This window comes from Podarcis raffonei, chromosome 7, assembly GCF_027172205.1.
Source record: "Podarcis raffonei isolate rPodRaf1 chromosome 7, rPodRaf1.pri, whole genome shotgun sequence".
Classification (NCBI taxonomy): Eukaryota; Metazoa; Chordata; class Lepidosauria; order Squamata; family Lacertidae; genus Podarcis; species Podarcis raffonei.
The window spans coordinates 23,224,992-23,346,887 of NC_070608.1; the positions used below are offsets into that span (position 1 = coordinate 23,224,992).

The following is a 121,896-nucleotide window of genomic DNA, read 5'->3' on the forward strand; positions in this document are numbered from 1 at the left end:
CTCTGTGTCCTCTGCCCAATAAGTATAAAAGGTAAAGGTACCCCTGCCCGTACAGGCCAGTCTTGCCAGACTCTAGGGTTGTGCGCCCATCTCACTCTATAGGCCGGGCGGCCAGCGCTGTCCGCAGACACTTCCGGGTCACGTGGCCAGCGTGACAAGCTGCATCTGGCGAGCCAGCGCAGCACACGGAACGCCGTTTACCTTCCCGCTAGTAAGCGGTCCCTATTTATCTACTTGCACCCGGGGGTGCTTTCGAACTGCTAGGTTGGCAGGCGCTGGGACCGAGCAACGGGAGCGCACCCCGCCACGGGGATTCGAACCGCCGACCTTTCGATCGGCAAGTCCTAGGCGCTGAGGCTTTAACCCACAGCGCCACCCGCGTCCTTCCAATAAGTATACTCTAGTGTTAAAGTAGATTTTGCAAGGTGGAATTGTAGAATTGAAGTTCTTAGCAGTAGTGAAAAAATTCAGCATTAATAGTTTACTCAAAGTGTGTCAGAACAGTTGGCATCTAATATTTCATGGTGTTAGGAGGGTGGGGTCTGGTGAGAAGACAGGATATGAGGCAAGTTGGTCAGAAGAGTCAGAGAGGTACAACACAGAGAAGGGAAAGACCGAATGTTGAGGAGCTGGAATGAACAAAGCTAGATCACTGTCATCAGTGCAGGGAGGAAGCTATAACTGAGAATGGCTGGAAATAGAAAGAAGAGCATATCAGAAGATTCTGGCAGAAGGCCAAATTAGAGGATAATAGGTAAATATTTAAGCCCTGCTTGGGACCCTGTGGTTGGAAGCTGGAGCAAGATACAACACTGGGGTTCATGGGGGAACTGCCCCATATGGAAGGAATACTCCAGTGCATTGAGGTGGCAGGTGAGGATTCCAGACTCGGCCAAGTTAGTTTTTTTAAAAAAAAGCCTCTTACAAAACCCTTAACTGAATGGGAGCAGAGGTCACTTCCCCTTTGGGTACCAAGCAAAGGAGCTCCCTGCCATAAGCCAGAATCTAAGCAAGTGCACACAAATACATCCGAGTCATGGGTGTAATAAACCATTGGTGATTTCACAGTGTCTCCATTTCTGCAGGGATGAAACGTTGCAAGTTTGAGGTGCCACTCTTGGCTCAGCCAATAGCACATGCTTAGAAAGTAAAGAATAGCCTATGCAACACCTTTTTTAAAAACCATTTTTAAATTCTTGTTTATGGTGTGACAAAAAGTGTACAGTGGTACCTTGGTTTAAGAACAGCTTAGTTTATGAACAACAGATAAAGAACGCTGCAAACCCAGAAGTAGCTGTTTTGGTTTGTGAACTTTGCCTTGGAATAAGAACATGTTTCACTTCCTGTTGAGTGTGTTCCATTTGTAATTTGAGTCCCTCTCATGCCTTGGTTTAAGAACGCTTTGGTTTAAGAACGGACTTGCAGAATGGATTAAGTTCGTCAACCAAGGTACCACTGTACTCTAACACTAGGTAATTTTCCTTTAAAATACAAATCTGGACTGTTGCTATATTTTTCTGATATCTTTTATGGCATAATGTTCAGGCATTTCTAGATTTCCACAAGTAATGTTGTTATTCAAATTTTGAATTTTGAAAACCAATATTCTCTACATGCTGCATGTAAAAGTGAGAGACTTTTGATTCCAGTCTTAATGTATTGAAGTTTTAACTAGTCAATCCCTTGCCCAATGACAGAATTCCTTATACCTAAAACATCCCTGACAGGTTGCCAATCAAATCCTCTCCTAAAAACCTCAAAAATTCTGAAACTTCTAGGCAGCTTGTTTACTAAGCTACCATAATAGATGTATGGGAAGCTTTCAAACTATCCTTTATTTCCCTGTAGCTTTTTAAAAATTTGAAGACTGGATCATCACTCCTCAGTTCTAGTTGTCTTCCATCAGCTCTAGTTGTCTTCCATTTAGGATAAAAGCACCCTTTGTATCCTCACTACAGCTGGTTTCTGAATCTCTTCAAGTTTTGTAAAATGTGGAGTTGAAAAGTAGGTACTTCAAAGCAAACCAGTCTAGTACAGTCTATGTTCCCTGCAAAGGTGTTCGGAAGCTTTTACTTCCTTTTTGATTAACCACAGCTTGCACTGTCAATTGAACCCAGACAAACTTTGTAACTTAATGCTTGTAATGTTCACTCCCTTATTCTAGTCACTCATTAAAAAAACTCCACTGGATGCTTCATTACAGCAGTGGCCTCTGTAGTAATAAACAGATTTAGCTAATGTGTAAAAACCTGGAGTAGTTTCTAATGGCTTTTTATCTAGCTATCGGCTAAACTTGCTCTTGTATCAGAAAACAGGTAGTCTGGTGGATTATAGAGCAGTGATAACTTTGTAGTACAGGCAAAAACCATTTTTGCCGCATCTAGTTGACGTGTGATCACTGATGTGTGGGTTCTTTTGGACCCGGGAGAGGGCGGGGCGGGGGGGCACTTATACAAGCTCTGCTGATACACACATGGGGGGCAGAAATAGAACCACCATGTGAAATGGTTGCTGTCTGTATTCATTTTTTTTCTGGGTCAGGGATGGCCAACTCCCAAGAGACTGCAATCTACTCACAGACTTAAAAACTGGCAGTGATCTACCCCCTTTTTAGGGGTTCAGGACAAAGTTGTTGAGCTTTTTCTAGGGAGGAAAGCCCCGTTTTAAGGGTTCAGGGCGATGTTGACCTTTGGGGGGGGAGCTTGTGATCTACCACAGGTGTCCAGCGATCTACCTGTTGGACGTGATATATGATAGCCATGTTCAAATATATAAAAGGATGTCACATAGAGGAGGGAGAAAGGTTGTTTTCTGCTGCTCCGGAGAAGCGGACACGGAGCAATGGTTCCAAACTACAAGAAAGAAGATTCCACTTAAACATTAGGAAGAACTTCCTGACAGTAAGAGCTGTTCAACAGTGGAATTTGCTGCCAAGGAGTGTGGTGGAGTCTCCTTCTTTGGAGGTCTTTAAGCAGAGGCTTGACAACCATATGTCAGGAATGCTCTGATGGTGTTTCCTGCTTGGCAGGGGGTTGGACTCGATGGCCCTTGTGGTCTCTTCCAACTCTATGATTCTATGATTCTACGTGCCTGTTCTAGGTGGTTGCACTGCATATTTGTAACAGTCAGTTTCCCATAAAAAACCTGCAAATCTCTAGCTCATAGAATCAATCCAGGCTGCTTATTTCCTCCCTCACTGTCTCATAGACTCTCAGTCCTATGCTCCAGCTAAGATAGTTATTGCTACACCTATTACATGAGCATAAGGAGCTGGGATCCTGGGTCAAAAGCACAATTGCAGTGGAGAAAAGAAGCAGCATTGCAACAGTGCCAGTGGCTCCCACAGAGTGCCTAATAACTGCCATTCACCAATCCCAGTGATTGCCTCCACAGTTTTTTAGTATTTAATTATGTAGAATACTTACCCTACTTTATAGCTCCAAGAAACTCTCAAAACAGCTTACAAAAAATCACATTCAAATAATGTTTGGTGTAAAGAACAGAAATTAAATGATGTCTCTATGGTGCCATGATCATGCCAGGAGTCTTTTCTGGCCTCTGCCTTGCTACCCTTTGCTGTTTCCCTCTGTGAGCCTGGCAAAAAGCTTACTGTTTGGACTGTCAAGAGAACTGAACTGAGCAGACCCCTGAAGTCGACTGATTCCAGATACAGGGTGTTGCCCTCTTAATTACTGAGCTATGGAATTAGTTTTGCTGGAGATTATTTTCCAGGCTTTGTGCTTATGCCATGTATGGGAGGAGTATGTAAGATAAGCCAGTGATTTTAGATTAAATGATTTGATTATGTCTCTGTGCCAAACAGTACAGTACAGTATTGTCCATGCATGAGTTGTCTCAATCATAGGTTGAGCAAATTCCAGCTACTTAGCCCCTTTTCTTTGCCTCGGAGGTCCTCAGCAGGCTCTGCTGGCTACTATGGCAGAGGTCAAAGGGTAGAAATGAAATCTTTTGCTTTCAGGACAGCACACTGCTATCCTTTAGACAGAGCTGCATATGGCTCCATTTGTAGTCCATTGGTTCCAGTGCATATCTTCTGGCTCTTTTTTTGCCTGGAATAATATGTCTTAGTTCTCATTGAAGTGGTAAGCTTCTTCCAGGCTGTGCCATGGTGGAATATTTCTCAGTCCAACAAATAGGAAACTAACATTCTAACATGTGAAAAAGGGAAGGGTCTAGCACGTAGGCATGTCCAAAGTCCATTTCGGGGCCTAATCTGGCCCGCCAATCGGTTTAATCCGGCTCCTGTGGCAGTTTATTTCCTGGGGTAAAAGCCTAAAAAACCCTCAACAACTTCAATCCTAAAAGAAGCTCAACAATTCCAACCCTTAAAAAAGCTCAACAACTTTGGTTGGCCCCCACGGCCCTTCACTTCATCAAATCTGGCCCTCTTTCAAAAAACCGCTTTTCTCTGACTTAATATTTTTTTATGTCTAGACATCCTTTTATTCACAAGGAGTACTCAAAAACAAACAAAAAAGTGCTCTGTTGCCAATTATGTGCCCCATTCTTTCTAAAACAGGGCAAAGAAATGTAGTTACTTATATTTGGGGTCTCTGTTTCCTTGCCGGGGCTTATATACTCCTGGTATTGTGTCCTGATTTGGTTACAGAGTAAGTTGGCATCTCATTCTCTTTCGTGGCAAATGTGGCGGGGCAGCTGTCATGGGCTCTACACTGACTCCTTTGAGGGAATTGACCACTTTGCTGCTGCCAAGACATGTAGGAGATCCAAATAGACTGGGCACGTGTATGGTTACCTCCCAACACTGTCCACTCTCTTATACTTTCATAGCTAAATCTAGTGTCGTAGATGCACTAAACAGCTTACAATGATATAATGTCAGGTTATGCTGACTAAAGGGGATTGAGGGCAATCTTATGCTCCAACTAAGCATAATTCAAGGGTAGAGTTTCCAAAAAAAATATTCTAATGCCTCTGTGTACGGATGTTCCTCCTTCAGAAATGCTGTTACATGCTTTCACTGCTGATGTTTTCATCATAATTCATAAGATCTCCAAAAAGGGATAGCTTAGTTGCTCTTCTTTGTACCTGTTCCACTTCTAAGTCCTCTGAATTGGTGGCAGGAAAGTCTGCACAGTATTTGAATTGACCTCAGTGCTTTTATACAGCATACCAATTATTTCTGCCACTTCTGGAAACACCTCACTGTATTTCCCCAAAGTAAACTTGCCCTTTTTGAAAAAGGAGTCATGAATGAAACGGTAATACTAATTGCAAGATTATGCATTTAGAATTCTCTGTAGTTAAGGCATTCAACTTTTTGCAAAACGACTATTACTCTAGTTCATGAGGTCGGTCTGTCATTCCCAAATTAAACTTTGCTGAGCGCTCTCTTTATTTCTGCTAGTATCAGTTGGGGTTTGTGCGCTTTCAGGAAATGAAAGAAAATACCCATCATTCTGGTTTTTGTTCTGAATATTGCAGGTTTTTGTAATGCTATGAGTGGTTCTCCCAATGCTTTTGGTTTCTTTGCTTTAAATGATAAGGGCAGGTTTGGAGATTAGTGCTGGGTGTAGGCAGGAAGGGAAATATCACTTCTGTGAGCAGCAAACAGAGTGACTGTTCTGAAAGTTTGCAATATTAGTATTTTAATTAATAGCATTGGTAATAGCATCTTAGTCCCTCTTAAAGAAAGGTGGTTGGATATATAGGTAGTCCATTCCAACCATGCCCAGGATCAATTGTAGATAAATATGCAGTAAATGTGGCACATTTTTAGTGTCTAGCCAACATACATCTTCTGTTGCCTATGGCAGAAGGCTATTCCTGCTTTAGTTTTCTGTATAGACAAAGAGAGTTTCACTTTTTAAAATTTATCCTTTGTTTCCCCACCATTATGCCATCCTCTGAAATACTGAATTACTATTGCCAGCTCTCTCTGACTTTAGGCTAGATATGCCTGTTTTGAAAAGGGGTGTTTAAACTCCTTACTAACCTTGCTGCAGGTTACCCAAACACATTCTCATATCAGTGGGCATCTTTCTTTAGCTAATGGGCAGAAGCATTAACACTTCTTGTGGTTTGGATGCTATCTTCCTCTTGATGAATTACAGTATAGTCTTCCACTTCTTTGCAGTAGCGTGGTTGTCATTCAAATCATCTTCAACAGTACTGTTGCCGGCCAATTTACCTTTATGTACTTCAGTGTTACAGGTCACATTTGTCTTAAATTTTGTAAACTGAATGCAATGCTTACCATTATCCATGTTGCTTAAAAACATTGCTGTTGTGAGGACAAGAACCAGCCGCTAGGAGATCTTTTACTAGTCAGAATTTGTGGGAGAGTGGGATTTTTAGCATTCTGCAGTTTGACTAGCATTGTTGTTACTCTTTGAAAGCTTCTCATCAGTCAGTTGGATAGCTAGCATAGCTCTTTCTGGCCAAGATTTGAACCTGAAAACTGTGATATGCTAGAAATCTTAATTAAATCTAGAGTGTATGGAAAGACAAAACCCCATCAAATTGGCCTTTAATTTGTTTGTATAACAGAGTGCAATCCTGGGAGTAAAACACACTGAATTCAGTGGGATTTACTTCTGAGTATTCATGGCTAGGACTGAGTAGACATGGTTAGGATTGAGTATAAGGTTTTATAGAACAGGGTCTCCTGGATTCAGTACACATGGGCATATACTTCCTTATTTCTAATTATTGTTTATAGATGTAATTAACAGCTTCAAAAATTATACTTTCTGAAACTGTGTACAATTCTTGTCCTATATATTAAGGCATCTAGTCTATATTTGTTTTAACATACTCCAAAGTGCAATTGCTAACTTTGTGTTTACTTCTTTGGTTTTAAAGGGATAGTGGAGCAGTCGCAACAGGCATATCAGGAAGCTTTCGAAATCAGCAAAAAAGAGATGCAGCCAACACATCCTATCAGATTAGGTCTGGCTCTAAACTTCTCCGTGTTCTATTATGAGATCCTGAATTCTCCGGAGAAAGCCTGTTCCCTTGCAAAGACTGTGAGTTAATAGTCTAATTACTGCACTAAATATAATATTTTTGCCAGTGTTGCATGTACAAATGTACTTTTTTCCTTTCTTACATAGGCTTTTGATGAAGCCATTGCTGAACTTGATACGTTAAGCGAAGAATCATACAAAGACAGCACACTAATAATGCAGTTACTGAGAGACAATTTGACAGTAAGTACTTGTACAGCTTTTATTAAGCCAAGTTATGTACAAACAAGCAGAAAACAGTCTTGTGGGTCTCCTAAATCACCAGGTAGCCAAGGGTTAAATAAAAAAAAATCTAATTATGGAATGAAATACATAATACGAATGCTTTGCTCAGTTGTGCGGCTCTTGGAAAGAGTGCCTTTTTAAAGATGAGGAATAGCTTTCTTGGAGATTATCCTGATGAGTGCTTTCTTATTCACACTACTGATGCTTTAATCGGTAACACATGACTGCATTTTTCTTAAACAGTTGTGGACATCGGATACCCAAGGAGATGAAGCTGAAGCAGGAGAAGGAGGGGAGAATTAACCAGCCTTCCAATTTTTGTCTGCCTCATTCTAAAATTTACACAGTAGACCATTTGTCATCCATGCTGTCCCACAAATAGTTTTTGTTTACGATTTATGACAGGTTTATGTTACTTCTATTTGGATTTCTATATTTCCCATGTGGTTTTATGTTTAATATTAGGGGAATAGAGCCAGTTAACATTTGGGGAATTTTTGTTCATCCAAGGTGGCCAATATAGGGATGTGGAATTTTTATAAAAGTTTTACATGTTTGGCATAGTACTCTTGGTACTTTGTGGCTTCCCACAAAAGCCAATGTTAAACAGCTTCCTATGTTGAGCAAAGAAAAAACTGCTTGCATATTGGTCTGTCACAGTGGTAAAAAAGGGATGATTGGTTGCAACCACGCAGGTGTAGAGAATGTGGGTACTTCAAAGGTGGAACACATAGCCGAGGAAAATTAATGTCCCATGGATATTACATGTCAATCATGTGAATCTGTGGAATCTACAGTCCAAGTATACATCTCTGATTGCATCTGAAAAGTGTTCCTTAAGGTGGTTTGCTAACCCAATGAACTTTCTCTAGGGAAGGGCAGAAACGGTTCACATTCCATTACTTGTAAAGTTACCTGCTGTTGCTTTCATTATTTTTGCTACACAATTTATTTGTATTTAAATGGTTTAGGCAACCTAAGAACAAATGTACAAGTAAAGATGCAGTAAAAATGAAATGCTTGATATCCATAATTACACTGTATATCGAGCACAGCAGTAAAACAAAAACCCATGTATTTAACTTTTTTAGGGTTTTGCTTTTGTGATTTTTTTTTTGATACTTTGCCTAACATGCATGTGCTGTAAAAATAGTTAACAGGGAAATAACTTGAGATGATGGCTAGCTTTGTTTAATGTCTCCTGAAAATTTTCATGAACAATCTAAGCATAACTGTTAAGAACATGTGTATTAAGTTGATGTAAGTGGAATAAAAGTTTTATGAATGGACTTTTCAACTACCTTCTCTGTAGCTTTCCTGTACATCTGGACTCCTTTTCAAAATATTTTGCTGTATTAGAATCAATAGTGTAAGATGATTTCTGAAGTTGTCTGTATCCAGTGTCTCCCCCCTCCAAAAAAAAAATAACGTCTCACATGCCTGAGAGGCTGCTGCCTTCTAAATTGTTTTGCTGGCACGTGGCACATGTTGAGGGAGATAGAGAGAGAAAGTTAAATACAGTGTTTGTAGAATGTGCAACTTTTCATTGCTACACACATGCACTGTGCTTTGTATGCATTAGCCACCATGCTAAATGTAGATCTGTTTGCATGCCTTAGCAACCCACATGCCTTACACTGGGGAAAGGAGCACAGATTGCCACATTTATGAGGCTTGGAAGTAAATGAGTCAAGAGTGAATCCAAGCATACAGAAGCAAGCAACAACCAGACAAACTGGCCCATGCACATTCCTTCCATTGGGTGTGCATTTTTCTGGGCAATCGCTGATTAGCATAATTCTTAAAATAGTTCCTTTTTAGCGACTACAATTATTTGAACAATAAACTCATAAGAAGTATAGAGTACTGACCTGAAATGCAATAGGATTTAATAGGTATTAAATAGATGAAACAGCTGTCCACTTCCCCTATAGTGACCTCTCATTCCCCCTTGGGTGGTTTCCTGTGAGATGAGAAGAGCAAAATGCATGTGCAAAGCCTATCTATTTGCCAAATTAGCAATAGTGATAAGTGTCGTTCCCCCCACCCCCCGGAATGGTCATTTTTCTTTGTAATTAGAAATTGCTCTGGCACTGAATATTATAGAATGTGAGAGGCGCTAAATGTGTCACCTTTGTCAACATTTTTTGAATTTTGCGCATCTGATTGTGATTGGAGATGCCATTAAACCCCTAGGCAATATGTTCTGCACCTCCGCTGTTAGAATGCCTAACCTCTAACCCAAATACTTCCAGCTGCAATTTGAGCCTGTTCACATTTAAACTGTAAGAGAGCAAGCAGCAAAGGTTAATTCTGGACGGAAGCCGCTCAAGGGTCAAAGATTTGATAACCTGGCTGGAGGTGAACTCTCCAGAGTTGCCAGTTCTGACACTGCTTTTGGAGAGAGAATGGGATCTATTGTACTTCCTCTTCTCTTCTTTTCTTCTCTTCTTTTTTGCCTGCAAGCCTTAAAAGAAGTAACTCCCCCACCCCTTTGCTTTTTACCTCTTCTCACCCATGTCATCCTTCCTAGTGATACTAGATGGGAAAGCGATAAGTTGGAGGATTTTACCTCAAGGCCCATCGGCCACCTTGGTCCTTGATACCTATTTATAGTCTTTCAGGTGTAAGGCCCAATAATGTTGCTGTCTGTTTTCTCCTTGGTACAAATCCCTCCTATGAGCTCACATCAGATGCAGTGAAGGAAGGGTGTAGTACTCATTCTTTTGCCACTTCTGAAGCCAAGAGTTTAATCCACAACTTCCTAGTTAGTGGTAGGGCCATTGGGCTAGCTGTTCAAGATGTGCCTCCAGAGGTCTGGGAGAATCAGGTCACACTTAAGGCTCAAGGATTCACTGTTTCTAGCCTGAGCAAATGAGATTTTGCTTTCTATCGCCTAGTCAAGTGGACTGGCTTAGCTGCTTAAAAGTTAAGATTAAGGAGAGTAGGCTTTCCACTCTGAAGTTTTCAACATGATTGTGAACAGACTCTTCATGATTATGGGAGTGTTTGGTCACTGACCTTGTGCATCTTTGAACACCAGCATCAAGAACCAGAGACCAGCAGTGCTTTTTTTTCTGGGGGGACGCATACCCCTAAACATTTTGTGAATCTTTGTACTTTTGTCCATTTACTGTATTTATTTTTCCCAATTTGAACTATAAAATGGTGATTTTCTTGATTTCTTGAATCAAAATTGAGAGTACCCCTAAATATTTTTTTTTGGGGGGGGAGCACTGTAGACCAGCAACCAATTCCACCAGTTCAATGGTAAAAAAATGTTCTTTCTCCTCTGGGTCTTGTGCAAGGTGAGGTAATTTGAGATGGAGATGATTGTAACGGCTTGATGCTAGCCACAGAGATAGTACTTCCCCAGTTTTACAGAGCTTGGTGTCAACAAATGCTGGCCGCCTCTTCCCGGAGTTGACCTGTTACTCATCCAAATCCATCATAGCTACAGCTGCATGCCTGGAAATTGAACAGCAACTGGTGGAAACAGGCTTGTTTCTCTGCAGTGCTCCAGATCGTTTTGACCCTCTGTCATGCCTCCACAAACAGGATTTATGAGACCATGCGGAAAGATTTCCCACAATGGAACAAAAGAAATGTGTCTCCTTCCTTGGTCTCAAAGGTTCCGACACACTGCTCTTGGCTCAGCCCTGAGCAACATCCTGAAGGATACTTCCAAAAAGTCTTTGGGCTGTATTCAACTTAAGTTCTACTCAGACCCTTTGATGAACCTAAGTTAGTCATAACCATTAATATAAATGGGTCTACTCTTGAGTAGAGCTAACATTGTATGCATCTAATCTGAATTTTCACATTTATCCCTTCCTCCTCACTGGCAAATATAGTATGTTTATGCAAAGGAATCTGTTGGCATAAAGTCTCAGGCACCACCTTTAAGGAACCTGAAGTGTCTCAAATACTTTGTAGAGAGAAAATGACATGTAGACACAGGGCTTGCTATGCACTTTAAAAGGGGAAATAATTACATACTTTAAAAGTGTAAAAGTGTGCTTCAAGAAGGAGGGGTAAGCAAGACACACTTGCAGGCCACTTGTAAAATCAGCCGAACAAAGGCCAAAAGGTGTTCTGGTATACTTTTGGAGTTGGGAGAGGGTGGTGATGGGGAATGGTGTGGTGAGCATTATATGGTTGGCTTAAGGGAAGGCTTACCTTTGAGTGTATCTCAAACATTTTTGTAAACAGTGATACTTCATTTGTAGCAGAGCCTACAAGCTCAAGAAAAATCTGATCAAATGTACAAGTGTCTGTCAAAGAAAAAACACATTACTTCCAACTTAAGACATCAGCCTCCATCTAGGTTAAATAGTCTCAAGGGAGTGAAAATCACATGGATGCACATCTTGGATGTGGGTAAGTATACATTTTAAGAAGGGTGATGGCATATTTTTTTAACCCAGTTAGAACAGTACAGCTACCTTTCAAGCAAAGTGTCCTGTACAGTAAGCCCATGATTTACGCACATTTAATTCAGCTTTACGTACTTGGCAGAAAAAAAATATAAAAAGAGCAGAAAGGGAATGAGCATCGGGGGGGGGGGGAATACTTGGGCAATCCCACCTGCCGTTGCACCAAGTGGGTTTTTAACTAAATGCAATTTTGGCTTTTAGGCACGATCCCTGGAACTTAACCCTGCATAAGTTGCAGTCTTGCTGTATAAAAGACAATGGGATAGGTCCTGCACGTTAAGTAGCCTCTGCGGCCAAGAAAAGTTCCCATGATAGGTTTGACTATGTGGCATTTACTCTGTGCTCTTGGCCAGAAGAGCTGATAAAAGGCAGGTTGTGTCCTGTGGGGGCGCTATGTTTGCTTAGTCCCTTCTGTAGGAATGGGTTTGCATGTAAATCCAGATTAGCAGTAGCAGACAGCTGATCATGGCGCTGCCGCTTACTGAGAGTAGAGGGGGAGGGACTAGGCAAAATAAGGTCAACGCAGTGCAAATGCATTTGTGAAGCCAATACAACATTCCCATTGGTGCATTTGCATAGCGCCAACCTGTCCCCTCTCCCATCTACCCATAAGCAGCAGCAATGCAACCAGCCAGAGGTCAGCTGAGTGCTGCCACCCCCACAACACCACCCGCTGCTGATCTGATGCTATTTTGTACAGGACTCCTGTTCTTAGGGACTTTCAAAGCTGCGTTTCGTTACGCAGCAGTTGTCCAGTTTCAGTAATTTCTCTTTAATGAGAGCTCTAAATGCCATTTGCGATGGATGGTAACATCTCAAGTCGTGGGGAAATAACAGTTTTTCCGGGCAAGCAGCAATAGTTTTACAACTGCAGAAATACATTTGCTTGCCAGATGCATTATCCACTGCAGTGGCCTCCTATTTAGGCACCTATGACTTGGCAAGTGTTGAGTGATACAATCTGCCCACCATACTGTTTATAATCATTTACATTTCATAAACTTTACAAAAAAGACTGCTACCTTGTACCAACGTCCTTGCAATCCATTTATACCATTTTCTGCCCCCCCCCCCCAGCAGTGAAACAGCCATTTGCTGCCAGCAAGGCACGTTTCCAACTCCCTTACACGGGAGGAATATAAAATGCTAACAAAATGTGAAATCTCCAAGCCAATTACTCATAATTTTCCCCTTGGTTTTGCACTCTGGTTTGATCATCGTAAGGGGATGGGGGACGAAAATATGGTGACCTAATTGGCCTTGTTAAGAGGCTAATAAAAGATGTAAGGAAACAGGATGGAGTCGAGCGGGGTTAGTGCAGTTACACCAAAGCTAGTGTCCAAGGAAGGGGAATCATCTGAAAAGTCTTTACACCTGCTCTTGGCTCCCCTGTTGCATCTTCTTTCATCCCTACGCAACGGTGGGAGAAGCTTCACGTGCCAAGTTTTCTCTACCAAACATAGAAAATCACACCTGTCCTGGCACCAAGGGTGGCTCGATTGTGAAGTAGGCTTCAGATTCCAGCTGTGGCAATTAATTTGTAGCTCATTTAAAGAAGCAGCAGTTTTTGGACAAGCCTGGGCTGCCAGCAACATTCATACTATCTAGATTGATGTGAATTTCCCGTGTTGTTGTCTGAAAGTCATTTAGGACAACACAATGGTGTGACTCTGAAGGCAGACTGCTGGACTTCTAGGGCCACAGGCCTGATTCAGGTGGATGGAAGTCTACTTGTGGCTTTTTCCTTGCACATATCTCATCTTTGATATACATGCAATTTATCTTTGCCGTTACATTGTCAGATCTGGATGCCACAGTCACTGCCGTGTCTTTAAAAGAGATGAGGCAACCCTACTCTTACGTCAGTTCACATAACCACTCTGAATGTCTGCTTCTCCATCTGCCCCCAGTCCAGATTACTTCATTAATGTGACAAACCATCTGCAAATGTCCAGGGAATTACTTTAATGTGGGGGCAAGGGCTATTAAAATGTGCAATAACCTATCTATAGTCTGCTGTAGAGAAAGGACAGTATCATCTACTCTTGCATTTCTGAAGTGGTTCTAAGCATTCTTCACAAGTAATGCTTTGAAAATGGGGAGGTTGAGATGTAGTTTAATTTTCGTGTTCTTAATATAATGTTAAGGGGCATTTTAAATCTGTTGTTAGCTGTCTCAGGAGGGTTGAAAACATAAATCTCTAACTTCAGTTTCCATCCCCCATGCAGCTTCATACAACTCAGTTTACCCTTACAGCTTTCACAGACCATTGGATGAAAAAAATGATACTGTATTTGCAACAAGTCCTGCTTGGAGCTAATGTTTAGGGAAAACTAAGGCTGCAGTTCTACCAGAGAGTGAGCCCCAATTAAAATGAGACTTCTTAGTAGACATGTACAGGATTGCATTTTTACTCCACTAAAAGTCTACATAATTGTTTGGTTCAAAAGGCAAATATTCACTTCTATATTCATACTGAAAATAGTAGCTGGTGTTCAGTTCCTTCCAGCAATTAAGAGTTACATAATTGTTCCTCAATAGCTCTGAGCAATACTATGTTTTGTTATTTCCATCAAGCCTCACAAATGTTTCATTAGGTAATTTGACAAGGCTTGTACAGTCCTTATATGCATGTTGGAAACTATTAGCCATAAGTGAAGCTGGATTCGAGAGGGAAGGAGTGGAAGAAATCTGCTTTTGCGTGGTTAGGTTATTGTGAATTCCATGGCATCCATTAATCTTCTGACGGCAGATTCTGAGAATTTGAAGTGGGTACCTCCACCCTAAGAGCTAGTCTATATAAACAGTAGCTCACACAGGAAAAGCTATTCCTGGTCTGTACGACTTTAGACTGCTGGGGGAATCACATGATTGAATGCTCCCTCCCTATTAAAAGCATACCTGCACATGGAAAGTTTGTGTGTCAGGCAATAAGAATTCTACTACAGTCTTCTTTTTGACATGCTGGTTGTCTGAGCGTAGGGAGATTTTGAGAGGAGCATTCAAGTGAGCGAAATAAAACTCCCTCCTGGAATGATATAATCTCGGAACAATTTAGGGCACCTACTGGGTGGGGAAAGGCTTTGTCCCATTCAACAGTATGTCCACTCTTTTGCTGAAAGAAATGAAATTGCTCGCCTCCTGCAGTCCAAAGTGGTGAGGTCTATTCTACCTCCAGGAAGCCAGGGAAATAATAAACAAACCACGGCTGATACTTGCAGGTCATGGTGATCCAGGAGCCCCTCATTCAGCCCAAACCATGAACAATGATCTCATGAGAAGAGAATAAACCAATTCTCCATCTGAATCCAGATCAAGGCTCCCACAGCTTGAAATGAGAATTTAAATACATTTTCTGCTTTGACCCTACAATCCAGATAGGAACAGTTTTCTCTCTGCCTGTGTCCATCAATTTAAAATTCCAGATTTGCTTTGTGCATGCATTCACATGCACACATCCAGCAGCACTCTACTGGTCTGAGACACCCCACTCGGCAAAACTCTGCCACAACTATTAAGGAACATTGGCAGCCTTTTGCCAAAAGGCTCAGACTACTCATCCACAACATCGCACCAGCAAAATTCCTGACAGTGGTTGGTCATATACAGGACCATTGAAATCAATGAACACAATAAGTCTGACTTAACTCAATCGTTTCAGTTGACCTTGAGTATGACTTGGATACCACTCAGCAGGCAAGACAGGCAGTATCCACCTAGAGTGGCAAAGCAGCGTGAAAAGTTCAGTACAAATTCTTGCATCCTTGGTGTGTGGAGTGCCCCAGGGTGCGATACTCTCCCTGATGCTTTTTAACATCTTTATGCGCCCCCTCGCCCAGCTTGTCTGGAGTTTTGGGCTGGGCTGCCATCAGTATGCTGATGACACCCAACTCTTATCTGTTGATGGATGGCCATCCTGACTCGGCCCCAGACACACTGATCAGATGCTTGGAAGCTGTGGCTGGATGGTTACGTGGGAGCCGGTTGAAGTTAAATCCTTTGAAGACAGAGGTCCTCTGGCTGGGACAGGACGATATGGGATTGAGGGGGCAACTCCCATCTCTTGTGGGGGTGCAATTAGTGCCAGCACCGTCCGTTAAGAGTTTGGGTGTAATCTTCGATACCATGGAGGCACAGATTGCAGCTATAACAAAGGCGGCATTTTTTCATCTCCGCCAAGCTAAGCAGTTGGCTCCTTACCTCTCTCGCCCTGACCTAGCCACTGTGATCCACGCGACGGTCACCTCCAGACTGGATTATTGTAACTCGCTCTACGTGGGGCTGCCCTTGAGACTGACCCAGAAACTCCAGCGGGTGCAGAATGCTGCAGCGAGACTCCTTACGGGGTCTTCGCTGCGAGATCACATTCATCCGGTGCTATACCAGCTGCACTGGCTCCCGGTGGAGTACAGGATGCTGGTTAAGGTGCTGGTTTTAACCTTCAAAGCCCTATACGGCCTAGGACCCTCGTACCTACGGGACCGCCTCTCCTGGTATGCCCCACAGAGGAACTTACGGTCTTCAAATAAAAACATCTTGAAGGTCCCAGGCCACCGAGAGGTTATAGGCTGGCCTCAACTGGAGCCAGGGCTTTTTCGGCTGCGGCTCCAACCTGGTGGAATGCTCTGTCACAAGAGACAAGGGCCCTGCAGGACTTGACATCTTTCCGCAGGGCCTGCAAGACAGAGCTGTTCCACCAGGCCTTTGGCCAGGGCGCAGCCTGACTCCCTCCTTTGGCAATCTTTACAAAACTTTAGTTTATGGTTGCCATCAATTTTGATTTTAATTAATTTTTATAATGTTTTTATAATGTTGCACTGTTTTAGTGTTGTTAGCCGCCCTGAGCCCGGCTTCGGCTGGGGAGGGCGGGATATAAATAAAATGTATTATTATTATTATTATTATTATTATTATTATTATTATTATTATTGTTGTTGCATAAATATGGGAAGGTTGGTGCAAAGTAAGTGGTGTCAAAAGTACATGTACCTCTTTGCCTTCTGCACAGAACATGCTTGGTGAGAAGATACCCTGGAATTGGCAACCAAGCCCTGCTGGACCAGACCAAAGACCTATCTAGGCCAATATCCTGTTTCCCAGAGTGGTCCACCTGATGCCTAAGGAATGCCCACAAGAGCCTACACTAGTTCAAAAGCATTCTCAGCATCTGGTTAACTGTAAAGCTCTCTCAGGCTTAAAGCTCTTAATTATTTCTTCCTCCTCCCAGCCACATGGGTTTCTGCATAAAATCCCACACATAGCCACACACCCAAAGTGATTTGCCCTCAAATCTATGAGGGGGCAGGCTTACGCTGCCTTTCATAGATAGCATATTTGCTTTTTGCTGTGCTCTACATGGATATGTGTGAGTAAGCAGATATTACAAAGGTCTCTTATCTCAAGGAAACGGGTCATCTGATTGTGTAGCTCAAATCCACTTGGCCAAGTGGAAACTGGACTGGTTCTTGTGAGAAAGGAGGTTTTGTAACAGAAGTCGCAAGAACCCTGAGCACTTAATAATAATAATAATTTATTATTTATACCCCGCCCATCTGGCTGAGTTTCCCCAGCCACTCTGGGCGGCTCCCAATCAAGTGTTAAAAACAGTACAGCGTTAAATATTAAAAACTTCCCTGAAGTTCCCTGAAGGGCTGCCTTCAGATGTCTTTTAAAGATAGGATAGCTGCTTATTTCTATGATTCTATGATTCTATGATCTGAAGGGAGGGTGTTCCACAGGGTAGGCGCCACTACCGAGAAGGCCCTCTGTCTGGTTCCCTGTAACCTCACTTCTCGCAATGAGGGAACCTCCAGAAGGCCCTCAGTGCTGGATCTCAGTGTCCGGGCTGAACAATGGGGGTGGAGACGCTCCTTCAGGTATACAGGACCGAGGCCGTTTAGAGCTTTAAAGGTCAGCACCAAGACTTTGAATTGTGCTCGGAAACGTACTGGGAGCCAATGTAGGTCTTTTAAGACCGGTGTTATGTGGTCTCGGTGGCTGCTCCCAGTCACCAGTCTAGCTGCCGCTAGAAAAACAACAAATCCTTGGTGTTCTTCAGACGCCTTCTCCAGAGTGACCCTAGGAGCCATTCCTCATTGGCTGACTCATTACCTTTTACTCCTTTGATTGGCTCCAATCATCACAAAGATTTCTCGGAAGCGGTGTTATGTGGTCCCGGCAGCCACTCCCAGTCACCAGTCTAGCTGCCGCATTCTGGATTAATTGCAGTTTCTGAGTCACCTTCAAAGGTAGCCCCACGTAGAGCACGCTGCAGTAGTCCAAGCGGGAGATAACTTCAGGAGGCAAAACAATGGCATAAAGTGGATTGTGAATGGTAAGGATGAAAATATAAGCAAAGTATTTATTTAGTAGGTGTGTCCCACAAGCACCCACCACACACATACAATGTCACCCCTCCCCTTTTTATCCCAACTCCTAGCGTAGAGATCAGGGCTATTTTTCTAGAAAAAGAGGTGCTGGAATTCACCATGAATACCTCCCTTGTTCTCTTATAATGGCAATGGCGTCCACTTGAGAGGTGCCAGAACTGAGTTCCGGCGAGTTCCAGCTGGGGAAAAAGTCCTGGTTGGTGTGCAATTGCACCCATCCCTTTTCAGACTTCCTAAATAAAAAGGCCTCCATGAGTCATGTTTGAACTAAATCCAGCATGCTACTGCTAACACTTTTATGTAAGTTACCTCCTTTGAAAGAAGCAAGAGAGGGACCTGATATGTCCTTGACAGTTGCAGCTAATTGTTAGAACAATTTCACCCAAAATTGTGGCTAACACCCAAGAGCTATTACAATTACCATTGCTTAGCCTGTTCCTGATACTAAGAGAGCTTTCAGATTTGGGAAGCAAATTGCTGTCTATTCATTTATTCTGCAGCCTTTACACCTTTTTGCAGCTTCCCGCACATAATTTTAAGAAAGTTAGGAAAACAAACCTTCCAGATTTATTGAACATGTTTTCTGTACCCCCCTCCCCCTGACAAAAAAGGAAAAGCTGCTTTGGGGGGGGGGCTTTGCATGTCACACCCAAACTCCAGTGCTAAATTACAGCTGTTAGAAAGGAATCTTTGTTATTCAGCTTTGCCCCCATACTGTGCCTGAACTATTAGCATTTCCATTTCTGTACCCTGACGTGTGCCATGCCGCAGTCTGCAGCCTCCCCACTCCCAAATTTTCAAAGGCACCGCACAGCTTTGGGCTCATGGCTTCCATTAAAGAAAATCAGCAGGAGACAGAAAAATAAAATTCCAGGCTCCTCCGCCCCTCGCTGCCTACAAGAAGCCCACAGGGAAATAACAGGAAATTCTCCTGTTAGAGATGCCCTGGCACTCTTTCGCTGCTGAGTCAGATACTTGATTCCCTTTCCACTAAGATGCTCCCATCTTCTGCCATGACCACCAGAAAAGGGACATAATACAAGGAAGGGCCCAAATGACTCTCAGAGGGTTGTAGCTGATGCCGGTCCTTCTCAGAGCAGACCCACTAATGATGACCTTGGGTTCATTCATTTCAATGAGTCTACTCTGAGTAGGACCAGCATTGGCTAGTCCCAACTCTAGGCCACATACACACCACACGTTTAAAGCATGCGCGCAAACCCTAAAAAAAATAAATCCTGGGAACTGTAGCTTATCCCTCAGAGCTACAATTCCCAGCACTGTTAGCAAACTAAAGCTCCCGGGGTTTTTTTATTTGGGAGGGCTGCTTTAAATGTACGGTGTGTACAGCCCTTGTCTCGTCCTTCCCCCCGGCAATCAAGTTAGGACCCCAAATCTGTTTTTTAGCGGAGGGTTTCCTTGTCCTTTACTTGCACCTTATCTGTCCCCCACCCTGGTCCCTTTATGCTGAGGTCTAGTCTGAGGTCACACAACACTGAAGGTTGGTTTGAGTGGACTCTACGACTTCAGACTGCAGGTGTGTGTGAGGTTATATTTTTGAACGCTTCCCCATATATAAGCTCTCTCAACAAGCAGAAATCTGCCACATCAAGGAGGAAGTCTCTGGCCCAGCCCTCTCCTCAGGGTGCTGGTTGTTGTTTAAACTGACAGGAAGTTGTTAGGTTTTTTTAAGAGAGCCCTCAGAAATTGCATTTGCGGCCCCACCCACCATCTGAAGTGGTGCAGTTAGAGCCTTAGGAACCTGCTGTGTGTGTTTGCCCCACATGAGCAAGCAATCTGGCTCCACCACTGCCTTTTCTTTTTATTTCATTTCATTTTTAACTTCTCCAATCACTCAATTCTGAGACCCTGGCTCGCCAAGCCAAGTGATAGTTTAGTTGCACTCGATTGCACCCACTCATTTTACCACCACCGTCTGGAGCAGAGTGCCAGCACACATTTTAGTGGTGGAGAAGAACGAATACCACCATGTGTTAACATGCTTTAAAAATTTCAGAACCCTTTTTTTAGGAGAGGACTGTGTTCTCAGAATGCGGTCAATGGAGGTGGGGACAATACTCACATTTTTCAAAAGGAGACAGCCACCATTAGGGCAGCTCTCCACTGAGGAAAATAAACAAGAGGACCCAAAACCACCCAGACCCTCCAAGTATTAAATAATACACCCCTATTTTCATCAGAGAAATATTGGAGGGTATGCATGACAAGGCTGGCTGAACATATTTTGAAGGGACATAATGCAATTACCATCTGAAGCAGGGGCAGGGAGATCTTACACCATTAATTCCAGAGTCTGAAGAAGGTAGGGGGAAGCTCTGGCCCTCCAGTTGCTGCTGAACTGTTGGGTCCCATCAGCCCCAGCAATTGCAGCTGGTGGCTAGAATGGATGGGAGTTGGAGGAACAACCTGGTCCACACCCGGTCTAAAGTTACCTCGCTGGACAACCAACCCAACATTGACATCTGCACGGAAAGCTTAATTCCAGAAATGTGTTGGCAAAAGCTTCCCTTCCTCACTGATGAGAGGAAAGCACTCAATGTATGTTCTCACTGGTACTATTTGTATTTGATGGCCATATCTTTAAAAGAAGAGGTGAGGTCATAGAAGGGAGTGATGAAGCTAAATGGCCATGGTCAAAAGTGTGTGTGTGTGTGTGACATTTATTTGTTTGTTTTCACAGACTGAGCAGCCAAAAGCTATGGAAGCAGTGTGCCATAAGGTAAAGAACGAAAGATACAGACACTCAGAATAGCAAAACTACTTGTACAATTACACAGTCAACATTCCATTAAATAACTGGGTCATGCTTCAGGGAAAGCCTGAAGCAAAAACTTATTTAGCAGCTGCCTAAATATCAAGATATGAGGTGCTTGTCTCATTTGTGTTGGCGACTGATTCCAGAGCACTGGAGCCTCTGTTTTTAGAAAGACCAGACAATACCTGCAGGAGATTCCCTCTCCCAACTTTATGCCACGTGCAGCAGTACAGTGGTACCTCGGGTTAAGTACTTAATTCGTTCTGGAGGTCCATTCTTAACCTGAAACTGTTCTTAACCTGAAGCAAGACTTTAGCTAATGGGGCCTCCTGCTGCTGCCGTGCTGCCGGAGCACGATTTCTGTTCTTATACTGAAACAAAGTTCTTAACGTGAAGCACTATTTCTGGGTTAGCAGAGTCTGTAACCTGAAGCGTATGTAACCCGAGGTACCACTGTACTACATTATAGCTTACAGCTAACAGCTATATTTTTTCATGAGCCTATGGGTTAGGGAGCTGATCCTCTCTGGTGCTCCCATTTCATTACTCGCTTGTGCTTCTTTATCCAATCAGCATCTTCTTTTCCTCCCCTCAAGTCATGCATACTCCCACCTGAAGCTGAGTGACCAGCATCTCAGGAAGGATGTGATGGTTGGTGACATCCTGTCAGCTCTATAGCCATGCTTTCGCATCAAAACCAGCAGCAATAATTTTCAGCCTCAGTCACTGTGCATCTATTGCCTTCATCATTCGTATATATGTGTAGACATGTATGCTGGATGGCTTACAAACTTATTTTAAAACTGCAAAATGCAATCCTTTTTTTATATATATAGTATAAATCAAAGCAGCACAAAAGATCCCATTCTAAAAGCCAGAATAAGGACCAGCAGTATACAATCACTATAAAAACCAGCAAGAGGGAAAGAAATTCATGCAAGAATTGATAAAAGCGCACACACAAATATGTTATAAAAAGTGAAAGGGCTGGTGTATACAAAGACACACAACCCAGCAAAAAACCCCAATGGAGCTGCTCTTTAATTCTGAATTAAATGTCAGTCTGACCCTGCTCCAGGGTCACAGTTACAACTTGTGACCCACCAAGCCAAACACGGTCCCACTATGGTACTCTAGGGGTTGGTGTTGTTGCTGTTTTGCCTGCCAGGAATTGCAATAGTGGGGCCCATCAAACATCTAGCAAGCTAGAGTATTTGACTGTCAGGCTGTATTGGGCTTGATGGATCACAAGTTGCTTCAGCACAACTTGCCTGCCTACTAGTTTTTTTGTGAGAGAGTTTTCCCTTTTGGCAGATACATCTGTGGAATGCCTAAACTACTTTAAATTCTCCTAGGTCTATCTGTCTATAACACTCACTTCTTGCATTTCCTCCAAAGGAGGCTCAAAGAGGCCTGGGTGAGGTTTTTGTTTATCTTCACAGCAAACTTGTGAGGCAGGGCGGACTGAGCTACAGGGATGTGCTGAGAACCGCCAAGGAAGTTTCATAGCTGAGTGAAGATTTTGTACCCTCATTTCCTTGAGTCGAAATATGTCCATTACACCCAGAAGAGGTTCAGGAGGTTGTAATGAGAGCTGTTGGAAGAGGATGTTAAGGATGTAGACTACTACTAAGGTATCATTTTTTAAAAGCCAAAAAAGTTCCTACATATCTACTTCAGTCTAAGGCACCGATGCAGAACCTGTGGCCCTGCAGATGTTGTTGGGACTACCAACTCTCCTCATCCCAGGCTACTGAACTGGTTTGCATGTCTCTTCCCTCACTTGCTGGGCACAATATCAAATGAAGGTTTGCATGTGTGAAAATACCACAGGCAGAATTGCTTTTCAGAAGAGTCATTTCAATTCACACATTTGGCTGTGAATAGTCAATTTATGTGAAACTGAATGGTACATATGTACGAATGAACCAGCACTTTGAGTGTCAAGGTGCCCACTGGAATCGCTAAGCACAGGACTGAGCCTGTTGGGTGACAGCCACATAATTGCTGGTTACGATGCAATATACAGTCATACGTCATGTTACGTCCACTTCATGTTATGTTCTTTCAGGTTACATCCTGCTCTGGTCAGACCTCACCTGGAGTACTGTGTCCAGTTCTGGGCACCACAGTTCAAGAAGAGAAGCTCCAGAGAAGCGGACACGGAGCAATGGATCCAAACTACAAGAAAGAAGATTCCACCTAAACATTAGGAAGAACTTCCTGACAGTAAGAGCTGTTCGACAGTGGAATTTGCTGCCAAGGAGTGTGGTGGAGTCTCCTTCTTTGGAGGTCTTTAAGCAGAGGCTTGACAACCATATGTCAGGAGTGCTCTGATGGTGTTTCCTGCTTGGCAGGGGGTTGGACTCGATGGCCCTTGTGGTCTCTTCCAACTCTATGATTCTATGATTCTATGATCCTGCGGCGACCCAGAATTACCGAAAAGGGTTACTTCCGGGTTTCGCTGCTCACGCATGCACAGAAGCACAAAATGACGTCACACACATGTGCAGAAGCGGTGAATCGCAACCCGCATGTGCACAGACACACCACTGTGGGTTGCGCTTGTTTCATGTTGCAAATGGGCCTCCGGAACGGATCCCGTTCACAACCAGAGGTACCACTGTATAGGGACTAGGGATAGAATAATCTGTCAGTTTTGGTTATCTCAGTTTCTCCTTCTTCCAGTCTTAAATTCAGCTCTCCACCTTTCTGCAGCAATTTGCAATTTTTAAAAAATCCAAATTAAATTGATTGGCAATGTATTGAGAATTTCTCCAAGTAAACACATGTGTGTATGCAGTTTTGACCAAAGTACACATTTTTACAAGAAATTTCCCCTAATATAATGTGCTTTTGTATGCTATTTTCACTAAAATACTCGTTTTTACACACACTTTCCGCTAATATGTGCATTTTTGTAAACACTGCTCGGTTGGTGAACTGCATCGCAAAATTCAGATAAGAGCAAAGTTCAAACGATGGCCACATTTCAGCTCTCACATTGTTTCAGAAAGCACATACTTGATAAATTTGCCTTTAAATGTGAACCGAATCAAATTTCTCACCCATCAATTGGGACTAAGAGGGTTGTATCAAATGCTGCCACTGTGCAATTCTGCTTGCTCAATGGGGCTTCCCTTTTCTTCCCCTCCCCAAGTGTTATGGGGGCCTTCTGGAACAGGTGGGGGGCACAGAGAACAGGGGAGGAGAGGGAGGGGATTCCTGTTTTCTGAGCAGAATGCATTGCACTGCATACAACCCAACGTGCAACTGCAGTTGCTCTCTAGTTCACTTAGAAAAATTTCCCACTTAACAACCTAACTCACAATCCTTTCCTAGCCATACCCCCCTTTTGTTATATAACTAAAGTTGTTTTTTTTAAGAAAGAAATGAATACATGTTAATAATTTATTTGTTTTACATTTGCATACTGCCCACAAAACTCCGGTCTCTGGATGGTTTACAGACAGTTAAAAATACAAAACCCAATCCAAAATTTAAGCAATTAAAAAACCCCACTAAAGTCAATTAAATTGGGAAACAATTACCACACAGCAGAAGAGGGGGAGGAGGGATATTAGCTTTGCATAGCCAAACAGCAATGCTATTATCTCATCAGCATAGCACAGGCTGAGGCAGAATTATAAATAGCAGCAGCAGTAATGCTTGGGAGTTGCAACTTGGCAGTGCCGCTGCCGGCCACTTCGCTCTGGCTCTTGTTCAAGGAGCTGTAAAAAGGGGCTGGGATCACACCAGTCAGCCAGCCGGCCGGCCAGCCAGCCAGCCAGCAACGGAAAATATCCATCAGTTCATTGATTCTCTGCTCCTGTCGGGACGGGATGCAGGCTGGCGAGCATCACACCTAAAATGAACAATCCGATTGACTGTGGAACAGTTAATATACTTGTTCTATTGCACTGCTTTCTAAAGAAAGCATAAGGAAGATGGGGACAGGAAACACAAGCTGCAAAGGGCGAGAGCAGGAGTGGCGAACCTGTAGCATTCCAGATGCAGTTGAACTCCAACTCCCATCAGCCCCAGCCAGCAGAGACATTTGTTGTGGGTGATGAGATTCGAAGTCCAAAGACGTCTGAGAGGCCACAGGTCCCCCACCTCTGGGTTAGATAAATCTGTCTGCAGATCCATGAAAGGGCTCCCTGTGCAGAGTGAGACCTTTTACCATCAGCAGGCCTCTCAGTCTATCTGCAGCTCCTATCCTATCCTGGAGGCAAGAGCCAGAAACCAAGGCCAGGTGGCCAATGTTCTTTGTACATGGTACCATTTTGTCTGCACTTTGATTCTTGTAAGCTGGTTTTGAACTGAAAAGGGAGGGGATCGACATAAGAGCCCATGTACCCTAAACAATACATACAAGAGGCGAAAGGTATATCATTGTCAAATAGATTGGTCCCTAAAGCACCATCTCATATGCCCAAAGTTGTCCAACAAAAAAGAAAAATTTTGAGCTTTTTAAAGGAAAATTGCCAAAAAATCAATACTTCCAATATGGGCTTTGCTAAACATTTTAACCAGTTAAAGGAATTTCCGCCCAGACGCTGTTTTCAACGGACAAATCCCAGATATATTTGGGATATTCCAGACGTATGGTAGCCTAGTATGGTTGGACAGTGTTCTTGAAGCTACAAACATGAGCCTGACCAAACTGTGGGAGGTAGTGGAAGACAGGAGTGCCTGGCGTGCTCTGGTCCATGGGGTCACGAAGAGTCGGACACGACTAAATGACTAAACAATAACAACAACAACAACAACAACAACAACAACAACAACAACAACAACAACAAAATGGTAGCCTAGACCATGGGTAGGTAAACTAAGGCCCAGGAGCCGGAGCCAGCCCAATCGCCTTCTAAATCTAACCCGCGGACAGTCCTGGAATCAGCGTGTTTTTACATGAGTAGAATGTGTCCTTTTATTTAAAATGCATCTCTGGGTTATTTGTGGGGCATAGGAATTTGTTCATCTTTTTCTTCTTCTTCAAAATATAGTAGGGCCCCCCACAAGGTCTGAGGGACAGTGGACAGGCCCCCTGCTGAAAAAGTTTGCTGACCCCTGCCCTAGACTCTATTCCTGCGCTGCAGTGTCAGGAATAAGACTGCAGAGATTCCTATTCAGCCATGAAGCTCACTGGGTAACCTTGGGCCGGTCACTTTCTCTCAGTCTAGCCTACCTCACAAGGTTGTTGTAAGAATATAATGTGTGTGTACTGGGGGGGGGGGAGCAGAACCTCAAGCTCTTTCAGTGAACGATACAAATGTAATAAATAAATGTTGGCTTTTTGTAATAGCAGACCCTCCAAGTGTCCCTATTTTTGAGGGACAGTCCCAGATTCACAGACGTCGTCTTAGTTTCTGAGTCAATCCCGGAATGTCCCACTTTTCCTTAGGAAGTTCCTGTTTTCTTCTGTGAAATGTTAGAGGGTATGGAGTTATGCGACCCCCTAGCCAAGGAGATAAGTAACTAAAAAATATTTACAAGACATCTGAAGGCAGCCCTGTATAGGGGAGGTTTTTTAATGTTTCATATTTTATTATGTTTTTAATAGAGAGCTGGACCATAAAGAGGGCTGATCACCGAAGAATTGATGCTTTTGAATTATGGTGCTAGAGGAGACTCTTGAGAGTCCCATGGACTGCAAGAAGATCAAACCTATCCATTCTTAAGGAAATCAGCCCTGAGTGCTCATTGGAAGGACAAATCGTGAAGCTGAGGCTCCAATACTTTGGCCACCTCATGAGAAGAGAAGATTCACTGGAAAAGACTCTGATGTTGGGAAAGACTGAGGAGAAGGGGATGACAGAGGACGAGACAGCTGGACAGTGTTCTCAAAGCTACCAACATGAGTTTGACCAAGCTGCAGGAAGCAGTGGAAGACAGGAGTGCCTGGCGTGCTCTGGTGCATGGGGTCACGAAGAGTCAGACACGACTAAACAACTAAACAACAACAACAACATGTTGGAAGCCGCTCAAAGTGGCTGGGGCAACCCAGTCAGATTGTGTGTGTGTGTGTGTATGTTATTATTATTGAATAGGACACCCCTATTTTCATTGGAGAAATGTTGGAAGGTATGTCATATTTGGTTTATTTCTGTGTATATAATAAAAATGCCAGGATGTCGTCATGTAGCTCCCATTGGAGGATTTGTGATGCCGCATCACAGTCGTGGATTTGCACGAAGCCAGGAGAGAAAAGGCAAAGGCAGGTTAAACAACAGCAGTGGCTAAGGCATTGAATGGAGAAGGAGGAAGCAATGAGAGGGGAAAGTGGTGGTTTAAAACCATGGCAGAGTAAAGCAGGGACAGGGGAAACTGAGAGGAAAATAGCGGCTTTAAACAAGAGCAGAGGTCTAAGTAAAGCAGCACACATATCAGTCTGTTTCCTTAGCTGCAGAGGAAAGGGTGTGTCACTCTCCAAACTTTGAAAGCTCACCCATTCAAATACTCAAGAGAGATCTGCCGACTATTGCCTAACCATTAGCTCCCGTTGAGAAAGCATCTACCAACCAACCTAGACCATTCTTCAGTAGTTTGCAATACGAAATGAATAGTTTGCCAACAGCCATAACAGGATCTAGATGGGCTGGTGCAGAGCCCTATGTGGAAGCGCAGGGAAAGAGGCAGCGCATCAAACAACAAGCGCCACCACTTTTATTGCTAAATTCAGGCTAAGTGATCCTGTGAGGTTAGGCTAACAACAGCTGTCCCCAAGTCACCCTGGGTTTTTCATGGCACTATAGTTCATGAGGGATGTGGGTGGCGCTGTGGGTTAAAACACAGAGCCTAGGGCTTGCCGCTCAGAAGGTCGGTGGTTCGAATCCCCGCGACAGGGTGAGCTCCCATTGCTTGGTCCCTGCTCCTGCCAACAGTTCGAAAGCACGTCAAAGTGCAAGTAGATAAATAGGTACCACTCCGGCGGGAAGGTAAACGGTGTTTCAGTGTGCTGCTCTGGTTCACCAGAAGCAGCTTAGTCATGTTGGCCACATGGCCTGGAAGCTGTATGCCGGCTCCCTTGGCCAATAAAGTGAGATGAGTGCCGCAACCCCAGAGTCGTCCACAACTGGACCTAATGGTCAGGGGTCCCTTTACCTTCACCTTTACCTTTACCTTTTACAGTTCATGAGGGCTAGGACCTTGTGTTTGTCTGCTGCAAATCTTGGGTGTTTCCTGACAGCGCAGGGATTTTAACTCAGAATTCTCTACTCCCAATCGAGCGCTCTGGCTATTCCACACACCGGTTGTCACATGATTCCTTGCTTGATTTAACAGCATGGTCCAGACTAAAAGCTTGTTTTTACTGTCACTTGTAAAAATGTTAAAGATTCCCTGCTGGAAGGGAAAGGGACAACAAGATACAATCTTCAGAATGTCACAGTTAAGATAAGCAGTAGGCAAAAGGTTAAAATCTAAGGTGTTCTTTATGGGAGCCACCTGTATAAATGTATTAAGAAAACAAGCTGTTGTATGTATTTATGATGGACTTTGGCCCCTAGAATGACAGAGCCCTGCTATTGCTTTGATCAGAGGCCTAAATAAATCTGGCTGATATATTTTTTTACAAGGTTTTACAAATTATTTTTCTCTGATAAGCATTTGAGATGTTCACCCAGTCTACTTATTTATTTATTTTTATTTCATAAAAATATTCCACGAGTGTAAAAACCTCAAAGGGAATGAAACAATAAAATTAGCAGTAAAAACAGTTAAAAGCAATGATTTAAAACATTTTTTTAAAAAATCAGCAGTAAACTAAAAACAAATTAAAACACACACCAGCATTCTACGTATCTGGGGAGGATTGTCTAAACAAAAATGTTTTTAGCAGGTACTGAAAACAGTCCAGCAAAGGCGCCTGTTTTCTGTCATTAAGCAGGGAGTTCCAAAGTTTACATGCTGCCACACTAAAAGATTGCTTTGGCTCAAATGCAAAATGGGTATTATGTGGCAACTGTAATGGTCTGTCGTACTCTTGCAAAAATAAAAAATAAAAATGGCATTCTGGAAGATGGTGTCCCAGATTTTGCCTTCAAAATTTTGGCAGGTATGCCCCCGGAGAACTGTTTTTCCTAGGTCACACACATACTCCAAATCTCTGAAAATGATGGAAGTAGGAAGAGGGGCCCCTCTGCTGATATGAAGATTTTGCTTTGTCTCTGCACTGGATGTACATCTTTTTACTTGTAAAAATGTGGAGTCCTGCAATTCAGGGGGTGAGGGGAAAACCCTACACCTATCAAGACATTTTTGAAGAATTGCCCCAGTGCTTTTCTGGTCTGTACGGTGTGCCCTGCAGAAGAAAATTGCACAGGTACAGTATTTCTTCAAGCCAATGCAGAAAAGGCAGCCATCCCAGTGACTTAATGGCTCTAAATAGCCTTTGGCTTGAAATGCAGTAGTTAACTTTGGCAGCTAGTCAAGAAAAACATAGCCCAATAAGAAGAATATTTTAGCAGGCTGCCTAGGGAGAGGGTTTTTCCAAAATGCAAGCGGAACGCTCTGGTTTCATCAACAGGAGAAAAGAGGGCTGGCTGCCTGTCGATATGTACAGAGCAGAGCAGTCGATAAAAAAAAACATGGAGAAGGTTCCTAATCAATTTTTTCAACAAAATAAATTACAGGGGACGCCACACAAAGAGCAGAGCACGATTCTAGAGGCCCGCTCGTCTCTGCACCCAAATGTATGGGAAATGTAATGTTTCTACAGAAGTGCTTAATGTTCACGGCATTATTCGGTGAATTATACAGTCCTCACAGATCCCCCTGTGGGACTGGCAACAAGAGAACAGTCTGAGAATTCGAGGAATGACAACATTTTATTTTGCTGCTTTTCTTCTTTGTGTTCGTCAGCTCTGAACTAGAGGGCTGCTCTCTGGTGGCCAAGTGAGGGATGTGCAACATTAACAGTGGGGCTGTGCATTGGGGAAGGAGGTTTGGTTTTTAACTTCCTCTTAGCCTTTGTAAAAATGTTACATGGAAGAAGAAGAAAAAATACGAGGCACTACACTTCTGTAAAACAAGAAAATCCTTAATAAAAAATATTAAAAAAAAAAGAAGAATGGACCTCCGGGACGAATTAAGTACTTAACCCGAGGTACCACTGTATATAAATAAACCATAACAGGAGGCTAGCTTAAAAGAAAGAAAGAAAGAAAGAAAGAAAGAAAGAAAGAAAGAACGAAAGAAAGAAAGCTAAAGCCCTGCAAGCAGCCAGAGACTGGGTTTGTTACCTCCTATAAAATGCCATCTTTTGCAGATCCTAGCACGGTGCCCCTTTCCGCTCTTAGAATCCTCCTTTCGGCCTCCTCTTTCCTCCACAAACCCTCCATTGTGGAAACAGGTCAGGGCTCCTGCACCTTTCATTGTTTTCTTCATAACTATTAAAGGTGCAGAAGCCCCTGTTCTCTTTATCACTTGACCCCCTACCTGGAAATACACGTGGCTCTGTCATCGTTATCACTATGTTTTAAAAGAAAACCACCTTTATGACATTTCTATTTCAGCCCGAATATTACTAACTGCGGTGCTACAGGTTAATTGGTACCATTCGTTTTCAAGGAGTGTTGTCATGATTAAACGCATCCTGCATTTTTAAACATTCTTTTGGTAAATCTGCAACCCCAATAAAGAAGAAACGCTAGAACAGGGGTCAGCAAGCTTTCAGCCATGGGCCAGTCCACCGTCCCTCAGACCATGCGGTGGGCCGGACTATATTTTGGGGAAATAATGAACGCATTCCTATGCCCCACAAATAATCCAGAGATGCATTTTAAATAAAAGCACACATTCTACTCATGTGAAAACACCAGGCAGGCCAGAGATGCATTTTAAATAAAAGCACACATTCTACTCATGTGAAAACACACTGATTCCCGGACCATCCGCGGGCCAGATTGAGAAGGCAATTGGGCTGTATCTGGCCCCTGCGCTAGAACTTACTTCATCCTCACAGGCCCCTTATATGTTAATTTAACATGCCGGAATAGCACTAATTATTACAGCCTCCTGAATGTGTGGACCGTACAGTGTGAATGCTCGTTCAGTGTCATGTGCAAACAGGTCTTTTATCTCCTCCTTTCTGAGGATCCTGCTATATCTACCCCACTTCTACATGATTCTTCCTACCCAGGGGTGCCAACTTAAATAAAATATTGGGGGGTCTCACCCCACATAATCTCTCACAAAACACACACCTTTTGAATGACTATGTCCATCAACTTGGGGGGTGGCAGCCCCCTCAAATATTTTATTGGGGGTCCCAAAAAGACCTCAGCCCCTAGGAGTTGGCTCCTATGTTCCTACCCCTCTCTTAGGGCTAGCCTTACCACTAGGTAACAAAAGGCAGTTCTCTTAGGGGGCAGGTGGTGAGGGAAGAAGTCTCGAATGACACAGCCCACTCCATATCTCCAAAGCTAGGCTGCTGCTCTGAGGAGGATGCTGTCCTGTTGCCAGGATTTTAAGGAAGGTCCTATCTGCACTATGTGTACATTTAATGCAGTGACATACCAGTCATGGCTTCCCCCAATGAATCCTGGGAACTGTAGTTTGCTAAGGGGTGATGAGAGTTGTTAAGAGACCTCAATTCCCTTTCAGTGAGCTACAATTCCCAGAGTTCCATGGGAAGAGGGATTTATCGTTAAACCACACTGGGAATTGTCGCTGTCCGAGTGAAGCATCATAGGCCAGACACAAAAGGAAAAGGGAATGGGGAGGGATGCAAGCATTCTGGCTATGCACCCAGCATACATTTAAAGCACATTCCTCCTCTTCAAAGCATTCCAAGAAGTGTAGTTTACCCTTCACAGAGCTACAGTTCCCAGCATGCTTAAACTACAGTTCACATGGTAGACTCTGCTTTAAATGTATGGTATAAGCAGCTGACGAGTAAAGTCCTTTGTGCATTAGAGAAGCAAATTCCCTGCAGCGGCTGCTTCTCTGGCCAGCACATTGGACTAGGCTGGTTTTTCCCTTGTCTGCTATGTTCTCGGTGGGAGGCAGTGGGGCAGCTTAAGAGGTGCATGACTCACTTGCCTGCTTAAATTTTCACCATGACACTTTGTCAGCTGAAACTCCCTGGGGGTTCATAGAGTGCATTACAGTAATCCACTCTAGGTGGGTTAACACTGAACTGAAAGTTTCATCTTGAAACCACCCCAACCCCCCACAAAAAGCCCCAGGATGTTGGGGACCAAGGGAGGGGGAAAATGTTGAATATTTCATGGGGAAGAGGTAGAAAAACCTGAGAAACATACAGGGGTGTTATTGAGGCAGCTTTTCTTTTAAAGGGTCGCTTGGTGGCTGCTCCGAGCAGCGACAGCCATACTTATCAGCAGTCAAGCCATGTTCTTCCCCAAAGCCTTGTGTACAGTGACACTCCTCATCCATTTCTGCTTTAAAGGCTGTAAAGTTGTGCGAGCAGAAGGGTTCACTAACTGAGTAATTCCAAGCCAATTCAGCATGATGCTGCAATGCTGTAGTTTCTGTAATGTTGCCTCACTGTAATAAAATTTCAGGTGCTGATGCAACATTGCAAGGCTATACTGTACATGATGCATACATGAAATGTGAACACATGAAGTGCTGTCTCATTCTGTTGGTCCATCTAACCTAGTCCTGCCTGCTCCAGTTGGCTCCGTTGTCCAATTTTCGGGCAGTGGTCCTTCCCAGTCCAGCTTCCTGAAATTCCTTAGCTAGAGATATGACGGACTGAAGTAGAGACCTTCTGAATGCCAAGCATACATTTAAACTGCAGAAGAGCAAAATCTGTTTGCTGATAACCATGAAGATTTTCACAGCAAACCATCAAGCCCTACAGCAAACATCTACATGTTTAAGCCTGGGAATTCTCCCTTCCATATTGAGATTTCCTTCCTTCTTCTGATGAAGCAACAGACATTAGCACACCATCTACACACAAGCAGCCAATAGGCTGCAGCTACAGAGCAAGGCATTTCTTAAATCGGTGGTGGTAGGAAACTCACAGCCCCACAGGCCTGATTAGGCTACACTGGCAGTTCCCCCAGGGTCTGTCCTTCAATTATAAAGGGAAAAAAGTGAAGATAAGATCAGAGGAAGACAAAGTGAGATTTTTGAACTATCACGAGGAAGATCTACAGAAAGAGGCGGAAAAAGAGCCGAAGACATTACGACCAGGAGTCCTGGACATAGGGAACCCACCATCAGGCTTGGAAAAAACAGAGAAAGCAATACCACCCACTGATCAAGAACAACTGACGGGAGCAGTTGGAGGGACTACAGAATAACAACACAATGTCTCTGCAAGCACTAAGTTGGAACATCCGAGGTCTGAACTCCCCTGACAAGAGGAAAAGAATTTTTCATTTGTTGAAAAAAGAAAATTTGGACTTGATTTGCCTGCAAGAAACCCACGTGATTAGAACACATAGGAAAGTATTGATTAACAAAAGATTGGGTCAAGAATTCATTTCATCAGACGAAGTTAAGAAGAGAGGAGTGGTGATCTATGCGAAAGAAAGTTTATCTTCAAAATTTGTCTTTAAAGATGAACAAGGAAGATTTGTGGCAATTGAAATACAGGCCCAAGGAGAGAAATTCTTGATAGTAGGTGTTTATGCACCAAATGAGGGGAAATCAGAATTCTTTAAGAAACTGCATGAGACGTTGTTGGACTTTATGGATTATAACATCATTATGCTTGGAGATATGAATGGAGTGGTATCGACAAACATGGACAAGTCAGACAGACAAATAATAACAAAAGATGGAAGACTACCGAAATCTTTTTTTGAAATGACAGACAATATGGATTTAATTGATACTTGGAGAACTAAGAACCCCCTAAGTAAAGAAGGGACTTTTTTTCTGAAGCCAAAAAGACCTGGACAAGAATTGACCAAATCTGGATAACCAGAGGAATGGCTCCAAAGATTCGAAAGGTGGAAATCTGCCCCAAAACTTGCTCTGACCATAACCCTGTGAAACTGGAAATGAAACTAACACTGACTGGCTCCTTCAGATGGAGGATGAATGACACCTTGTTTAGAGATCCAGAAATTATTAGGAAGGCCCAAAAAATGGTGAAAGACTATTTTGAGATAAATTTGAAGACATCAGTGGAAAAAAGGGTAATCTGGGACGCAAGCAAAGCCATTATGAGAGGATTCTTGATTCAGCAGAATGCAATAAAAAAGAGAACTCAAGAAGAGAAAAAGGGAAAGATCTTGGAAAAAATAAAAGAAGGAGAGAAGAAGCTTAGAGTTAAACCAAAGTCGCAGGAAATCTTGAGAGAGATCAAATTTTACCAAGCACAATATATGAAAATGACAAATCAGGAGATAGAATGGAAAATTAAACAGATGAGACAGAAGACTTTTGAATCTGCTAACAAATGTGGGAAATTGCTAGCATGGCAATTGAAGAAAAGACATAAGTTAAATACCATGACTAACCTTGAAGTGAATGGAAAGAACATACAAAACCCACAGGAGATTAGAAACTGCTTCCAGAGATATTTCAAACAACTTTATACACAAGGGCCACAGACAGAGACTAAAATTGATCAATTTCTGAAAACCAATGGATTACAAAAAATTTCTCAAGAAAATAAATGATTGTTGAACTCTAAAATATCAGAACAAGATGTTGAAGGTGCCATGCAGACTATGCAACTGGGAAAATCTCCAGGGCCTGATGGATTAACCTCCAAATACTACAGAACTTTGAAGGACTATTTGATTCAACCACTAAAGGAGGTTTGCAACGAAATCATGGAGGGGAAAAAGGCGCCGGAGTCGTGGAAAGAAGCCTTCATCACACTTATACCTAAAACTGAGTCTGAGAAGACACAACTCAAGAACTATCACCCCATATCCCTGTTTAATGTGGATTACAAAAATTTTGCTGATATTTTGGCTAAAAGACTTAAAAAAGTTTTAGCAGAAATGATACATAAAGACCAGGCTGGCTTTCTCCCTGGTAGACATTTATCTGATAATATGAGAAATGTAATTAACATTTTGGAAAAGTTACAAGTGAATATTAATACAAAAGCTTGATATTTGATATTTGTAGATGCGGAGAAAGCCTTTGACAACATCTCTTGGATTTTTATGAAGAAAAATCTGCAGGGGATGGGGGTTGGACAAAATTTTGAAAATGGTATAGGTGCGATTTATTCTGAACAAAAGGCTAAACTTAATAGTTAATAACATAGTGACAGAAGAATTAAAAATTGAGAAAGGGACACGACAAGGCTGCCCAATTTCCCCACTGCTCTTTATTTCGGTCCTGGAGGTTTTGCTAAATATGATAAGAAGGGACCAGCTGATTCATGGTATTCAGGTCGGAGCAAAACAATATAAACTTAAAGCCTTTGCAGATGATCTTGTATTGACTTTACAAGAGCCAGTACCTAGTACCAAGAGGGCTTTAGAATTAATCCAGGAGTTTGGTCATGTGGCAGGCTTTAAGTTAAACAAGTTAAAAACTAAGGTTTTGGAGAAAAACCTGACGCCGATGGAGAGAGAGAGGTTTCAGAAAGAGACAGATCTGACATTAGTAAAGAAGGTAAAATACTTGGGGGTGAATATGACTGCTAAGAATGCAAATTTATTTAAAGATAATTATGAGAAATGTTGGTCAGAAGTGAAGAAAGATTTAGAGATTTGGTCGAATTTGAAGCTTTCCTTGCTGGGTCGGATTGCTGTCATTAAGATGAATGTACTGCCGAGAATGCTGTTTTTGTTTCAATCATTACAAATTATTGACAAGATGGACTGTTTCAAGAGGTGGCAAAGAGATATCTCTAGATTTGTCTGGCAGGGCAAAAAGCCCAGAATAAAATTTAAGATACTTACTGATGCTAAAGACAGGGGGGGTTGCCCTGCCGGACTTTAAACTTTATTATGAATCAGCAGCTTTTTGCTGGTTGAAGGAATGGCTACTTCTTGAGAACACTGACATCCTAGATCTTGAAGGTTATGATAATGTATTTGGGTGGCATGCATATTTGTGGTATGGCAAGGTTAAAGCGCATAAAGCATTCAAAAACCATATTGTCAGGAAAGCACTATTTAATGTCTGGACAAGATATAAAGATTTTTTGGAGAACAAAACCCCAAGGTGGTTATCACCTATGGAAGCGAAAGCTATGAAAAAACTTAATATGGAGGCAAAATGGCCAACGTATTGTGAAATTTTGGAACAGGAAGGTGACAAGCTGAAATTGCAGAGTTATGAGAAGCTCAAAGGGAAGGTGCGAGACTGGTTACATTATTTTCAAATAAGAGAGGTTTATAATCAAGATAAAAAAATTGGTTTTCAGGTGGAAAAATCAAAGTTGGAAACAGAATTGTTAGAACCCAATGCTAAGATATTATCAAGAATGTATAATTTGCTGTTGAAATGGAGTACTGAGGAAGAAATGGTAAAATCAGCTATGATTAAATGGGCACAAGATATAGGACACAATATCATGTTTGCTGACTGGGAGCAGTTGTGGACCACTGGGATTAAATTTACGGCATGTAATGCCCTAAGAGAGAATATTATGAAAATGATGTATAGGTGGTACATGACCCCAGTCAAGCTTGCAAAAATATACCACTTGCCCGATAATAAATGTTGGAAATGTAAAGAAATTGAAGGTACATTCTTTCACCTTTGGTGGACGTGCCCGAGGATTAAGGCTTTCTGGGAGATGATTTATAATGAAATAAAAAAGGTACTTAAATACACTTTTGTGAAGAAACCAGAGGCCTTTCTCCTGGGCATAGTTGGCCAATTGGTGCCAAAGAAGGATAGAACTTTCTTTATGTATGCTACAGCAGCAGCAAGAATACTCATCGCAAAGCATTGGAAGAAACAAGAATTACCCACCTTGGAAGAATGGCAGATGCAAGTAATTGACTATATGGAAATGGCTGAGATGACTGGCAGAATCCGACATCAGGGAGAAGAGTTGGTGGAAGAAGATTGGAGGAAATTTAAAATTTATTTACAGAAGTACTGTAAAATGTATGAATGCTGATGACATTGAAATAAAATGAAGGGGTTCTAGTAACAAGAGATAAAAATTATAAATTATAAATTTGGGAGGTAAAATATATAAGGACAAAGTAGTAGGATACGAATTTGCTGAACTAACTGTTAAAAAGGGATATAAAAAAGGGAGGCGTGAGGAAGTCAGGAAAATAAGTTAATCAAAGATGAACAATTAGAATTAGAAAAGAGTGATTTGTGTTTTTTCCTATTCTATTTTTTGTGTGTTGATTGATTTTTTCGCCCTTGTTAGGTTAAATGTTTGTATTTTATGTATTGTGAAAGTGTGTATTGTTGTGTTTTATATTTTCCCTGTGTTTTTACTGTTCTATGTTTGGTTGTATCTTTTTACTGTTAAACTTAATAAAATATTATTATAAAAAAAAAAGATTAGGCTACACTGACTCCCAGTACGTTTCCAAACACAGTTCTAAGTGTTGGTGCTGACCTTTAAAGCCGGTCCAGTATACTTGAAGGAGCATCTCCACCTCCATCGTTCTGCCCGGACACTGAGGTCCAGCGCCAAGGGCCTTCTGGCGGTTCCCTTGCTATGAGAAGCCAAGTTCCAGGGAACCAGGCAAAGGGCCTTCTCGGTAGTGGCACCCGCTCTGTGGAACGCCCTCCCACCAGATGGCAAAGAGAAAAATAACTACCAAACTTTTAGAAGACATCTGAAGGCAGCCCTGTTTAGGGAAGCTTTTAATAGGTTATTGTATTTTAGTGTTCTGTAGGAAGCTGCCCAGAGTGGCTGGGGAAACCCTGCCAGATGGGCGGGATATAAATAAATTATTATTATTATTATTATTATTATTATTATTATTAGGCTTCCCAGGCCTCCTGATTTGGCCCTCAAGACAATTTTGGCGAAGCCACGCCTACCTGCCCTACTTCTGACATCAATATGGTGTCACCTGACATCATATATGCCACCATATACTATCAATGGCAGGGGTGCCAACTTGAATAAAATACTGTATTGTGGAGGCCACATAATCGATCACATGATCCAGTACCCATCAACTTTGTGGGGGTCATCATCTCCTCAGTTCCCCAGTCCTGTCTTAAATTAAGTGTGGAGAAAAAGTTGAAAAGAATACTGAGGTCCTCTTGTAGCTTGTGATTGGTGTGCATCCTTCTTCCCCAGACAGGGACTTCCTTCAGGGGAGCAGTAGCATTTGTTTACCTCAGATCTTTGCCATGACACACCTGTCACTGTTCACCTTCCAAAATTTAATGCTACTTCTGTGATCACAGAGGCAGTGTGTGGGGGTGGGGGTGGGGAACCCACTTTGTTCTAACATAACATGGAAGCTGGCTCTTTTTTTAAAAAAAAAAAAGGACGCCTGGACATGTCAGTGACTGTCGCCGCTTGCCGGCTCACTTTACAAAGACTGGCTTTGAAGTACGGTACTCTCACAAATCAAAAGAGCTATTTCTTTTAAATGAGAAAGTACAAACTGAACCAAAAAAGGAATGATCAAAACCTTTTGTCCTCACAGCCTGCTGGCAGCTTCTAGAGGGATGTGGTGTCAGCCTAGCGCACCCAGCAGAACACTTGTTCGTCGCAGGAGAACTTCATGGAAATATTGTTTGCATCCCGTTGCAAAAGGAGTTTCTTCGATAGAAATGGTTTGCTGGGGTCAGCTCTGAGATAAAACCTCTGGTATGGTGCCCTCTGGTGGGTCCTCTCCTATGGACATGAATGCACACACCACGTGGGCCTTCTTGCCAGCAAGCAGCCACAGTAGCAGCCCCATCAGTACTGTGGCATTTTGGAGTTACCTTTTACATTTCCCACAATGCCCTGGAGTGACGCTACATTGGGGAAAGACTCCAGAGCATTGTAGGAAAGGTAAATGGTGCCGTACTCCTCAGAGTGTCGCAAAAGAAGGGCCCCCATCAGCCATGGGCCTAGGCAGCTGTCCAGAAATGCCAGGTGCTGGTGCAAGTCCCCACTGAAGCCTATTGTGGCTTCTGATCTTGATGTGGAATTACAGGTAGGCGAACTTTCTCTTAATCTAACCTCCAGTCAATGTGGGAAGACAGGAGATCGCCTAACCTGACAAGGCAGTGGATGAGACACTAGCCACCTTAGCACCAGAGCAGAGGGCTAACATTTCGGATTTAAAAGTATAGTGGACAATGAGTAAGAAAAAGTAAAAATGAAACGTTGGTTGCTGTGCCAGCGTTTGCCTCTGCCACCTCCAAATGGGATGTAGATCCTGAAATTTTGCCCAGAAAGGATTGTGACTTTGAGCTGCTGAACATGAGCAAACACGTCAAATGACCAAGCTATTGTTATCAGCTGCGGGCAACAAGGAATTTGGTGACGTACACCTGCTGAAGTATTATTTACTTACTGAGTTTATATCTCGCCTTCCCTCCTTCGAGGAGCCCAGGGAGGCAAATAGATACACAAGTTAAAAAGTTTTGTATCCACGCAGTTAATATCATTGCTAGTTTAGCCTTTCCTTTTGTCCAGACGGGAGATATACTTCATTACTTTCTTACACTTGGTTCCTGTGGAATTATTGCCTTTTCTTTGTTCTATGCTCCATTATAAACCAACTTGTTTGCTTCCAACCTGACTGTTTAGACGTTACGCAAAGTGGGAATTGTCTTATTTGTTGCAAAAGGACTTCCTTGCATCCTTTCCCAGCTCAGCTGAAGAACTGGAAAAATACACACCCATATATTTCATCACAAGGGCAAAGAGTGATTTTCCCACCTCTGAAAAAGAAAGAAAGAATTCACACTATGTCCTTTGTTTCATAATATTCCTTATTTAAAATTTACTTGGAGTTTGTACTGCCAAAGAGTATCACAGAACTATATGTCCAAACTGAGTGAAACATGGAGTGCTATCAAGAGCACACTATATCAGTCTGAAGAAATTGGCACTCCCTTGTGAAAGCTACGTGTTCCTTTCTTATCTTGCTGGTACAGATCTCAGGCTTTTTAGTTTTCACAATGACATTTAAGTACATGTCACAGCCCTGTGGATAGTTTAGAAATAGGGTGGAGAAAACAGGGCAAGAAGGATTCTGATGTACTGGAGTTCAAGAACAAGGCAATTTTGCCACACATGAACACCAGAATTTGCTGTTGCTAAAGTATATCAGTATGTGGACAGAGAATCTACCATACCCAATTCCCAGGACTCCAGGTGGTTTACAACATGCTTAAAAAAAGTTACCATGTTTGTCCACCAACTTACGATACCACCATCCTTTTCATTGGACATACAGCCCTCCCCAGGTACTGACTGCCAGACCCAAACTAAAAAGTCTGGCAATGCTTCCACAAGATGCTCAACTCTGGCAAGCCTCTAAGGTTTCCATAATTGTGGAGTGCTCCCAATAATACTTCTCTGTGTATCCTCAACATTTGGGCAGCTCACGGGTGGCACCGTGAGATGTCTGGGCCACAGGTGAGGAAGCTAGCCATTTTAGCATATTAGGCATTTAATGCTTTATAGAATACCGCCAGCACACTGATCAGACAAAGACAGAGAACAAGAACAGAACAACACAAAACCCATGTGCTTGTAGCAGCCAAACTCTAGGGCCACATTCTGCACTAAAGTTAAAGGTAAAGGCACCCCTGACCATAAGGTCCAGTCATGGCCAACTCTGGGGTTGCGGCACTCATCTCGCTTTATTGGCCGAGGGAGCCGGCGTACAGCTTCCGGGTCATGTGGCCAGCATGACTAAGCCACTTCTGGCAAACCAGAGCAGCGCACGGAAACGCCGTTTACCTTCCCGCCGGAGCGGTACCTATTTATCTACTTGCACTTTGATGTGCTTTTGAACTACTAGGTTGGCAGGAGCAGGGACCAAGCAATGAGAGCTCACCCCGTCGAGGGGATTTGAACCGCCAACCTTCTGATCGGCAAGTCCTAGGCTCTGTGGTTTAATCCACAGCACCACCTGCGTCCCTCACATTCTGCACTAGCTGCAGCTTTTAAACCAGGGGTTGCCAATGTGATACCTGGAGGCAGCAGTGTGCCTGCCGGAACTTTCTATGGTGCCTGCAAATTGTTGCTGGCATCTGCCTCAAGAGACAATGGAGAAGTGCACTTTTGGAGGCAAGATCAATTTGGATAGTTGCAGTGCCTGCTGTGGCTGTAGATACCAATGTGGGAGAGACATGTTTTGTTGCACCTGGGGCAAATGAAGGCAACTGGTTGTGCTGCCGCAGATGCACCATGGCGTTTCTTATCTCTGCTCTCCTCCCAGCGGTCATTTCTCCTCTGCTCACTCCTATGGGTACACGACTTGACTGCCAGTCTCTAGGCATTTCAGTTGTCTGCAAGGGATTCCCACACAGTAGGGTTGATGCTGCCAGCCTTCACGTTATGTTTGCAGACATCTTTGTAGCTTACAGTTGGTCTGCCAATTGACCAGGTACCTGAATCCAGCTCCCCATAGAGCAGGGGTCAGCAGCCTTTTTCAGCCGTGGGCCAGTCCACCCTCCCTCAGACCATATGGTGGGCTGGACTATATTTGGGGGGGGGGAATGAACAACTTCCTATGTCCCACAAATAACCGAGAGATGCATTTTAAATAAAAGTACACATTCTACTCGTGAAAAAACACCAGGCAGGCCCCACAAATAACCCAGAGGTGCATTTTAAATAAAAGGGCACATTCTACTCATGTAAAAACACACTGATTCCCAGACCATCTGCAGGCCAGATTGAGAAGGCGATTGGGCCGCATCTGGCCCCCGGGCCTTAGGTTGCCTTTGGGGATCCTGCCATCTTCCATTCTGTGGACATGACCATGCCAGTGTAGATGTCACAGAGACAGCCCTCAGTAAATCTCCCCTCAAAAATCTGCAGTGAATAAGAGACTGTTTATTCTTGCTGTTCAGCTCCTCTTTGCACTGACTCAGCCTCTCCTACATTGAATATGTCCCCTTAAACATGCCCACATTTCATTGGATGCCAGGATCAGACACTCACCCTTCCACCTGTTCTGAACAGAGTAGAAATGCAAAGAGCTTCTCTCTACGAATGAAAGTGACTAATATAGTTGCTTTTTCCTGCATCAATTGGGGCTGGGGATGCTCACAGCATTTTGTGCTCATCTCTTTTTCTGTTCTTGTAGATATGGCCGCCATTTTGTTCATACCCCATGGCAGCCATTTTGTGTTATGTCATTCCCTCATGGCAGCTGGCATTTTGTGGCTGCCACCCATTATGCCTTCTCAAAAACCCATTTTTGTCCCCTGGTCCAAAGAGGTTTGCCACCTCTTATCTAAACATTCATGAAGGGCAGCCCAATGTAGGAGTTCCCAGGACAGAAGGTAGATAAGCTCTCCATAAATTTCCTAGCTTTTGTCCAGAGTCTCAATGTGGCATTCTTTGCACTATGAACACATAAACTTATTTTAAATCAAAATGATCTGTAATGTTCTTCAGTTAAATTGCTACCCACATAACACAATTATACATTTTGAGAGAAAGAAAGAATAAAATCTAAACTCCTACCCTTTAAATATGCTTCATTTTAGGTGTGAGATAACTAAGCCAAGCAACACTGTCATGCTGCCTGAATGAACTGCACAAAATGTTCAGATCTATTACTTCTTTTCTTCTCCCCCTTCCCAACTAGTGGGATCCTCATGTGCTTGCTGTAGATCTGTGACAAAAGTCTAATAGAAAAGCGAAGATAAAGCCTGGACTTTTCAAGGTGAGACAAAACGACTCATGACCCACATCTTCAGAACCGCAGTTAATGGCGATAATGAACGCTCCGTGGGACAGCAAGCATTTGAAACTGGATCAATTGCTAAGCAAACTGAACAGCCTAGCAAAAGGGAGAGAAAAGTGAGCATAATACTGCAGCCTCTTCAATAGCACAAAAGAAATCCACACGCTTTGACAGCAACCAAACAAGTTTCTGGATAATGAAATTGAACATTTGCAGATCTTATCAGTGCAGAAAATGGATTATTGGGTGCAGTGGGGAGGGGGGCTATTCAGATTTTAATTAACTAAACAATTTGATTTGATTTGAAAAGCTTTATTGAAAATGGACATGAAGGTAGATAATAAAACAAGGTTTCGATATTTATTTGCTAGGTTCAAATAGGCTGTTCGCTATCCTCAGTTTGTTGCAGCCCTGCTACAGACTCTAAGGTCATAAAATTGTAGAGTTGGAAGAGACCCTGAGGGTCATCTTGTTCAACCCTCTGCAATGCTGGACTACACACACACACACATTTGCAAAATGTATACTTTGGATCTAACTGGGAGTGTATGGGAGTGCTACTCTTATTACTAAATGGAACTTATGGGTGAAGGGAAGTAAAACTCATCTCCATTCTGCCTTACCTCCCTGTGCTGCACAGCTTTGATTACCAGAAATGAATTGGTTTTGGGGGTAGAGAGTCTTCAATAAGCAGAGCTATGGGGAGATGTGGGGAGATAAGGCACGGGATCAACAAGCATATGTTTAGCAAACACGAGTCTGTCTGTTTGGGCTCTCAGAAGCAGGGCCAGATGTCCATATATATATATATATATAGAGAGAGAGAGAGAGAGAGAGAGAGAGAGAGAGAGAGAGAGAGAGAGAGACCCTATATATATCTAATTCAAAATTTAAACAATAATAAACCATAAAATAAAAAAATATCTTTCAAAATGAAACAAAACCTACAGCAGGGTGGAAAATAATGTTGATGTTGTATACTTCCACTTTGTATTTCAAAAGCTGAGTTTGCAGTTTCTGCCAAGTTTTACTAAAGATTACTTAATCACTTCACTGATTAGCGGGTTTGCAGCCGTGGTGAGCCACGGATCACAAATCCACTGGACTGTCCACTACTCAGTATTGGCAACCCACTTAGTGCGGTAAGTGCCCTTCTCTATACTATAGTTAGCGTCATAGTTAATTCAGCTCTGGATTAACTATGAAAGTCCCACTGCAAAGGCATGTGCCTAGCGTTCATGACTGGGTCTACTGCATGGTGGTGAAAGCAGCAAAAAGAGCCTGCTTTGCTGCTTCCTTCATGTATTTGAGTAATCACCCAGCAGAGCTCTTCAAGGTGTATAGGCTATTCACACCTGTCTTAGTGGACAAATCTTAGAACATCTCAGAGACCTTCTGTGAGTAGCTTTCTGGACACTTTGAGGACAAAGTTGCTTGTCTCCATAGTGGGCTGGATGCCGCAACTGATGCAGTTCCAACTGAAGACTCCAATGCTCCATCAAGCCATGTTTTGTTGGCATCAGTTGCAGTTTTTGCAACCTGCTGACGATGAGTGGGTGCCCTTCTTGACTGGGTTACCTGGTTGACACCAGAGTGTGGTGAATATGTCTTTGCATGGGGTGATGGGGGCAGGGGCATGTGCCTGCCACTTATAAATACTTCTGCTTACAGACTATTCAAGCAACCACAGAAACCTGCTTATGTTTATTGTTGAAAGTGTCTTGCATTCCAGTGCTAGTTCTTGTTTCTGCTGGACCTTGATTTTCCCTGCTAGACTAGACTTCCTGCTTTGACCTTACTTGCACCCTAGGGTTACAGCTTCCATCTGCAGTTCAGAGTTTGCAAAGACTTCTCCACAGCACCACCTAACTTTGTTCTATTTAAGACCACTGGGGAAAAAAACCTTTCATTTTCCTTCTGTTAATTTTCTGTGGCATGAATTGCTAGTTGCCATGGTAAAGAGTTATCATCATTAGAGGAGAAAGTGTGATCTGCGGTTTGCTAAGATGTTAAAAAAAACAAACCCACCTTGGGAATTCTGCTGCTATATCAGACAGAATCTGGATGAATAAAATCATAAACCATAACTGGTTATTTTGCTTGATGAAGCCAAATGAAAGAGAAATCCTTGCTTTCGGCATGTTACTGTAGAACCTCAGAGACACAAGCCAATTTAATGTGTCATCACTGCATTGCTTCCTCTTGCCACTGACTCCAGATGGAGCCCAAGAGCGGTTGAGGGAAGATACAAGTGGGTGAGGCAGAGCACAAGGAGAGTTAGGGGGAGAATGGGCGTCTCTGGAAAACCTTTCAATTGTTTAGGGGTGAGGAACCTGTGGCCTTTCAAATGTTGGGACTCTCTCCCTTCAGCCACCATGGACAATGGTCAGGGATGGTGAGAGTCGGGAGTCAAAAAACATCTGCTGGGCTCCCAGCTTCAGGCCCGTGGCCTAGTTCCTGCACTTCATGGCAATTAAGCCGAAGTACATGTAATTAAAATCACCACATATTCTTCTCCTGCCTTCTCAGCTTCTATTTCCCCACTCCCTCTCTTGTTTCCCTGTGTCTGTAAGCCCCTCAGGGAAGAGACCTGCCACACCTGTTCTTTGTAAAGTGCCGTGTATAATACTTTATAATAATATACTGGATCAACCCTTTTTGCTTACTATGAAGTACCTACTAACACGCTCCCCACTCCTCCAAGTGGCGAGATGTTCCAGAGGAAGCTAAATATCCTTTGGAAGCAGGGTATGGCACATTTGCAATATTTGGGCTTATTTACAGGAATATAAACTGAGCAGAGGTGGAGATGAACTGCAGAAGGCCCTGCACTCCCCAGAAAAAGTGCAGGATGGCACAATGAGGATGCAATGGAGATAACAAACGATGCCTTCTTTGCACCACAGCTTAAGAAGAATATTGACAAACTGGGATGTGTGCAGAGGAGGGTCTGGAAATCAAGCCTTATGAGGAACTGTTGAAGGAGTTGGGTATGTTTAGCCTGGATAAGAGGCAATTGAGTTATGATAGCCATCTTCAAATATTTAAAGGGCTGTCACATGGAAGATGGATCAAGTTTTCTCCTGCTACAGAGGGTAAGACCCAAACCAATGGCGTTAAGTTACAAGAAAGGAGATTCTGAACTTTCTGAGAGTCAGAGCTGTTTGAGAGTGGAATGGACTCCCTCAAGAGGTTGTGGAGATTTTAAAGAAGAGGTTGGATGGCGGCCTACCATGGATGTTTTAGCTGAGATTCCTGCCTTGCAAGAGGTTGGACTAGGTGATCCTTGGGGTCCCTTCCCAATTTACAGTTCTATGATTTTATGATTCAGTGAGAAGAAGAAACAGAAGTAACTGGCAAAAACAGGACTGATGACTTCAGCAGTTTCTTCAGGATCAATGCTCACTAATTTAAATAGTAACAAGAGGCAGAAGGCAAAGTTCAAGCCAGAGGAGGAAAAGGCGAATGAGGCTTCCTGGTGCAAGAGAAATGACAGAAGAATGAAGGAAAAGCAAGCTCAGAGTATGTGAGTTCGTCACATGATACAGAAATAATGTTTGACAAGTGGGAGGCAACACAAATCTCATTAACACCACAAACACAGGTTCACATTGTTGCATTTATTTATTTAAAACATTTAAATCCCTCCCTTTGGGGAAAAAAATCAAGGCATCTGAAAAAGAAAGGAATATACAAACAGTATAAAAAATACAAAAAGTTACATTTTAAAAATTAAAAAACACCACTGAAAAGTGCCATTGTTGATAAGAAAGAGGTGGAAACCCAGCAGATGAAAACAATGAGAATAGCAGTTTAACACAGCAAGTCTTCAGTGAAGATTCTCAACCATTAAAAGCCAAAAGCCATGCTGGAAAGGAAAGTTTCTGCATTGCCAAAGAAGAACATAAGGAAAGGGGTGAGGTGGACTTTTCTAGGCAGGGTGTTCCTAGCACTGCTTTCTTTGTCCCTCATCCCAGTCAGATGTGAATTTTGGGCTTTCTGTGTTAATACATCTGGAATAACAAAATAACTCCTAGTTCACAGTGACGGAGACTGCAAGTTGAACAGGCTGTCTTGAAAGGCTGGTTGACTCTCACTAAAGGTTTTTAAACAGAGGCTGGACAGTCATCTAGCATGAATATTGGCATAGTGGGCCCCCTGCATTGGCAGGGGGGGTGGAATAAATGATCTCTGAGGTTCCTTCCAACTTGATGATTCTAAATGGGATTTACTGCTTGTGTACTCTGCCAAGCTGCCTTGCAGGTTCTGTTGTTGGGACAGGAAGAGAATAGACGTACAGTATTTTAATAATGAAGGAATTGGGCCTTTAGTGCTGTGGTATCTACCCTTCGGAATTCCCTCCCGTTAAATATTAGACAGGCTGTGGAGCTCTTTCTCAGTCTGCATATGCATAGGAATTGTTTTCAGATGTTTTAATTGTTTTATTGTTTATGTGTTTGCTATCCTGGGCTTTTGTGGGAAGAAAGGTGGGGTACAGACTAATAATAATAATAATAATAATAATAATAATAATAATAATAAATTCAACAAGAATTTAAATGTTTTGTGGCAGCAAACTTGCTTAGGCCCCTCAGCCTGCTCCTAGTTAAAGGGGGAGGTAAAGGGGGAGGTGGGACATGTAAAAAATGCTCATACCTCAAGAATCTTCCCTCTACTTTGGGGGATCTGCTTCTGTTCAATCCCCTCCTGTTTTTGCACCAAGAAACCAGAAGCACCATGCCCACTTTATTCACAAAGGAATGCTAACCTCCACCTTGCCCATAAGCATGCGCTACAAGGGTGGGCAGGAATTCTACTGCTCTTTACAAGAGCCATGCAAATCTGAAAGTTTGTATCTCCCTATATGAGCCTGCCTGGGCTCTGGGATTTTTGGGGCGAGACTCTCTCTCGGTCCAGTCACCTTCACATGCACACTTGTTAAGGATATGGGAAAGGGCCTTCTCAGCTACTGCTCCCAGCTTATGGAACTCCTCTCCACAAGCGGCTAGGCTGCCCCCCGTTTTTCTTTCACTAGCTAACAACTATTTTGTTTAGGACAGGCCTATGGCCACTAACAGGCTATTGTGGCAGAGTATTCTGAGTGTGGGTGATGTATATTTCCTTTTTGGCTTATTTTTAAACGGTTTTAGGTGTTTGACTTCAGTGTTGTTTTAATAGAGAACTTATTTGTGTGTGCTTTTAAATATTTATATTAATTGGTGTGCTTTTAGCTTTAATATGTCCAGTTTATAATTTCACGTTTTTTAAATTCATGTTGTGAGCTATACTGGGTCTTGTCCTAGGAGATAGGCAGGATATGAAATAAATAAATAAATAAGAGGTAACTCATCTATTTTAAGAAACTAGAATTATGCTGAAGCCAAACAGATCAAGGTTTGGTCAGCGGCTAGATGGGAGCTCTCTGTTTACTGTATCATATTGAATTCTTGGGATACAAATGTAATGAATTAACAGGTGTTCATCCAGTGTCTCATCCAGCCATAATGTCACGATTCCATCACAAGCATCTGTTGGTGATGGTAAACTTCAGATACACAGAATTTCCTACTTCAGGGCAGAAAGATTTGGAGCTGATATTGGAGGTGGGGGGCAGAAACAACCACAGACCTGCCCTGTTCAACCCCCTGCAAGGAGGAATTTGCACCTGTCCCATATGGAGACTCAATCTGCAACCTTGGTGCTATTAGCAGCACACTCTAACCAACTGCACTATCCTGGCATCCGTCTGTCTCAGAAGACAATGAAGGAGTGCACCTTTGTGGGGTAGGGCTATCCCAGAAATGGTATTTTCAACATAACAGTCTTTTATTCTGAATTTTAACTGCTGCAAAGTCATTTTGATAGCCAACCTTAGCTGAAAAGGTTAACCATGACAGCAACAAGGACAAATGATCTACATTTTAATGGTGGAAACAATGTCAGAGTCTAAACTATTGAGAGTAAGATCCCCCCCCTTTAGTTTACTTTTTTACCAGCAGCACAGTAAACAACCACCAGTTCTTCCCTCTCCCTACCAACTAAACAATTCTTTCTGTTAAAAAACACACACACCCATCTCTGCGCATGCGTTCATGAAACCTGACTGTCATGCGCCCGTCTGAAGCGTTCTTTACGAAAAAGCTTGCTATTCGTAGACCTGTAATAGCCTGCCACTCCCCTTGCGCATGCGTCTTGTACAAAGGTTAATGGCCTGTTTTTTAACCGCAAGGAAGCCAACAGCGCATGCGCTCCTTCTTTCCTCCTTACCGCTGCCCTCCCCACCACCACAATAGTCCTGCGATCTAGCCGCCTATTCTCTCGTGCGTCTTCCAACTGCCCATGCGCAACCTATTGCCCAACCCCGGGCACCTTTTCGTAAGCCATGGCGTCAGACGCAACCGCCACGCGCTTCTGCTCCGCCCCTTTCCTCCTTCCCTTTTTCTCCCTTTTGTGGAGGCGCGTGCGCGCCGAGCCCTTTCAGTGCGTGGCGAGCTGTATGGTAGAGGCGGCTGGGGGCGGGGCTTCTATATATAGTGCGCGGCCGGGGCGGCGGCCTCCCCCTTGTCCCCCGGCCGCTGAAGGTGCTGTTGTGCGTAGTGTGTGTGCTCCGGCCTTCCCCGGGCACACCAGCTCCGCAGCACCATTTATTACTAAAAGAAAAAAAAACCTTTAAAAATCCAAAAAAAATCTTAAAAGCCCGAAAAAACCATTAAAAAAAACCCCCTCGACTACCACCCGCCCCTATCTGAAACCGGCCGGTTTGGTATAAAATAACCCGGTGAAGCGAAGCGAAGTCCCAGACCCGGCGCAGCCGAGAGGAGACCCGCCCAAGCCACTACCAAGAGCAGCAGGAAGAAGAAAAAGAAGAGCCGTCGCCGCCGCCGCTTCCAGGAGCAGCAGCAGCAACAACCCGCTCCTCCTCCTCCCGCCGGCAGCAACGAGCGCTCGAGCGGCCCGCCAACCGTCGCCAACCGCCTCCGCGGAGCCGTTGAGTTTCGAACCCGGCGGCCTGTCGCGGCCTCCTCGGCGCTCGCGAGTCTGCCCTGCCTCCTCGCCCCCCCTCCCCGTCCCCCCGCCAGCATGAACCCCAGCGCCCCCAGCTACCCGATGGCCTCGCTCTACGTGGGGGACCTGCACCCCGATGTCACCGAGGCCATGCTCTACGAGAAGTTCAGCCCCGCCGGGCCCATCCTCTCCATCCGCGTCTGCAGGGACATGATCACCCGGCGCTCCCTGGGCTACGCCTATGTCAACTTCCAGCAGCCCGCCGACGGTGAGGAATGGGGAGAAGCGCGGGGGACGGGACGGGGAGGGCAGAGAAGCTGCCGTAGCTGGTCGGGCGATTGATTCCCTTCTCTTATTTTACCCCCCACACTTCGAGGAGCGGGCACATGGGGAAGGAGCGGGTGGGACGGGGACACGTGCGGGGAGGGACGGCGGCGAGGCATTTCCAGGGACTTTCCGGGCGGAATTTGTCCGGTGTTGGGGGTGGGGGCTTGGGGGAGGCTGCCCTCCCGGCCTCCGGCTTCCTGTTCCCGGAGCCATATTCTCGCACCCCCACGAGGGCCGCCGCGCATTCCTCCCCTTCCGCTTCTCCCCGCCTCCTCCACGCGAGTCATCCCCGGAGCATCCATTTTACGGATTCAACGCGGCCCCTCGGAGAGTCCTGGGCCTGCCTCGCGGCGGCGCTTCCCCATAAGTCTTTTCTCTCAGAGCCCCCTTCTCCCCGACCCCGCAAGGACTCGCCCTCCTTCACGTGAAATTATCGAACATTTCTGTCCAGAGAGGGAAATAACTGAGGGGGGTGGTGAGAGAAACACTCGTGTGAGGCCAGCTTCTGCCGCCGCTCGACCCCACCGCGTTGTGGAGGAGCCGGGAGACAGGCCTCGTGGCGGGGAGGAGCCCCCGCCGCACCCGAGCGGGAGGGAGAAAAGGAGGCCTCGTCATCGCCTGGGCCTGCTTTTTTTTTTTGCCACGGGGCCTCCTTCCGCGAAAAGGCCTGGGTCGGCATCTCGGAAGCGGCCCTAGTTTCTTGGATCACGAGGCAGGGCCCTTAAGTTGGCGCGGGGGGGGGGGGAGTCAGCGACCAGGGCGGGCCTGTCGCCTCGCTTCCGCCGGCTCAATGAGGAAGTCCGAGATGAGAGGCGCCTTGAAGGAAATGCCTGGATAATTAGGGCCTTAAATGGCGACGGAGGAACGGGCGCAAGTGGGTCGTGTGCCCGCGCGAAGTAAAACTAGGGCAAGCCACGCTTAATCAGAAGTTTCTGAATTGGGCTGCTTGGTGCCCTTTGGTCGCGGGTACTAATTTATCAACCTTACATGTAATGAAAAATCCATTAAATTGGTGTATGGGGCGGGGGGGGGGCGATTGTCCACAGACAGGACAGGAAGTTGCAACACCCATCCCTCTTGCTGGCAAACAGGGTTTTAAGAGGCCAATATTGTTGACCATTGCTGGTTGATGAGGGGAAGGTGAACATTTGCCCAGTCAAGACACCAGAAATGAGAAGGGAGTGGGGTCTTTAAGACGCTCTTTCCAAAGCCCATCTGCTAGTCTTACCTTAAGGCTGACACTTTGAGAGCAGGTGGCCTGCAGTGATGCGTAGAGGTTATTTTTTTTTTAATATGCCTTTGATGACTTGAATCAGTTTAGTTTCTATTAAATGTCAGGCAGTTGTGATAATTTTTTGTGGACACATTGGTCTTACACCATATAGTGTCCGTCTTGACAGCTTATTACCAAGTTGCATTAGAGCTCTTATCTTTAAGTGAGAAAAATGGGAGAGTCTGCGTACTTTGGTCCTAAGTTTATACACTTGACGAGAGTAAGCCAATTCACATACATGCATCTAAACTGACCAGGAGTGAGCTTACCTGTAGGTATTTTTCTCTAAAGTATTTTGCTATTTTTTCCTACCAGCTTCAAAATAATTTGTCGTCCTGCTGGGTGATCCATTCAACCAGAGTTCTAGTAAACTCATTGTAAGAAGTATTCTACTGAGATGGAGTAGCATGGTTTCTCTTTGTGTAGACTCTAGTAAAAAAAAAAGACATTTGTAAATTCTTCAAGTGATGTGAAGAAGCATGTTTTCAATGACCAATATTTCTGAGTTCACAGAAAACTTGTTTAAGCAAAATAAACCTCCTTTGGAGGGGAGAGCTCTTCAACAATTGTCACTTTATTCCAATATAAATGCTAGAATGAACAAGAATAGGACACTGTCTAATAATTTGAATAAGCATTCCAGTGGGGGGGGTTTACACTTTTATATTGACTACACACTTAAAGCAGTGTTGCAAACAGGATCACAAGGAATAGCCACCCATGCTTTGCTCTTTGCTGAATTCTAGCTCCTTATCCCTTCATTACGGGATGTAGGCATTGAAAGGGGCTGTGCTACAGCAGTGCTCTGCTGAGCTGACAGTTCTCACAGTGCAATCTGTGCCTAGAGAGAGGCAAGCAGAGCTGTTGTCTCAGCGCTGCTTTGTACAAAACAGAGATGACAGCCTTGGCTGGCTCCGTGTCCTAAGGTGTACAGAAAGCTTTGCAGAGCCATTACCTTTGCATCCCTCTCTCCACCAGAGGAATAGCCAGCTGTCAGAGATTGGCTATTTTTTCTAGTGGGTTGTTAGCTGGGGCTTGCTATCTGAGTTGAAGATTCTGCCTCTTTACAGAGCAATAAGCTTCTTAGGCAGAAATGCAACTTTTAAATGGGAGTCTCCACTCAAGCTTTTTCAGTCTGCACAGGTATTTGGTGGCACTGCTTGGCTAACTGAATTCACAGCTTGCCATTCAGATGCTTACCTAGAGACAGTTGATTTACAGGATCATATCCAGGAATCATGACATTGGATTTGTGATTTAACTGCTTGCAGTAATTGTGGAAGGTCAGTAAATACAGGGAAAAGGTTGTAACAGCATGGACGTCTACAGATAGCTCCTCTTTACATCTTAGCACATCCAGTTCCTAAGGCTGCCAAAAGTTCCTGGTAATGCTTGAATGAGCTGCTGGGCAGAAAAGCAGCTTGGGAGTATAAGAAATGGTGGGTCTTCTCCAGTTGTTTTATTGCTCTGAGCAGGGACATGGGTGGGTAGGGAAGAAAGGTGTCACTTGGTTCATAGAGCCTAGCCAGACATAGTTTTCCTGTTCCTGACAGTTTGCCCCTTCCTTGCCAGGTTAATTTCTGAGTTTGGGGGCAGGGAGTCAATGCATGCATCTGATATGTAACCCTATTGCTTGTTGGCAACCCTCATGCCATTAACAGACTTGGGAAGCGGCATTATACTGAATAGGACCATAGGGTGGTGCTGTCTACATTGACTAGCAGCAACTCACGCTGGGGCCATTCCCAGTTGTAGCTGGGGCTTGAACTTGGCAACTTCTGTTTTCTATGGCTTTTCACCATGGTACTCTTATCTTAAGAACATTCTCATGGATAAGTCAAAATGTTGAGCTTCCACTCTGAAAAGTGCAGTATCATTTGGGATTGGGAGAAGTAACACACTTGAGGGTTGAGGCTTTCTCTGCTAACATCATTTTGGGACCATGCAACAGAACTGCAGAAAGTCTAGAGGCACAAGAATAGAAAAAGAGGTTTGATGGCTGTGTGTATGGGACTGTGCTAAAATAGTGCTGAAATTCACAGTAGTTTGAAATACATTTAAAAGTGAAAGCTTGCGGGAGAGAGGTTCTATTGTACAACCAAAAATCCTTGCACTAGCAAAACTGCTTAACTGAATATTGCCCATTGTCTTCTCCTTGGAATGCTTACCCTGGGTCCAATTTTTACCCCATTCATTGGAATTGCACTGCCTTTCCTGAACATCACAAATTAGAACAGTGTTTGATTTTGGTGGTGATCCAGAAGCCAAGATATTGTATATTGTAAGTGGGTGCAAAGACATTAACAATTAATTTTCTTAGTGATATCTATGTGATATTTGTGTTGACTTAAAGATTTAAACAATTTAACACTTTCTAACTTCTTTTGTAGCTGAGAGAGCCTTAGATACTATGAATTTCGATGTCATTAAAGGCAAGCCAGTGCGTATCATGTGGTCTCAGCGTGATCCATCTCTACGTAAGAGTGGTGTTGGAAACATCTTCATTAAAAACTTGGATAAGTCAATTGATAATAAAGCTTTGTATGATACATTTTCTGCTTTTGGAAACATCCTCTCTTGTAAGGTGAGTTGAAAGGAAAAAGAACCTAGAACAGTTATTCAGCCTTTAAATTAGCATAATTACATTCCAGTCATCTGACCTATCCTATTAATTTTCATAGGTTGTATGTGATGAAAATGGATCCAAAGGCTATGGGTTTGTACACTTTGAGACACAAGAAGCTGCAGAAAGAGCTATTGAAAAAATGAATGGAATGCTGCTTAATGATCGTAAAGTGTGAGTTTTCTTAACACTTAAAAAAAAATTTAATGCGGAAATGAATTTAGAAGAGAGATTTTATCAATTATTGTTTCTTGCTTCTAGTGTTGGTTCAGTAATTGGAAATATATGTTCAGAAAACAAAAGGGAGGGAATTATTTCATTCATTGCACAGGAACTGTGAGAGCGACAGTATGTCACAATTGGGGGCAGTCATAGCACATTGCCATGTTTTTTCTGGCTGGGGAAGCACAGCAGAGTAGTATGGCTGCCCCATTCTGAACAATCTGTCTTCCATGACAGATAGAGAGGCTGGGAGTAGCTTACTCTGCTGTTTCCCTTACCGGGGGAATATTGCAGTGTGCTATGGCAGCAGCTCGCTTGCCAGGAGCTGACACAGGGTATGGGTAAGCACCAGGCTTTTACTATATAAAGTACCTCCTTAACGGAAAGAAAATAATGCCCTGAATCTTGTCAAAGTTAAGCAACTTTTCACCTTGCTTTTTTAACTAGGTTTGTTGGAAGGTTTAAATCTCGTAAAGAACGTGAAGCAGAGCTTGGAGCTCGTGCCAAGGAGTTCACTAATGTTTACATCAAGAATTTTGGAGAGGACATGGATGATGAGAGACTTAAGGAACTCTTTGGCAAGTTTGGTAATGTCATTTCCTTTCCATGTATTTGAAAATGATTTAGGACCTGGTGTGATCATAGTGCTTGCACCCAACTGCAGCTTGCCTACCTCAGCTCCTGATAATAACCTGCTTTATACAGAGTCGGGCTGTTACGGTATTAACCTTTTAGCTGTAGATGGCAGGAACTGAGACAGGCACCGTCTGCAACCACTTGTTTGTGCCCTTCTGGAGTGCAGATTCCTGCCATTGATTTCAACCTATATGTGTTAGGTTGGCAGCACTATTGATTGCCGTTAGAACCAACCAGAGCTTCCACTTAAGGATTTGAAACCAAGGTTCCAAACTGGCTTCAGATCTTTGGAAATCCGAAGCTCTTGGCAATGTAACATGTAAGCTCTGATAAGGCCAAAAACAATAGTTTGCTCTCAAGAGCAGAAGTATTAAGGGGAATATGTGTGATAACATAGCTGCTTGTTTGTTGTCATCTTAACAATTGGTAAGTTAAATAAAACAAGAAAAACCATTCCATTCTTCTACACTGAAAATAGCCAAGTGATTTAATGCAGGGCAGAATAAAATCTCTAATGTGTGTACTTTAATCTAGCACAATACCAAAAGGAAGTTTACTGTTGGGTTAGTAATAATTGTAAATTATAGTCTGTTCAGTCCATGATTGCAATGTTAATTTTCTTCAAGGAGTTAATATTGTAGTATGTTCAAGAAATCAAGGCATTCATTATAAAATGAGATCAACAAGGGCAACAAGAGTCTGACATGGCCATGTAATTTGTCAGACTACTAATTTATAACTAGTTGGGAAATTAGTCTCCCAAATGGGTTGCCTTGGCTACAGTTGTCAGTTTATAAATCTTCTAAGTAAAAAGTGTTGTCTGCTGAAAACAAGCCTTTTTAGAGAATTAATTTGAATCATTGTTGGTCATTTGTGCTATATTTTATTATTTAAGGCTTTTATTATACACTGCCATGATACCTTTTAATGATGTGGTATATTAAGATTATTATAAATAAAATGTAAAATAAATTTTTTGTACTTTTTAGGGCCTGCCTTAAGTGTGAAAGTTATGACTGATGAGAGTGGGAAATCCAAAGGCTTTGGCTTTGTCAGTTTTGAAAGACATGAGGATGCTCAGAAAGTAAGTCCATACATTTTATAAGAATTTGTCAAGTGTTGTGAGTGGTCACTAATTAATTAAAATGAATGGTTTTGGACACTCTTATTTAGTGTAACCTGATCTAAAACAGAACATGACTGGTTTTAATTTTTATATATCTTTATATTAATTGATTCTTTTTCTAAAATAGGTCTAATAGTGATCAGAGGAATATTAATCTGTCCTCTAAATCAAGCTAGGGAGCCTTTGGCCCATGGACTAAATTTGGTTTGCCAAGTTTCCTCATTTGACCGAACAGACCTTTCCCAAACTGCCCTTCTACCCCACACCTGATGTCAAATGTGATGTCAGGTGTAGGATAGGTAGAGACGGAGCTGGATCCAGTGATTGGAAAGCAGGATTGAACTCCCTTTGTTTCAACTGCAGCATGAAGGGTTCACTCTTGCTTGGTTCAGGAACTCAAATGAGTTCTCTGGAACCTGCTGTTTCCCCTGAACCTAACAGAAAGCTGGATGGAACTCCATGTGCATCAGCAGGTCCGACCAATCTACTCACTCATTTGGGTCAAATTTGGGCATTATGACATCAGATGATAGATAAATAGTCCCGCCCACCTGTCAGAGTTGGCTCACAGGGTGAGTGAGGTGCAGATCTGGCCTAATGGACCAAAACATCTCCCCAGTCCTGCTGTAAAATCTGTTGCCAAGTTACTTCTTCATATAGTGTTCTTACAGTGTATTATTCCCTCTCGTGCTAGGAAGAGAGAAGCACACTGCCTCAGTCTGTACATTCCATCCACCTAGTTTATGTGTGTTTAGATTCCTTGTTTTTTTACTTGCTCTAGCTTTTTGATTGGGGGACCTGACTTAATTCTATGTGGAATCAACTATGACAAACAAGTTAAAGTACCTTTTTATTTCTGAAGGCTGTAGATGAGATGAACGGAAAGGAACTCAATGGAAAACAAATATATGTTGGTCGAGCTCAGAAAAAAGTAGAAAGACAAACAGAGCTGAAGCGCAAATTTGAACAAATGAAGCAGGACAGGATCACCAGATACCAGGTAGGATGTTAACTGAATATTTGGGGGAGGAGAGGTTTATTGGTGGGGGGGGGGTTCTTGTTTTTATTAAGTATTTTGTGGTTTTTATATGGTATTTTTATGTTGTGAACTGCCCTGAAATCTACAGGTGAGGAGTGGTATACAAATTAAATAAATACAAAAAAATTTAAATATTTTCACTGGGTTAAATGTTCTGCATACTGATCGCTTCACCTACTCAATATTTCAGGGTGTAAACCTTTATGTGAAAAACCTCGATGATGGAATTGATGATGAGCGCCTACGCAAAGAATTTTCACCATTTGGTACCATCACTAGTGCAAAGGTAAATGGCATTTTAATCGGCTTTTAGAGTGACTTGTAGGGAGAGTAACTATCAAGAATTGTTTTTAGTGGTACTTTAAAATTACAAGATACAACAAAATATGCTGTTAGACTTTTAAAAGCTGTTGGATCGGCTTTTACCGTATTTTTCGCCCTATAGGACGCACTTTTTCCCCTCCAAAAATGAAGGGGAAATCTGTATGCGTCCTATGGGGCGAATACAGGCTTTCGCTGAAGCTTGGAGAGTGAGAGGGGTCGGTGCGCACTGACCCCTCTCGCTCTCCAGGCTTCAGGAAGCTATCAGCAAGCCTGGGGAGCCCGCGGGGCTCCCCATGCTGCGGATAGCAGCCTGGCGCGCGGGGTGCCCTGAAGCAGAGCACGCCGGGCAGACATCAGCCAGCCCCACAAGCTCGGGGGACAGCGGGGAGGCACAGCGCCGCTATCCCGCTGTTCCCCGACTTGGTTTGGGGGGGAAATAAAGGGGAATTTTTTTCCCTTTATTCCCCCCCCCCCCCCAAAAAAAATTAGGTGCGTCTTATGGGACGAAAAATACGGTATTTTAAAACTTCAGAGAAATGAATGTAGATCCAGGTTTCACTGTTGTGAACAAAAAGGCACATTCTGTCTACAGGAGGCTTTTGATTATTCCACTGCGGAAAAGTGGGAAGTGAGTTTTGTTGATTCTTCCCTCCTCTCTCAGCACCATATCCTACACCTTACCCCTGAGGGGGATGGGGGAATCTGCAAAAGTTTCCTAAATTCTGCTGAGAGATTCATCCCGTGAATGAAAATTCCTAGGTATGCTTCTGGCAGCAAAAAGAAACCTAACAAATGATTAATTAGTTAGATTATGTTCAATCACAAGCTGCAATAGAATATAATGAAATAACATTGTTCAGTGTTCTCTATGCTGCATTTTTACGGTTGCATTTCTTTTTTTAACAGGTTATGATGGAAGGGGGCCGCAGTAAAGGATTTGGGTTTGTCTGCTTTTCTTCACCAGAAGAAGCAACCAAAGCAGTCACAGAAATGAATGGTAGAATTGTGGCCACCAAACCACTTTATGTAGCCTTAGCCCAACGTAAAGAAGAACGCCAAGCTCACCTCACCAACCAGTACATGCAGAGAATGGCAAGTGTGAGAGCAGTGCCGAATCCAGTCATCAACCCGTACCAGCCAGCGCCTCCTTCAGGTTATGTCATGGCAGCTATTCCACAGGTATGATTTACACTATGTTCCCTATTACATTTACTCTTATAAAAAATAAAATAAATAAAAATAATCAGGCATTTTAATTTGAATTGAATAACTTAATTTCCTAAAGCATTTTTTTCTGGTACAGCAAAGCACTGAAGCTGACGAATTAAACAAATACATTATTATTTTTTGACAGATGCAAAACCGTGCTGCATACTATCCTAGCCAAATTGCTCAGCTCAGACCAAGTCCTCGCTGGACTACTCAGGGTGCCAGACCTCATCGTAAGTGACTTGCTTTTCTTAGGGATTTGGGGGGGGGGGTTGGATTTGACCAAAGCTTGATTTGTGTTGGTTCAGAAATGCATACTTACCGTGAATTAATTTCAAATGCAGCTTTCCAGAACATGCCAAGTGCCATCCGCCCAGCAGCTCCCAGACCACCATTCAGTACCATGAGGCCAGCTTCATCACAGGTTCCACGAGTAATGTCAACACAGCGTGTTGGTGAGTTCTGGAGATCAGTTATTTTAAGTATATTGACTTGGTTTGGCATGCTGTTAATTGTCTGAAAATTGAGGTGTAATGTGTTTTTAAAAGACTGTCTTAAGCTAGACTGTGAAAGGAGGTCTGCTGAAACAGTTTGAATGGAATATGCGGCTTGGCCTGAAAACAGTCTTTTTTTTCCAGCAAACACATCAACACAGACAATGGGTCCACGTCCAGCTGCTGCTGCCGCCGCTGCTACTCCAGCTGTACGCACGGTTCCTCAGTACAAGTATGCGGCCGGTGTTCGCAATCCTCAGCAACACCTTAATACACAACCTCAGGTTGCTATGCAGCAGGTAAGCGTAACAGTTATAGCAGCACTTTTGTATGGAGTTGGTTATATTAATAACCTGAGCACTTGCAGAGTTGGACATGCCCAAGCCTATTGAAAACAGTAGGGTTAGGTGGACTTGTATGGAGTTAGAAATAGTTTTTCTGAGTGACAATGCAAATGTAACTTGGAACGTACTACACAAATTATGTACTCCATTTTAATCCTGTTAAATCTTTTCAAATTCTAGCCTGCTGTCCATGTCCAAGGTCAAGAACCTTTGACTGCTTCCATGTTGGCTTCTGCCCCTCCACAGGAACAAAAGCAGATGTTGGGTAAGTCCGTATTTGGCGGGGAGGTGGGGCTCATGTTGTAAGAGTTGGGGTGTCCGTGCGTGGGGGAGGACAGATAGCAGCAGCACCATTTGGCATGTCTTCATGAGAAGTCCAAAAAGTTAGGGCTGAGTCCAATGACCCATGAGTGCTGGGGAAGTACTGCTGCTGCTTGCTCCAAATAGTTGTGCAGTAGCACACGCAGTGATAGGTGGGCTGTTCAGCAGTTCAGAAATCATCTTTGGTTATAGTTGTTTTTTTATGTATTTACCCCAGTATAAGTGTGCTTTTGGATGTAACCCTGTAGGGCCAGAATTTCTAGAAATGTGGCTTCCTCTGGGATTGCTTAGGAAAAGTAGGTCCACTACTGAGGGCCCAGTTAACTCTGATGGGAAGTTATGCAGAGAAAAGAGGGTATGGAGGATCCAGGGAGTGGGAGAAAGAATAAATCTGAAGAGTTTAGAAGCTGGGTGAGCAAACTCCCTGAGTGTCTTAGGGTGGAAGAAGGTATAATTGGAGAAAGGGATGTGATTTCATAACCTTACAAATTATTAAGTTGATAATGGGCATCTACTATTAGGATCTGTGTTTAACCATAAATGTCTGCTTGGCTAATTATTATAGTTTTCCAGTTCTAGTAACTTAGTTGGGTTTTTCCTTTTAAAAAAACTTCTGCCATTCTGCTAAAGGGGTAAACAAATATTGATATGTAGATGGCTAACGTGCTCATTTTGAGGCATGTTAAAAGGAAATCTATTTGGAATAGTATTAAGAGGCAAATATAAACCTTGCAAACTTGTCAACTGTTTTCTAGGCGAACGTCTTTTCCCTCTTATTCACGCCATGCACCCTACTCTGGCGGGTAAAATCACTGGTATGTTGTTAGAGATTGACAATTCTGAACTCCTCCATATGCTTGAGTCTCCTGAATCTCTTCGTTCGAAGGTAGGTGGATTCTTTTGTCAACAGTATTTTTTCCTTTAAATGATTTTCTTTTAAGTGCAGCTTATGTGTTAAACTAGCTTGCCTTTACAGCAATGTGAATAACATTTTTATCTTAACTAGGTTGATGAAGCTGTAGCCGTACTGCAAGCCCACCAAGCTAAGGAAGCTGCTCAAAAAGCAGTTAACAATCCAGCGGGTGTTCCAAGTGTCTAATGTAAGTATTCTGAAGAAATGGCTTCAAATGCAGGCATAGATGCACCTGTGTGTGTGAAATAAATCTTCTGTCTGGGGAGGGTGACCAAAGTTCTGCTCACAGTGATTCCTATCTAATGTTTGTTGGTACTGGAGCATCATAATTACTAATGGTCCCACCTCTGTTGCGGAGATTGTCATGCTGAACTGTGGGCTGATGTTTTCCTTAACTTGCAGTGTGTGCCCTTAAATACATTACTACCAAATCCCCTGTCTGAATCCTAACACAACCATAATGAAGACTTCAGTTTCAAAGTGTGGGGAAGCATCTATTGTCAGGGAGTACAGGTTTTTAAAAATTAGATCTTGTAGATCAGAGGTTCCCAATTAGGTAAGTACTGCAAACCCCCTGTTTTTCAAAAGCCAAGCCACGGACCCTCTGCTTTTGAAAACCTTGATATTTCTGTGGTAGTTTTTATTATGGTGCCACCGTACCCTCCAACATGCCCCAATGCAAAACTGGGTTGCATGTCTTCAAGGCTACGCTTGTACGCAAGTCACACGACCCCACATGAGAGTATGGTGCCCTAAAACGTGTAGTTTTGGGTGCTGTGATCTCACACGAGACACATGTCTGGCCATGATCCTGCATGTTTTGGGGTACAGTCCCCCCCCCAAATGGGATGTCCTGGATAGGGCACAGTCCCCCCCAAATGGGATGTCCTGGATAGGGGGTCTATGGCACATATCCATCAAGTGGGTTCTATGGACCCCAGGAGGGAACCACTGTTCTAGATCAAAGATTAGTATTCAACTTGCATTGAATTTTAAACAAAACTAGGGCTATCTGTGACAGTCGTAGGGACTGGTAACTTAGCAAATGGTAAAGATGTTAGCTGAATTTTTGCCCTTGTGCAGCGTTATTGACTATAGGTTGGGTGATATCCATACCGAGTGTAAACCACTAAAATCCATGAACCTTAAGTCTGTTGATTTCAGCGGGCCTTGAGTATGACATTTTGGCAATTATCCTAGTGACACTTCTCACCATACTGTACAAACAAACAGGACTGTGGAAGTTACCTAGCATGCAAAAAAGAAGTAAAGGAATTTACTTCAATTTTCATATCTTTGTCCGATAATTTAGTGCAAAAATGCAATTCTAATGCATTATTTCTGTAGGCTGACACAGTTTTATCAGTTCCCTCTTGATAAAAAGATAAAGATAGCTCATCGCACATTCCCATATTACACCTGATCCTGGTCAAAGTATGCTGTTTGGTTTTAATAATATTTAATATAATACAAATCTGTTTTTCTAAAGGAAATATATTTCAGTATTAATATTTTAATTCTTTTGGTTACAGAAGATCCGGGACTACGCATTATAATTTCGCTTCACCGAAGAAAAATATCTAAACATGGAAAAACTATTAAATATTGAGAAAAACATTGCAAAATACAAAATAAATAAAAAAAGGAAAGGAAACTTTGAAGCTTATGTACACAACAAATGCCAGGACTAGCAAAACTGTTGGTCCTAGATTACCTATTGATTTAAAATACAAAAAAATAGCAAAAGTTAAAAAAACAAATTAATGTTTTATAAACCCAGGAAAAGAATTTTCAGCACAGTACAAAAATTTAAAGCATTCCTTTCTTTAATTTTGTAATTTACTGTGGAAAACGCTCAGAATATCACTACTGTTGTAGTTAACAGTAGGAATTGATAGCTGAGCAAAGAACCATAATTTGGATTATAAGATTCTTGCTTTAATAAAAATTCCTTAAACACTGATCTAATTGCCATTTTATTTCTATACTTCTAATGAGATGTCAACAATAGAGTTTGGATGTAGATCTACAGCAAATTCAGTTGTGGATGAGATTAACCTACATTGAGCCACCTGTTAATGGGGTATCTGTAAGCACTAAAATGGATGAACAACTGGATTCATCTCTTTTGTAGCTTAAAATTCTTGGCAGCACTTTCTAGAGCTGAATATGCAAAGGTTTTTTTATTGTAGTGAAATTTAAATAGAAATACTGTGTTTGTATGCATCTTTCTGTTGAGCTGGGGGCAAAATGAAGTTAAATATGAATAGGCTTGGATTAAGCTTGGAAATCAAAATACATAATTTTAATGGTACATTCAAAGGCCCAGAGTAGATTTGGGGAGTAGGCGGACAAGATATGTTAATCGGTAATGGAGTGAATAGAACCGTGCTTGCGTTTTGTTGCAAATCAACATGGTCCAGCTGTCATATATTACTATTAGGTATGCAGTTTACATGTACGCTTCAGGACCCACATGCAATCCTGACACTCAGTTCTAGGGATCTTTTGATAGAGAACGACATCCTCCAGTGTTCATCACCTATAGAATTAACAGGCAGCAGAAATTAGAAGGGAATTAAGCTTGTTGTCTCAAAAGGGAAGTAGCACATTTCCTAAAAAAAATATTAAGCAATAAAACAGCACATTAAATATATAGTCTGATCTTAAGAGTTAAAACCAATACAGGTAATTGTTAGAAGCATTCCTAGGAACACATGGGAAAAAACAGAATGTTGTCAGGGAAAGGGAGTGTAATTGAATGGGGTGGAAGGAGGTTTGGCTGAAAGGCAGAAAGTGGTATTGCAAGAGAAAAATGGATGCTGATAAGAACTGGTTGCTTTTTAAAAGAATTTGAGGAGTAAGGTGTTGGCATATGGCATACATGGCCATACTTGGCTCTCCAGACGTTTTAGGACTACAATTCCCATCAACCCTGACCATTGGTCCTGCTGTAGTCCCAAAACAGCTGGAGGGCCAAGTTTGGCCATGCCTTGGCATATGGAGTTAAAATGCTGACAATTCTGAATCACTGCTAGGAAGCTTGGAGGTTTCTCTTCCCTTCGCTTGCAAGTATATCTCTACAATGCAAGCCTAGTTACAACCCAACTCTTGTAAAAGTAAGCAAGATCTGGTTAGTGGGCTTTGGGGAAAGTTTTTAGCTGAAAATCAAAGGCGGAAACTTCGGGGCAATGGTTGAAAGTAATGAGGTTAGGGAGATCTGAGATTTTGAGGTGAGAAAACAGGAATGAATGGGCACAACAAGGAAAAGAAAATGAGTCTCCCCAAGAAAGAAGGACCTTTGATTGAGTTTCAAACAAGTTGCGGATGTTGGACAGCTAGACTTGAGAGCAAGTGTAATACAGTAAGCCTGTAACTTGCACACATTCAGCTTAATGCACTTGCCCAAAAAAGAAAGAGAGTGGGGGGGACAACCTTTGTTCCAATGGTGGGTGGGACTGCCAGCGTGTTTTGACCATGTGCAATTTTGGCTTTACGTGCGATCCCTGCAACATAACCCTTGCATAACTTGGGGGCTTACTGTACCTTATTCTGCAAGCCTGGGGTTGAGTGTGTTAGAGGTGAGAGTACCTATTGAACAAGAAAGGGGAGGAGCTTACAGGAAAGTTCATTGGTACAGATAAGATATTTTGATACCTGAAACTAGTGCTATCTGTTAGTCGCTTTAAAAAAACCAACCCTGATAACGGAGGATGAGGAAGGAGTGATGTTTGGTGACCCTATTATATGTTGTTCCTGAAGGAGTGTGACTCGAAAGGATTTCGGGGGGGGGGGAGAGACAGGATTCATTTGGCCTGAGTTTCCCCACCAGTGCTTTAAATGGTCACCATTGACATAAAAGTGCAGTCCTGCGCATGACTGACCTCTACAGACATTACTTTAGTTGCTACCACATGCCCAGATGGTTTTTCTGACCCACCACCTCAATTTTCAATGTTCAGAAGCGAGTTCCATTGCTGAAATAGTGTGACACCATCCATGCCTAAGATAGGTTTGAGAGGGAGGCCCCAAGGCTTGCAGATTAATAGGGGACCCTGCCAAAAAAAGCCCAGTGACGGCTGGAGCATGTGAGTTGGGCGTGGTGAGGAATGATCATTTCAGCAGCACAGTATGTAGTTAGCAGATTGAGAAGAAATTATATAGCACTTAAACCTGAAATGGACTTCTAAGTGTTTACAGGGATAAAAACCATTTACACAAACATTACAGTATAAATGTCCATAATTAAAATACACAGGATAAGTGCATGCTCTTAGAATTCTAGGCAGTAGGCATGGACATTTTATCCTTCAAGTATGGCTAACAATGCCATCAATGCAGACCATGTTTGTTAGGAAGCAATCCCCATTGAGTTCAAATGGACTTAACTCCCAGGTAAGTCCACATAATATATGTATATTTTGAACCGGAGAGGGGGATCATCTCAAAATGACCTTTGAGATTAAAATCAACTGTAAGGGAAAGGATTATCTGAGGTTCCACTGTACTGTAATATACCATTCGTCCTGTAGTGGTGAGTGATTGTCAAAGAAGAAAAAAGTTTTTGCAACACTTTATCTTCTATACAACCTGTTAGAACATGTACCTTATAACTTCAGGTTTGATCCATTTTGTTGTAGGGTTCTATCCTGTGTCTTTTCCCCCTGTGTATATATTGACATCTGCATGAGTACAATTACTGTTTAGAGCAAGCTCAGGATCAGGATCCCATTTGGGCACAGGCTGAGAACTGTAGGGAGTTGAATGGTTGCAGTTAAACCCTGGGTTTTTGGCTTGTGGTGCTGTAAAAGCCAATCCCAGTTAGAGCTGAATGCCTCTATGGTTCTGTGCCCACCCCGCTTCCCGGTGCCCTGCAAATAAAATAAGGCTGCTTTTCTGGTGAACCTTCAATGTTCTCTAGATCAGTTTGCAGGGCTCGGGTAAACCATGGATATGAGATCGTTTCCTAGCTTAAGAGTAGCTGACTCACAGGAGTATTCTTGTAAGTCATTTGTATGTCAAGGAACAAGGGTGCTGATCAAGCCTTCAGAATAATTCCTTGTAATTCGTCACATGAACAAACACACAATGTAGTGCAAATTTGAAGGTCCCAGGGTTGACACATAGTGCCTTGTGCGAGAGTCTATCTGCCACTGGGTGGTGCTATCCCAGAAATTTCCATATAGGTATACTTGGGGATTTAAAAAATAAAAAAAACTGCTTTGTCACCTGTATGCTTCTACACTTGAGATCTGCTTTTTAATTTATAGTGCAGAACTATCCTGAGCTGTCAGGAAGTCAGAAACTCATTGACAAGATCTACCTACACATGAAACTTGATCAATTTTGAATCTGTCTGAGCTGAGTTCATTTCATATTCCTGCACTATTGTATGACATGGGCAGTTCGCCCTATGCAATGGGTATCTTTGTGGTTTTTCTTTCTCCTTTGTTTCCTTCCATCACCAAGGTGTGAGAATGCTGAGCTGAGAAAGAATTATGTAGCCTTGCTTGTTGCAAGTAGAAATCAGACTTTGAGACCAATGGATGTGGTTTGGCAGGGAGTTCAGATAAGAAAATGTGCCAAGACTTGGCCCTTGGGCTGGCTGGGAGCCGTGCATAATTTGCAGGGCAGATTGCTCGATCCAAAGAATGGAGTATAAGGAAAATAGCCAGCGATAGTATTCTACAAATGCTTGTATAAGCAATAGTAGAACAGTTCATGCAATGTTGGAGTAGGCAAGCTCTGGCAGCTCTCATGCTTCCCTTTGCACATGCTTTTCAGAAATGCAATAATACATTTTGGATTTAGGCTGTGCACACACTATATATTTAAAGTGCGTTCTTTGCCTCTAAAAATTCTGATCACTGTTTGCAGGGAGATTGCAATTCTGTGAGGTGTAAACTACAATGCCCAGAATTCATTGAGGGAAATGTGTGTGTACACAGCCTTAGTTTCCCTTTTGTCATACAACACTTAATTTTTTTAAATGTTTTTTTAAAAAATGTTTTTAAAAAACGTAAGTCCCTCTGTGATTCAAAGACATTGACATATAGAAAAGGTCCTCTGGATCCAACCCAGAGTGCTTTAAATCCAGTATATAAATCCTGCCAATAAACAGAAGTGACTAACTTGGTGTTTCTCTTCAGAAATACTGTATTTTTCGCCCCATAGGACGCACCGGCCCATAGGACGCACCTAGTTTTCAGGGGGGGAAATCAAGGAAAAAAATATGATTCCCCCCCCCGCAGCTCTGGGAGCAGTGGTCAGGCTGCACGCAGCCTGTGCGCTACTCCAAGACCTCCCTGCTTTTGCGGGAGGTGGCAGAATTCCCCCACCTCCTGCAAAAGTCCACAGGAGCCCCGCGTGACTCCTGCGGGCTTTTCGACCAGGAGGGAGAAGGGACTGAAACGGCCAGTCAGTCCCTTCTCCCTCCTCGGGGAAAAGCCCCCAAGAGCCGCTCGCTCTTTAAAGGGTGTGCGGCTCGTGCAGGCTTTTCTAGGAGGTGGGGGGATTCCCCCACCTCCTAGAAAAGCCAGCAGAAGCCACGGAGCCCCTTTAAAGAGTGCGAGGCTTTTGCGGGAGGTGGGGGAATTCCCCCATCTCCCGCAAAAGCCCAAAGGAGGGATGGAGAGTAGCTGGAAGGCGTCACGCGCCTTCCTGCTGCCCCCCATCCTCTGGGGCTGGCGATGGGGGAAGCGCTGCTTTCCCCCACCGCCAGCCTCAAAGAGCAGACTCTCCTGGCTTCAGCGGAAGCAACGCAAAGCCTCCGGAGTGCAGGCTTCGGAGGCTTCGCGTTGCTATCGCTGAAGCCAAGGAGTCTGCATTCGCCCCATAAGACGCACACACATTTCCCCTTCATTTTTGGAGGGGGGAAGTGCGTCTTATAGGGTAAAAAATACGGTACTTCTTTCTCCAATTATACCTTAGTTAGGATTTTGAAACAGGAGAGGGTGGACTTACAATGCAAAGGTGGGAAAATTTTCTTAAGGTTTTAAGTTTAAGGCTGACAGGAGAGGGGAAAGAAACAACAAAGGGGGACGTTTGAAGAACTAAGACAAATTTTTTAAGATCATAGTTTTGAATTCTGCTTGGAGGTCCAGCAAACCATAATTTGCTTTGCGGCTTTTAAAAAAATATGTCCTATTCATGTCCCATTATCTCTGCAGTCACATACAGTATATGGGTTCTTGGCTTGCACCCTGGTGTAGATGCTGTTAATTGGCACATCGCATTGCAAAAGCAATGAATGCACATTAAGATGAATGATAGAAACATAGAATTTTAGAGTTGGAAGGGACCCTGAGGATCATCTAGTCCAGCCCCCTGCAAGGCAGGAATATGCAGCTGCCCCATATAGAGATCGAACTCTCAACCTTTGCATTATCAGCACCATGGTGTAACTAATGAGATGCATCTTCAGTTGCTGTGCATTCAGTGAGGCTTCTGATTCAACTCTGAAGTCCTTCACCATTCAAGGTGGTGTTGCCCTTTCTACTTTAAAGAATCTTTTGCACGAGCGAGAAATTGGGTTCAGAAGTCCGCGCAAGGACATGCAATTCTCCATGCACACACCCCTTCTTATTAAACTCCTAGTCAAGGAAGCGATAGAACATGTAACCTTACATCAGCCATCTGCAAACCTTCTCTGGCAGCATGTGAGTCCATGCTGGGGGGGGGCAGGTCTTTTTAAATAGAGATTTGTTGCATATAGGGACGCGGGTGGCGCTGTGGGTTAAAGCCTCAGCGCCTAGGACTTGCCGATCGAAAGGTCGGCGGTTCGAATCCCCGCGGCGGGGTGCGCTCCCGTTGCTCGGTCCCAGCGCCTGCCAACCTAGCAGTTCGAAAGCACCCCCGGGTGCAAGTAGATAAATAGGGACCACTTACTAGCGGGAAGGTAAACGGCGTTCCGTGTGCTGCGCTGGCTCGCCAGATGCAGCTTGTCACACTGGCCACGTGACCCGGAAGTGTCTCCAGACAGCGCTGGCTCCTGGCCTATAGAGTGAGATGGGCGCACAACCCTAGAGTCTGGCAAGACTGGCCCGTACGGGCAGGGGTACCTTTACCTTTACTTTACTTGTTGCATATAACAGGGGTTCCTCCATCTATTATCCCTGTCCTTTCCTCTGGTTTGGTACCTAGTATGGTAAGCCAGGATGCCCACTTTACAAACAGAATTATGTTGATGTATCAGCCTCACTTTCATTTTAAAAATATTTTTTATTGTTTTCTGTTACAACAGCAAACACCAACAAACAGAACATTTGTGTTCTCGCGTTCACAATATCAAATCAAGACCACCTTGCATTAAGGTTTTCTCCTTGTCTATGAATGTCTTGTTTTTTACACAGAGCTTGTGAAAAATCTGCTGCAGCTCCCCTCACTGCTGCTTGTGTGTAACAGTCAGCATTTTCTTTTCTGGCTGTTATCCTGCTTGCTCAGCGGTTCTCTTCTGTCTCGTGTCTTACTAACGTACATTTCATTCCTAAGTAAAAACTTGTGCCTGAGTTTGCTTATTTCCTCCTTCCTCCCAATCCATTTTCCTTTGTCATCTAACACTGTAGCCCTGAGGGTAGGCTCTTTTTTTAAAAAAAATCTGTAAGCCACTTTGGGAACCTTTTTAGTGGGATACATCTTTAAATAAATAGATTTTTCTAAGGCTCGTATTAGCCCAGCTGGAAGAGCTGACCCACTTGCTAGTATGTGCACTTACATCAATTATGCTTGCTTTACTAGTAGTCCAGTCCTTTGACCACGGCGCATAATTTTTAAGAGAGATCCTAGAGTTAAACCATACCTGGAAGTTTCATTTGCATACAGTAGAGGCCGGTCCACTGGGGGCAAGTGGGGCACTGCCCCACCAACCTCAGTCTGGATTCAGCCAGCCTGCCATCTTACTTACAACCAATGGGGGGGAAGATCTGCTTGTCATTGGCTCTGCTCCACCCACTGTTGGTCTTCCAACTTTCTGCCCTAACAGTGCCATTGGGCACACCAGCCCACAACTGCATGCATAATTTGGGAGCTCTTCTCCGTAATCCCAGATATTCTGGATTTATCCTTATTCTTTGTAAAACAGCCCTTTGTCTACACGCTCAGAGGCACCGAGAGGTTCTGTTTCCTGCCTCCTTGCCCACTCTCCACAAACTGTGAAATGGTTTCAGATAATCGAAAGCTGCGCTGAAAATAAACTAGCATTAGTCTATCGGTCTCATTTTACAACCTGCTGGGCATTTCTTCCATGTACCAAAGGGATGGGGAAATGTAGCCAACTCCAATTAAACCGGCTGAACAATGATAATTTAAGAACTCTGTTCAAAAATAGAGAGCTGCATCAGTCTGAAGGATGTCATTGTAATTAGAGAACAACACACTCTAACTCTGTTACAGTGGTACACTGCAGCAAAAAGACAAGAGTTACAAAATCTACCTGAAATTCTGCACCAAGAAAGTTTCATTCAAAAACCAAAACAAATTATGCATATTTCTCATACAGAATCATAGAATGGGAAGGGACCACAAGTGCCTTCTAGTCTAGCCTTAATTTACATCGTTTGTTTATAAAGTATTTCTGTACCACCATATAATAAAATATCAGGGTGGTTGGTGTTCAACGATAAAGTGTAAAGCACCATAAAAAATAATGCAATGTAGCTTTTTTTCATTCAGATAGCTGCACTATCTGGTCCAATTGGACCCTGGAAGTTAGAAATCCTGCTGAGTCTCTCTCTAATTATAGCAGTTTCACCAGGAATTCCTCATAAACTTGGAAGCCCGCCTGCTGAGCCTCTTGAGTTTTGTACCCAATGCTGCATTCCGCATTTCTTATGACTGCATGGAACTGCAGAATATACACAGACCTAAGCTGAGGAATTAACTAAGGTTGTGTATGCACTGCTATTTACTCTGGTTCCAGTGTGCTCCCACTGAAGGGGTCTGAAGCCATGTGGCAGAGTTGGGTACTATGAGGCTCTGTGAGAGGCACCCCCCCCCAGCCCTTGTGTTGCCTTCCCAATGGCAGGGAAGGAGATAGAAGGGCTCTGGTAGTGTGCTAGAGCCCTCCCACCCCATTCCCAAAGCTGGAAAAGCACTAACTAGGCTTTGGAAAGGAGGCAGAAGACCTCTAGGACCCTGTCAGAGCCCTTACACCTCCTTCCCAAAGCTCTGCACTTCCTGGGCTTTGAGATAGTGCTGCCTCAGCTCAGTGCAGGTGCACCAGTCTCCCAGCCCTATATCCACCTCTGGTTAGCCGCAATGCATAGTTTCTTGAGACACACTGCTGTTTGATGTGTCCCTCCTCAAACCAGCTTCCATCTGATTTGAAAATGTCAGCCACGTTCACTGCAGTTTGGCTGAGGTGTGTACATTTGAGGTAGCCACTGCACATGTGCAGATCACAGCTGCATGAACAGAAGTTGCTTTGGGGATGGGTTCAGGTGTGGGGAAAGCAAATGGGTAAAATGCACCAGGCGAAGATATTCCCAACCCCTCTCTGGTGTGTACAGCAACATGCAAATGCCACTCGAAACTTGAGTGGAGGGAAATGACCTTGCTGTGTTTCAAACCGCTAATGTGCACATAGCCTACCAAGTAAAGAAGAAGGAGACATCTCTGAATGCAGTTTAAAATACAGAATTTTAGAGGAAGGAAATTTTTCAGTACTTACAAGATGAGAGCAAAAAAAAGCATGTGATTGGCATTGTACCCCACCGTGCATCAAATAGAGATCAAACCCGGACAGGCAATGAGGGTGTGTACAACGTCCAACAACTCACTCTCTATATACACATATATCACAAAACTGCACGGCCTGCTTGGACAAGTAATGGAATGTGGTTAAGCAAGGGGGCGAAAGAGTCTTACATCCTCATCACAAACAATGGCGTAAGCTATATTCACAAAGTCTCAGGGATGCCACTCCTGCAACCACAATCCATGTTTCATTTAACAAATATGATGGACATGTACTGCAGCTGGTGAGGGGTTCAATGGTTGTGTTTTACAGGCCTTTAACAGGCACCTTACACAGAAATTAAAATGGTCACTTGCTCAGGATGACAACAGCATATTCAGGACAGCAGACAGAAGAATAAATGGTGGAAGAACATCAATTCAGAAAAAGAGTTAAAACAACAGAAATGTATGCAAGGAAGTGGTTTATTAGGCCAAATGCATGTTGACAAAAGTCTTCAGGGGCACATTGTGAAACAAAATGGTAGACAGAAGAAGGATCAATATTCAGCTGAAAACGGGATACAGAAAGTACACTGGTGTCACGTCTCTCTACAATTTTGTCTCATGCTTCCCCTGAAGAAGTCCTTTCTCAAGATGTGTTGGGCATAGTAAACCACCTCCCTGTGTACCAGAGTCTCAACTCTCTTTTTTTTGTTCCCTTGCTGAATTTCCGTCATGCAACTTTTAAAGACCCAGGAACAAAAGGTGATAACCTTATTATCTCTATATAATCTAAATGAGCCTAGTAATGTAGGAAGCTGCCTTATACTGACAGCACAGACTGTTATTGGTCCTTGCACCTCATTACTAGTTTCTCAGAAGTCAAGGCTGACCCAAGACATTTTACTGCCCAAGGGAAACTTTGCTGTGGGACTCCAACTCTCATCAGTCCAAGTCTGCCTGGTCAGGGATGATGAAACTTATATTCTAAAATATCTGGAGGGTCACAGGTTCCATTCCCAAGGCTGGAGTGTTAGATGAGAGAGAAGAGCAATTCTCAGCATAAAATCCCCACTCAGACATGAAGCTCTCTGGGTGTCCTTTGAAAAAGAAAACTCCCCCAGGACTTTATTATGAAGTTAAAATAACAGTTCAGTAAGAAAATGAAATGGTACTTCCCCCCCTTTATTTTATCTCATATTTTTCTCTGCTTGTCCTTGTGCCAGTCACTGAGTGCTTTCAGATAACTTGCTTACTGCGCATTCATCCTTCTGTGCAGAGAGATTAGATGAAGTTGGCTGTTTAATGACCATTCATGCTGATTTGGTTGCGGGGTCAATAGATGATGTTGCATCAAAACAAGCGCTAATCCACATTTCCCAGTGCAATTTCCCATTGCTTTCATTGCAAAAAAAGTCCAATTTTGGTGGTGCAGGTTTGTTGTGCGAGACCTCCTCCCAACCCAATTTGTGTGTCCTGAATTTGCTGGTATCTGATTGAATTCCACCCAGAAATAGCGACAGTCTTGAAGCACCCACTGTTTCTCAACTGGACCTGCTGCAGATAAAAGACTGCTGTTGTGAATATAAAATGGAGGGGGCAGAAACACAGCGCCATGCCTTGAGCAGGTTTTGTCCCCGCATGGGACTCCTGCATTGAACTAGATGATACTCAGTGTCCCTTCCAATTCTATGATTCTATGAGCAACTCACAGGGCTGGATTAAGACCTTTAGAGGCCCATAGCACTTAAAAGATTTTGGTACCCCCATGTAGATCTAAATTCAAATATAAACAATAATAAACTGTAAAATATTGTCTTCTGCAACCACTTTATAAAGTTCAGCACAACTGAATCTTGTTTTTGCATTTTTTGCTGCACTGAACCTATGACGCACATATTGAGGGAGCCTTTTTATGTGGAACCTGTTCAGCTGTACCTTATGGTCTGTGGAAATTTTCCAGCAGAAATTTTCCCCTTCCTTTGATGCCCTAAGCACGTGCTTCATTATTTTGCTTAATGCTGTGGTTCCCAACATGGGGCACACGGACCACAGGGGAGCAATTTGATTTTTAAGGGAGGCAATTCAAGAATTGAGTTATTAACAGTTAATGGCCTTTTAGGCTTCCTCCATGTGAATAATTCACTTTTAGAATAATAAAATTTACAGTATATGTCATGGCGGGGCAGGCATCAGGATTTTAGAGATGCTTAGGTGGGGCATGGCCACAAAAAGGTTGGGAACCACTGGCTTAATGGCTAACGCAGCCCTGGCACCTTGGAGGAAAGGCAGGATATAAATGTACTAAATGGGTAAAAAGGATAGATTAGCGAATTCTTTTGTGGGTGGCTTCATACAATGAGGCAGTGCCGGATTTATGTGTAAGCTAAACAAGCTACAGCTTAGGGCCCCACTCTCTTGGGGGCCCCAAAAAATTTAAAGGAAAAAAATGGATTTACATTTCCAAAATATAAGAAAAAACAAATAAAATAAAACCTACATACAGCAACAGTGTTTTGTGTTGTGTAGGCTCTTATGTTGTAAGTAATGGGCCCTGCCGGCTCCCTAAAATATTTAACACAAAAAACAGCGACAATTTGTTATTGAAAAAGGACAGCTGGACATAGAAAGGGGCCTGTTACCTTCAGTAGCTTAAGGTAAAGGTAAAGGGACCCCTGACCATTAGGTCCAGTCGTGGCCGACTCTAGGGTTGCGGCGCTCATCTGGCTTTACTGGCCGAGGGAGCCGGCGTACAGCTTCCGGGTCATGTGGCCAGCATGACTAAAACGCTTCTGGCGAACCAGAGCAGCACACGGAAACACCGTTTACCTTCCCGCCAGAGCGGTACCTATTCATCTACTTGCACTTTGAAGTGCTTTCGAACTGCTAGGTTGGCAGGAACAGGGACCGAGCAACGGGAGCTCACCCTGTTGCAGGGATTCAAACCGCCGACCTTCTGATCGGCAAGTAGCTTAGGGCTACTGACCTTCTGATCAGTAGCTTAGGGCCTCATCAAACCTAAATCCGGCCCTGCAAGGAGGGGGGCATCACTTGCTCAGGCTACTCCCCTTTCCCCCCTTAAAATTCAATATACACCGTGTACTGTAGTACCTTATCTGCCACATGGTGGGGAATACACCCTTTGGGTAGTGGTGAGGGCTCCCTACCCGGTTTGTCTTTCTCAAGGAGGGAAGCCAAGCCAGCCAAGAGATTTCCCTGGCGCGGCCGCTCCACGACCTCCACCTGCTGCTGCTGCTGCTGTTGCTACGCCTCGCCTGGCCTGGCCTGGCCTGCTGCCGCTCCCCGCCCTCCGGAGGGAGGAGACAGCCGCGTCCCGGCTCCGCCATCACGTGGGGAAAACAAATGCTCCCGCGGCCGCCCTGCCCCATTAGCACAGCCTGGCCAGGCACGCGGCGGGGTCTGGGCTGGCGAGGCGGCGCGCGCGCCTGCTCTCCGCCTCCACCATGAAGATGCACTTCAGCATCCCTCTCTCCGAAGAGCTGCTGGAGAAGTTTGGCGGCCGCTATGTGGTGAAGTAGCCAGGAGGAAGAGGGAGGGAGAGATGGAGGGCGGAGGGGCGACCGTAGTAGCCGCGCTGGCGGCGAGGAAGGCGGGTTAGAGAGAGGCGCGCGCCTGTGTGTGTGGAAGTAGCGAGGCGGCGGAGACCCTCCGCGTCTGCACCACACGCTGCAAGCGCCACTTTGCCCGCAAGTTGGCAGGAGCCGCGCCTTTTTTTTTTTTTTTTTTTTGCGCGCTGAAGGGACGCAGCCGAGGAGGGCGAGAGGCGCGCACCTGACGCGGGTTAAGAACCGCCTTGCATCATTCGCCTTTCCCTCCAGGGCTGCTTGTTGTGGGGCGCGGTGGGGAGGGTCTGAGAGGGGGAGAGGGAAGTGGGGGGGGGGGTTCCACAGGGAAGGAGAGCGTGGATTTGGCTACCCGTTGCAAGCAATTGGTTGAAGGATCCGTCCGCGTCGTTTGGCGCTGAGCTTGGGGGATGCTTTATGCGCAGCTGAGGTGGGGGAAATGGGGCGTGTGTGTGTGCGAGGGGAGGAGGCGGAGGGTTGCGTGGCATGTGGGGTGGGGTGGGTGGGATGCACAGCCTCTGTGTGAAGAGAATGGGGAGGGAGTGATTGCCAGAGGCAAATAACTTGAATATTGTCTGTAGGGAAGGAGGGTGGGCTTTGCGGGAGTCAAGCTGTTTTTTTTACGGCCAGAAAGAAGGGAAATATAAAATGCTGCTGTGCCCTGCTTCTCAAGTAAACTACGAAGATTCTCGCCCTATATTTGAAGAAATTACGGTTGCAATACCCGAAATGATCAAATGAACTGGAGCGACCAGTCTTTTAAAATAAGAAATATCTGGCAAGCCTAGGGTAGGCAGAGAGCGGCATATACTCTCTTTAATGAGCTCTCAAAGTGCATTATTTCCCCAAAAGAATCCTGGGAGCTGTAGTTGGTTGATGTTGCTGGGGATTGCAGGTCTGTTAAGGGGGTCTTTGGGGGATGCAATGTACTTGGGGAAGGCATGGGAATGAATAGCAGTGTGATGGGAATTGTGAGTTGATTGTAGGGTGAGGATGCATGATGGGTGTGCCATCATATAGGAGGATGCCCTGGTTTGGGGAATTTGCTGGATCTGCATGAGAAGAACGGTGGGGCTCTATGCAAGAAAGTTTAAAATGCAGATAATAGGAAGTGACAAATTCCCCTAACTCTCCCAAGAGGATTTATTTAGAGAATCTGTGTCTTTTCAGCTGTACTCTGTGTATCTCGAAGGCTTCCTTTTCTGCAAGGTGCGTTACAGTCAGTTGCACCACTGGAATGAACAGGTAAGGTATTCCGGTTCACTGGTCACCTTCCCCTTTCGCTTATCGCTTCTCCTTTTTCATGTTCTGCCAGAAAACATTTCGGAGGATATGTTTTACATGGAAGTGGGGTACATTCTACAGCGGGGGAAGGTCAGGCTCCAGCCCTTGTTGAATCTACTTTGTATTTTACTAGAGTCCTGAGATCTGCCAGCTGGAGCAAGGTACAAAAGATTTGCACTTAGAACGAAAGAATATGGTGCCTCTCAGCTACTGCTGAGTACAGGGTTTTATTCTGAGTTCCAGAACTGAGATGCACTCAGTTTTCCCACGTAAAAATCAATCCCTGGTTATTCCAAGTTTTGTTCATTTCTGCAGTCTTAATTTTTTTTAAGTGTTCATTTTGTTATTGCTATAGCTATGCAATTGGGAGTCAGAAATCATTGTGGTCTACCACAAATCACCCAGAGATCTTCCAATAGATCATGATCTGTCTTCTGCCCATCCCTGTTCTCTGACATTCATTGATTTGTGAGTGGGGAGTATCACCTAAATTTAGGAACATATGGGTCTAATATTTAGGTTCGATAGGTACCTATGTAAATGTTCCCTTTATTCAGAGCGCTTGATTTCCATCTAAATTTTTACATGAATGAGATTATCTGCATGCTAGCAGTTTCCTTTCAAATGAAACTTTGTGTGTGTGTATGCCTTAAAAGTGTTTAATTACATTTCTGCTCTCCCTTCATGCACTTGGGGAACATTCCCCAAGAATATTCTCAGAATTAGAAATAGATAATTAGTTTGGCCTTTCCAAGTACAAAGGTCAAGGACAGTAAATATTAGGCAGTATGCAGCCAATACTTCTTATGATCAAATAATACCAGCACATGTGCAGTGCTAATTGTTCCAATGAAAAGGTGGGTTGTGGGTAGGAGTTATAAATATAAATGTGCATGGAAGAGCTTTGCTGCAGAGGGGGAAATTCCCTATCCCCAAAATGGTTTAAAAATCGAGCAATTATGGGAGGAGAGATAGAAACAGAAAATATAATGATTAGTCTCCACTAAGTGTCCATAACAGTTGCACAACCACATTACACACCAAATACCAGTGCTGGTGCTAGTTGAGGAAAGAGGAATGTTTCTATTCAGTATCAAAACTCAGGGCCCTGACAAGGTAAATTCATAGCATCAGTACGCATTGCATATCTGCTTTGTAGCCTTAAGTGATTGGATACTATTTCCCCCTGGAAACTGTAGTTCTGTAAAGGGGCAAGGGATTTCTGATTTGCAGCAGCTTGTCTGAACTACAGTTCCCAGGATCCTTAAAGGAGAAGCTGTGACAGTTATACAGGTAGGAAACCTACAAAGGTTTTTTGTAATTGGATATGCCCTCTGTGTTTTAGTAGTTTATTTTGTAATTCACTGGCAAAGTTGAATTTTAGAAGGCTAGTTATCACTTTTAGGGTTTAGATAAGTGAGGTATAGTGGTACAGTGGTACCTCGCAAGACGAAATTAATTCGTTCTGCGAGTTTTTTCGTCTTGCGAATTTTTCGTCTTGCGAAGCACGGATTCCCTGGGTATTAACGGTTTTAAGAAAAAGGAAACGAACTCGCAAGACGTTTTCGTCTTGCAAAGCAAGCCTGTAGGGAAATTCGTCTTGTGAAGCAACTCAAAAAATGAAAAACTCTTTCGTCTTGCGAGTTTTTCGTCTTATGAGGCATTCGTCTTGCGAGGTACCACTGTACCTCGGGTTAAGTACTTAATTCGTTCTGGAGGTCCGTTCTTAACCTGAAACTGTTCTTAACCTGAAGCACCACTTTAGCTAATGGGACCTCTGGCTGCCGCCGCGCCGCTGGAGCACGATTTCTGTTCTCATCCTGAAGCAAAGTTCTTAACCTGAAGCACTATTTCTGGGTTAGCGGAGTCTGTAACCTGAAGCGTATGTAACCTGAAGCATATGTAACCTGAGGTACCACTGTATATGCAAAAATAAACTACCTTACTGTAGTTTATATGAGAGGGTATGGATATGTAATGGGCATTGTCCTTTGTGTGTGTTTCTTTTTAATAACTTCTTTTCACACAAACCGCTACAGAGAAATGTTCCAAAATATAACTCTGTTTAGTTGCTTTATTACTCTCTGTCATTGTTTTAAAGGGTCTTGCTAATCATTTCTGCCATTGTTAATTTTAATTATTTTGGGTCATTGGGTTGAATCCAAAGTAGCGCTAAGAGATCCTCCTTCTGTGCCCCCCAACCTGTTCTAGGGGTTCCCCAAAGCCTCTGGAGCAGATTTGGAAAGGGTGTGGGGTGCATGTGGGAATGGGAGAGGAGGAGAAAGTCCTATTGTACAAGTGTAAATCCTTGCGCTGACGGGATGCATTAGTTGAATACTGCCCATTGTCTTTATTGCAATATTACAATCGAGATGACCTGTCTGGGCTATATCCTCAATTGTGGCATATAAATAATTTTCATAAGAAATATCTGAGGCTTGAACAATATGGACATACAGCCATACCTCAGGTTGAATATGCTTCATGTTGAGCACGTTCAAGTTGTGCTCCGCGGCAACCTGGAAGTAACGGAATGCGTTACTTCCTGGTTTCGCTGCTCACGCATGCGCAGACACTCAAAATGACGCCACGCACATACCTGGAAGCGGCGAAAAGCGATGCGCGCGCAGATGTGCCGTCGCTAGTTACGTTTGCTTCTGGATGCGAACGGGGCTCCGGAACAGATCCCGTTCACATCCCAAAGTACCACTGTATTTGTTAATTTATAGCTAAAGCAAAACATATACAGTCATACCTCAGGAGTCGAACACTTTGTGAGTTGAACATTTTGGCTCCTGAATGCCACAAACCCAGAAGTTCTGGTTTGCGAACGTTCTTTGGAACTCGAAAGTCTGACATGGGTTCTGCGGCTTCCGATTGGCTGCAGGAGCTTTCTGCGCCTTGATTTCCAAATGTTTTGGAAGTCGAATGAACTTCCGGAACGGATTCCATTCAACTTCTAAGATATGACTGTAATTTAAGATAATAGGCAGCATCATACTTCAACTGACTAAATATTGGCAGAGCTTAGGGACATGGTGGTTTTGAATAGAATGAAAGGATGGAGAGGAAAGTTCCACTTAGATTAGATCCATGGAAATTAATGACCTAATCATAGCCATTAACTTCATTTGGTATACTCTTGAGTCGAACTTACATTGGATGCATCACAATATGTCCAGTGTTTGGACCAGAGTGACTTCAATGATATAACATGGACTGAACTGTGGTGGATCTCTCAGGCTTAATGTCAGGATGGCGGGTATATGTTTCAGGGCAAGTCAAAGTAAAAAGGCAAGGGGGAAAGGCATGTAGGGTTGAAGTACAGTGGTACCTCGGGTTACATACGCTTCAGGTTACAAATGCTTCAGGCTACAGACTCTGCTAACCCAGAAATAGTACCTCGGGTTAAGAACTTTGCTTCAGGATGAGAACAGAAATTGTGCTCCGGTGGCACGGCGGTAGCAGAAGGCCCCATTAGCTAAAGTGGTGCTTCAGGTTAAGAACAGATTCAGCTTAAGAACAGACCTCCGGAACGAATTAAGTACTTAACCCGAGGCACCACTGTAAAGTTTATTTTTTCTCTCATTCCTCTCTGCTGATTTTTTGCTTACTTAAGGCTTAAAGTTTATTCTTTTAATCCCAACTGGCATTAGTGAATATCCAAAAGCTATGAAAGGAAAACTGAGTAACATTGAGAAGAACAGGTTTCTCTCATTTTTCAGGTGCCTTTAACAGGTGGGAACACCTTGTAACCAACAATATGAAAAAAACTACGCCAAATACCTTCCCTGGGCATGAGAGACAATGGCCTCTCAGTGTTTATCTGTCAGAAAAATCAGATTGTGTTAGCCACCAGCACCCAGCTTCAATGTTCTTGTCAGAAAGATGCTATCACTGATACAGATACCTGGTATACCCTCATCAGAAAGATCCAGGTAACCATATTGCAGCATGTCCATGAACATTATTACAACAGCCTTCTTGCATTTGAACCATGTGAGGCATCGGCATTCTGCTGCTGTAATACTCTGCCTCTCGTAAAAGCTTCCAGAGTGGCCCTCTATACACTGGCTGCAAAAACAAACAAACAAAAAAATCAGGAAGAAGGAGTTAGATAAAATCACTATAAATTGTTGTGGTGACTTGGAGGTTTACCGTATTTTTCGCTCTATAAGACGCACCCAGTTTTTGGAAGAGGAAAACAAGGAAAAGGATATTCTGAATCCCAGAAACCAGGACAGCAAGTGGGATCGCTGCGCAGCGATCCCGCTTGCTGTCCTGGCTTATGGGATAGCCGTGTGCAGCCTCTCCCAAAGAACAGTTCAGGAGCGCACATCTGTGTGCAGCCTGCCCACTGCTCCCGGGGCTGGAGGGGGAAGCCCCAGCTGCTCTGCCGGCACCCGGGGTTTCCCCTGCCAGCCCCAAAGAGCAGCTCAGGAGCGTGCTGCACTCCGGCAGTTTAGCTCCAGGGACCACACATTTGCTCCATAAGATGCACGGACATTCTCCCTTAGTTTTTAAGAGGAAAAAAGTGTTTCTTATGGAGCGAAAAATACGGTAATTTGAAATCAAGCTGGATTTGCGTTCCTTGGTGTTTCTGGCAACCTCTCTTGCATCATGGATGTTGGGTCATATTATGATCTGTATTGTTTTAATTGGTATGGTTGCTAAGGGGTTGTCATGGCCTTTGGCTAGAACAGTAAACTGATATTGATTGATTGAAATGGAGAACCATAACAGTGAATTACTAATAAGTGTATGCTAATGTGGAACACCAGGCATAAGTTACAAGTTTACTAAAATTAGTAGTCCCTGACAAGTTGTACATGCAACAGCTCATTATTAAGCCACACTGTAAGAGTTGGATGTATTCTGAACTGAAAGGAAGAAAGAAAGCATGAAATGGATCTGATTATCCTGGAGATTTCCACTAAAAGGGTTCAGCAAAAATCGTACATATATCATGATAAAAAGAGCAATGCGTAAGAAGATGAGTTGTCGGTTCTCCCTCTCCAGATTCACAGGAACATTTAGGTTGACAATAGGGGACGTACAGCCCCTTGTATTTCAAGAATATAAGAATTGCTTTGCTCTTCCAGTCCAGCAAGTCTGTTGTTCTTGTCTCTAACAAGTAAAGTGCTCTATCCAGTTGCCCTGTCTTTTCAGTTAAGGCGGGTCTTTGGGAAAGGTGTGCCTGCGTTCCCTCCAAAATTCTACCTCGCAATGACGAAGTCAATGGCTGATGAAAGGAGAGCTCAACTTGAACAATATCTACAGAATGGTACAGTAAATCCTTAATACACACACACACACGTACGTCAATAGTGATTCATGACACATGGTGCAAATGTAAATTTTATACATGATTTCATTGGTCATAAACCGTTAGATGGTATCTCATCTGTTCTCATGGGCTGAGCATGTTTATTTAGCCCCAAACTATTTATTACAGATGCTGGTCTGTCTTGTTCTATAAAACCTCCACTAAATAAAGGCTGGACAGAATTGTTATTTCCTCATATTAGCCAATGGCCTTCAGGCCAACTTTCCAAAAGCACCACTACTACAATTCAAATATATATTGGGGACTCTCAGGAAAGGCATAGGATTTGAAGTGAATGGATGCAGCAAGAGGGAAGATTGGGGGAAATTGGGTGGAAGCAGATTGCCTGAATGGACACTCTTACCCTTGGGCAGGAGGAACTGGAGGTTTCAGGAGGGACGGGGGGTAGGAAATGCCCCCTGTTTGAGCTGCATTGGATACAGTGTGGTTGTAGCGATTAAGAGTTTTAGACCAGGAGACCAGGATTCAAAACCCCACTTGGCTGTGAAGCTCACTGGGTGACCTTGGGCCAGTCACTGCCTCTCAGCCTAACAAGGTAAAGTAAAGGTAAAGGGACCCCTGACCATTAGGTCCAGTCATGACCGACTCTGGGGTTGCGGCGCTCATCTTGCTTTACTGGCCGAGGGAGCTGGCGTACAGCTTCTGGGTCATGTGGCCAGCATGACTAAGCCGTTTCTGGCGAACCAGAGCAGCGCACGGAAATGCTGTTTACCTTCCCGCCGGAGCGGTACCTATTTATCTACTTGCACTTGATGTGCTTTCGAACTGCTAGGTTGGCAGGAGCAGGGACCGAGCAACGGGAGCTCACCCTGTTGCAGGGATTCGAACCGCCGACCTTTTGATCGGCAAGTCCTAGGCTCTGTGGTTTAACCCACAGTGCCACCCGCGTCCCCTAACAAGGTAGTTGTGGGGATTAAATGAGAATTCATTTATGGCACCTTGAGCTCCTTAGAGAAAAAGATGGGATATAAAGATAAAAAATACATTAAGAAACCCAATACCTATATTAAATCTCTTTTCCTGAATCCTTACTTAATAATGAAAGGGTGAGGAGAAAATGCGGTCATCTAAAGCATCACTGTGTATATTGATTTATAAGACTTCTCATCAGGAGCTTATGAAATGTGATGATCATTACTCCTGAAAGCCATTCTACACAATCCTTTCTGGATCCTCCAATGTGCTATTTAAAAAATTCCACATTCAATTATACAAACTTAATAATTATTTTCTACCATGTTTGTCTTGAATATGCATGTACTTTCCTCTATGTTGTTAGTTTCCCTTTGAGTCGTAAAATGACTGAAAGCTTACATATATAGATAATCCTTTAAGCTGTCGGTCCTGATTTCTGTGCTTTTGTTTTTCAGTGTCGATTGATCCTAGTATTACGAACAGCGATGTCTTTATTAGTTTCTTTAGGAAATTGCAGCAGGTAAACTCTAGTCTTTCACAGAAAACCTATTGGAAAAAGTGCTTGCCTTTTACTCACTGCACCTTATTCTGTCTTAAAACGAACTGAAAAATCAGCTTGTTTTTAGAAAGTAACAAATGGGCCCTGGGACAAAATACCATAGTGTGAACTTCTCTTTGCTAGGAAGCCATGACCATATCCAGAGGACTCCGTTCCCTTCGTCCTTCCCTCTGAGTTTTCCTTCCCCTCCTTCCCCCTTCCAACAATTGGCCACCATTCCACGCCCAATGGGCATTCTCAGTTCTCCTTGCAATGTTTTGGTTCCACCCCCTTCCCCTTAGGGCCCACCCCCCACTTTTTTTTCTTTGTACTTCTGCAAACCTTAAGGGTTCCCTCTAGGCTTCTCCCGCCTCCTCATGCTTGGTTGGTGGTGTTTTGGCCTGCACTTGGAGTTTGATATTAGTGTGCAGGATAAATAGATCCTTACTGCTTAACTTTGCCTACTTTGCTGCATTAGCTACCAAGTTGGCAATAGTTGCAATTTGATATAAGCTGATCTGTTTAAAAGCTAATGCTATTCTCATGCCCCTAATGTTTTTGGTTGTTTTTTTAAGTGTGGCAAAAGGGTTTGCTTATATTATGTATGTATGTATGTATGTATGTATGTATGTATGTATTTACAGTCACTAGATGATTCCCAGAAAACTCTCTGAACACTTTTTTTTAAAAAGAAAGCATGCTCCTTGGGACTTGGCTTCAAGAATATAGCTTTGGGTTATGTCGGGACAAGAAACGATAAGTGTGTTGATGTGAAGATGTCAACATCTCTTTATCTTGTAATGGTGGCGACAGCTGCAGTCTGGCACGTACTTCCAGAGTGTTGCAACTTGAACTTCTAGCCTCTCTGCCTATATTCTCCTTAGCAGAAACAGTGTAAATATGGTTATGCTCATGGAGGTGCAGTGTCCTAAGGCCTTGCAAGGTTGGAATGGTGATAGCAGAGTTTAGTTTCAGTAATTTTATCAATATTTCATGGCCTTCAGTTAAAATAATACCATTTAAGTAACGCAGACAGCAAGGACATTTAAATGATGTGACAAGAGTTCGTTTTATTAGTATGGCATAAGCTTTCGTGGACTAGAGCCCACTTCAATCAGATGCATGAAGTGTTATATTCAGGGCAGCTCCAGGTCGCCTACTTATTAAGTATTGATCTTGGTTAGCTTGTACAATACTTAAAATTATTTCCAGTCTTCATTCAGCATTCATTCCAATCTGCTTGCAAGCTGTCCTTGTATCTTCTCGTTAATAATTTTTTCATTCCGTACATTCAATGCATTTCCCCATCACTTTCCAAACTGCAAAAAGCCAGGTGGTTGTTTTTTAAACTGCATTTGTTGCATAACAGAGAACTGCAGCCCTCCAGACATCATTGGGAATACAATACCAACTATATCCCTAACCTTAGGCCATGTTGGCTAGGGCTGATGGGATTTGGAGTCAAATAACATCTGGAGATCCATAGTTCCTCATTCCTGCTCTAAGGGGACAGTCATTTAATCTCCTATAAGTGCACAAACCCAAAGTTTTGGGATGCACTTGAATTGATGACATAAGTGATAGCATAAATCCTCTAAGATTTAATTAAATGTAGTAGGAGATGAAAACAGTGTCCTTACCTCGTTCGTGTCCAAACAAATAGAATCAAATTTCATTATTGCTTTCAGCTTAGCAGTTTTGTACTGGAGCACACAACCCCCCCAACGCACTTTAATATTCTGTAGGAGAGAGCACATTTCAGGCCTTTAGCAGTGTGCCCATGTTGTATATGGTTTCCAAATAAAGTAACTCTCAGGTTTTTACTACTTTCATTTCTCTGTGTAGTTCATGAACATCACAAATGTCAGATTGTACTTTACTCAAGCTGTTCGCATGCCCAACCCAGAGCTTTTGTCCAGGAATGTGATCCGTGCATGAGAAGAGCCATGCGATAGAATGCCTAGTTAGCATTCCTTCCACCAAATGTCTGTGGGCTAGCTGGTGCTGCATTATGATGCCAGACACATAGCCTAAATCTCAATATGTCATTTTTTTCAATAGGAGAGATGATTTATGGGAAGGATCATAAATTATGTGTGAACAGCAAGTGTCCATTGTATTTCATTATGTACTTGTAAGTGCATTTATAAAACAGCAATTGAAGGCTAAGTAAACATTGTCCAAGCATGAAAGATTCTAAGCAAATAGCTTTTAATAGAGATGTTCTGATACTCAGTGCTGTTTTCTTGCAAAAGGCCTTTCTGCAATGGCCTGTAAACAAGAGGAGCTGTAAAACGGCTAAGCAAACCTTTTCCTCCCCTCTGTAGAATTTCTACTGGTACAGCATGACCCGAGAACATCCTCTAATTTATTTGTTTTAAGTTGCTGCATAAATGTAGTGGCGATATTTAGCACATGATTTCCCTCCTAGGATTTTTCAGTATTAACACTTGCATGAAAAATCCTTGTAAGTGAGACTGTACAGTAGAAGTGACTATTGGTGTGAATTTGATGGTGTAGTGGAAGGGCAAAACAGGAATATACTGTGATATTCTAAGCACAGAGCTTGGTGAAGAGGTTTGCTGGTGAAATGGGCTGTGAGCATGGCAACACAGATTCAAGCATTCCTCATTTCATCTGCCCACTCTGTATGGGTTGAGGACATCTTTGGCAGTGAAACAGGGCCCTAGCCCAACATCCTGCAACATAGGACTCTTTTGCCCAGTGTGGGACTCGAACCCACAGCCCTGAAATTAAGAGTCTCATGTTCTATAGACACATGCATTGGATTGAATTCATGGCATTTTGCCTTCAAAACATGCTCTACCACTGAGCTATAGCCCATTCCTTATGAGCAGAGCAAACTCAGGGAGATAAGCAGGGGATGGTGGAAGACTCGGACCACTCATCACCTGTGTGTACCCCATTTTTGTTAGAAATTGGACACCATTATCACAGTTCTGAGTTTAAGCATCAACTGAATCTGCTGTCATCATTTCTAGTTTAACACCAAGTGCACTTTGCCACAGGTTAATTCAAGTTCTGCCCATAATGGGGAGAAGGGGAAAATGAATAATCCAGCAGTAACTGGCTTGGAGATTAACCCTCTTAACACTTGCAAAAAAGTAAGCAGTGTGCTAAATACTTGTTTGATGGATGCGTGAGGGTTGTGATGATGCCACCTTGTTGGCTAGACCTGAATAGGACTAGCATTAGATACAACCCTTTGGTACAGACTAAGGCTGTAATCCAAAGCACATCTTGTAGAAAGTAAACTACCGTATTTTTCGCTCTATAAGACGCACCAGACCACAAGACGCACCTAGTTTTTGGAGGAGGAAAACAAGGAAAAAAATATTCTGAATCTCAGAAGCCAGAACAGCAAGAGGGATCGCTGCGCAATGAAAGCAGCAATCCCTCTTGCTGTTCTGGTTTCTGGGATAGCTGCGCAGCCTGCATTCGCTCCATAAGACGCACACACATTTCCCCTTACTTTTTAGGAAGGAAAAAGTGAGTCTTATAGAGCAAAAAATACGGTACTTTGAAAGCAATGAGATAGGTGAAGGAGAAGCTGCTACCTTTCACTCCTTAATGCTCATAATTAGTTCTAAAAATAGTTGCTTCTTCTCATCATGAAGAGAAATAAGAAGTTTGTGTGTGTGTGTTTGCAACTAAATGCCTAGGGTCCACAACTATTTTATTGCAGCACTGGTCGCTTGATTTAAGGTATAACTTTAATCAATTAGTTATAATTAATCAAATCTTCATAAACTTGTATAGGAGCAGCTGCAATTCAGAAGAAAATAGTGTTTTTCAGATGCTTGCATTGCTGTGTGACAGCGGACCATATCAGAAGAGATATTCCTGCTGCTCTCAGGAGGGCTTAGATCTATAAGCATTTAGATTAAAAATAAACAGTTTAATTGGTGCACTTCTTTAATTGATAAAAAAATCAGTTTTACATAATCAATTAATCAACTAGGTGCTGCAGACTTCAACATCTGCTTTTTTTAATCTTACCAAAGCCAGTTGCCCATTTTTACTATTTTGGGGATAAAAACAGGGATAGAAAACATGTTGACCTTCAGATATTTTGGACTACAACTCCCTTCAGCCCTGACCACTGACCATCCATTTCTGACCTAGTTTGCTTAACGATCCACCGTATTTTTTTCCTGTAGTGAAGAAGCTGAAATCTTCGCTTTCAGATGCAAGGACCACATTATAGGCACTCCAATCCCATGTTTTCATGTCTTGCAGGATACATTTAAAATCCAAACCCAACAATCTTTTCTGGATGTTTATCTTGCTGATGGACGGTATCTCAGAATTGATATTCAGACATCAGATACTGCTGAAAGAGTGCTAGAGGCAAGTGATTTTTCAAATGTACTTTACAGTATCTCATATGAACCAATTCACAAGCATGTTAAGCAATACATTGCTGTTGTGTCTGTCCAGATATCTCAAGCAAAGTGCTAGCTTAAAAAGACACTTATTTCTTGGTGGCCAAGCCCAAACGAAATGGAGCAATTTGAACTGAAACAGTGATTTCTGGCAGAAAGAACCAGTACAAACAGTGAGGTAGATACGTAAGAGCCTTTTAAAACTCATTTTTCATGATGAACCATTATGAAGAATGTGAAAACTTGCAATATTTCTAATTCATCTCTCTAAACCTCTGTGGGGAAACAGAAACAGATTTATTTGTTGCATTTTTCTAATCCACCGTGATACAAAAGCCATTTCAAAATATTGTCGTAAACAACATAACTTATTCGTAATCTTAATGGGAAAGAACCTCTCTTTTCTCCCCACCCCCCTTCCAGGTTGTATCGTACAAGATTGAGCTTTCAAGAGAATTAATAGGCTATTTCAGCTTGTTCCTTATTCAAGATCACACCAATGGGGAGCTGTCTGGTAAGAGGTGTATTGTTTAGTATACTAGACATTGCATTCACATTCCTTTCTATTTGTGCAATGTGGGAAGGCTTTATGGGTGATGGCTGTGTAGAAGCAACATTTTGGCTGAACTCTGGTTTTTCCTCTTTGTTTTTGCTTGACTTTAAAACCTAAAGCAAAGCCTATATGTTGCATGGAGAGAAACCTCTTATCATATCATAAAAATGCAAGAACTTTTGGTTTGCTTTTGCTGGAAAAATACCCCTTTTTTCTCTCTCCTTTTTAAGTTAGAAGAGGTTGGGGTTACTTCACAAGTTGTGTGTTTCGCAAGCACATATTAAAATGCATTGCATGAAGGAGACAAATGTGTGCTTTAAAAGATGTATATTAAAAAAAGTCAACTTTTTAAAAAAGTGTTTCAAAAATTACCTCCCCCCTTTCTTCCCCCTCACCTCTAGTATTGAAAAAACTGGCAGAATTTGAACTTCCCTATGTGAGTCTTCAGAGCATGAAAGAATCGCCTTGTAAGATTGGGATCAGAAAGTGGTAAGCAAGGAAGATGAAGAAGCGGATTTAGCAAGATGCATTAAAATGTATATACAGTGGTACCTTGGATTAAGAACTTAATTCGTTCCAGAGGTCCGTACTTAACCTGAAACTGTTCTTAACCTGAAACACCACTTTAGCTAATGGGGCCTCCTGCTGCGCCGCCGGAGCACGATTTCTGTTCTTACCCTGAAGCAAAGTTCTTAACCTGAAGCACTATTTCTGGGTTCACGGAGTCTGTAACCTGAAGCGTATGTAACCCGAGGTACCACTGTATATGCTGGAGGAAGGGCAGAAATACAGTATTTCAGTAGTAGCTCTCATTGTAGATATTTCACTGGATCAGTGGCTTTGTTTCGTTTAAACTTTCCATTTCCCTCTCCCTGTTGGACAGGTACATGGACCCATCCCTTGATAAAATGCTTATGAATTGCAGAACTTCAGTGAACTTACTTTATATACAGGTAAGGTTTTTTCATGTGCAGGTGAGTTCCTTCTAGAAAAGCACTACTCCTGAAATACTATTATGAAAAGAAACTGACTTCTTGTGTTTAAAAGTAGGCGTTCATGAACAAGCAGAGCTTCTTAACTCCCATCCCATCCATCAACGCTACCTGATGTATAATAACAAATAGGTGTTCCCAGAGAGTAGGCTGGCCCAACTAGATGTAAGAGTGATAGATCTGGGTTTAAAACACATCACAGGGGGTTGTTCATAGCAAAAGGTCTGTAAATATTCCTCATAGATTACTTCCTCGTGGCTTCTTTCTCTCCCTCCCAGGCATTAGAATATTACTGAAACCGATGTGAGCCTGGCTGGGAGGAAATGTAGGAATTTAAGAAACTTCCTTATACCAGGTCCATCTAGCTCAGTATGACCAACACTGACTGGCAGCTGCTGTAAGGTTTTCAGGCAGGAATTCACCCTAGCCCTGCCTGGAGAACACTGTGGATTGAACCCATGACCTTTGGCATGCAAAACATGTGCTCTACCACTGAGCTACAGCCCATTGCTCATGAGGAGAGCAACCTCAGGGAGATAAGCAGTGGGTGGCGGAAGACTTGAACCACTCATCACCTCTGTGTACCCCATGTGTTGTTTAAAATCGTATAGTTGTCACAGATCTGAGTTTAAGGATCAGCTGAATCTGCTGCCATCATCTATGGTTTAACCCCAAGTGAACTTTGCCACAGGTCACTTCAAGTTCTGCCCATAATGTGGGGAAGGGAGGAAATGGGTAATCTAGCAGTAACTGGTTTAGAGATTAGCACTCTAATACTTGCCCCCCCCCAAAAGGTAAGGGTTTTTAGCACCATGCTAAATGCTTGGTTAATAGTTGTGTGAGAGTCATGATATGCCACCATGTTAGGTTGAAATTAAATAAATTGGTGCTTGGCTCCCTCTTATTGCAATGCATGTTACAGCTGTTTTTTTATATATCACAGTTCTATCATGAGAGCTATTTGAGCTGCAGTAATGCAGACAGTTGAACTAGCAACTGGGTAGCTGCTTGTAGCCTAGTAGTATCTGGTGGGCCTGGTGGGACTCCAGGGTTGCAGGATCCTATTGCCACAATTTCTTTGCAAAGTCATGTTGATTGTGCTGCTTCAGAGAACTGTTCTCCACCATTCTTGTGCCCCTTCTGCCGTGTCAGAGGGACCTGATCCCACATGGATCAGCAGGACTGGCAATTTGAGGAGCTCATTGGTTTGGTGGTTTGGCTGCTGGACTCTTAAGTCAGGGAGAACAATGTATCGGGGACTTTAATACATACCTTTTTTCTCTTTTTAAGGTTCTGCAGGAAATGGAGAAGAACTGGATCAAGCCTACAGACGGACAGATGCAGAAGCTTCAAATGCTACAGAAAGCACCTAACAAAATGAAGGTAACACAGTGTTTTAACCTTTTCAGGGTGCATGCTGTGGTGCAAAGACACCAGAGCGAGCATCTGCTTATAAAGGCTTGCTGTGCTCTTCAGCTCTGCCAAGGATTTTTTTATTTTATTCTGTAAGCAGAAGAATCTTCTATCCTTGTGTCCCATCCCACCCCAGTTTCCTCAAGCTGGACCCCAACAGAGTGGCTTGTCAGGGGTCTCAGGGAGAGATGAGGATGGGAAACTCTCTTTGTATTAATGCAAGCCCAGCTGCACAAAAAATAAGTCCCCATTTCACAAAATTTGTCCAGGTGTGTTAGATTCTGTTGATGTTGTTCGTGAAAATTAGCTGAGGCCCATCTACAGTTTGGAGGAGCATTAACTTCCCATGCATATTACAAATCATGTGTTAGGAAGGAAGGAAGATGAGCTCTCTTGGCTGCATCAAAGCTATTGCAAAGGTTGCTCTCTGGCAAACCCAGACCGGCTTCTACCCATCTGGCTTTTCCTTTAAGCTCTTCCTGCAGAGCCAGGAGATGAAATGTGAGATTGGATTAGAGAGGGGAAAGAGCAGACCTAGAGACCCAGACCCCTTTGTTGGGATTCGCAGGATACTGAGTAAGTCTGCAGGCTTCAACAGTATGATGCAATACTCTGTGAAGTGCTGGGTCAGAGTGACTCAGCAGGAGTGTGATTAATGTGATTGGCTATCACCTGTTCTAAAAAGGAAAGCCTGTTCAACAGTAACTGTGATGGTTGTGTGGTGGTTGTGCTGTGGTGTGGTGATACTGTGGTGGAGAGTATTCGTTTGCCTTAAGGAGCAGGTACTCTGTATGGACTGTTTTTGTAAATACTTGTATATAGCTCACATTAAAAAGACTGCACTGAAAAGAAACCTGGGACTCTGAGCGTTTCTGCTGAAAGCGCCGCGAGGAATTCGCGACACCCTTCTCCCTTCCCTTCTGATCTTTCAACCCCAGCATACTGTGTATTAGCATCTCCAACTCTGCCTCCATAGACAGAATGCCTGCTGCGGTATTTAATTATTTCGTGGGTGAAAATGCAGTTAGTTATAAGCATACAAAGAGAGGCAACAGAGAAATAATAAGCCAGTTTTGCAGAATTTCCTGTAGCATTTGTACAATGACAAACTTCTAGACATGCAAAGCAGGAGTATAGCCTGCAGATCACTTGCTACAAGATTAGAACAACTCCTATAGAGTGCTCCAGATTTAAATGGATGAGGCCTGGAGACTTGCTGCAATCAACACTGCTCATGTCGAATTTTTCTCGCACAAGTGGACTTCCCCTTCCTCCTCTTCTCCCTGTGCACCTCAAAATGCGCTCTGGGAGATCTTCCAACTCCCTGGAGCAGATTTTGAGGGTGCACAGCTGGCTGCAGAAGTTCCATAGTGCTAGCAGAACCACAGTGTTGAGTTCTGCCTTTCTTCTCACGTTCCAGTTTCTTTAAGCTACTGCTTTGGAAAGGAATTACTGATAAAAGCTAATAGTGTCAGGCATTCCATCTGCACTGCCATACACATTTTTCCCAGTGTGTTAATCATCCCCACCTTACATTGACATGTATATTCTCAAATGAGCACTGGGATAATTCCTGCATTGATTTTATATGTGAGACGTGGCCCGCAGTGTGTTTGAGGGGGCGTGGGCTTATCCAGATAACAACAGAGTCCTTGGCTTTCGGTCCCTTGCTGAAGTTGCTAGCCCTCAGTACCTTCCTGCATCATGTGGTACAGTATATAACCCACTGTTGTCCTCCAGTTTCTGTTTCTCTTGCACAGTTTTTAGAGCTGGCTCAGGAGGTCCAGCACTACGGATACATTAAGCTCGCTCCTTGCTCCTGTGACTATCCTGAAGCAGGCTGTACTGCTGCTATTCATGTGGGGAATAATGAGATTAGCTGCTGCATAAAGTTGCCTAGCAACCAGATCAAAGAGGTCAGCTTCAAGATCAACAGGGTGAGGTGCTGGCAGGTCACATTTCTAGTAAGTACCTTGTGAGCAACTTCACTACTTAACCACATTGTTTAATGCTAACTTTCTTGTACTGGATTTCCTTTAAACTTGAGTCTCATGAGGAAAAAAAAATCCTAAATGAGAGGCCCTGCCTCGTAAGCAATAACACAAATTCTTAGTTTAGATTGTCTTTATGCACATTTCTTGCTGCACATACACATGTTAGGAAGAAGTTGTTCATTGTTAAAATTCTGTGTTCCAAATATCATCAACGGTAGACTGAGTTGATACTTCTGCAGTCTTGCCTCACCTCAGATTCCTCTAAACATTCTCCTCCGACCTAGGAGAAAGTGATAGCTGCATATAGAAAACGGGGGATGAAAGTTCTGCTGAGAGTGAACCCATTGAAGTTAGTGGGCATTTCTAACTTGCATACAACAATTTTAGTGGGTCTTCTCTAAAACAACAACAACATTGGAGATATCCTCTGAATATTAGTGTAGCGTAGTGACTAGGCATCAGTATAGACTGGAGGACCTCTCGACTAAAATTACTGCATCGTTTTTTTAAAACTCCTTAGGGATCTGTTACAGGCCAAGGCCTTGACCAATTCCTGGAGCTCAGGTTTGAGTACAACGATTCTGACACCTGGAGATGGATTGCCTTTAACACAAAGCAGGTTTGTATTACATAATACAAATGTAATGTACATAAAGTACATAAAAGGAGAAGCCTGAAGAGTGAACAACCATGTATTGTGTGTCTGCTGAAATTGCAGCACCAAAGTTCAGAGGGGATCATTTTTTAGCAGTTAGAGACCTTCTTTGAAGGTGCATTTCCCAATGGAGGAAATCCCTAGTCCATCTGATCCCAGTGGGGCTTTCTGCCCAGGGAGCCCTGCTTGCAGTGGAATAATCTGGAACTCACTTCAAGCTCCTGACCATTTATTTGTAGCCATATCCATACCTCCCTCACACCTGGCATCACATATGACATCAGGTATGGCAGGTGGGTGTGGTTTGTGGGTAAATTGGTACTCGTATAAGGCCTAATTAGGTCTATGGACCAGAAGTTCCCCACCCCTAACCTAACCCTTGCAGGCAACAGCTCAACAAGTCCTTACCCGGACATCTTCCTCCATTTTGCTAATGTCAGGGTTTGAAGTTGGGACACTATAGATGCAAAGGATGTGCTTTTACAGCTAAGCTGTGTTCATCCCCTTGCTTTCTTCCACCTAGTATTAAATATAAAGGGGAAAAAGTTGCCTTATATCTGTTACTTATGGATGACAATTCACAAGAGACAATATCCCCCAGGCATTACTGTTCTATGTTTAGGTTCACATCAGGAAAGGCTTGTTCAGGTTTACCTGAGTAAATTGAATGATATGGCTAGTGGACTGCAATCGGATAGATTAAGCTGGGAGTAAAAAAACATTTGAACCACAGAGCAAGGCTGATGTACTCTGGAAAGCAGCAATTCTGCGTATAAAGTATTTTGTTACTTAAAATCAAAATGTAATATTTATCCCACGTCTAGGCATTTCTCCTAAGCTCCTGCTTAAAAAAGATAATATCGGAGCAGCTGATGACAGCAACCAAAGGTGATCAAGAAATGGTGAGCAAAGTTTGACAATCGAGTTTGCCTGCCTGTTGATGTGAGGTTCTTGGCTCCATTGCTCCTGCACGGTGGAGGCCGGGTGATTAGAGCAACTGGGATATTGCCTCACCAAACTCAGCCAGCCCCTACCGGCCTTACTTACAGCCAATCAGAAAGTTGCTCTGCCTGTTGTTGGCTTGGGCCTACTGTTGGTGTCCCTGCCTTCTGTCTTGCCAGCCTCGGAGGGAAATACTGGCTCCAGAGATCCTCACTTGACCCACCCTATGTCTGAAATCATATACAGGCTTAAGAGCAAATCCTACTGAGTTCAATGGAACTAGAAAGTACTTCCCAGTAAACATGCACATGGAATCAAGATGCATACTTTCTATTTTGTAAATGGGAGGCCAAGGAACCTAGAGGGAAGTTTGCTCAACATTTGATCATCAACCTATAGAACGACACATCCTCTTGGGTAAGGTTCATAAATCATATTCAGGGCAACTTTAGCAATGATTTCTTTTTTCAGTAGGGGTGAGTATTGCCTGGTATCTGTAGATTCTAGGCTCACCACAGAAATTGGTTCATTGCTTAAAGGAAAAGACCAAAAAAACAAACCCATTGCTTTCATTCACTTCTCCACATATAAATGCCACTGGTGCTTGATATCAATGGAAATCATGTTCACAAGGTCAAAGAGAAATGTGATTAAAATTGCTGACACTATAGTGTATTTGCCAGTGTCTCCCCTCTGTGAATACACTTGAGTTACATGTTGCCTGCCTCTGTGTGTTTATCTTTCTGCCTAGCAATGATCTTTACATTTTATCAATCTGTTTCAGCAGATTGAACTTCCTGAACCAGATAAAGCTAAGAAACCAAGCATCCATCCAAGTCAGGTTTGTGAATTAAATGACATAAACTTGGGTGGAGACCTGAGAGGGGCTGGGATGGGAAAGGAGATGGCTAGGGTCCCTTAATGCAAGTTGCTGTTCTCTCCTCCTAACCTTGCCACACACACACACACACACACACACACACACACATCACACACACACATCACACACAATCTTCAATAAGGATGGTGACGCTGACATGCCTTTCCTGGTGGTTGTGAGGATTACTGAGCTTATTATCGGAAGTGCTCTGTACACGTCATAGTGCTATATAAACAGTTATTATCACTGCGTCATAGAGGCTGCCACTGCTTATGTTGGTTCAATACAATTGCTGCAGTACTATAACTATAATACCCATTGGACAGCCTTCTGCAACCTGGTGCCCTCCAGATGTTTTGAACTATGACTCACATCTGCCCCAGCCAGTATAGGCTGCCAAAACATCTGCAGGCACTAGGTTGGAGAAAGCAGGATCAAAAACCTTGATAGCTGCTGGCTTTCGCAAACCTTTTCTTTCCTTTTACGTATCATTAGCATAGCTGCTGGTGGTATTCCCCAACACACAGTTAGGTGGTGTTCTACTGGTGTGTGTTTCATGTATTATTGACTAGAAGTTTTTTTTTTAATCTCTTGGCTTAACATATCCTGTATTTGATTCTGTGCAGATATTTCATTCTGGTTTTAAGCCAAGAAAAAAACCGAACGCTAGTAGACCAAATGAGGATGACTGCGTGTTTGAGAAAATACGCGAAGAAGACTTGTGACCTGCACTTCAGCTGCTGCTGCTGCCGCCGCTGCCTCTGGGTTTTTTAAAAATGAGGAATAGCGAACTTATCACAGCAGTTGTCCTCTGTTTAATAGCAGTCTACATTTTCTAACTCCTCATGTATTTTTGTTCTTGAGGTTTTTTTAAAAAACATCTGCTGCTCCTGGGAACCAGAATTTGTTATAACGGGGAAGACTGTAAATATTTTGCACATATATTTCATTTTATTATAAAAAATGTACAGGACCTTTAAAAAAAAATGGGAAACATTGCATATCTTGGATCAAAGTAACACCTTTTAAAGTATTTGACATTAAGCTGTTAATCTTTGGCCTCTGGAATGTTTACCATTGTTCTGTTCCACGGGATACAAACTGTCTCCCCACAGGTCTTCAGCTTAATGATAAATTACACAATGCCACTGAATTTGTGGTAAGGTCTTCCTATGTACAAAGTACATCATCTTACAATGATCCCTACTTCCCTCCAGTACCTGCAGACATGTCTTTGATTATCTCCACCCGTTCCTGCCTCCCAACTGTGCACTGACTACTGGAATAATTACCCTCAGGACTGTTAGGAATGCTCCAGTTTTAATTACTCCAACATATTACAATTTTGGTCTCTTTTTGTTGTTGTTAACCTACTATGTTTTGTATGAGTGTTTTTTTAAAAAAAATATGCAAGGTGGGAGACAACTTGTGGTGAACAACCTGTGATTATGTTAAATATAAGCACTGTGAAATTATTATAAATGTCGTAATTTCTCTCCCCCCCCCAAAACACTTCTTACAAAGCTGAAAATACTGTGGACACCAGGTGTCACTACTACAACTCCCATTTGTTGTTGTTTAGTCGTTCAGTTGTGTCCGACTCTTCGTGACCCCATGGACCAGAGCACGCCAGGCACTCCTGTCTTCCACTGCCTCCGGCAGTTTGGTCAAACTCATGCTGGTAGCTTCAAGAACACTGTCCAACCATCTCATCCTCTGTCATCCCCTTCTCCTTGTGCCCTCAATCTTTCCCAATATCAGGGTCTTTTCCAGGGAGTCTTCTCTTCTCATCAAGTGGCCATAGTATTGGAGCCTCAGCTTCAGGATCTGTCCTTCCAGTGAGCACTCGGGGCTGATTTCCTTAAGAATAGATAGGTTTGATCTCTTGCAGTCCATGGGACTCTCAAGAGTCTCCTCCAGCCACATAATTCAAAAGCATCAATTCTTCGGCGATCAGCCTTCTTTATGGTCCAGCTCTCACTTCCATACATCACTACTGGGAAAACCATAGCTTTAACTATACAGACCTTTGTTGGCAAGGTGATGTCTCACAATGTTATAATGACCAGCAAATCTGGACTGTCCCCTTCATGGATCACTGCCTTGCCGTGGCGAAGGGGCTTGAATAACTCAGAGAAGCTATGAGCTATGCCGTGCAGGGCCACCCAAGATGGACAGGTCATATTGGAGAGTTTTGACCAAACGTGATCCACCTGGAGCAGGAACCAGCAAGCCACTCCAGTATCCCTGCCAAGAAAACTCCATGGACAACTCCCATAACCCCTGGTTATTGGCACCAGAGTGGGAAAGGCTACATTAGATCATCCTTTGTCCCTCCACTGCTCAATAGTTGCCTGAGTTTGGGCGAATCATAGAATTGTGGAGTTGAATAGGACCCAACGGCATCTAGTCCAATCCCCTGCAACGGAGGCATCTCAACACGTGGCCTGGATGGCTGTTTGTTAGTGTGGTGCTGATAATGCCAAGATTGCAGGTTTGAGCCCCATTCAGAAGACATCTTAAGGCAGCCCTGTTCAGGGAAGTTTTTAACGTGATATTTTACTGTATTTTTGGTTTCTATGGAAGCCGCCCAGAGTGGCTGGGGAGGCCCAGCCAGATGGGCGGGGTATAAATAATAAATTATTATTATTATTATTATTATTATTATTATTATTATTATTATATGGGGCAGCTGCATATTCCTGCATTGCAAGGGGCTGGGCTGGGTGACACTCGGGGTCCCTTCCAACTCTAAAATTATATGATGCTATCCAATTTTTGAAATCGTATTGGCCCCTGCTGAGGCAACATGGTCTCGTGTTAGACAGCCGGTGCGGATGCTAGGGGCAGGTGAAACATCCTTTGGGAAGTGCTAGAAGATGTATGGAGTTAGGCACTGGTCCATCTACACTGGTAAACACTCCTTTTGCAATCCTACCTGGGGATGCTGGGGATCGAACCTGCAATATATGCGAAGCATGTTATCTACCATCGAGCTAATCTCGCCTCTCGCTAGACACAGCGGGTGGGGGGGGCGTGTTCTACATCAGCCAGCCCGCGAGGGGCGCTGCTGGACCGATCTCGCTTTGCCCGACGCTCTATCATCTTGTCTTCGCTCCTTGAGTCAGGCAGCGCTGAAAACCCAAAGCGGGTGTAGTCTCAGCTGCTTTTGCATACATAGCAATGGTCCGCAATCGACGCTCCAAGAATCTACGTAACCTGCAGGGCGAGAGTCATTCTGCATACAAAAATAAAATGTTCCAGTAAGAAACCCCATGGCAGCTGGACAGACTTTAATCCCCAAGAAACCAACTACCCTTCCCTTAAAACACTCCATACATAAAATAAACTCCAGAAGCCATGGGGGGCTTATTCTTATCTAATTGACAAAATAACGTGGTGGAAGTGAGCAACCTATTCTGCCTTGGTCAGACCCCAGCGGGAATACTGTATCCAGTTCTGGGCACCACAATTTAAGGAGAATATTGACCATATTATTCCGAATAGGATTTCCCTTAAAAAAGGGGGAAAGTTGACAGCTATGATATTGACAAGCCGGAACATGTGCAGAGGAGAGCCAGCAAGACGATAAAGGGTCTGGAAAGTAAGCCTTATGTGTGCTTTTCCATGTTTAGCCTGGAAAAGAAGAGACGGAGAGGAGATATGATAGCCATCTCCCCATATCAGGCACCCCCAAACTCGTCCCTCCAGATGTTTTTTCAGACTACAATTCCCATCATCCCTGACCACTGGTCCTGTTAGCTAGGGATGATGGGAGTTGTAGTCCCAAAACAGGGCCGAGTTTGGGGGCTGCCTGCCCTATATAGAAAGAACCGTCACAGGAAAAGCTTGTTTTCTCCTGTTCCGACAATGGAAGGCGGTTTTTAAGCAGAGATTGGATGGCCATCCGGCGCGGATGTTTTAGCTGAGATTCCTGCCTTGCAAAGGGGGGTCGGACTAGATGACCCTCGAGATCCTTTCCAACTCTGCAGTTCTGTTCCACTTCTTCAAAGCATTGCATCAGAAAGGTTTTCCTTCCAGCGCAAGCATTTGACCCCAAAGCGCTTGCCCCCCTCTCCCGAGAGAAGAGTTCCGTCAACTGCAACCGGGAACCGGAAGAGAGAGGCGAGGTCGGGCTCCCTTTCGCGAGGGCGTCTCTACCTCTTTGTCGCAACCGGGGCCTGGTTTCTGGCGGTTGGGCGGAGGCGGACGCCGCAGCTGACGACGCCCGTCCCGAGCGAGGTAGGGGCGAAGGAGCCGGGGCTGGGGCGAGGCAGCGCCGGCCTTCTCGGTGGGCCGCAGCGGGGGGCGAAGGAAGGAAGCGGTGCTTTGTTGCCCGGCCCTTGAGCGTCGGTGGCCGTGAGGGGAAGGCGGGGAAGAATTGCCACAGAATTGCTGAGGGGCTCCAGCTGGGCGGGGGGCAAGCGGAGCCGCCTCTGCGGAAGGAGGTATTGTGGGGATGGGCTGTCCCGTGTCATCACTACAGGTGGCGGGTTCGGGGCGTGGCCCAACCCTGGCCCCGCCCCCTTTTAGAGTTTGCAGCGACGCGCGGGAATTAAACAGGTGAAGGGCCGGATTTAGGCTTGATGAGGCCCTCAGCTACTGAAGGTAATGGGGCCCTTTATATGTCCAGCAGTCCTTTGTCAACAACAAATTGTCGCTGTTTTTTTGTCTTGAATATATGCTATGTGGTCATTTATGGACCTAGTAGGTTTCTAAAGCCATTTGTACATAACAAAAGGCTAGCAGGCGGGGCTCATTATTTACATCATAGGAGCTTTTTGTTGTTTAGTCGTTCCGACTCTTCGTGACCCCATGGACCAGAGCACGCCAGGCACTTCTGTCCTCCACTGCCTCCCGCAGTTTGATCAAACTCATGCTGGTAGCTTCAAGAACACTGTCCAACCATCTCATCTTCTGTCGTCCCCTTCTCCTTGTGCCCTCCATCTTTCCCAACATCAGGGTCTTTTCCAGGGAGTCTTCTCTTCTCATGAAGTGACCAAAGTATTAGAGTCTCAGCTTCAGGATCTGTCCTTCCAGTGAGCACTCAGGGCTGATTTCCTTAAGAATGGAGAGGTTTGATCTTCTTGCAGTCCATGGGACTCTCAAGAGTCTCCTCCAGCACCATAATTCAAAAGCATCAGTTCTTCGGCGATCAGCCTTCTTTATGGTCCAGCTCTCACTTCCATACATCACTACTGGGTAAACTACGCAACACAAAACACTGTTGCTGTATGTAGGTCATAGCTGTCAACTTTTCCCTTTTCTTGCGAGGAATCCTATTCAGAATAAGGGAATTTCCCTTTAAAAAAGGGAAACATTGACAGCTGTGATGTAGGTTTTATTTTATTTGTTTTTTTATCTTATATTTTGGAAATGTACATCCAGTTTTGTTTTTTCTTTAATTTTTTAGGGCCCAAGAAAGTGGGGCCCTAAGCTATAGCTTGTTTAGCTTCTATGGGAGAAACAGGGATAAATTCTCCTTGCAGCTGTAAAAAATACATGAGGCTTGAATTTGTTTTGCTTATCACACAATGGTCGAGTTGGAAGGGACCATGAGTGTCTTCTAGTCCGACCCCCTTGCTATGCAGGCCCAGGTGCCAACTCGTGGGGCCGAGGTCCCTTCGCCCACCCCACCCCCCACTGCAGTAAAATATTTGAGGGGGCTGACCCTACTCCCCACAAAGTTGATGGGCGTTGCCATTCAAATGGTGTGTCATGTGATCGATTACGCAGGGCAGCCTGGCCCCCCCCCCAATATTTTATTTAAGTTGGTAATAATTCAGAGTCACTTTCTGTTTCTTTCATCCCCTTTTCCTTTACTGTCACCTTTGAAAAGGCGAATTACATATTTAATATATCTTATTTTGTGCAAGAGCAGGTCTGCACAAAAGAAGATGGTTGTTTAAAAAAAGAAATGTAAATGTGCTTTCAGCAACAACTGACTGGTGCGAAAAGGGCAGGCTGCATCCTTTCCTTTGGGCTGATGTAAACTAAATGAAAGTAGGGGTTTGTGGCAATAGATGGCACTCAGCCAAATGTCACAACTAAAAAACCTGGTGATGTGAGGTGAGAATATTCTCCGGAGAGTATTCTCAAGAATGAGAATTTTCTCGAGAATATTCTCTGCTAGGAAATTCTCTGGAGAATATTCTCCACAAACTGTAAATTCTAATGTAAGAAGCAGTTTTACAACCCACATTTAAAAGATCTAGTAAATAATAAGACAAGCTGTGATATTGCCAGTGTAAGTAATGAATAATGATTTTTTTGATCCAGTTACATTACTGGGCATTGTTTCATTCACCATTGGCAGTGAGCTACAGGAAAAAAAATTTTTTTTTTTTAGTTTTAAAAATGCTATTTATTTAATTTGATGAACATTTGAATTCATATGAATTTTTTTTTATTCAGTTTAACAATAGAAAAATAGGACAATAAGAGCACAAAAAATATAAAACACAACAATGCAAACTTTCACAATACATAAAATACAAACATTTAACCTGAAAAACAAAAAACAATCAACACACAAACAATAAAATAAGAAAAACACAAATCACTCTTTTCTAATTGTTCATCTTCAATTAACTTATTTTCCTGACTTCCTCACGCCTCCCTTTTTTATATCCCTTTTTGACAGTTCAGCAAATTCGTATCCTACTACTTTATCCTTATTTATTTTACCTCCCAAATTTCAAATTTTTATCTCTTGTTACTAGAACCCCTTCATTTTATTTCAATGTCATCAGCATTCATACATTTTACAATACTTCTGTAAATAAATTTTAAATTTCCTCCAATCTTCTTCCACCAACTCTTCTCCCTGGTCTCGGATTCTGCCAGTCATCTCAGCCATTTCCATATAATCGTCATATGAATTTCAACTATATGTAATAGCCTTTTTTCTATTTTGGTGTGACCTTATTCTTAGCAATTCTATACCCTTGGCCATACAGTGTGATTTTTTTTTTTTTACAGAAAGTAGCTTTAATGCTTTATACACTTAAGTACCTAAGGGCCTATACAATTATGTGTAACAGCATGTGAGGTGGCCTTGATTTAAACAGTTGACGTTTCTATATTTTTATTTAGTGCCAGTAACTGGTTTTTGCAGTGCCATTCAATGGTACAAGGTGCCATTTACCAGAGACTGACATATTGAAATATATTATCAAAAAATGATAATATATTTAATGTTAGATAAAGGTAAAGGGACCCCTGACCATTAGGTCCAGTCGTGGACGACTCTGGGGTTGTGGCGCTCAAATGGTTTCTTTTTTATATGTATGCATATAGTTTTGTTTCTCAAGCTGTGTTTTAGTCACCAAAACAGTTATTAAGTGTTAGAGCTATCAGAGCACAAGATAGCCTATTATTGAATGTACTTGTATTAAACCTTAACATGCCAGTTGTATTTTTTGACTTGTACTATAACATGTACATGTTCTAATGGAAGAATAAAATATGATTTAACTAATGAGTTTCCTTATACCAAACCTTAACATGACAATTACTGGTGCCCTCACCTTAGAATGCATTGAAATGAATATTCTCTTATTTTAAATGAAAATTCTCTAAACTCATTAATCGAGAATATTCCCTTATCAAATTATCTATGGAACAGGAAAATTCAAATTTTGTGCAGGGTGGAGTGTACGCCGACACCTGGATGAGGAGAATATAATGCAGATACCACTAAAATAAAATATAGACATAAGCAGCTTCAAGTCCTCATTAAAGTAAGCACTCAGTCTGAGCTCAGAGTATGTGCAGATTACTAAACTCACTGTTTTCAGAAGCAGAATAATTACATGAGTAAACAGCATATATTTATTCAAAATGAGATCTATATAGAGGCAGTTTGGTGTGTCATCCTATACACAAACGCATGCACACACGTTAGTGCCTTACTTGGAAAGCAATGGATTTCAGACTCCCTACCATTGTTAAACCCTTTTCCACACTCATTTGTCTAGTGAGGGACTAGAAATTCTGATCTTGGAGAAATGTAAAATAACATTACATTTCTAGGTGTATTGTGCTCAGTTTAAAACTTACAGGGGAATACTGAGCTCTACTCTTCTGTTCTATTACAGGTTTGTACTGGACCACAAAAATATGTGATTAGAACGAATGTCAACAACCTTGTGAGTAGACCACACTTACCTACTGAAGACCGGATACTTTCTTAATAAGTGAGTATTTAAGATACTATCTTTACTACTTAATCACTTCAGTATCTCAGTCTGTAATTCTAGTTTGCAGCAAACATGAGACTGAGCTCTGAAGGGGGGAAAGTTCATCTTCAGCAGGGTGAGCCTGTAAGCATCTAGAAATTAGGACAGTTGTTTTGCAAAGATGTGATGAAGCCAGAGTTGGGCTTCTTCAGATTTTGGCTGGGAATTAGGCCAGAAAGCCTGACTGGCTTTAAATGAGCACCCCCAGTTGTGTAGCTCATTAGAGTTCTTAACAGTGGGCTCAGTCATACTGTAGTTTAAAGTGGATAGTAAGCTTTCTGTACCTCCATTAATTCTCCGTTGCCAGCATGACATTCTCCTCTAAAACACTCCCTTCCCAGACTTCCTCCCTCCTCCAGATGTTCTCATGCCTTCTACTTTTCAGAGTATCCCTGGTATGAGAAAATCTGGATTGAGGAAGCGGAAAGTGTGGGAAGGCGATAATTTGGAGGAGAATGTCATCTGGACAATGGAGAATCTGTGAAAGTACAGGAAGCTTACCATCCACATTAAATGACAGCATGGGTGAGCCCAACATCACAGACTGGAAATGAAAGCAGCTTTATGTGCTTAGTTTTTGTTCTTCCAGATATAATGGAAGCAGCTGCTACAGTGGTGCCTCGCAAGACGAAATTAATTCGTTCCACGAATTTTTTCGTCTAGCAAATTTTTCGTCTTGCGAAGCACGAAATCCCATAGGAATGCATTGAAAATCAATTAATGCGTTCCTATGGTCAAAAAAAGTCCAAACAAAGCCAAATTTGGTACAACAAGAGTTTATTAAGTGCTCTTTAAAGTAACACATACTGTAAAGAGCATTTCAAAATTCAAACCCAGAATTTTTTTTAAAAAACAGCAGAGTGTTTTTCACAGAAAATCATAAAAATGCAGCAAAAAAACCACAAGCTTCCAGATTCTTGCAAACCCCTCCCCAACTGTTCCCCAAGCCACCCAGCACACAGAAATTCAAATCCAAATTTTTTTTAAAAAAACAGCAGAGTGTCCCAATGGTCACAGAAAATCATAAAAATGCAGAAAAAAACCACAAGCTTCCAGATTCTTGCAAACCCCTCCCCAACTGTTCCCCCACCCACCCAGCACACAGAAATTCAAATCCAGATTTTTTTTAAAAAACAGCAGAGTGCCCCAATGGTCACAGAAAATCATAAAAATGCAGAAAAAAACCACAAGCTTCCAGATTCTTGCAAACCCCTCCCCAACTGTTCCCCCACCCACCCAGCACACAGAAATTCAAATCCAGATTTTTTTAAAAAAACAGCAGAGTGCCCCAATGGTCACAGAAAATCATAAAAATGCAGGAAAAAAACACACAAGCTTCCAGATTCTTGCAAACCCCTCCCCAACACCAAGTCCTTGAATTCCAAACACCCCAACCCAAAATCCAAAACCCCCCCAAAAAGTTTTAAAAGCTTAACTTACAAAATGGCTGCAAAAGAAGTTTTGGAAAAGCTTCAAAAATCACCAAAGTCTTTAAAAACCTCAAAAAAGGCTACTATGTACACTGCGTTCTATGAGTTGCTCCTCGAAGTCAAGTCGCAACTGTATTAACGGTGTTAAGAAAAAGGAAACAAACTTGCAAGACGTTTTCGTCTTGCGAAGCAAGCCCATAGGGAAATTCGTCTTGCGAAGCAGCTCATAAAACGGAAAACCCTTTCGTCTAGTGAGTTTTCCGTCTTGCGAGGCATTCGTCTTGCGGGGCACCACTGTACTCTAGAAGGCACTGGTGATCTCTTACGAATTCTGTCTAGTCCCTTTCGTGAAAACTGTTTCATTTTCAAAGGAGGCTGAATAGACCACAAACCATTTCTGTAGATGAATAGCACTTACAGAATAAATATGTTCATTTGACATTTATTTATTTCATAAAATTTATACACTGCTTGATTTGGGGGAAATCCGTCAAAGAAGTTTATCCTTTAGAACTGTACTTTTCACGTCTTTCATTTCAGGGTTTGTTTTCTGTATTTGTAGTAAACCATAACTATCTAGAAGGATTTGGATAAAGGCTTTTTGGAATTTATCAAGGTATAAAAAGCAAAGCAACATGTTGCTGGACACACAGTCAGTTGGAACAATTTCAACTACCATCACTCTGTATTAAATTCAGGCTTTCCATTGCCGAGCTGGTTTTATTGTATAGAGAATTTAACTTTCAGCTGTTGCAGGACATTGATCTTCAGTCAGTGGGTCAGAACCTCCAAGGGGGTGGAAGAATTCCTTCTTGTATAGAAGAAGGAATTTCAGATGGTGAAGTGTTTCTTATCTCCCTGCCTGATAAGCTGTGCCAACCAGAATTCAATCTGCCATATTGAATAGGGAACCCTGACCGCCTCCTTTACACCTGGTTGGTCCTGATAGAAAAGCAGGAACCTGGATGTGTGTGTTGAAAAGTTGAAAGTAGGCCCCATTTTTCAGGTTGCAGTTAAGGATCATAGGCAGGAGTCTGCAGCTTTTGACTGGCCTTGCTCAGAGCCTGTTTTCTTAGAAACAAGAAGCAGGGGAAATGTAGGCTTGGGCTGCTGCTTGACTGTGTTTCTCTGAATGCACCCCCCCTTTATCATTTAGAAAATAGAGACAGATGTGTGAGGGCTTCAGCCGCTGCTTGGTAGCAAGACTCACAGCTTCTCTGCTGGGCAACAGCTGTAGACGCCTGCCTCCCTCACCTGCTCCTCTCTCCTATGAGATAGAGAGGCAGGAACGCACTGAGGGGTGGTGCTCAGAATGCTGCCATTGGGCAGCAGCCAATAAGTCCCTATAGCAGGAAAGGGTGGTGGGCTTGCTGGCTTGACCCGGGGCGTGGGGAGCATGGCCAGCTTTTCTCCCAGTCTTGGAGCTGGAAATAGAACTGCCACAAAGCTACCAGGTCAACACCCATCTCTGCAGCTTCAAAGTTGGGCGGAAACTTGTTGTCACTCAACATGGTCGCCAGAGGGCAGTGCCACACTGCAGTTGTTGAAGTCTAGTCAAGACTAGATTGGGGCATCATAACTATGTGGAATAACTGCTAAAATCCCAATGCTTGTGAAACAGCTATTTAAAAAAAGGAAAAAAAGATTGTTGCTATTGTAAACTTGAAAAGTAAGCATAAAAGAGCAAGGGTTGGGAAGACCCAATTTATAGAATATTAAAAAACAAACACCAACACTTCGCTATATTTGCTTAGAAGAAATAAGCCCAGTTAATTTCAAAGGAACCTGGTTTCATACAAGAGTGCTTAGGATCAGAGTCTTTGGTACAGTCAGAATGATCCAAATATTTATTCAGAATTACTGTGTAAAATATACTGGGATTCTGTTTGGAAAATACTGAGTCTTGAGTATCCAAAATCCATATTTTCCTTTCCATAATCCATTTTTTAAGCCTCAAGAAAAATACTTAGATAGTAGAACCACACATTAGCAGTGGAATTAACACATTAAACAGATTGTTCACTTGATTCTTATTCTGGTTGTGTAATTACCTCTCACATTTCCACAGCTTCAACCTGTATTTTCCACTTCGGGTTGTGTTTTATTGCTTTTCCTTTACTGATACCCAGTTCAGGATACATGGTGGCCATGGATGTGGTCCACCAAACACTATTGTTACATAACTTCCATGAATTCCAACAGATTTTTATTTATTTATGAGATGTCCTTTGTTATAAGGTCCCAGGGTAGGTTACAACAACAGACTGTACAATTGTAGAACTCCCTTTGAAAACCAATGGAGGTTGCATAGCATACATCTTTAATGGATTGCTTTTGTTTCTCTGTCTCTACATTGGGCATTTGATGCACATGAGTTGAATGAAATCTTTGTGTAAATGAAATGTACAGTAGAGATGGTAACATTTAAAGTAAGTCTGAGGGGGCTGGTGTATTCAGGGAGGATGGTATTTTAAGCAAAATCACACCACCACTGCTTATGTGCTGAAGTTCAAATGTAAATAAGGAACGGATAAATGAGAAATGAAATCGCATTAAGAGAGGTTTTATTTATAGCCCGTATAAGAATGTCTCATCTGCATCACTGTCTCTTATCTGGAGACTGCATAATGTATATCCATGTACTCTTCTTCAGTTGGAGAAAACTAAGCTTTTCAAATTTATAATCATTAGCAATATTTGTATATCACCCAGTCATCAGTGATCTCTGGGAAGTGAACAGTAAAATATTAAAACATGAAGCAAAAACAGAATAAAAGTTACCACAAAAACTGAAATAGGTAAAATCCGCAATACCCAAGCTATTTAATATGGCAGATTGAAAAGCAGCAACAAATTTTAAAATTAAAATGCCTGGGAAAATAAAAAGTTGCCAGAAGGGGCATAATATGAGAGCTGGGCAAGCCTCTTTGCAGGGGATCTTTCCTTCCCTCCTGATCACCCTTTATATTCTGAAATTAAGCTGCAGAGGTCAGGGAGATCTCTTCTTAGTAAGGATTTACCAACTGTCTGACATTCATCATAGTGACCTGAACCAACCCTCAGAAGTGAGAGAGTTACTAATCCTTGTAGGGGAGGAAAAGGAGGAAAAGTGTTCTCTGTTCAGAGTGAAATATGAAGCACTATGGGTGAAATTCAATGTTGTGCTATTATGAACGTTCTGTCTGCATAAGCACTGCAGCTTGCCAGGGGGGTTCTCCCAATTCCCCCCAAGAGCCAATTTTGAGGGGAGTGGGGATGGACCCTGTTGCATAAGCAGAAATCCTTGTTCAGGGCTTCTGCTGAGGTGACATGTAAGTTGAATCCTTCACTATATGTATACAGTACAGTAGTTTGGATCTGACTTCCATGTGACAGTTTTTCTCATTCAGGAAAATAATTGCTTGCTCGAAGTGTTAGCATTGTTTTCACCAGCATAGTCTCACCGTTGGTTTCATTTCATTTCATTTTCAACTACAGGCTTGCTGCATTTCCCAGAAACAGACATGTCCTATGTGTTTGTAAACGATTCTTCACAGACAAATGTGCCTCTGCTGCAGGCTTGCATTGATGGAGATTTTAACTATTCCAAGAGGCTCTTGGAGAGTGGCTTTGACCCAAACATTCGCGACAGCCGTGGCCGAACAGGCCTCCACCTAGCAGCGGCCAGAGGAAACGTAGACATCTGTCAGTTGTTGCATAAATTTGGTGCAGATCTGCTGGCCACTGATTATCAAGGTAACACAGCCCTTCACCTGTGTGGGCATGTGGATACCATTCAATTCCTCGTGTCCAATGGGCTGAAAATAGATATTTGGTAAGTATGCTGGAACCCTGTGTCTTGAATTTAAAAAATAATAATAATACTTGTTGTTTGATAATCTACTGTAATAGGCAGATTGGGCCCCGCAAAGGAACATGCAAGGGATTTCAGACATGTCAGTTTATTCTGCAGCCTTGCAGGAGTAGAAATTCAACATAGTTCTGGGCTAATGAGCTGCACAAAAAACAAAAGCTGTTTCAGAGCTGACACAGGAGAAGCTGGAAAGGTCTTCAGGTCCATTATTATAGCTTATAATGGATTTGCTTTTCCTCCCCAATGACTGTGTAGCACGAGGAACTGTGATTCTCCCACATTATGAGCAGTGTTAGAAACTCTGTGTTAGATCTATAACACAGATATATAGCGGTGTTAGATACATAAGCTAGGCACCAAATGGCACCCTAAACCTAGGTTACAATCAACACAGCGGAATGTCTGTTCGCAAGGGGGTTAGACTAGATGACCCTGGGGGTCCCTTCCAACACTACAATTCTATGATCTCAACTACATTGCTTGACTGTTGACTCTTACAACAATTCACTTGTCCCAGTATGCAAGAAGGAGAAACACACATGGTGGAAATGGAAATGGGTATTAACTGTGGACTAAGGCAGAGGTTTATAAACTGGTTTTTGAGTTTCATTTGGCTGGCCTGTGGAAAGGTTGCAGCTCAGTCAAATATATGTGTACCCAGCCCTGCTCTTACTTTATCTGATGTGCTCATAGAGGACTAAGATGCCCAGCAAGGGGTGCATGATTTTCATGGCAGTTCAGAAACATAGATCACGCATCTTTTGCTGCGCATGAGTCAACTGGCTTGATGGAGATGTCATTTGCCAACCTGGTGCCCAGAGATCTCCATGTAGTCACAATTGGACCAGCGCCAGTAACAAAACGTGCCTGGCATCTGGGGAATTTCCTCAGTACCACTGCCTCTTTTTGATAGTTGTTGCCACTGTCATAAGCCCCTTCCATGGAAGGTAAAGGACTATCTGTACTGCATGTTGTGGTGGCACCATGGAAGCGGTATCAGGCAGAGATTATTTCCAGTGCCTTCCATGCGATACTGTCAGATGAGCACTTGTGCACCTGACAAAGGAATAATGTCTATGGTCATAGGTGGTGTTGGTATTCTGATACAGATCCTTAATGTGGAGATGAAGGATGGAGTCATCTCAAAATAACTGGCCTCATTTCACGACTTGCTGGTTTCAGTGTAAAGAAAAAAGTGTTCCCCAGTTCTTTTTCATTGCTGTGGACAACATTGTTTTCCAGCATTCACCTTACCTGCTCCCAGAGCTTGTGATTCAGTCTTTTCTCTGAAATACTGCATATTTGCTCTGCCAGGCTCCCAACATCTGTCAATGCCAGTGCCCGGACAGAAGCACTTAATGTACTGAATAAATAAACACATTTAACAATTGTCCCAGAATGGTTTCTTGTTTGAACTATCTGCTCACTTATCCTTATTGTTGGAAAACTGCAGTCAGGCTTAAGTCTGTTGTTTTTATTTTTTTTGAGCTTTATTTTGACATTTTCTCTTATTGACTTGTATTTGGCTAAGAGATCTAGAGACAGTGCAATCTTAGTAAGTTCACCTGTACTTTGCATGAATTAAAAAAAAATCATCATAATTAACTTTGGGATAGATCCTCTGATAATGCAGCAGGAAGCTCTGAAAAAGAATTGGTGCCAGATATGGTACTGACGTGAGGGACGCGGGTGGCGCTGTGGGTTAAACCACAGAGCCTTGGACTTGCCGATCAGAAGGTTGGCAGTTCAAATCCCCGCAACGGGGTGAGCTCCCATTGCTCGGTCCCTGCTCCTGCTCTTGCACATCCAAGTGCAAGTAGATAAATAGGTACCGCTCTGGCAGGAAGGTATACGGCATTTCTGTGCGCTGCTCTGGTTCCCCAGAAGCGGCTTAGTCATGCTGTCCACATGACCCGGAAGCTGTACGCCGGCTCCCTCGGCCAATAAAGTGAGATGAGCGCCGCAACCCCAGAGTCGGTCACGACTGGACAACAAAAATGCAAGAGGAAAGATAATGGGCAGAGAAAAATGTGATCAAATGCAATTGTGCAGACTTAAAATAAAATTAACCTGGATCTTGCAATCCCAAACAATCTCTTAAAAGTTGTTTAGGAAAAGTTGCTTTCATTTCCCCTTTTCTCCATCCATTGTCAGTATTAAATTCAAAAGTTTTTAATGAATGATAAAATTAAGGAGCTATTTATTTTGTCTACATTGGTGCTCGTTTACTACTCAGGTAGTAATAAAAACACTGCAATAATGGGCTACTTGAAGGGCACTTGAAATGCTTTATCCTTGCAAGCTTACACCTCTAAAAATTGCTTTCATATGGCAGTTATAACATTGGGAAATTGCTTTCCATCTGTTTCACCTGTCTAAATTGGAGAGATAGTGTTGATGCTACATCATCCAGACGACCTCCATGCTGCACCTTTGTGTTATTGGATGGAATCGCATGCTAAATGGTTCTGAAATATTACACATCTCCCTCATAATGCAAGGAATGTCCCTAAAAATTGTTGTGATATAGAAGTCATAGAATTGTAGCATTGGAAGAGATCCCAGGCGTCATCTAGTCAAACCACTTGCAATGCAGGAATCTCAACACGCGGTCCCTCATCTAATTTGAAACCATACTTAGCTTTGCAAATGTGGCAACAGTTTTATTGCATCTATCCATGTTTCAAGTAGAAACAGTTCTGTGAGCTCTTTCTCTCTATGCTTAATATAGCAATCACCAAGGTGCTACGCCTCTCGTTCTGGCAAAACGAAGAGGTGTAAATAAAGATGTGATCCGGTTGCTAGAATCTTTGGAGGAACAAGAAGTGAAAGGATTCAACAGAGGAACTCACTCGAAGCTGGAAACAATGCAGACTGCTGAGAGTGAAAGGTACTACAAAAAAATCAAATCAGTATTGTTTACTGGTTCAACATAGCTGAATGAGTTCTCATGTTTGGAGCTTGTTCTGCGTATTCAAAAAGGTCAGGGCTTATTGTCAGCGTTTCCATAGAACCTTTACTCTATGTTTGGGCTTTAGTTTCCAAGTTGATCTTTCAGGTTCTTCGAAAGCTGGACTGCCTGTGTCTTATGTGACTCATGAACTTTGGTAGTCAGCCAATATCACATATGGTTAGTTCTCAATGAGCCTGTACCATCTCGGATCGCCAGAGGAGGCTCACGTGATCTGACTTCTCTTCCATACCAAAAAGCGAAAAGCCTAGACATAGAAAACTAGATGTCAGGGAGAAAGGTTCTAGCTTAACTTTCTCCCTGACATGATGGAAAACCACGGGCAGATAGTGATTTTTGTACGGAGGAGTATTCAGTTATGCCCAAACCAGCCCAAACTAGGCTGTAGTGAGTGGCTTCAGCAGCAGAAAGTCTTTGAGGGTCCTTTCGTGTTCTGTGTGACAGACCTGCTTTCAGTGTGTCCATTGTGTGTCTTTCAATGAACGCTGTGTTATTGGAAAGGGAGATATTCTTGTGTAAACACAGGAAGCCTCAGGCACCTGCTGCAGGTTGCAGTTGTCTGACTGGTGCTACACACTTTCCATAGCCTTTCTGTGGTAGGCAAGGGAGCTCTCACTTCCACCATCCCTGCTGTTTTATGCAGATAGGCCCCTTCCCAGCTGCGGGGGGGGGGGGGAGTTGAAAATACTATCTGCCTTGGAAATGTATGTGCTTCATATTTACAGTGAAGCAGCTGGAATATTGATATGTTCAGGTTTTCATCCTGAAAATTATTTTCAAGTAGAAACTAGGCTAGACTTTTTAATCAAGGTGATTGAGCGCGTGGTTGCTGAACAACTCCAGGCACGCCTGGAGGATGCGGACCATTTGGATCCCTTCCAATCAGGATTCAGGCCTCATCATGGGACTGAAACTGCCTTGGTCGCGCTGGTTGATGATCTCCGGCGAGCTAGGGACAAAGGTGAGAGTTGTTTCCTGGTTCTGCTGGATCTCTCAGCGGCCTTTGATACAATCGACCATAACATCCTTCTGGACCGTCTAGAGGGGCTGGGAGCTGGGGGCACTGTTATGCAGTGGTTTCGCTCCTTCCTCCTGGGCCGTGTTCAGAAAGTGGTGGTGGGGGATGAGTGTTCAGACCCCTGGGCCCTCACTTGCGGGGTGCCTCAGGGTTCCGTCCTCTCCCCCATGCTTTTTAACATCTATATGAAGCCACTGGGAGAGATCATCAGGGGGTTTGGACTGGGTGTCCATCAATATGCAGATGATACCCAGCTCTACCTCTCTTTTAAATCAGAACCAGTGAAGGCGGTGAAGGTCCTGTGTGAGTGCCTGGAGGCAGTTGGAGGATGGATGGCGGCTAATGGATTGAGGTTGAATCCTGACAAGACAGAAGTACTGATTTTGGGGGACAGGGGGCGGGCTGGTGTGGAGGACTCCCTGGTCCTGAATGGGGTAACTGTGCCCCTGAAGGACCAGGTGCGCAGCCTGGGAGTCATTTTGGACTCACAGCTGTCCATGGAGGCACAGGTCAATTCTGTGTCCAGGGCAGCTGTCTACTAACTCCACCTGGTACGCAGGCTGAGACCCTACCTGCCCGCGGACTGTCTCGCCAGAGTGGTGCATGCTCTGGTTATCTCCCGCTTGGACTACTGCAATGCGCTCTACGTGGGGCTACCTTTGAAGGTGACTCGGAAACTACAACTAATCCAGAATGCGGCAGCTAGACTGGTGACTGGGGGCGGCCGCCGAGACCATATAACACCGGTCTTGAAAGACCTACATTGACTCCCAGTACGTTTCCGAGCACAATTCAAAGTGCTGGTGTTGACCTTTAAAGCCCTAAACGGCCTCGGCCCAGTATACCTGAAGGAGCGTCTCCACCCCCATCGTTCTGCCCGGATGCTGAGGTCCAGCGCCGAGGGCCTTCTGGCGGTTCCCTCATTGCGAGAAGCAAAGCTACAGGGAACCAGGCAGAGGGCCTTCTCGGTAGTGGCGCCTGCCCTGTGGAACGCCCTCCCATCAGATGTCAAAGCGATAAATAACTACCTGACATTCAGAAGACATCTTAAGGCAGCCCTGTTCAGGGAAGTTTTTAATCTGTGATATTTTAGTGTATTTTTGGTTTCTATGGAAGCCGCCCAGAGTGGCTGGGGAAACCCAGCCAGATGGGCGGGGTACAAATAATAAATTATTATTATTATTATTATTATTATTATTATTAATGCCTGTCCTCCAATCCTTATCAGCACATTGGGAAAGGGGAACAAGATCTTTATTCCTTAAACATTTTATGGTTTTTTTCAAGATCCTCTTACGCATTAAGTAAATCAAAACAGTGGTTTTCTTTGCCCGCTCTATAGGAGATGCAGCCCACCTCTTCCATTTAAGAAGTATCTTCAATTCTAATCGAGCTTTCGTTTGCAAATCAGCATTGTGCATCTAATGCATTTAAACATAATCCATTGCTTCCTTATCCCCTAATTTTTTTTCATGAAATGACTTGGCAAAGAAAAATGCCTTATTCAGCTGCAAATATCTAAACAATGTGCTGCCCAGTGTCCCTAGAATTGCTCTACAGTCTTTTAAGTACCATCTTTTTATACAGGACTTTTCATGGCAACAATAGGTATACTTAGGGCTCAAAAGTGCATTTACATTTGTACCCTTTGTGGTTGAATAGAAAAATATAAACAGAAGACTGCAATTAGGGTTTGATTCTTTGCCTTGCGTTCTGTCTCCTTCCTGCTTTCTTATTTCACCAAATTAATTGTTTCTCTTTCTTGTTCTGTTAGCAGTTGAAGCTTGGATTCCCAACTACTCTCACCCTTTTCCTCTAGCGTGGAGTCTTACTGGAGGCATTTTAACTCTGAGGATGTGTTCTCCTTGTGTACTTAGCCTTAGCCAGACCCGTAACTAACGGCCAACCACTGTGTTGGTAGCAACATCTAACAAAAATGCAGCCTGCTTTTCTTAGCAGCAGAAACAACATCTGGGATTCACGTCACTTCCCAAGTCCTTCCAAAATAACTGGTATTCCAGCACTTCCTACCATTTTAGTGCCGAGAGTTTAATTTGGTGGTAATGGAAAATAACACAGGTGGTTTCTCGGTGAGCCTTTTTCTGTTTTCAAAGAAAGAGGCCTAGTTTGTTTTCAGTAGCCATGTGATCTTTCCACTTAAAATACATCATACCTTTATTTAACCTCTATAGTGGTTATAGATTAACAGGTTGAATCTTAATTAGTAAGCATTCCTGTGGTGTGTTAGAGGAGTTGATAACAAGGGTGAAATGGCTTGGATTCTGCAGTAGCAAACACACCAAGGTTCTTTCCAGGGAAGTAAATGTTTAAAAACAAAAGTAGGGAATTATATTACAAATATCAGGTGCTTTCTGTCTGTTTCTCCTCTTTCTGAGATCCTGCGCATGTATTCTGCCATGGAGCAGTCATGTAGACTGCATAGTGGCAGGAGCAGCCTAGTCCCCTCACTCCATGACCCTTTACCAAATTTTTAGAAGTGTGTGTGCATTTAAGTTTCTAACCTTTTTCCTTTCAGAAGTGTAAAGAAAAACCCACACTCTACCCAGTTACTTGGCAAGCAGTATATGTACTCCCACCTTCTGGCCTGTGGATAGCCAAATATTCTCATTCAACTTTATTTAAAATTCAGGAGGTGTAATTAATACCTTTTTTGTGTATCTTTTATGGCTGATTGCAACCACTATTCCTCCTCCCCTGCTGTTCCTTGGGACCATCTTTAGTGGTGATCCCAGCCAATCAGAAATCAGGTCACTGAACGTGATGAGGTTGCAATGCCCTCTCAAACTCCTCCTCCCGCCCCTGTCCACTTGAGATGGCCAAAGATTACTGGGGCCCACTCTTCACAAAATGGCGGCACATGGAGGCAGAGTTTGTCATACTCAGCTGGCGATTATTATTATTATTATTTTTAATATTTTATTTAGGATTTTCTTGTTTTACAGAAGTGTAATGCCTCGTATTTTTTCCCCCCATGTAACATTTTTACAAATCCGTTTCATTTATTGAGGCATTAGGGGGAGAAGAAAAAAAAAGGAAAAAGAAAGGGGGTGGAGGGAGGGAAGATGGATGGGGGTGGGGTCAGGTGGTGGTGTTTCTATTATGCTTAATGTGTGTAGAGTTTGGTGTCAGCGTTGTTTGTGTTGTTCACTTGTGTTCCTTTGGTGGTGAGAGAGTTTGGGGTTGGCCTAGGGTGTGATTGTTTGTTTGTGATTGGCTGTGGTGATCTTTGTTTTCGTGTGTGAGTGGGGTGGGTGGGTGTTTTGGATCAGGTTAGCCATATTGATTTGTATGCTGTTGGTGGATTATTGTCATTGTCTTGTTGGGCTGTGTATGTGATAAAGGGGAGCCATACCGGGGTGAAGGTGTCTTCTTCTGTTTGTCCCCGTGTCAGTTTCAGTTTATTAGTTAATTTTTCTAGTAGGGCTGTTTCCCATACTATTTGGTACCATTGGTCCATGCTTACTCCTGACAGGTCTCTCCAGTGTCTGGTTATGGTGTTTCTGGCTGCTGAAAGTAGGTGGGTTGTGAGTTCTTTGTGGTGTAAATGGGCGTTGTTGTCTTGGAAGATGTTTAGTAGGGCCAATTCTGGGGTGATATCTAATACTTGTTTAGTTATTTTACATATTTCTCGTATGGCTGTTGCCCAGAATAGTTGGATTTTGGAACACTCCCACCACATGTGGAGGTATGTGCCTGTGGAAATGACCTGTGTTGTTTCAGGGCTCTTTTCTGGGTACTGCCATTTTAATTCTTAAGAGGGGAGTTTGAGGTGAAAATAAAATGAGATTTAAGTTGGGGTGTGTGTGTGGAAAAGGGTGTCTTTAAATAGTGTAGAAAAGGTAGAAACAACAATTAAAATTCAAGTAAAGGGTGGCTGTAGCAGCAGTGGCCCCTCTTTTAAAAAGAAGAATGATAAAAGTAGGTATATGGGGGGGGATAAAAAAGATTTTTAAATTTTTTTTTTAAAAAAGGGAGAGGGGGGAGGAAGGGGTTAACAAAAAGGGGGTTAAAAGAAAAAGAAAGGGGGGGAAAGGGTAGTTTCTTCCTTTCTGTGATCTCCTTTGTCATGCGGCTTTTCGCTGTTTTCCTTGCCGCCACGTGTTTTTTCGGAGCCTCTTTTTCCTTCCCGGTGCTCACCTACCTCTCCTCTTTTTTCCCATCGGCAGAGATGGGGGCAGCAGCGGTAAAGTTGGGGCTCCTTTTTCTGTCTTTCTTTTTCTTCCTCTCCACCCCTTTCTTTCTCCCTCTTTGCTTTAGCTCCACTGTTCTGGTTTTGGAGCTCCTCTGGGCTGTTGGGGGGGGGTCGGGTGCCTTTCCGGCTCAATCTCAGTCCTGGGGGTGTGTGTTTTGGCTCCTTTGATAGACTCCCGGGCACCCCCGATTCCTCTCCGCTGGCGGTGCTGGCGGCAGCAGTCTTGGGAGCCCGGGAATCGGCCAGACAGCCTTTTACTCTGGCTGGCTTCAGGAGCTCTTTTCTGCTGTTGCAGCCGCCATGCTGCCTCGCCGGAAGTCTCAGCTGGCAATTATTCATAATGATTTTACTACTATCTAATCTATCTTTGGAAATTTCTTTGCCGCATCATTTTCCTTGTGACAAGGAGTTCCATAACTCAGCTTTCCTCAAACTAAGTACAGGCATTTGCTATGCAGGCATTGTGACTCAGACTCCCCATTTTAGGCAGAATGTGTAGCCCTAGAGCATCTAAGTGGAGAAAGCTTTTTCTTTTATATGTTTTCCTTCCCACACCATCGCATGCTTCATTGCCCATCTCTTGAAATATCTACTCCTATTCTCCTTTCACTCTCCACTTGTACCTTAGTCCCACCCCCATTTTTTTTCATCCCTCCTCATTAGTCCTGTTACATTCACTTCTTTCTCTTGCAATGATGTCCCTCAGTTTAATTGCTGAGAGTCTCTTTACACAACCAGTGTTTACGACATTTGGTACAGGGCTGCATCTGTGAAGGGAATATAAAAGATGTTTCCTTTTAACATGCAGCAGGTCTGTGTCAGAGACCAAGGCTCCTTGTGCAGTATATTGTGTAATAGCATATATTTTGTAAAAACGGTGGTTATGCACTTTTGGTTAAACCATAAACAGAATTCACTCGGTGTGGGTTTTTTGGTGGGAAATACCACTGTAACACTCTTGTAGTTTTGGCAAACGCAGCCAACCAAAGTGTGAAGCAGCCTGGTCATTTTAATCTGGGCTTTCCACATCCAAAACCCAATCTTAGCTCAGTAAGCCCTTGGCATGTTGCTTGCACAGTTAAGTCAATATTAATGTTCTGTGGTTTGGAGTTTTCGCTTGGTGCATTAACCTTAATTCACCTGTGCTCCTTTTATAGCGCAATGGAAAGCCACTCGCTTCTCAACCCCAACCTGCAGCAAGGTGAAGGAGTCCTCTCCAGCTTCCGAACCACCTGGCAAGAATTTGTGGAGGACCTTGGCGTCTGGAGGGTGCTGCTCTTGTTGGTGGTCATTGCTTTGCTCTCTCTGGGGATTGCATACTATGTTAGTGGAGTTCTTCCTTTTGTAGAAAACCAGCCCGAACTCCTGCATTAGAGGCAACGCAGACAAAGAGTGCCCTTTCCATTCTTTTTATCTTCTCAGTCTGTTTTCTTTGGTGCAGGTGGCAGCGGCTGCATGTATTATTGTCCTTGACATATATACATATGTTCCTTTGTAAAGAACTCCTTTTGAGCAGGGATGCATTCATTTCGACTAAAGGTAATCCTAAATCAGCTGTCACCAACTTGGCACCCTCCACATCAGTGCTGGCTGAGGCTGATGGGCATTGATGTCCAAACCAGCTTGAGGGCAACAGGGTACCATTCACACTATGCGCTGAAGGCACATGGCTTCCCCCATAGAACCCTGGGAACTGGGTTGAAGGTGCTGGAAATTGTAGCTCTGGGGGAGACAAATTATAGTTCCCATGATTCTTTGGGGGAGCCAGTGACTGTGATGGTGGTGTAAGTGTGCTTTAAATGTATGGTGTGGATGCATTAAAGGTTACCGAAGGCTGCCTTAAGCTACCTCTAATGAGTCTTGGCTTTGAGTAAAATGTCGTTACTAGCAGTCTCTACTGATAACACACAAAGGTATTAAATGCCCCTGAACAGTATGATAAATTGGATAGGATGATGGATATCAGAGCAAGTCATCACTATTTTATTGGACCACATCTGTCCTTGTGGGTGCTTAATAGTGTTAACTTTCCATCAGAAATATGCATAGCATAATACTGCAAGGGCACTTCTTTCATCTAAGGGTGCTTTTTTGTAAAGTAGGCTCACTTCCATAACATCATTTCCTTACATTCTATTTGAAATGTTGTCAGTCTTTCTGTTTATTGGTTCAAGGCAATCAGCTAGTTTATTTAGAGTGCACAATATTAATATTAATGACATTAACTTGGTTTGTTGGTTGTGGATGAAAACATCTTCTGACTTTAAATATGTTGAGTGGGGTTTTTTTCCCTGTAGGGGAAGCCATTTTTTCTCTCAAAAGCACACAAATAATTTTTAATATGGCATTCATTTGCTGTATAATTCGAAGCATATTTGTGTGTGAGATGTTAGTCTGTTACATTCTCGTTAGGAGCTAGAAAGTAATATTTATCTCATTGAAGTTCCATTAGAAGGCAGGAATGTGAAAAGGTTTATAGTTTTTCAGATAGCACTTAAAAGCTAATGGGATGCCTTCTCTGCTAACATGATAGAGAGCTAACACAACAGAGAGACACTCAAGTGTTTTAACATTTTAATATATGGGATCACCTGAAAGCTGTCTCAGTACTACAGTTTTGAGGTCCTTTTACTAATTTATATGAGATTTCATTAATACACTCTTAGAAAAATTGTGTAACTATTTAGTAAGTAGTGCAGATATTTTAAAGGCAATTTGGCAAGAGTTTTCTACAAAACAGAATAGGGTGTGTGCTCTTACACACACAATTATAAGAGGGAGAATAATGGTTCATTTCTCTGCTTGGTAAGCTACAATCCATGTAAATCCACATAAGTGAACATAAAATAAACATTTTTAAACTCAGAAATGGAAGGAAATACTAGGTGAGTATATTAAGAGATAAGTGCATTCTCTGTGTTGTTGTTTTGTTTGGCAGAAGTCTGAAGATATTGGTTCCCCCCGCCCCCTGGCAACGTATAGGCATCTAATCTAAATGTTTTCTTGAAGGATTCTTCAGTTAAAGGTAGCATAAATGGTAAGCGCTCTGCACATGCATGCCAGTTTTGGAATCTTCTTGCTGTACTGTACTTGATCTGAAAATGATCCAGCCACAGTTAATTGCTTTTAAAGACTCCATTTGAGTTTGAAGAGACAATTCAGATTGCGTTTAATTCTTTCATGGAAAAATCACTGGATCATGTTTAGATAATATACAACAAATTGGGAAGGCTCTAATACTGGGGTACAAAGTAACTTCTCAGCACTTAATTTGATGTAGTCATCAGTATTGTTTCACTACAGATTCTCTTTTTATGCTTCTGTAATAAGCTTTAATTGTATTTTAAGCATGATTAGACGCTCTTCATAAATGTGTATAATCCAACTGTGTGCATGTATATTTTCTGTTCTGTTTTAGACCATAATAACCATGCAATCTATGTACTGTCTCTGGATCAGTTCTGCACACTGGATGTTTTGAAGTATGTATTGCAGACGCAGATATCTGTAGCGTTCCTAACTCTAATAAATAGGTTATTAGAACATGGTTGTTTTGACTTTTTAATGAGGTTTTATTCTTATAGCTTTATTATGTTAATGCAGTTAGAAATGAATATAGCAGCTTCTAATCTGGAGGAATCCGTAATGCTTCCAGAGTATGTCCTGAATACAGATGAAATGAGACTGCCTGGCTGACACAGTGGGCAACAAAGAACTTGGATCAAATATACCAGGCAAATCCTAGAGAGGCAATGGATTCTTTTAATGCACCAGTTATGATATTTGAGACCCGTATGGAAGTACCAGCAGTGTGAGTAGTCCTCCCCCACTACACCTTATTTTTCAAGCGAGTGCACTAATCTGCAAGTAATCCACCCATTGATAGGGAAGGATGGGAAAATGAGTTTATTTGCTACGGTATAACCCTTTTGACATATAATATGAGGCATGTTTGCCTTATCACAAATGAGGAGGAGATGGACAGTAAGTTTCCCCCATTATTTGTATCAGACTGAGAGACTTCCCTGGGAACCTTTGGCTCTTAAACCCAGAGAACTTTTGGTGTTACTTAAATAGAAATGCAACTTTCTATGCTTCATGGTTGTAAGATCTGGAAAAGAGAGGCTGCCTTCTCAAGCCCTACCTCCAATCTGTAACTGGCACTGGGTAGTATATATTTGGCTTAAGTTAATATAGTTAGCCCGAAACTTACACATATTTAAGTTGTGCAAATTCAGCTTTAAGTGCCTTGCAGGGGAAAAAGAATGAATTAAAAAGGGGGTGGGCATCCAGGAAGAAAGACTTTGGCAATTTTGACTATATGCAATTTTGGCTTTAGGCACGATCCCCAGAACGTAACCCCTGTGTAAGTTGTGGGCTTACTATAAATATTTGCAGTCAGTGATAGCTAGCTGGTTTTAACACTGCCTGTTGAATCATTCAAATAAAAAATGTGCTTTTATTCCCACCCCATTTCATATAATGCAAATAACTGGCTACCTTTCACAAGTTCTCAAAGGTTTCCATCTCCTTCAGTCCACTGAATTAAATCCACTACATCCTCTGGGTCCTTCCTCTCCTGCATTTTTTTCCTGCACAACCAGCATAGTGGGAGGGAAGACAACATTTAGCATTCTTTTTGCTGAAGAGTGAGACCGGGTTGTAAGAAATCCCTGCCTCCAGGAAGCCAAGCGGAGATTACAGCCACACTTGGCCACTGTTCTCTGTCCATGCAAAGTATTCCCAGTGCAGGAACTTGATTTGCATCCATCTTAAAGCTTTAGAAGAGTTTGTTACTATGACAACGAAGAATTAAGCAACTCAGGCATACCTTTGTCATGTCATAACTATATTGGGCTTTAATCATTCATAGAAGCAGGAGTGCCAAGGGCTGCTGGATTCAGCTTCTTCCCATGTAAGTGTCGATTTGTGGTTCCTATAATACTAATTTGGTTTCCTTGAAACCCTGGAAGATGTTGCCTGGCCTTGAATTTTTTTTCTCTTCGTGCTGCTTTAAGAGGTATTTATATCTTTCAGATTCCTAAGAAAAGCCTCTTGCTGTTGCATTATAATACTTGTTTTGTTGTACAATACTTTCCAAGGAAACAGCAGTTTCTTGCATTTCTTACGTTAGCAGCACATTTATGTCACACGTGTGTGTGTGTTCTTTTTGTTTTCAAAGGAAATGAGAAAACTCTTTCCAAAATAAATTCCTGCTTTGAGTCAAGGAATCCGAACACTAGTTTTCTCTCTTGGAGGTGTTTTTCAAATGAAGTTACACTCCCCCAAGTGCCTCTCTACCACATAGCTTTCTGAAAGATGTTTTGGTGCTGCTAAGAAAGGCTAGTGGGTTCATTCCTTCCAGGATAAGAGTTAATATCTTTGGCAGAGGACGTCTCTGTATAGCTCTCCACAGCAGCTGACCTGCCTGGCAGTTATCATTGTGAATTGTTTTAAGAACACAAACTCGGAAAACAGATGTTCGTAGAGCAGAGGCTGAGAGTTCGGCAAGGTGGATGCTGCGGCTGGAAGCTGGAAGAAGGAGAGGGA

At 43.1% G+C, this 121,896-nt stretch overlaps 4 protein-coding genes and 1 long non-coding RNA gene across 14 annotated transcripts in view; 4 read left to right on the forward strand and 1 right to left on the reverse strand.

The window, feature by feature from the left end:
- Positions 1-8,524, forward strand: part of YWHAZ (tyrosine 3-monooxygenase/tryptophan 5-monooxygenase activation protein zeta) — a 23,472-nt gene extending 14,948 nt beyond the window's left edge. Inside the window, exons 4-6 of the mRNA XM_053395516.1 lie at positions 6,847-7,010; positions 7,098-7,193; positions 7,479-8,524. Coding sequence (XP_053251491.1) covers positions 6,847-7,010; positions 7,098-7,193; positions 7,479-7,538 — 320 coding nt within the window. The 3' untranslated portion in view covers positions 7,539-8,524. The remainder of the gene's footprint in view (positions 1-6,846; positions 7,011-7,097; positions 7,194-7,478) is intronic.
- A 37,674-nt stretch (positions 8,525-46,198) lies between these two features.
- Positions 46,199-49,018, reverse strand: LOC128417198 (uncharacterized). The gene is made up of 2 exons (XR_008331408.1): positions 47,245-49,018; positions 46,199-46,601 (listed from the first exon to the last, which is right to left on the reverse strand). It is a non-coding gene; the product is annotated as an uncharacterized LOC128417198 (long non-coding RNA).
- Positions 49,019-49,153: 135 nt separating this feature from the next.
- PABPC1 (poly(A) binding protein cytoplasmic 1) lies at positions 49,154-79,925 on the forward strand. 3 transcript variants are annotated; one of them, XM_053395543.1, is made up of 15 exons: positions 49,154-49,861; positions 53,584-53,777; positions 53,875-53,990; positions 54,486-54,616; positions 55,664-55,758; positions 56,663-56,800; positions 57,030-57,125; positions 58,070-58,342; positions 58,518-58,605; positions 58,717-58,827; positions 59,011-59,165; positions 59,391-59,475; positions 60,287-60,417; positions 60,538-60,631; positions 61,977-62,407. In XM_053395543.1, the coding sequence occupies exons 1-14, from the start codon at positions 49,669-49,671 to the stop codon at positions 60,628-60,630; spliced, it is 1,899 nt and encodes a 632-aa protein (XP_053251518.1). In that variant the 5' UTR covers positions 49,154-49,668; the 3' UTR covers position 60,631; positions 61,977-62,407. The 3 variants fall into 3 exon arrangements, with proteins under 3 accessions (XP_053251518.1, XP_053251517.1, XP_053251516.1); XM_053395542.1 differs by lacking the exon at positions 61,977-62,407 and adding an exon at positions 79,916-79,925 and having other exon boundaries at positions 49,155-49,861; positions 54,486-54,625; XM_053395541.1 differs by having other exon boundaries at positions 49,155-49,861; positions 54,486-54,625.
- SNX31 (sorting nexin 31) lies at positions 74,463-96,103 on the forward strand. Of its 5 annotated transcripts, none has more exons than XM_053395545.1 (14): positions 74,463-74,648; positions 75,873-75,947; positions 81,156-81,270; positions 82,704-82,768; positions 87,047-87,157; positions 87,616-87,706; positions 88,147-88,234; positions 88,629-88,698; positions 90,028-90,120; positions 91,911-92,114; positions 92,665-92,763; positions 93,624-93,701; positions 94,529-94,582; positions 95,248-96,103. In XM_053395545.1, the coding sequence occupies exons 1-14, from the start codon at positions 74,583-74,585 to the stop codon at positions 95,344-95,346; spliced, it is 1,308 nt and encodes a 435-aa protein (XP_053251520.1). In that variant the 5' UTR covers positions 74,463-74,582; the 3' UTR covers positions 95,347-96,103. The 5 variants fall into 5 exon arrangements, with proteins under 5 accessions (XP_053251520.1, XP_053251519.1, XP_053251522.1 ...); XM_053395544.1 differs by having other exon boundaries at positions 74,464-74,648; positions 94,526-94,582; XM_053395547.1 differs by lacking the exon at positions 74,463-74,648 and adding an exon at positions 74,724-74,919 and having other exon boundaries at positions 94,526-94,582.
- Positions 96,104-98,722: 2,619 nt separating this feature from the next.
- Positions 98,723-119,889, forward strand: ANKRD46 (ankyrin repeat domain 46). Of its 4 annotated transcripts, none has more exons than XM_053395550.1 (6): positions 98,723-98,863; positions 102,721-102,819; positions 103,247-103,386; positions 107,769-108,105; positions 110,876-111,034; positions 117,504-119,889. In XM_053395550.1, exons 3-6 carry the CDS (start codon positions 103,317-103,319, stop codon positions 117,718-117,720), a joined length of 783 nt encoding a protein of 260 aa, XP_053251525.1. In that variant the 5' UTR covers positions 98,723-98,863; positions 102,721-102,819; positions 103,247-103,316; the 3' UTR covers positions 117,721-119,889. The 4 variants fall into 4 exon arrangements, with proteins under 4 accessions (XP_053251525.1, XP_053251528.1, XP_053251526.1 ...); XM_053395551.1 differs by lacking the exon at positions 98,723-98,863 and adding an exon at positions 98,963-99,069; XM_053395552.1 differs by lacking the exon at positions 98,723-98,863 and adding an exon at positions 102,343-102,363.
- The last annotated feature ends 2,007 nt before the right edge of the window (positions 119,890-121,896 follow it).

Coding starts and splice junctions, on each gene's coding strand:
- ANKRD46 (XM_053395550.1), top strand. CDS start 103,317: ATGTCATCTGGACAATGGAGAATCTGTGAAAGTACAGGAAGCTTACCA. Junction 108,106..110,875: donor GGGCTGAAAATAGATATTTG/GTAAGTATGCTG, acceptor TGCTTAATATAG/CAATCACCAAGGTGCTACGC. Junction 111,035..117,503: donor CAGACTGCTGAGAGTGAAAG/GTACTACAAAAA, acceptor CTCCTTTTATAG/CGCAATGGAAAGCCACTCGC.
- SNX31 (XM_053395544.1), top strand. CDS start 74,583: ATGAAGATGCACTTCAGCATCCCTCTCTCCGAAGAGCTGCTGGAGAAG. Junction 81,271..82,703: donor TGAACAATATCTACAGAATG/GTACAGTAAATC, acceptor TTTGTTTTTCAG/TGTCGATTGATCCTAGTATT. Junction 93,702..94,525: donor CCAAAGGTGATCAAGAAATG/GTGAGCAAAGTT, acceptor AATCTGTTTCAG/CAGATTGAACTTCCTGAACC.
- PABPC1 (XM_053395542.1), top strand. CDS start 49,669: ATGAACCCCAGCGCCCCCAGCTACCCGATGGCCTCGCTCTACGTGGGG. Junction 56,801..57,029: donor ACAGGATCACCAGATACCAG/GTAGGATGTTAA, acceptor TCAATATTTCAG/GGTGTAAACCTTTATGTGAA. Junction 58,606..58,716: donor TCAGGGTGCCAGACCTCATC/GTAAGTGACTTG, acceptor TTTCAAATGCAG/CTTTCCAGAACATGCCAAGT.